Source organism: Balaenoptera acutorostrata, chromosome 19 (assembly GCF_949987535.1).
Source record: "Balaenoptera acutorostrata chromosome 19, mBalAcu1.1, whole genome shotgun sequence".
Lineage (NCBI taxonomy): Eukaryota > Metazoa > Chordata > Mammalia > Artiodactyla > Balaenopteridae > Balaenoptera > Balaenoptera acutorostrata.
In genome coordinates this window covers 30,310,512-30,454,690 of record NC_080082.1, presented here as the reverse complement: position 1 = coordinate 30,454,690, position 144,179 = coordinate 30,310,512, and the positions used below count along the sequence as shown (strand labels likewise).

At 42.6% G+C, this 144,179-nt stretch overlaps 1 protein-coding gene, 1 long non-coding RNA gene and 1 pseudogene across 9 annotated transcripts; 2 read left to right on the top strand and 1 right to left on the bottom strand.

Moving 5' to 3' along the window:
• Nucleotides 1-30,416: 30,416 nt before the first annotated feature.
• Nucleotides 30,417-31,969, top strand: LOC103017116 (mitochondrial import inner membrane translocase subunit Tim29-like; annotated as a pseudogene).
• A 30,594-nt stretch (nt 31,970-62,563) lies between these two features.
• On the bottom strand, nt 62,564-111,722 carry LOC103017304 (uncharacterized). 8 transcript variants are annotated; one of them, XR_009006081.1, is made up of 9 exons: nt 111,290-111,722; nt 108,916-108,964; nt 107,553-107,675; nt 106,091-106,156; nt 73,604-73,730; nt 71,266-73,390; nt 66,788-66,877; nt 66,408-66,542; nt 62,564-62,904 (listed from the first exon to the last, which is right to left on the bottom strand). It is a non-coding gene; the product is annotated as an uncharacterized LOC103017304 (long non-coding RNA). The 8 variants fall into 8 exon arrangements; XR_009006080.1 differs by lacking the exon at nt 108,916-108,964 and adding an exon at nt 79,705-79,841; XR_009006079.1 differs by lacking the exon at nt 108,916-108,964 and adding an exon at nt 75,065-75,207.
• Nucleotides 111,723-113,221: 1,499 nt separating this feature from the next.
• IRX5 (iroquois homeobox 5) lies at nt 113,222-116,932 on the top strand. Its single transcript, XM_057533443.1, has 3 exons — nt 113,222-113,976; nt 115,048-115,453; nt 115,614-116,932. Exons 1-3 carry the CDS (start codon nt 113,728-113,730, stop codon nt 116,408-116,410), a joined length of 1,452 nt encoding a protein of 483 aa, XP_057389426.1. The 5' UTR covers nt 113,222-113,727; the 3' UTR covers nt 116,411-116,932.
• The last annotated feature ends 27,247 nt before the right edge of the window (nt 116,933-144,179 follow it).

Genomic DNA, 144,179 nt, shown 5'->3' with positions numbered 1-144,179 from the left:
CCCCAGGAGAGGTGACTCTAAAGGTCAGAATGGATGACCCAAACTGATCACCTTTCTGTGCCATTAGCAGCCAGCTCTGCGGAGCAGAATTTGGTCTTATTTAGAGAGGTGGTGAATTTCTTCACATAAGCTCCCATCTGTAGGACACTGCTACTTTTTTTTTAATTTTTTTATTTTTTTTTAAACTTTGGGTTTATTTATTTATTTATTTATTTATTTATTTATTTATGGCTGTGTTGGGTCTTCGTTTCTGTGCAAGGGCTTTCTCCAGTTGCGGCAAGCGGGGGCCACTCTTCATCGCGGTGCGCGGGCCTCTTACTATCGCGGCCTCTCTTGTTGCGGAGCACAGGCTCCAGACGCGCAGGCTCAGTAGTTGTGGCCCACGGGCCTAGTTGCTCCGCGGCATGTGGGATCCTCCCAGACCAGGGCTCGAACCCGTGTCCTCTGCATTGGCAGGCAGATTCTCAACCACTGTGCCACCAGGGAAGCCCTGGTACTTTTAATATCTATATTTATAATGGTGTTGAGGATAGGCACCAGGCCTTACATATAGAACACCTACCATCGGCAAAACGCTATGCCAAGAAATCTCCACGCCTATTGAAGAAATGAAGCAAAGAATGAAACTCCAACACTCTTACAAATATTTGTCCATGAAACAATGATTAAGCACCCAACTGGTCACCAAGCAAAGAGGAGTAAAGTTTCAACATAGCAATAAGAACCAGCCAGGCATGTCACTGGCCTCGGTGGTTTTTCTGCACATGGGGTACAGAAAAGTGAAATTCAGATTTCACTATAACAGCCCGAGGACTATGTGTGGCCCCTGGCAGATTCCCAAGACCAAAGCAAGAAGACAAATAGTAGAATAAGAGATTCCCAGAGCTCGGTCTGCAAATTCCCAGAACGTTTTTATGAAACTATCAGAAGAATGCCATATTTTTGCAAGAGAGTATCTTGACAAATGAGAACATTCCATTTAGGATTCAACTATTTATCTCCAAAAAGAGAATTTACAGAAGAGTGAATATTTGCTCTTCATATTTATGTGTGTTATGTGTATTGAATTTTGTCATAATTTAGCAGCAAAGGCCCAATCTTGACAATGGTCCATATAATATCTAGAAAGGCAGCAACCATTTTGTAACCATGAGGACAAAAACTACATATTTAGAATGGGAGAGTGGAGAAGTAGAAAGAACTGGGTCCATGATGGTCACGTAAGCAACTTTATCAACCTTGGATTGCCTATCTTTGGATTTTGGTGTATAGGAAAATAAATTCCTATGTGTTGAAGTCAGTATTAGTTGGGTTACCTGCCATTTGCAACTCAGCATATCCCCAACTGATACACATCTTTATACTTATAAGGCTTCAGTAGCATTAGATAAATGAGAAGCATTTTGGAAACAGGAGCAGTCTACGTGAATATTAATTACAGTTATGGTAATGCTAGTGGTATGATATGGCTAAGGTGGGATATAGGGAGAAAAAAATGGAGAAACGAGGATTCAGATAATTTCAACTTGGGTTGACTATCTGTGACCACCAAGGTTCTCAATAGCCAATGAAGAAGTGTCTGGAATTAGATTTGCAGGGACTATTCAGTTTTCAAATTTACCACATTTGTAAATTAAGGAAGTCGATAGTCTTATTTTACCAGCTTTCCCAATTTTCTTAAAGTCTCTTAAAATCATTTAAGATGAACAACTTTCTAAAATGTATGCTTAGCCAACAAGGACCTACCATATAGCACAGGGAACTCTGCTCAATACTCTGTAATAACCTAAATGGGAAAAGAATTTGAAAAAGAATAGATACATGTATATGTATAACTGAATCACTCTTCTGTACACCTGAAACTAATACAACATTGTTAATCAACTGTACTTCAATATAAAATAAAAAAATTTTTAAGATATTCCCATATAAACAAACAAAAAGTATAGTTAGCAAAAATCTTTCTTGTGAGTCTATTTCCCTTTTGTTGACTTATTTCTTTCCGAAAATTTTTCCAAAAAATACCATATTCTGCAAGCTAAGAATATTAATTTATATATGAATATTTCTAAATAAAATACAACTAGAATGTCATCTGTTTCATATTCTGTATGTATTAATGTTTATTCCTTTGGTATCAAAAGATGAATAAGTGTAGCAGTGGGTCAGAAAAATGGAGAAATTCTGAAAAGGCGGGAGCAGCTGTGGCATAGTTCTTTAATCTCCCCAATTTCCAGTATAAAAATAGAGCAACTAGATGAAAAAAATCAAAGACCTATAAACAATATTGGTAATTACACTATGCATCAAGTATTCCCAAGAACCCCCCAAAGCTAACGCATGGGGATAAACCACTAAAATTCTGACACCAGTTCTAATGTGTGTGTTTTTTCCACACCACCAAGCAATTCTGGGACACCAGCTGGGTGTCCTACGATTCAACTCAGTTCTGGCACTGTCTACCTGGAGATACCTGTCAGATGCCACAGGTTAAGGGCTCAGTCCTACAAGACTGACACCGCCCGAACCTCAGAAGCCAATCATTAATCCAGACTGTCACCTGTGCTTTTGACCAACCTGCTATAGATTAGAGGTTCCAATGACCCCCCTTCTTGGGTTTGATTAATTTGCTAGAGTGGCTCACAGAACTCAGAGAAACATTTTACTTGCTGGATTGCCAGGTTTTTTGTAAAAGGATATAACACAGGAGCAACCAGATGGAAGAGACACATAGTGCAAGGTATGTGGGAAGGGAAGCAGAGCTTCCACGCTCCCTCTAAGCATGGCACTCTCCCCAAATCTCCATGCATTCACCAACCTGAAGCTCTCCGAACCCCATCTTTTTGGCTTTTTACGGAGGCTTTATTATACAGGCAAATTAATAAAATCACTGACCCGTCTCCCCTCCCTGGAGGTCGGGGAGAGTGAGATTGAAAGTTCCAACCCTCTAATCAAGTGGTTGGTCCCCCTGGCAACAAGCCCCCATCCCTTGGTGCTTTCTAAAAGTCACTTCATTAATGGAAACTCAGGTGTGGTTGAGAGGGATAATTTATGAATATCAAGACACGTTTATCACTTAAGAAATCCCAAGATAGGAGCTTTGTGCTGGAAACAGCGATGAAGACCAAATATACATTTCTCATTATCAATCACAATATCATAACCACCAACGGCACTAGGCCTGTGCAGGAAGAAACAGAGGGAAGCAACAGAGCATCCGATGAACCTGGAAACAGAAGAATCTCAAAATACCAACAGTGTTCACTAGCAAGCAAGGAAGACCAATATGAGAATAGTAGCTCAAACTGGAAGAGGTTTTGCCCAATCTAATTGTGGGTGAATAGGAGGAGTTCACAGTAAGCAGTGAAGAAACTGCAGAAATTTTGCTCCTTTCAACATCCAAGACTAGTAAGCCAGGACTCCCTTTCAGTAGAGGACCCTCATACTGAGGAATAACTGGCAGAAACAGATTCATAAATAAGTAGGAATCAACACACACAAAGGAGAAGGTCCAGACAAATGTGAAGGAGGGAAACAGGGTCAAGAAAAGTCATCATACTTAATACTATACAAAAACATCAGGAAAGGGAATTCTCTGAAGTTATAAAAGCTACCCTAAACTAAACTTCTTTCCAAAAGCTCAGAAAAACAATTCTGTATAAAAATGACTGACAGATATGTACCAAAGATAAATCCCATACAAAATTATCTTAAAAAGAGTAAAAGGGGCAGAATAACATTCCTGCAGACAATAAAAGCTTGCCAGAAATATATGCTCACAAAACCGATCAAAACTATAAACTTCTATTTTAAAATGAGCTAAAAGACAATAAGAAAATATGCACAAAAGAACAGTATTGATCAGAATTTGAAAAACTTGGAGATGAGACAACAGGAATAAGAAGAGCAATTTAAAATAATTTTCAGAAATGAAAATTAAACTAGAAGGGACACAAGTATGAATAAATATGACAGATTATGCCCTAAGGTAAACAGATCAAAACAAAAATATTAAAAATATAAATGAAAGTAAGGAAGAACAAAAAAGGGTTTGAAATAAAGTGACAAGTATTTAAGATAGGCAAAGACTATCCAACAAAGGAATAATAAGAATACTTTTGAACAAATACTAAATATTGTAATTCAGAAAAACTTTACTGAGGAAAAAAAAGATTTGAAACTATACATTGAAAGAATACACTACATAACTGAGACTATTGACCCAAAGCTACCAACATTAAGACATACTCTAGTAAATAACGGAACATAGAAAGAAAAAAGAAAAGATGGAATGAAGGAAGGAAGGAAGGGAGGGAGGAAGGAATGGGAAAATCCTTTAGACAATTAGGGAAAAGAACAAATGATTTATAAGGGAAAGAAAATGAGACAGTTCAATGACAACACTTTATGTCAGAAGAAAATGGAGTGAAATATTTAAGAAATTCAGGGAAAGAAAACGTGAGTCAAGAATTTTATATTTAATAATAGTACCTTTAAAGTGCAAAGGACACAGGCAAATGTTATCAATATACAAGATCTCAGAGAATATTGTTTCCATGCGCCCTTCCCATGGAAGTTTCTATAACACGAGCTTCAGACAACCAACTTGAGAGGCATAAACACAAGGACTGTTTGTAAGCTTTAACATATAGTTACTTGTGGAACTAAGACTAAATGAGGGTTCAAGGGAAAAAGAGTATAATTTGTAAGGGCTCTCATGCCCGGGCATTGTAGCTATCTATAGTACAACTATAAAATAGGAAGAATGAAAAGACCACATGGAAAAATATTTTAACTTTTCTCAATAGTTATATTGGTGGTACAGTGTTAGTATTGTCTTGAAACTGTTGTGTAATTTGGGGTAAAGTAAATGAGTAATACGGGGTGTTCTGATTTTTATCACTCCCTGTGTCCCTGAGAACCAAGATTCTCAGTGTGGGGAAAAGGGGGTGTACAGATGTATTACAGAAGAGGCTAAGTTAACTTTAAAAATAAATAACTGGGGTCTTGAATTTGAAGTGGAATCATTAGTATAAACTCATGAGCTCTGTTGATGAGTTTTAAAGATGACTGTCCCTAGCACGAAGATTATGACCTTGAAATACATTTCCAACTAACTGAAGAAACCAGGGCTTCTTGGAGAAACGGCTGATGTCTGGGGCGGGAGTGTAAAAGGTGAGCCAGGAACACCTTGTCATACCAGATACCCAGAAAACTTGCAAGGACTTGGGTCAGGTGAAAAGGACTCAAGAGCCTATTTTGAAGAGACCAACAACAGGACAATTTAAGCTTCAAAAACAAACAAACAAATGCAATTGATTGAATCCCATCAAATATGTTTAAATTCTTGAGATCATAATGACATTTTACAAATAAACATTTTAGAAGAGTTTTAGTTTACAGAAAAATTGTGGAGATAGTCCAGAGAGTTTCCATGTCCCACACCCACTTTCCCCTATTAACATCTTACATGAGTATATTTGTTACAATTAATGAACTGATATTGATACATTATTTTAAACTAAAGTCCACTAACATGAACTATCCCTCCATTTATTTGAATGGTCTCTGATTTTTTTTCATTAGTATTTTACAGTTTCCCACATATGGATCCTTCACATGTTTTGTTAGATTTATACCTAAGTATTTCTTTTTCCTTTCCTTTCATTTCCTTTCCCATTTTTTCTTTTCCTTTTCTTTCCCCGCCCTTCTCTTCCCCTCCACTTCCCTTTCCTTTCTTCCTTCCTTCCCTCCTTTATTTCTTTCTGGTGCTCAGTTTGTTTCCTCTTTTTTGATGACAATTCATAATGATATTTTTAAAGACACCGGTTGGTCACCTTTGGAATGTAGGGAGCCAATTCATTATCTTGGAAACTCATAAATATAGGGGGAAAACTAAGCCTTTATCCAACCTTTCATATATAAACTGTGCCACTGGGCAGTCAAATACAGATGAGAGCAAGCATCTCTTTACATTCATATTGCTATTAAATGGGAAAAATGATAGAGTTAAAATACTCTCATTTTATAAATTCAAATGAATGAAAGGATCCAAGCATTGCATGTCTAAGGCTGCTAATATCATGAAATAGACACACACCCCCATGTGCTTTCCACGGAAAGAACACACCACCAACTATATTCTTTCCAAACAGATCACACATGAGTCCAAGACAGCCTCTGGGTTCCCTTGCAGGAAGGATAGCAGAAGAGGAGCACGCTAAATGGTACCCTGAATTTGCAATCAGCAAAATCCAGACTGTGGGAAACTCTCAGGTCAAATGTCCCACGTTCTTTCAACAGAAATAGTTAAAGAATAGAAAAGGATGGACAGAAAACCTATAGATTGAGAGAAACTTTAAAAACATAAAATGTCTTTTAAAATGCGCAAGACTACAGTGCCTAGGGATATCCACTTAATAAAGCTATAAAGACATGCAAGGAAGTGACACAGAAGTCAGGGTTGTGGGGAGGAAAGATGCTGTGATTAGAATGGAACACATAAGAGGTCTTCCAGGGTGACTGGCAAAGTCCTATTTCTTGATCTGGGTAGCGATTGCAAGGATGTTTCTCTTATAATAGCTCTTTAAACTACACATTTTTTGGTGTTTTTGTTTTTTTCTCTGAGTGTCTTATTTTACTTTAAAACAGTTAACCAAAAATAAAGGAAGCAGAAAGAAAATGGAGTATTCTAGTCTTCAAGAAAGCTCAAGTAGTGATAAGCAAGCTACATCCATTTACGAGTCCTGAGTAATAAGTTAAACATTTTCACTTCACATAGGAGCCAACAATATCGGATTAGGCTCATATAGCCCTCTACAAAGTACACATATGCTGTTGCTATTCTGAAATCCTAAATGGATCCTTTGTGACGCTTCATTGTAATGATTATTCAAAGGAATTAGCAAGTGGAGGGAAAAAGAAAGAGAAAGAAATTAATGCATAGAAAGAGCCCAAATTTGGCGTTCTCTCCTTTTGTTTGTGCAAAGATGACTCTGAGAGATTTTTTTAAAATCCAGCGAAATTGCGAACATCTCCACTACGGATGATCAAAGCCCTTCCTATGGGATACTACTTCATAACTGAATCATGCAAACTGCCGGGAAGTTTATACCCAACCTACATTTTCTGTGATGTTAACCTATTATTCCTGGCCCCCTTGTGTACTTACATTATTCTCAAAGATATCTTTAAATAGTCCCTTACCTTCCATCTTACCAGTCAAACAAACATGTACAGGAGAAGTGGAATGCATAAATAGTCTCTGCTCATCTATTTGCAGTTCAAAAGATTGGCCCACAAAGGGGAAAAAGAGAGTCGAAATTTTCTCTTTAGAAGTGTTTAGACATTCACGGGAGCCGAGACAAAAACATTCATTGCAGAGGGAAGACACAGCAGCTTTTTATATGTTATGGGTAATGACTATACTGCCGGTTTTTTAAGACTGGTCATAATTTTGCGAACTCTTACAGATGCATAATAACTGGCATCTTTTCAGAGATGGGAAAATCCATATTCTAAATTCTGGTGTATGATAATCTCTTTTTTAAAAAATATTTATTTTATTTATTTATTTATTTTTAATATATCTTGGCTGCATCGGTCTTAGTTGCGGCCCACAGGATCTTCCTTGAGGCATGCAGGATCTTTCATTGCGGCACGCGGGCTTCTCTCTAGTTGTGGTGTGCAGGTTTTCTCTTCTCTAGTTGAGGCGCTCAAGCTCAGTAATTGTGGTGCGTGGGCTTAGCTGCCCCGCGGCATGTGGGAACCTAGTTCCCCAACCAGGGATCGAACCCGAGTCCCTTGCGCTGGAAGGCGGATTCTTTACCACTGGACCACCAGGGAAGTCTCCTCTGGTGTATGATAATCTCTTAAAATGGATTCATCTTTTGGGTTTGGATTTAACCTAGACCTTAGCTAATGCCTTCCATTCTATAGATGGGGAAAACTGAGGCCTTGAGAAATGAACGGACTCTCCCAAGGTCAAACAGCAAGGTAGTCAGAATTGGGATTTGAATTCAGAGTTCTTGACTTGACTTGTTTCTATAGCGTCTAAGCAAAGGTGAACTAAGAGATATTTATCAGGTAACCTGGGACTGGGGTAGGCGTTGGGGAGGAGTTTAGAATTTCACTAGTAAGGGCTGCTCTTGGGTCATGTGATCCCCTGGGTATCAGGGACTGAAAAGAGACAGCCCTTTTGGGCTCTCAGAAGGAGTGGGTAAGCCTAGGAAACACATGTTCAGAAAGGACTGAAGGATCTACCTTGTGGTAATTCAGTCCCCTGAAAGTCAGGGACCATAGTACCTGTGGAATACACATACTCAGTGTAACCACGGGACAAATGAAGACAAAGGATGGAGAATCTCTATCCCCAGGTAAAAGTATAGCCCTGGGACAGAAATAGTGTCACAGCCAATTCCATTTCCAGGACGAACCTGGGAAGAATTGTGAATCCCATAAGATCTTAGGTGGATGTTGACAGAGCTTGGGGTCAGCCGGCTGCCAGTTGGAATTATCTGGATGACTAGAAGAGAGTATTTCACCAGTCTCCTCTGGTGGCTGAAGGAGTTTGGGGGAACATGTACTACATAATTATGTTAGATTCCGAGACCACGAACTGAAAAAATTTCACCTCTGTCAATAGTGTATAATCTTCCTTCCACTCCAGGGTGTCCAGAAAGTTAAATGTTATCAGTAGGAAAATTGCACATATTAAAATCTTTCCAACTTTAATGTTGTTCCAAAGGAAACGACATCATTTATTTCCCTGTACTTTGGAAGCAGCCAAAATCCCTCCACGTTAGAACCAAACAGCTGCAATTAGCCAACTAATTTGGACAAATGAGAGAGGGTCTGTGTGCCCAAATTACCCAAATAATTGGAACTTTGTAGTCCTGGACCCCCATAACATCGGCCTACGTATGAATCTTTGTGGTCATCCTACTAAAGAAAACAATGTATTACACTCTATAATTTGGGGAGATGGTCTTTTTTTTCTTATTTTTTGACGTTAGATCGATTGGAAACCCATGGTGGGAGAATTCCACATGAGTAAGGGAGAAAGAGGTCCAGTTAAATAGGAAATGCTAACAAACTGCTTGAGTGAGCACTGAGGCATGCCGGGATATTACATGTCCACAAAGAAAATATTAATTTTAAGCTCAAAGAAAAAAATAAAAATGGGAATTTAATGGATGGTCGAGAATAAGAAAAAAGTGTCAGGATATTTATATAAACTGTCATGCCTGTGTTTTTGTGAAGGCTCATGCCCTCTAAGCAGTCAATCAACACTCTCTCTGATCACAGACTTCGCTCTGATTGAGTGGGGAGATGTCAGCCAGGGAGAAAAACATGTGGAAAATCTGCTAACCATGTGTGTCATTCCTGATGTCAACATGGAAGGAAATACGGGAGAGACCTAACATTTGTGCGTTTCCACTCCAGCTCCAAGGATGCTGGCTTTTAAAAGTAGGTATTTCTTATCACCATTGTTGTTGTTGTTGTTGTTATGATAATGGTAGTGATGATGAAAATACACACCATTCCACGTTAGCCCAACATAAATAAAACAAGACCACCTGGTGCCTGGGGACTAATGATCACCAGCAACGTGTGTGTAAGTAACTGTTTGGGGGTTTAACTTTGTGTTTCTTGGTGATGGAGAGCTGAAGACAGGCTCTCTTTTGGAAACACTGGGAATTTTTTTTTCGAGTCTTATCTTAAAACCTCTTTCCTGACAGGGTATAGGATTCAAGACAGCTTCAGACTAAGAGGTCAGGGAGAGCACCCGTCGCAGTTTTGTTTAGGGGATCATGTGTTGGCAGGTGTGTTGGGGTACCAGAGAGAAGAGCGAGCTGGTTGAAGCAGTATCAGCACTTAATCTGGGTGACATTGGAAAAGCCACCGAAACTTCTGAGCCCTGGTTTCCTGCAGGGTGAGAAGTTCGGCCTAGAGCAGCACTTCTCGTAACGTAATATGCATACAAATCACCCGGAGATCACATCAAAGTGCAGATCCTGGTTCGAGAAGTCTGGGAAGGGATCTGTGATTCTGCATTCCCAATAAGCTCCCTGATGATGCTGGCCCATGGACCTAGCTCTTGGCATGGGCCTGTGTCTTAGGCCTAACCAATCAGGGCACTTCATCTCTGTGACTGGTTCATACATGGGCATATGACCCATGGCAGGTTAACATAACCTGCGCGTATACCCATGGCAGAGCTTTTGCTGCTGCAGCTACCATGAAAGTGATGCTGTCTTACCTGGGGTCACTTAACTATGACTAGGGTATTAGTCAGAGACTCTGAGAAGCCATTTTATCACATCGTGGTAAACCCTGCCTGAAAATAGTTAATAGAGAAGAGAGCAAAGCTGAGAGACCCAATGGCATCATTTGAACTCCTAGATATAGCCATGACTGAAGACAAGATCCCCGGCTTCTTTAGTTATACAAGTTAGTCATAAACGTAATGGCTATAGACATGATAACACTTATAAATTGCAGCTTCATTATCAATATTTTCTCCATCACTTTCTTAATACAGACCAGAGCAACACTTCTGTAAAGAGCCAGATAGTAAATATTTTAGGCCTACAGAACACACAGTCTCTGCAGGAACTACCCAGTTCTGTGGTTGTAGCACAGAAGCAGCCATAGGTAATATATAAACAAATGAGCGTGGCTATCTTCCAATAAATTTATTTACTAAAATAGACATCCAGCCCACAAGCTCTAGTTTGCCAACCCTAGTCGAAGACAATTAACAAAGCCTTGATTTGTAGTATTTGCCAGTTTCCATGGCATAAAAACCTGCACCATGGCTGGTGGCAAGCCACCAATGTGACATCACTGAATGCAGAGCTGGGAAAGGATTAAGCACCAGGTCACCATTAGGTAGACTCTACCATAGAGATACGGTAGAGGTAACTTCAATAACAAAGGTAATAGTAAAATGTGGTAAAATAATTAGGAAGTGGTAAGTTTTAAGTCCAGTATTTCTCTCCTTTGTCTTGATACTATTTCTTTAGTTGTAAGTTTATAAAGTTTACTTTTTAATAATAGTGTGTCTAACCCAGTTTCCAAAATTTCTGAAAATGTAGCGGTCCGCTCTTATGAGGCAGCGCAAGCCGGGTCCAGTGTGTCATCGCACCCTCTATTACCTTTTTGAAAAGTTCAAAAGTGAAACAGAGAAATCAGGGTCCAAAGATATCACAACAGTAGATCAAAGTTTGGCAAGGGATTAACGGCATCTTCAGGAACTGCAGTTTAAAATTCCAATGTATTAAACAAGTCCTTTTTGAAATGGTAATGCCTTGTACCTGAGTAGAAAAGACAATTAAGATAATGTGTTAATTTTCCCCTTGAATCTGACAGTAATATTTTGATCCTGTTAATCATCCAGAGAACAGTAAATGTATATAACATGATAGCTCTGTGCAGAGCTGACATGCTTTCCCTGGTTAAGTAGGCACACTCATCCTATAATTAGCTGCTTGGAATGCAATTTCCATTCCTCCCTGAATACACCCACTAAAAAATAAACCAATGTGGCGTTTCAGGGCTCCTCCAGCCTGGTTTTCCCCCTGGGAAAGTGGCCAATGATTATTTACTAAAACTTATCCTCCTTTCAAAACTATCAGAAAAGAGCAATCTGGTTGCTAATGATTTCTGGCAGGTGAGGGTTAATCAATGCCTTCAGATCACCAAAAGACCATGTCATTACAGCCCCAGCATGCTTGCCTTCTCCAAGGAATAAACTTATTGATGTCACTAGCCAAGCATTTTAATGAGACTTCATTTCAAAAGGGCGACCTTTTAAGTGGGCAAGTCAGTCCACGAGGGGGAGAAATATGGACCCCAAATTATTTTCATAAACTGGCAAATAGGGGTTTTTTTAGCTAATAGTATGAGGTTCAGAACCATACTTTCTTTGGAAAGGAAATTGTGGCTGGTTTAACCGTGCATTTTACAAGATGTTTTATACATGTATTTATTCTTTTAAAACAACACACTCCAACACCTCTCCAGGAAGGCTGATAAAGGAGGTGAGTTCTTCCACTAGGATGGTAGCATGTAGGCTGTTACATAATGGTAATCTACAGCTACCCATTGTATTTAACATGTTCTGTAAAATCACAAACCATTTCTATCTTGTTTTATTCCTATCCCATGTCTGTGATAGGACATGATACTGATCTCCTCCAGTATTTTCAACAAGCATGTTAGGATGGAAATAACACTGGGTCTGGGGTCAGAACATCCAGGTTCAGGTTCTAGCTCGTTCTATTTCTAATCGCGGGACCTTGAAAAAAGACACGCAATTTCTCCAGGCGTCAGGTGTCCACTTCTGTGAAGAGGATCATCAGACCATCAAAGAAGTACTTTCTAAAACACTGTACAGGGGTAAGGAATTGCTATTCTTGTCTTTGGATCCCTACGGAGAGGGTCTAGTTTATAACAGATGCTTTCAGATCTGCAGAATAAATAAATGCATGAAGGGATGCATGCATCCCTTCGTTTAATAGTCTTCAGACTTCAGATGAGGCTGGGTAGTAGATAGTTTGAGATCATGCGCCCAGGGGAGCCTGGCTGCCTGGGTTTGAATCCCAGCTCTGCTGCTGACTCAATGGCTGTGTGACCTTGGGTGAAATTACTTAATCTCCCAGTGCCTTAGTTCCTCATCAGCAAAATGGGAGGGTGATAATAGCTCTTCACTGGATTGTTACAAAGGTAAAACGAGTTAATATAAGTTAGTTTCTTGGAGCAATGCCTATATAAGTATGCACTATTATTACTTTCATCATGATGTAGAAAATTTACCAAACAATATACTATGTTCCACACTCGGCACTTAATATTCCAGACCTATTTTTCCTGGGAATATGACACTAATAAGAAAATGTAGCTTCTCCTCTGAAGTTTTGCCTGGACAGGCAGGGCTTCGTGGGTGTATCACCAACCTCTTGGTGGTCATCTGCTCTCCTTTTTCCTCTCTCTGTGGCTTAGATCTGCTCATGGGATCCATTGCAAGGAGCACAGGCAAGCCTGGGGCTTAGCTAAGACCAAGGGATTAGGGTTGTGCTGTCTTGATGAATAATGACAACAGTTGAAGTTCAAGTTAAGCAAGCTTTGTCGAGGTTGGGAATAATAGGATCACTGTTTCACAGACCAAACAGTTTGGTTGTTTGTTTTATTTTAATGCCCAAACATGGGCTTGCCCCATGTTCCTGAAGAAGTCCAGCCACTCTCCTGGGGCCCTTTCTTCAATCAAAGCCAAAGCTCCACCTCTTGGGCCAGCGGTCGATGGCCCACCCTCTCCCCTGAGGAAGCCTTAAGGGTATCTTTAGCCCCTCCTCCAGGACCCTGTGCCCATAGGGAAGGAACCCACCATTGACACGCCTAGGAGAGCACGTGTCCATTCATGCAGCGTTCATTCATTCCCCCTTCATCTGCAACATGCCTGCATTCAAACATCCCTCCACTCCAGCTTTTGGTCCTTCCATCGCTCATTCATTCACACATTCATTGAATACCTTCTGTGTACCTGGCACCCCTCCAGGCCATGGGAATACAAGAGTGAACTAGAAAAAGTGCCTGTCCATGTCAAGTACACATTGTAACAAGCTCCCAGATGATGCCGATGTGGCTGGACCACAGACTACGCTTTGGGTAACAAGGCACCAGATAGCAGGGTGCTGAATGCCGCACCCTCAAAATGAAAATGCCGTTTCTGAGATGCATGCATCTCTCCAGGTGGTAATCGGTGCAGTAATCGGATCGAAAATTATCAGGCGCGGGGAACATTCCCGGTCGCCCGAGTTCACCCTGCCTATTCTTAAACTCTCCTCCCAGGGAAGGGCTATAGAAGGATGCTTTTTCTTGACCCATATTTCTTACTGTAAAACTAAAGACCTGGGCTTCCCTGGTGGCGCAGTGGTTAAGAATCTGCCTGCCAATGCAGGAGACATGGGTTCGAGCCCTAGTCTGGGAAGATCCCACATGCCGCAGAGCAACTAGGCCCGTGAGCCACAACTACTGAGCCTGCGCGTCTGGAGCCTGTGCTCCGCAGCAAGAGAGGCCGCGATAGTGAGAGGCCCGCGCACCGTGATGAAGAGTGGCCCCCGCTTGCCACAGCTAGAGAAAGCCCTCGCACAGAAACGAAGACCCAACACAGCTAAAAATAAATAAATAAATTAATTAATTAATTAAAAAAACAAAAACAAAAACAAAAAAACTAAAGACCTTAGCTTGTGATAGAGGACCCAGATGAGGGCATACTTTTAGGACAGAGGGATGTAGCAAGTACTCCTAAAATCACACCCTTCCAGCAGTTCTTTATTCTGCCTCTCAGTGAACATTTATTTTCTCCCGACCCTGTGCCAGGCATTGTACAATCTAGGAATTTAATGGTGAAGAAGGCAGTTCAAACCTCTGTTCCCACAGACCACGGGGAAGGCTGACCTAGCCTGGGGGCTCAGGAAAGCTTTCCTCATGAAAGCAACCCTTGTATTGAGACCTGAATGCTGGGAAGGGTTGAACCAGGCAAAGGGCAGCGTCTGCACAGAGGGCAGAGGATGTGCAAAGGCCCAGTGTGGGAGGAAAGGGAATGTGTTTGAGAAACTGAAAGGCAAGAATGAAGAAGACAGCAGGGATGTGAAGATGGGACTGCAGAGGGTCAAACCAGGCAGATCTTCTTAGGCCCCATTAACGCCTAGGGGCTTCATCCAAAGAGCAGTGAGAAGCCCTTAGAAGGTTTAGAATAGGCCAGATGAACATAATAAGTTACTCTGGCTGTTGCGATTTCAAAGGCCTGGAGGGGACCAGACTAGTTCTAGCGGGTCACTGGGGGCTCCTGCAGTGGTCTGGGCAAAGAATATGCAACTGGGGCTAGAGATGGTGCCTGGAATCAAGCAAAGACCTGAGGAAGGGCTGCTCTTGCCCTCAGGCCCATCCTGGGCTGCACCTCCCCCGGGACCCTTTGCCCAGATCAGCTATGCTCCATCCCATCTTCTCCCTTTCAAGGCAGAGACCGGGGCCTTTCACCCTAGCAATTCTCCCTGGAGTCTAGTCCAGCGTTTGCCTCAGCCCTAAGGAACAAGCGATCCAGATAATGAGATAAAACACAGAAATGAAACTGTTGGAGAAACTGCAAAGCAATGAATGAAATGATTGCTGGGTTAGTATAAATCGAATGTGCAAGAGCTGAAAATCCATGGAGTAAAGATGTGATTCAGAGGCTGAATTATTAACTGGAAACACATAGGGACTCTTATATAAGAGGCCCTATAATCCCCAGGAAGCAAACTGGTCTCCCCTAAGCCAAATATGGCCCAGAGGCCTCTTTTGTTAGGCCTGCACGGTGCTCACTAATATAATGATTTTTTTTTTTAAATTTTAGAGTTGAAATTAGATGCCAATGTTTAAGAAGAAAATAAAACATTGAGAGATTTTTATATTAAAAACCTGAATTTCCAAATCCTACTGGGGGTAGGGAGAGCCGAGCTATACCCATCTAGGGCTGCACAACAGGATCTTCCCTCAGCCTGGGCGTGTGTCCTGCTTCCCAGTTACCACAGTCTCCACTGCTCCCTACTGCCTCACAACACAGAGGCTGGTGTCATTTGCTATATGTCATCACACCTGTGCTGTTTTGTTCTTAGAGCAAACAGAACTGTGACCTACTTCTCAGCCCCTTGTCTCTGTCCTTGGTTGGAAGATGAAAGCTAGACAGAGACGGTAATGTGTTTCAGCAAAAAAATCGAAGCAAGTAGGTTTCGATGGGAAAGGGAAGAATTTTTTAAGTATCATTTCATATGCAAAGAAAGTATATCAGTCTTATTTTCTCATTTTGGAACCCTGCCTGCACTTGGGTTTGGGACTGCTGATCCAATCCAACTCTCTCATTGTATAGATGCACACATGGGGCCCAGAGAGGTGAAGCAACCTGCCAAGGATCACACAGCATTAGAGAGCAGGTTGGGACTAGAACCCATAGGTGGAGAGTACAAATCAGCAGATGGGAGGAGGGGGGGCGGAAAGGAAAAGGAAAGTGACTGAGAGGTGGGAATAACTGAAGGGCTACCTGGGCAGAGGGGGGGTTAAGTGCCTGAGTTAGTGGGTGGAGGGGCAGGAAAAGCTGGAAAAGAGGGAGGGGAGAGAGGAGGGTTCTCAAAAGTCCTGAATCCAAGGTTCTCTCTGGGGAATTAAGACAAAGGTGATGGAGAATGACCAATGTTACTTTGGCAGCAGCAGGAAATACAGTAAGTCCAGCAAGGGTGCCCCTGCAGTAACCATGGTAAAAACAAGGAGAACCTGCCCCAAACGGTATTTACCAGCACAGACCACCGTAACTGGATGGGGATGATGAGGAAACTTGATCTAGCTCAAGTCTAACGGGCATGGCCTGGGAAGCCCAGACTCTCTGCCTTTTGCCTCTTTGGGGGTCAGCACTGTCTGTTCACCCTGGGACTCGGGTTGGAACGGACAGAACTGTTGGGAACCTCAGTTAAGTTTCTTCTTTCTTGTTCTTGGTCAGGCAGCCTCCTAAAGGGACATTTAAGACATCTAAAGACCAATATTCCTTTTCAAGTAGCTAAATGGTTGGAACAGCCTCCAATGTCATGCAAAACGTGACTTTCTTCACTACCTGGTTAATTTTTAAGTCGAGACATGATCATAAATAATGGAGATAGAGGACCATTTCTGTCACTCATGAGTTTCTCAATTGAGTTATTATGTTTGAAATTTCAGTTTGACAGAGACTAAAACACACAAGCTAAGGGCAACAAACAAAACGACCTATAAGTTGAAATCAGGATCTTGAAGAGGTATATGCACCCAAATGTTTACTGCAGCATTATTCACAATAGGAGACATGGAAGCAACCTAAATGTCCATGGAAGGATGAATGGACAAAGAAAATGTGGTGTATACATGCAATGGAATATTATTCAGTCTTAAAAAGGATGGAAATCTTGCCATTTGCAGCAATGTGGATGAACCTGAAGGACATTATGCTAAGTGAGCCCAGACCACCCATAACAGTTAACTAACCCTCTCAACTTGTCTTCATAATCCTAACAGCCTATCAAAATGCAAGCATGGTATTTGTATTCAAACTACTGCATGATTCTCAAATTATATCATCCTGCTTATAGTTTAAGATCTAAAGGCGTCAAATAATTTAAGGGATGCTTTCATTACAAAGTGGCATTTGTTTGCAAGTCTCAAATCCCCAAAGATCATTTTTCCCAGAGCCTCCAACTAGGGTACATAGTATATTACTCATGATTACGACCATAGCTCTGGGTTATCAAGAAAGGTTAAAACCCAAGAAAAACAAACAGAAAGAAAACAAAAAGAAAAGAAAGGAATGTGTGACTATCAAAACCTATTGAGAAAAAAATTCCCAGCTCTTAAATCTAAGAGCTAAGGTCATCTCGTCCAAGGTCGAGGTATCTGGAAATTTTACTCATGTGAAACATCTTACTCCCACTGATGCCAGATTAAGGAGGTCTTCTTTACATTATTGCAGATGAATAAACCACTGTTTCATTGTTTCTCAAAGCATTTGTAAGAGTGTGGTGACAGAGGAAATGTCTGCATTTGAAAGGAAGTCTTAAGGGGTTGTGAAATCTCAGGAAGGTTCTTAAATGACCTAACCAGATGTTTTGAAGTCTGATACACCCTTAACCCAAACTGAAATTCATAACAAAGTCAAAAGCAATAGAGTCAAATTGATTCCAAAATGCCTTTTCTAACAAATTTAACTGTTTACACCAAATGACTTTACTAGGGCTTCATTCCAACTGGGAGAGAGTATACAGTCATGGAAACAATGGGATTCATCATAAAGTTTGAAGAGGAAATGAAACTAAAAATTCGGGTAAGTCCTTAGTGCTGGCTAAATTAAGAATCCACATTTCTGAGGCTGTATGGGATCATGGTTAAGAGCCAGAGCCTATAGCCAGACTGCATTTTGATAGGCTGTTAGGACTAGGACTAGCTCTACCACTAGACTCCTAGCTCTGCCACTTGCTAGCTGGGTGACTTTGGGAAAGTTACTTGACCCCTCTGAGCCTCAGTTTTCTCAACTGTAAAATGGGAATAAAAATGGTACCCACTTCACTGGGATGTTGTATGGATTAAATGAGATAGTAACGTGCCTAGGACATAGTAAATGATCAATAAATTTTACCTATTGGAATTACTATTTTTTTAATATTAGCAATATTATGTAGACAATGAAATGACAGGGAAACTGGGTTTTTTTATATTTAAATGTAAGATATTTAAATTTTAAAAAATATTATTTCAAGGAGGAGGAAGAGAAATAAGGTTGTCTACACCTCTCCACCCAAGAAATAAAACTCCTGAGGTAAAATGTGGTTCCTTTAGTTGGTTTGTTTATTTTGTGGATGGGGAGTTATTTAAATCTGAACGGGTTTGGTTTGGTACACACCATTTGAGACATGCACCAAAAATTTATAGACAGAGTCACACAAAATAGTACTGAGTTGCATCCACTCCAGATCTAGCCCGGGGTTAGAAGGACCGTACAAAGTCTAAAGAACACCAGGCTGGGGTCTGGAGATCTGACTTGCCTGGTTAGTGTGGTACTAACAAGACTGCTAACTTGAAGGGTGACCCTGAAGAATCAAGTCAATTCTGCTCTCTGGATTTCAACTTCCTAGTCCACAAAATGAGTGGGTTGAACTAAATGACCAATAAGGTTTCTTCAGGCTGTAACTGCTTACATGAAGCTGTGGTCTCTGTTCCAGGGAGAGACTTGGCTCTGGACTTGACCTCTGGCAGCACTACGGTTCTGGTCCAAAGCCAGCTACACACTCCATCTACACTGGATGCCTCCTCACTTCCCGCTGTTGGTCTTCAGGGACCCAGGCAAGAGGATGTGAATGGACAGTCCAAACCCATGGCCCCTCTGGGAGAAATCACTCAAGTACGTGCCCTGCTGCTTCCAGCTCAAGTCACAATCCCCGGCACACGCAAAGCCCTGCTTATCCCACTGGAGAGGAGGGTGGGAACCACTTTATTTAAAGCAGAGCTGAAGACATAAATATTCGAGAAGCAATAGCTCCTTATTTTGGAGGACTCTGGAATGAAAGTCCAAGGTAGAAAAACAACACAACAACTGCTAGCATTTCCATTCTGAATAGACAATATATGCCAGGAGCTCTGAAATAAAGATAGTGTGATTCGTTTATTATTCCTTCTCTTTAAAACCTGCATTAATTCTGATTTCTATTTAAATAAGAATGATTAAATTTTATCAGCTGAGATGGAAATATTGTGATAAACACTGGCTCGTGGCCAAACTAATCTCCCAAACCCACAGCTTACGGCCATTGTCTTGTATAGATATTTGAATGGCAATGGGCTTTTATCAGTATTTCTAAAGGCACTCATTTAATTATGTGGTTGTAAGGATTTTCAAAACCCAAAAGAATACCATCAATACATATTCATTTCTTGGATTAATTCAACATTAACATCAGAAAATATTGTTATTTAAAGGATGCTAGTACTTGTTTTTGCTTTTGCAAAAACTGAGGCATCCAGTTCTGGTTGCAATTGTGTCTTTTAAAATGTTCCGTCGAACTGAAACTAGGAAAAAGCAGTGCACAGTGAGGTAAGGATGGAATTTAGAATTATAGGGATTAGAAGGAGGACTCCACAAGTCTTTAACAAAGAACACTTCATAGAGGTTGGACTGTAGCAAGGAAAAAAAATCCCTGAACTAGGAAATTTGTACACATGTGCGGATCTTGTCAATCAAATGTAATATATTTGAAAGCCTCAGGAAAAAAAGATCCAAGGGCAGGGCCTGTCTAGGTGTTTCCTGCCCCACATTTCCATACCCAGAAACTCGAGCGATCTAGATCTCATCACCATAGGGGATACTGCATTTCTTCAAGAACTGATTAAAAGATACAAAAATACACCTGACATGTTTAGCATTAATGTTTCCTCCAAAGTAGGTCTTTATTTTTCAAAATTATGATGAATCTGTTTGGGAAGCAAAGACTCACACTGTACCTTAAGCTTGGGATTTCTTCTTGTATCAGGTTGGCTGAACGGAACAACTCCATTCATTAGAACTGAGACCCACATGGTTTGTGTCTGCAGACTCAACATCTACTACCCTTTTTCTCATGTGTCTTTCAATCTGACCAAACCACCAGGCAATTCCTCCTGTGCTGATCATTTGAGGGGAGCCAGGTAGAGATGGGGACTAGATAGGGAGGGGAGGAGAGAGAAGGGGAATGGAAAACGAGCCACTTGTCAATCTTGTTAAGACTGATCTGTTTTTTGGGTTACCAACTGCCCTGGTCTGAGGGGTTTCCTGGGATGAAGAACTTTGAGTGCTAAAACCAGGACAGTCTAGAGAAAGCAGTTGATCCCCCTATACTATTTATCTTTTGGCTTAAGCTTCCAGGTCAAGCATTCTAAAGGTTCAAACAAGCTGGGAAAGAGGAGACATTTAGATTTGGTTGAAGATTACTCAGAGGACCACCTGTCACAACACAAATGCTAACTAAAATTCGTAGAGGACATGTATTTTATAGAATCGGGGAGGTAAAGAGGACTTTAAAAACAATTTCCCTCAGAGCATGCTCGGTAGAACACTAATTGCATGGGATGGAATTTTAGTGAAAAATGGTTTAGAGATCAAATAATGCTACTTAAAAAGGTTCCTTTATTGCAGGACTTATCAGAGCCTTGAATAAACTAACATTCATTGTTCATTAACATGTTTGATCGCAGAATCCTCTTGCCCAAGGAGCATCTTAGGATAGCAGTATTCGGAAGATTCTACTTTAGGAAGCACCGCTCTAGCACAAACTCCTCATTTTAAAGATGGAGAATAATACTCCAGTTTGTCTAGTTACAGGCAAGGCTGGTGCTACAGCAGTTTTTCAGACTTTAATGTGCATAAGAATCACCTGGGTCTCTTGTTAACCTGCACATTCTGATTCCACGGGTCTAAGGTAGGGCCTGAGTTTCTGCATTTTACACAAGCTCTCAGGTGATGTTCACGCTGCTGGCCCATGGACCACACTTTCAATAGAGAAGCAAGGTCTCCTAAGTTTATGCTTGTCCCACTGCCTTGTAGCCTCTTTGCGAGTGGAACTAACTAATTCTCCTATCAAAGCAGCATCCTTGCCTTATTCTGGTTTCATTTGCTGAGCTGATATCTCCGCTTCTTCAAAGCCACTCCCTGTAGTGATAGGACGCATCGAGATTAAGGAAGTATTTCCTGGACCCTACAATAAATTTTCTTTTTGCTCTATCATAAACTAGAAACAGATAAAGCTTGTCACTAAGTGGTTTATTTGGAGGTCCTATACAGAAATTTAGATCAAAAGTTATTTGAAATCATTGTTTAACTGAGTCAAATCAACAAAGGACACTTTCCATGACCATTTCCAGGTATTTTTTGGAAAAAAAGGTATTGTTCTTGGAAAAACATGGTATGCATCTAACCAAAAGGTGCCCAGTAATTGTGCAAGTAACTGGCTATTGTCATAATATGAATAGACAGTGACCAGCAGATGCTCACTCAGCATGCAGATTTTATACCACAAGTACCCACCCTGATACTTCAAAAGCTTTTGTACCTGCATGTGTACAATCCTCACATTATTGCATCATATTGTTGACGTTGCCAGGAAAAATCAGCTTATTGAGATGGTATCTATATAACAGCCATATGCCTTGTCAATTTAGGGCAGGGGAGGGATGGGTAAGGAGGAATGATCCAAAAGGAAGAAAAATGACTTGCTTATTGATGAAATTTTTACTTTGCAACAAATAGTTGTGACATAGTTCAAAGGACAGATGATGTCTGTATCTTCATGACACTGAAGCCAACCACAGGTAAACAGAGCATGCTGGGTGGTAAGCGGTTAGAATACTATTCCTGTTTACAGGCCAGCCTCTCCCCACAAAAAGCTGATCTCAGACATTTCACCCAACCTGGCCAGTCACCCCAGAGATCTCAGCCAGAAGGGACTGAACTTCCCAGGATCCAGATGACTGAAGGGAGAAGGGAAGGCAGATTCTACTGCCTGGAGACTCAGCCCCTGGACACGAGAGAAGCAGATTCTAAGTCCAGACTGAAGGCTGGGGAGCCTTCACCTAACTTTTAGTTCCCATGCAGAGCGGGACCTCAAAGTCCCCACATTCAAGCTCTATCTTTGCTGCCCACTAGCTAATGCATCATTTTTGGTCTCCTCCCTGTGAAGTGGGAAATAGCAGTCACTGTCTCACAGAGTTAGGAAGGTTAACTGAGAAAATTGCATATATTACTTTGCATGTATTCCAGGGCAGATGTAGACAAAGCTGAGCTATAGTTTTTTGGTTTAGGTTTTTTTTTTTCTCTAATTACAGTAAGGAACTTGAGATCTACCTTCTTAAATCTTTTTTTTAGATTTATTTTATTTATTTATTTATTTTTGGTTGCGTTGGGTCTTCGTTGCTGCGCACGGGCTTTCTCTAGCTACGGCGAGTGGGGGCTACTCTTCGTTGTGGTGCGTGGGCTTCTCATCGCGGTGGCTTCTCTTGTTGCGGAGCACAGGCTCTAGACGCACGGGCTTCAGTGGTTGTGGCCCACGGGCTTAGTTGCTCCACGGCATGTGGGATCTTCCCAGACCAGGGCTCGAGCCCGTGTCCCCTGCATTGGCAGGCGGATTCTTAACCACTGCGCCACCAGGGAAGCCCCCCTCTTAAAGTTTTAATACAGAATTGTTCACTGAGTTATGTTTTAACAGTCAAACTTACATCCCATTTTGCTGGTTTCATACATTCTGATCATACATTTGTGCACACATTACATGGGTTCCTACTAAGCACCAGCCTTGTGAAACACTGGGAAGTCAAGGTGAAGAAGACACTAGCCCTGCCCTCAAGGATCTCTTGTGGGTTCTTAGGGAGGTTGACACTGAAATCAACAATTGTGATACAGCAGGATGACTTGCATTGGGAGGAAACGGGGTGGTGGGAGTGGGGGAGCATCTCACCAACCCCTGCAGGGGAGCAGTGGGGAGGAGTTACGGAAGAGTGAGGAAAGATGTCCCAGAGGAGGAAGCTCTCTGATCCCTCCTCTGTCTCCTTGGCTGGCTCTTCTTCCAATGCCTGAAGCTACGCACAGATCCCAACCCGATCCCTTCTCTTCTCAACCTCGCGCTCCCAAATGATAGCATCTCTTGTTCCACGTCTATGCTGCTGACCATCAGGTCTGCATTTCCCACCTTGACTTTCCTCCCAAAGCTCAGATTTGATGAACTATGTGCCAGCTGGGTTCTCCAGAAAGGAGTAATGTCTATGAAAGATAAAAGTGGATGCGTTATTTAGTCATTGCTGTGTAACAAATTACCCCATAGTTACTGTGGGTCAAGAATATGGCACAAGTTAACTAGGTACTTCTGACTCAAGGTCTCTCACAAGGCTGCAATCAGTGTCAGCTGAAACTCTGGTCTTATCCAAAGGCTCAAATGGAGAAGGACTTGCTTCCAAGATCACTTACATGGTTGTTGACAGAATTCAGTTCCTTGAACGCTATTGATCTGAGGCCCTCAGGTGACTATTGGCTGGAGTCTACCCTAAATTTCTTGCCTTTCCATAGGGCAGCTCACAATATGGCAGCCTGCTTCATCACAGTGAGCAAATGGGGGAGAGAGCAAGAGAGTCCTAGGGAGACCGAAGTCACAGAAATGACTTCCCATCGTTTTTTGGCTGATTTCCATTTATTAAAAGTGAGTCATTAGGTCTAGCCAATAGCCAAGGAGAGGAGATTACACAAGGGCGTGAATGCTGGGAGACTGGGAATCATTGGGAACCATCTTAGAAGGGAGACTGGTACAAAGGAGGAAGTAAGATCGGACCACAATGCAGAGCTGATACCAGTGAAATGAAAAGTGGGGAGGAAGCAGGATTAGGAAGAAAGAGCCTCAGAACATAATGTTCATCCGATAAAGTCTTAACCAATTCAACGGGAAGCTCCAGAACAATGGTTGCCGTTGGTGGAGCTCTGCATTGGGCAAAAATGGCCAAGACCTAGGGACTGCCTAGGAAGAGCATGGTCTTGGCTGAAAGCTGAGGTGGATTCTGAAGGCCAACAAATAGAGGCTGTGAAGTAACTGCCTTCCTTGTAGCTGAATGGCAAGTTCTTTCTGGAAGGGAGATGTGAGTGGCACACCTTCGAGGCCCCCATCTCCACAGCATGTAGATCAATGTTTTGTACAATCTAGGCACTCATCAAATGCTTCCACCAAATTATCAAGTTCATAAATTATTAATGATGCTTATTTAAAATATCAATTATTTATTATTTATGTGAGAGGAATATTCATAATCACATTGAGACAGCAGCCAATTGATGAACCAGTTATGCAGTCAGCTAACAGGGCTGTCTAATCCTTTGCTGCATCTTCAAAAGTTGAGTTCTTTCCTGCTTCCTCCAAACGACCTCGGCTTTGTGCATACAGCCTTAGAAGAGAGACCTATGTGGACCAAGGTAGTTCTAGATCAATGGGTCTCTCTGACTCTTGGTTTTACAAGCTTTCCACTGAGAACAGAAATGTCCCAAAGTGCTGATGGTTGGATTGTGATCATTCATCCCACCTGTGGGAAGGACTTCACACACCTTTAAACCCCAGGAGAACATATATTATTAAATCTGTCCTCCTCCATCAGGTCTTCTCCACTAAAGGTTTGCTAAATAAAGGTACCATTTAGCCAAACCAATCTTCACATGCCATATCCTGGGGCACCCTCTCTAGTGAAGTGTAACTATGTTGTAATATTTTGTGAATATCTGTTTAATGTTAGTTGCTCTTCTAGACTATAAGCTCCAGGAGGGTAAGCACAATGCTTTGGATCTCCAACATCTAGTACTGGTCTGGCAAAAATGTGGGGACTCAATGAATGAATGAATAGTGAGATGCATGCCTCTTTGATCTGTTTTGGGAATCTAGATTTTCATGCATCAAACTTGGTCTGGGAAGGAGGTGCCCTTGTATTCCCATGCTCCTTGTGAGGCCAGACAGAAAAAAGCTCATCTAACTCCAGGGCTCTGGAACAATGTGCCCAGTTTGGTCAAGTTAATGGTCAGGTTACATTTTGTTGCAGTTTTGCATGTTGAAAAGCTTTCTAAAATATATTAATCTAGCTATCCTGTCAACCGATATTCATTAAGCACCTACTGCATACCAATCTAAGCGATTTATGGCTGTAGACTGACCGTCTCTTTTTTACCTACTTCTCCATGTATTCTCCTTCTCACTTTTATGTACTTTATCCATCCATATATCCATTCATTTATTTATGCACACTTTACCTTATTCCAATATGTATTGGAGGTGGTTTATAGAGATTCATATAATATACCACTATAATATAAATTATGAGTAGGTGAAAAGGAAAAGGAAAAAGCATAAACTCATTATGTATGGACTGAACCACTAATCATTCAAACTCTTACTGGCAAAAAAAGTGATGGACTGGACTCTACTGATCACAGCAGGTGCTCAGGTGTAAGATACTGGGGCAGATCTACCATAAAGAGTTCTCTGTGGAGAGTTTTCTTCATTTAACCATTGGAATAAATCTTTCTCATGCTTGTGTGTGTTTTCAAGGGCTTTGAAGATTTCAGGTAGCTCATTCATTCATTCTTTTTTGTTGTTTTTGTTGTTCTTGTGTTTACTGAGTACTTACTAAGTGCTGGGCACCGTGCTAAGTATCATGGTCTAAGAAAAAGGGTGCTGAGTGCATGTGTTTTTACTGTTAGGCTCCAGGTCTGAGAGTTGTAAGTCCTGAGTTCTCTCATGGCCCTGGGGTTGCTTTATTGTGTGGCTTGGCTGAGTCTATCCCAGTCTCTGGACCTTGATGTCTTCATGTGAAATTGATGGACTAAGTGAATATTCTTAACTAGATCTAAAATTAAGTACTATAGCACAGGCTGGATTGAAGCAAATCAATTCAGCAATTCTTTTGGTCCCATCGCATTCCTCAGCATAGCCTGAGAAAACTGACTCCTGCAAGCCATATTTTTAGCATTTTATCCTCAGCTGGCATGCACATCACATGGAAGTGTTCCCAAACCCCAAAGTGATGTTACCTAATGAACCCTTTCAAAATATTGTGACCTAAAGAATAGGTGCTTCTATTATGGAAGTGAACCCTCAGAATACACAAGGATTTAAATGCCAACATCCTATATTAAAAAAAATAAAATAACCAGCGCTAACTGAGGTTTGCAGACCGGGCACTCTTCTAAACATGTGCTAATGCATCATCTCATTTAATTCTGGAAAAGCCCTATGAGACAAGTTTTCATTATTGCCCCCATTTTACTGAGAAGGAAACTATGGAGCAAGAAGGATAAGCATGATAACTTATGTCGCAGACCGGAGATGTGAGCCCAGGAAGTTGGACTCCAGATCCAGGCTCTTCCCTCTCACTTGACCACACCTCCTTCCAAAGACTCATATCTGTAGCCCTTAGGTGCTCTGTTAGCTTGTGGCCTAATTTTTAAAAATGCCTTATTACCTATAATCTGTTTCTGATGCTTCTAGCTAAGAAAATAATCTCAATGTAAACAAATATGAGAGATTCTTTTCAGAACGGATTTCCAACTCCAATAACGTAATTTTGATTCTCAACAATAAAGTGCATAAAGATACTTTTACTCTAAACCTAGAGCTGGCAAACTTTTTCTGTGAAAGGCAAGTGGTAAATCTTTTAGACCCTAGAGGCCATAAGCTCCTCAAATCTGCTATTAGAGAAAGCGGCCAATATTTAAACACGTGATCATGGCCATATTCCAATAAAACTTTATTTATGGATACTAAGTTTTGAATTTAACTTAATTTTTATGTGTCATGAAGTACTGTTTTTCTGATTTTTTTATAACCATTGAAAAATGTGAAAACCATTCTTACCTTGGAGGATGAACAAAAACAGGCAGAGAGTTGGATCCAGCCCATTGGCTACTGTTTGCCAATCCCCGCTCTAAACTGCTCACTGACATCTGATTCAACCTTTGGGAACAAACAAGGCTTTTCTTAAAAGAAAAATAAAACCACTATACGCTCGGTTTTCTAATTTGTTTGCAATATGAATCTATGTTTTCTTGGTCAAAGTTTGTCCTATTTTCCTAGAGATTTAAAATTCTACATCAATAAATATTTAACCATCAAGAAAGTTAAATTTCCCTTCTACTTTGGCTGTCAATAAGTGGAGGTCAGGACCGTTGTCTATACCTGTTACAAAATTCAAGCCCAAGACAAAGTAGAATATATTCCCAAATATCTACAAATGCACGCATGAAATATATGTGTATTTTAAAGAATAACCTAACAGAAAGTACTTTAAATTTCACAGCCGCTGCTAATGGAGGCAGCTAATCCTATTTACATTCATATTAGCCTTGGTATCTTTTTCCCTAAGATTTACCTATTTGTATGCTTGCATGAGTTAAACTGCCTTTTGCATGATATCAGTACTTTTGTAACTTAAATCTATAAAAGGCAATTTCTTTTAAATATACTTCCTAACAGTGGGTGAAAGAGGCACCAAAGTTATTTGAGGGCTGTACACCTCGGTGAACATGTGCGCTGAACTCCAGGCAATATGCAGAATGTGGGAATTAATCTTATACTGTAGGAATGGAATAGAAAATAAAATCAAAGCTGAGAAAGAAACAGCCTTTGAAAAGGACCACTTTGCCATTATCGAAGGAAATGGTGTGTTTTAGAATTGGTATTTAGACAGGTAAAACTTTCTCCCTTTCTGTAAGAGTGGTGAAGACTGTTTGCTTTTTTCTTTGTGATATTTTTACATCCCAAATAACTTTAGCCACCTGGTAAGCAAGTTTTACGATTTAATGTTGGTGTTGGCTGATAAACAGAACATGGTTGACAATTTGGTGGCCAGGGTCAATTTTAAGGTGTCCATTGTGACTCCCCATGGAACACGGGAAGCAGTATAAGTGGGTACGTATTGAGGGGCTAGGGGTGAGACTCCAAAGATACAGAACAAACTGTATCCAGCTGGAGCTACATTGTTTTCTTCATATAATTCCTATGAAATGTTCACTCTCACCATCTCCAGATGACATACATGAGATGCAAGTAGGTTAATGTATAATCTTGCCCCAAAGAAATAGTTTCTTCCAATATGTAGGGCACACACATCAACATGCTTCTTTTCTAAGCAGGGCTGGGATTTTTTTAGCAAAATTCACTGGGGGTGGGAGGGCGGAAGGTGAAATCCGAGGGGAGGGACTTCCAGATGCATGCCCTCACTTCTGGTTACATTGAGCATGTCCACCCAGGAGAACTGGCCCTCGGGTTCACTTCCTCTGACGCTGGTCAGAGCACATCTCCCACAGCTCACCAGGTCATGGGCTTGAAGGAACCGATACCAAATTTCAGTCTCATGTAGAAAGTGTTCCCACAATGAAGCCAGGAAAAGACAGAGTTCCAAACTGTGCATCCAAGGCAGTGGGGCTGGTCAGACTTGGGGCCTGAGACCTGCACAGAATTAGCCCCCAGCTTCAGATGCACCTCAGGAAGGGAATGTCCCTCCATTTAATCCTAAACTTCGTACTATTCGCCCTTCTCCAACTGTAATGTCTACAGAACACCATGTATCTGGATGGAAATGGGGCATTTTGTTCACTACCCAGATAATTACACAAAGCTTCAGCCACTGGTTCATGACTCCTGAAGAACTCTCATGCACACAAGTACACACACACACACACTCAACCAAAATCCACCACCCTGAAAAGGAGCCATTATGAATGTTTCATGTGAAACTTTCAAAACCCATCAGACTCACCAGAGTTTTCAAATTAACTCCCTTATTGCCCAAGGGATCGCTCTGAAAGAGATTTCTCCAGCCTCAAATCTCCTCAAGAAAATTCTGAATTTGAAACAGAATGCAAATAATGCGTTTTGACTCCCTAATCAACAAATGGGATCAACTTGAATTGATTAAGAACCTTTGAAATTAGCTGTCTTTAATTCTCTCCATGGCCTGCTGCTGGTACTCTGAAGATAGGAGGGCAGTGTGTGTGTGTGTGTGTGTGTGTGTGTGTGTGTGTGTGTGTGTGTGTGTGTGTGTGTGTGTGTGTGGTGTTTGGGCTGAAGTTGGAAAGTTTGGTCTCATTTTTTTTCAGAGCTCATATAATGGTCTTTTCTTAAAAAAACACTTTTTAAAAAAATTTAATGGTGACACAACTCTAAGAAAGAAAGCATTCACCTGGTGCAATTATATGGCTTTTCATGCAGTACATTTCCAAGAGTTGGCTGCATGAAACCTGCACGACTTTACTGAAACAAACAAAAATCATAAAATCTGAAATGAATGTATAAATAATATGCAACTGTCTAGACAGTATAGGTCACTTGCAAAGAGAGCAGGTCGGGAAAAAATTGCCCATCAGTCAGACAACCATAACTGATTCTGATGCGAAATAATGGTGGAGATATTCAGCATTCTCTCTATGCGAAAGGCCTCGCTGAGCATTCTGCTCTTCCCGAGCCAGTGGTCTTCTGCTTATCTAGTGCTTTATGCAGCCTTTGGAAAATGCACTTGCTATTTAAACATTAAAATTAATGCCCAAAGAATAGCAGTTGAGCAAGGCGGGGGGGGGGGGGGGTGGGGGTGGGGGTGGGGGGAGGGGTTGCCACTGACCTGTGTGATTGGCCTTTGGTAAAGCAAAAATAGCCCTTCTAGATCAACAATATGAGATTTCCATACCCACAGAATCTTAAACAGATGTAGTTATGGAAACTTTAGGCTAGCAAAAGACCCAAACACACACACTCAAATTTCATGGAACTTTTTTACTCTCCAGTAATAACGTGTAAGAATAGATTCAGGTACTTAAATCGTGTACTTCTTTTTTTTTTTTTTTTAATTTATTTATTTATTTATTTATTTTTGGCTGTGTTGGGTCTTCGTTTCTGTGTGAGGGCTTTCTCTAGTTGCGGCAAGCAGGGGCCACTCTTCATCGCGGTGCGTGGGCCTCTCACTATCGCGGCCTCTCTTGTTGTGGAGCACAGGCTCCAGACGCGCAGGCTCAGTAGTTGTGGCTCACGGGCCTAGTTGCTCCGCGGCATGTGGGATCTTCCCAGACCAGGGCTCGAACCTGTGTCCCCTGCACTGGCAGGCAGATTCTCAACCACTGCGCCACCAGGGAAGCCCTCATGTACTTTTTAAAATTTTATAATAATCTGTGTACATAGCAAAAAAAAAAAAAAAAAAAGGCTTGAAACGCAACCAAATGCGTTAAATAATGATTGTGGGTTTTTAGCACCCTAGAATGGGATAATCTCAGTAGTCACAGAGCAGGGCGATGGCTGCTACCATCACTGCCCCCCCAAACTATGAACACAGGTGAGGCTCATCAGCTTGTGCCTAGGGGTGGGCGTTACCAACGAGCTGGCTCTGCAGCCCGATGGGCCCACATGCCCTTTATGAGAGGAACCCAAAGTGAGGCTACCATGAATTAGGCCGAATGCCTGCAGGAGGAAAGATCCCTGCTCACCTTGCCAGGGAGGAAGTGGGTGGGCAGACAGGTGTCGGCCCTGCTCTGAGCTGAGCCACCATACTGGCCAAATGGGTCAAACCCTTAGGGAAGACGATGATAATAAAATAAGAAGACGAGTAACAGCCGCCATTTATGGAGCGCTTACTAAATGTCAGACACTGAGCAATCGTAAAGTCCTGAGTCTGGAGGACTGTCTCATTCAACCCTCACCACAATCCTAGGGAGCTGCTCTGATTTATTATCCTTATTTTACGTCGGAGAAACTTGAGGCTCAGAAAGAGCAAATAACTTGCCTGAAGCCGAACAGGAATAAGTAGCTGAGTGCAAGTTTGATTCCAGGTTCCTTTAAAGCGAAGCTCACCTCTTCCCCCGCGTGACCTTTTGCCTCTCCGGCTGCCCCCGCTCGGGGCCGACTTTGCCAGGAGATGCTGCGGGCACCGCGCCCCTGGGGCCCATAGCACGAGAACGTCTGCTTTTTGCAAGAAGCAAGATGCACACTTTCACTGTGTTGGCATAAAGGCAAATGAAATCCAGACCTATTTCTATTTCTCTTCTACGCAAGCAGTCGTAAAATCTCATTTTCTTTTCTTTTATTTTAATTAAAAAGGGGCCACGAACGGCAATGTTGGCGCTTGAGCAGAAGAGACTCCCCCGGCCCTCCGCTTCGCATACCTGGCCAAGCTGAAGAGAAGGGCGGTGGCCGCTCCGGAGGGATTCTGGTCCCGAAGCCGCGGAGGGGAGGGCGACGCTGCGTCTGCAAAGCCCGGCGAGGGGGCGCGGTCGGGCGCCGGGGCCCTCGCTCCGCTCCGGGATTCCTCCGAGGCCTGCGGGGACGCGGCGGCCTGCTGCGCCCTGGCCTGGAGCGATCTCTCTCTCGGAGCGTCGGGGACCCTCCTGCCGCTGGAGGCCGCCACGCGCAACGCGACTCGGAAGCGTCCGTGCAGCAGCCGCTCTGGCTGCCGGGTCGCGGCCACCGGCGCCCCGTGAGCCTGGGCCTCTGCTCGCTGGTGTATGAGACGCCCTTCGACGCCCAGCCCCTACCAGGCCCGCTGCCGCTACCTGCAGCCCCGCTGGGCCGACTTCCTGGACCGGATCCCGGATGTGGGCTTCGTGGGCCGCTGGTGGCTGCCGGGGTCCCGGATGCGCGACTGCGACCTCAAGGCCCAGGAGTTCCTGCACCTGCCGGCACATCTGCGCGCCGTCGGGCCCCACCAGCTGTACCCGGAGGCCAACGAGCGGCTCTTCGACGAGGAGAAGCCCAAGCCTGTGGTGCTCACCGCCGATCACGTGGACCAGGCGCTGTGGGAGGTGCAGGTCTTGCAGCAGGAGAAGGACCAGGTCGCCCTGAGCCAGGCCGACCCGCTGGTGCCATCGGAGGTCGCGAGATGAAACCCAGTCCGGCCTGGGTCCGGACCGGGCTCCGAACCCCGGCAGACGGCTGGCCTGGGATTGTGCAGTTGGTGTGTGCGAGCCTCAGATGCAGAGTAATGGAAATAAATTATGTGCAGCGTTCTCTCCCTGGGATTTCACAAAACTGGGGACCTCTGTCTCACCTGTTCCTTGTGAGCTGAAGCTAATTCACAGAGCCTCCTTGGTCTGGGAGTTGGGGACAGCAGAGCGACATGCCATGTCATGTTTATCACTGCCAGAGTTAGTAAGGAGCCTCCGACAGAAATAAGCCTTTTTCACTGGGCTTCAACTGTTATCATAGTTGTTAGGTGACTCCCAAACTCTCCTAAGAAACTTCAACTTTTCATTTTAGATTTTGAACTGAAATGTTTAGCCCCTATTTCCATGAATAACATGTTTTGTTTTATTTTAAAATAATTTTAAACAATTGTAGTCTCAGAGGAAACTGGAAAAATAATAGAGACATCCTGGGTACCCTTCACCCAGCTTCCCCCAAATGGTAACATCTTGTATGAGCAGTACCAAACCAGGAGACTGACATTGGGATGACTCTTTGGATGTTTCAGGGAAACTTTTCTTTGCAAAAACAACCTGCTTTTACCATATGTGTATTGATAGTGTTGTTAAAGTGACTTGGAGGGATAATGCATTTTCTGATCTGGAAATCAATATGGAATCATAGCTTCTGGTTACGTTATACTTCAGTGACCCTGAAAACACAGAATCCTATGGAAAGGAATATGTTGGTGTACATAGCTGGGTGATAATCATAGTTTTAAAATGTTAGATGAATGAGACTACCTCTGTCACCGACGTGGCCTGTGGCTGGTTAATAAACCAAGAGATGAAACAACAACAACAAAAGGGGACCATGAAGACAAAAGTGCTTAGAACCCATGAAAGTCACAAAGCCGCCCAACACCCACTAGGTCCTAGAGCTCTTTTGCAGCCCATCTTCACACTTTACCTAGAGGGGAACTGAGGTAGGGAGAAGTCCTAGGTCATCCAGCCAGTGAATATTAAACCTGGACCCTGGATCATCCCATATCAGTTCTGAGCCATTTCTATATCAGAAATGAGCCAGAAACCAAGATGCTTCTTTTTGGTCCTTCTCCTGTTTTTCTACAGAGAGTAGGTAAGTGTGTCCATCTAAGATGGTATTTGATTGCCTTTTGTGTTTTCCTATTCAACATCTCACAGTTAATGTCTTTTGTGCCTTTTTACATAATGTACAAGTGAGAAATGCAATAACTCTGGGTGGTTCTTTCCTCAAGGAAAGGTTCTTTTCTTTTATAGTAAATACAACCCTGTACGTGAAAGGGTCCTGAGAAGGTTAAAAAGTGCTTACAGAACTGAAAGAGATTACTATGGAGAAAGCGTTTATCTGGCTGGATGTTTAGAACTGAAAAGTGAAAACAATCTCCTTTAAAAACTGCCAGCGGGGGCTTCCCTGGTGGCGCAGTGGTTAAGAATCCGCCTGCTAATGCATGGGGCACGGGTTTGATCCCTGGTCTGGGAAGATCCCACATGCCGCGGAGCAACTAAGCCCGTGCGTCACAACTACTGAGCCTGCGCTCTAGAGCCCGCGAGCCACAACTACTGAGCGCGCACGCCTAGAGCCCGTGCTCCGCAACAAGAGAAGCCACTGCGATGAGAAGCCCGCGCACCGCAACGAAGAATAGCCCCCGCTCGCCGCAACTAGAGAAAGCCCACGTGCAGCAACGAAGACCCAACACAGCCAAAAATAAAAACAAATAAATACATTAAAAAACAATAACAACACCACCAAAAAAACTGCCAGCAGACATTCTGGAACACCGATCTCAGTCATCTACCTTTTGGTTTTAAATTTGTCAGATGCCCTTGCTCAGCCCTTCTCCCTAGGAGCAGTGGCGGCTGGCCCTGGTCACCTGAGGCCTCCCTCTGCCATCTCTCTCTTCCAACAGGTCTCTACCAGGTCGCTCCTGAGACCAGGGCCATTTCATCCTCCCACCCCTTCCTTCTGGGCTGCCAGTGTTATTTATTTATTTATTTATTTATTTATTTTTTTAAAGGATTTTCTTATTTATTTATTTATTTATTTATTTATTTATGGCTGTGTTGGGTCTTCGGTTCGTGCGAGGGCTTTCTCCAGTTGCGGCAAGCGGGGGCCACTCTTCATCGCGGTGCGGGGACCGCTCTTCATCGCGGTGCGCGGGCCTTTCTCTATCGCGGTGCGCGGGCCTTTCTCTATCGCGGCCCCTCCCGTCGCGGGGCACAGGCTCCAGACGCGCAGGCTCAGCAATTGTGGCTCACGGGCCCAGCTGCTCCGTGGCATGTGGGATCTTCCCAGACCAGGGCTCGAACCCGTGTCCCCTGCATTAGCAGGCAGATTCTCAACCACTGCGCCACCAGGGAAGCCCGTGTTATTTATTTTTAATGCCTTTGATTCATTTCCCTCTTGTTTTGACCAGGCAAACAGCACACATCTGCTGCCACCAGGAGGTGTCAATAGTTCGTACTGCTCAATTTGTATGCCCCAAATCCACTGTAGGGAAGATTTTTGCCATGCCTGTGTCTCAAGTTTCAATTTCAAAGTATTATGCTGCGTTCTTGGCATTAAAAATTCATAGGTTGAATTAAAGATTTATTTTTAAGGGGGGTACCTTATTAGAAGGCAAATCACGTTCTTTTCATTTTAGACATATTGGCTATTACGATTTCATCTTTTTTGCTAAAAGCTCAATTACATCAATATCGCTCGAGACCCTCCAAACACTGAGCTGAAAGCCGGGCTTCTCAGCAGCCAAGTGCCTATTGCCCTGGAAGGATTAACTTTTCTAAGAATGAATCCCATCCGCCTGACGCAGAGTTATCTCCCTAATAAAAAGCTGATCGAGTTACACCTCTGCTTAAAATCTCTGCCAGCTTCCTGTTGCTTACAGAATGACGTTTAAACTCCTTCTTCTGTCTTACAAAGCCTTCCACAGATTGGGCCCAGCCTGCCTTTCACTGTTCCTGCTGCACATCTTGCTCTTCTTCACACGGAAGGAGACCAGGACATGCCAAAATGTCCTGGTCCCCCTCACCCTTCAACCTTCAACCAAGACCTCGGTTCAATGTGCCTCTATAATTCAGTTTACCTGGCCATATTGTAAAATATCTATTACGTCTGTCCCTCCCCCCAGACTGATTTCCCAAAGATAGGAATTGAGCATTATTCCTATCTGTAACCCCAGGTTCAGCACAGGGCCAAGCACACTTCATAAAGATTAGTAGGTGAATGAATAAATGAATGAGTTGAATGAATGAATTCAACGGCCCAAGAACTCACACGCAACAGAACGTGACAACAAAATCAACAACGTCAACATTTCCAGTCTTACATTTAGTAAGTATAGAAAAAACGAGTATACACAAGGAATAAATTCCCTACCTTTACTAAGTCTTCTAAGACAGGCTGTGACTACAGTAAGTGCTCAGGAGATAATCCAAATGGTCCAAGGCTTTGGTGGAGATCAGAGCTTCTGAGTTGTGTGTGCTGGGTAGAGGGCAGGTGTTTGGGAGAAGGAGAAAAATGTCTCGAAATGGGTGACAGCCACCTGGGCTGGTGTGAGACGACGCCAAGAGGCCCTTCTTAGCAAGAAAGGGCCGCAGACTTTCAGTTGTTAAGGATGAAGAAAGTGACAAGGACAGGGACCTCTGGGGAAGGGGGAGGCATGATGGAAAGGGGGATTTCTAGAAAAAGTCAGCCATGGCTCTCCTGACTTAAAAGCAATGGCAGTGGCTCCTTTGAAGGATGAAGATGCTTTTACTCAGGTACTCAATTCTGAAGAAAGTTTTCCAAGTGCTGTTTTGAACTGTGAGACGAAAGGACAAGGATAAAATACCTGGAAAGTGGACAGCTATTCCCTAAGCTGCTGGTACCTTTCTCCCCATCACTCGCTCCCCAAAGAAGGAGCCACCTGCCTGCTTGGCCTGAGCTTGGCTTGGCTGGTCCTGGCTCTGTCTCAGGTCTGTCTGCCTGGAGGGGGCATCTCCTCTTGCTCCTGCATCCACAGGATGAGTTACCTTGGGCCTGGCATCTCCTTTCTGGAGGCAGATAGGAAGGCCGTTTCTACTGGTCTGAACTCATGAGATTTCTCAGATGGGAGACAGTGACCCTATCTGCCGTTGACCAAGGAAGTGTCTGCTTCACAAAGGGGCCGTCCTAATACCTTGTCTTGGAGGAGGGAGTGAGAAGCAAGATGTGGAAACCCAATTACTGGGCCACAGATTCCAGCCACATGTTCTAATTGAGCGAGGCCAGCAATAAAGACGACATTTTGATCTTCATCTATCTGATGCGTGTAGATATTTCCTGATTAATTCTGAAATTTGAGGGGAAAGGATTTCAGTTCGCCACTTCTGAAAACCCAGCACATTGCTTATGTTCTTTTAGCTCTGAATTAAGTGATGGGCCCCTGGACCGCTCACTGCAGGAACCCAGGGAAAGAGCTCTTTCTTCAGCTGACACTTCTGATTTAAGGCGTCTGCCTCATTTGGGGTCTCCATTTACAGTTCCAGGGGAGACCCCTGAGTTTCACAATAGCTGGAGGTGTGAGCCAGACCAAGGGCTGACAACAACCACCCCACCAGAATGAAACACACAACCTTTGTGAGCTATAAGCTGAACCGAATCCAGCTTCTCATCATACTCAACCTGAAATACCTCAGAGACATTGTAGGTTTGGTTCCAGGCCACAGCGATAAATCAAATATCGCAATAAAGTGAGTCACATGAATGTTTTGGTTTCCCAGTGCCTGTAAAAGTTACGTTTACACTATACTGCAGTCTATTAAGTGCTCAATAGTGTTCTGTACAAAAACAATGTAGATACCTTAATTAAAAAACACTATCGATAAAAAAACCCGCTAACCATCATCTGAGCCTTTAGAGAGTTGTAATCTTTTTGCAATAGTAACATTAAACATCACAGATCGCTGATCACCATAACAAATATGATAATAATGAAAAAGTGAAATATTGTGAGAATTACCAAAATGTGACACAGAGACCCAAAGTGAGCAAATGCTATTGGAAAAATGATACCAATAGACTTGCTTGATAGGGGTTGCCACGAACCATCAATTTGTAAAAAACAAAATATCTGCAAAGGTCAATAAAGCGAAGTGCAATAAAACAAGTTATGTCTGCAGAGAGATACTAAAGGATCATTCAAACAGAACTGAGCTAGATACTTTCTTAAAAAAATAAAAGACCTCACCTACTGCATCAAAAGAAAATAAAAGCTTCAAAATATTTTCTGAATCCAACTATTTCATTCTGTTCAAGTATCAAATACCTATCAGGTAATACCTTTTTCCCAGCATAGAAAAATATTCAGCAAATTCAACCATGTTTATTGCTTCCCTCTCATCCTTTTAATTTCTCTGAATTAAGTTACCTTCCCTTTTGGTTACCACCTTTCAATTCTGTTTCAGCTTTAATAGTATATATGCATGAATGACCAATAAAAGTAGTCAAAAGATTTTATCTGTGTTGGTATAATATTTCATGTTTTCTCAAAGAAGAAATGTTGAAATTCATGGCTGAAGCACATGTGATGATGGAATTTCCTCTTCTTAAGACGCTTTAAAGAATTTTTGAAGGATGATCTTTTAATAGATTGCAAGTAGATAAAACCTGTCCCATTGCTCTCCAGGTAGTTGGCCTCTGGGACTTCTAGTTCTGACTTGTACACTGCTCACTAGAGTACTATTTATGTAAGAGGGTTGGAGAGTTGTATGCCTGTTTGGTTATTTGTTCATTAGCTGATTCATTCATTCATTCATTCAACAAATATTCAGTGAACCCCTCTGTGATAGGCCCATAGTGGGTCGAGGAAATTAATAGTGAATAAATCATAGCCCTCCTTTGAATTCACGGATTAGTAGAGAAAACAGAAACCTCAGTGGATAAATCATCATAGAATAAGGGCTACAGAGAGGTAACAAGGAACTCTGAGAACTCTTTATGTTTCTGATTAATGGTAGTGATCATTTCTTTTATCCATAGTTGAAACATCTATTTCCAGAGAATTCTAGTTCAAGGAAGTAAGCTTCTCAACTCTATTCCACTGCATTCCGTCATGCAGGAGGTACTTCTTAACCTCCCAAGGACTTCTGAACAGTGTCAGCTACATAACTGTCGGTAGGCTGGGCTATGGTTAGAAATGACGTGAATCATAGGCGTAGCCAACTGACTCTGCACTTACTTCGGGCCAGGCACTTTTCAAAGCACTTTACTTCATTGCACCCTTAAAACCACCCTGTGAGGTAGGTCCTATTGTAATCCCTGTTCAAAAATGATGAATCTGAGACACAGAGAAGGTGAATAACGCTTCCGAGCACACATAAAGGGTGGAGCATATACTTTTATTTACTCAGGGAAATATAAACTTGAGAGGCTCTCTTGAATTAACTCCCTGCCATTGGTTCCTTCTCTTTCATAAAAATAATGTGCAAAATTTAAAAGCAAACAAACAAAAAATCAAAAAAATCATGCTTCTTAAGTTTCAGGGTTCTAAGTTAACAGAAATGTTCTGTTTTCTCAAAAATTGAACTTTTTATCTTCTATGAATACTCCCATTTAGGTCTAAAATATACAGCCTATATTTTTTTTAAAAAGCAGCAACTTGAAATCTAATAGATAAAAATTTATATTTATAAAAAACATATAAATTATATAAAAGTAATAATCTAATCTTTCTTGCAATGAGACAAACTAAATTTGAAACAAAATCAGTAAAGTTCAGGCCCCTAAATTCATTTAAGAAATATGCACATAAAATAACTGCAAAATCATAGGTTATTCAAGAAAAACCAAAAGAACAAGACCTTCCCTTGCTTGTCAAAGATATAAGAAGAAAGATTTATTGAACTCTAGTGAAATAAAGATTTGAGCATTCATTCTGCCTGAGGGACTGTATCTTAGTTTTCATGCCTAAAATTCTCACAACCGAGACAATCCTTTGATTAAAACATTGTCTGCAGAAAGCCGCTGTACTCTATGGGTTACGTAAGAGGAGAGGAAGCTCCTTATAACATATTAGCATCTTGTGATCAATTATAACAGCTTAATTTGTGAAAGTAGCCAACTACAACCTTGGAAAGCATTCAGCAGAGATATAAAAGAATAGGACTAAGGAAAAGTGAAATTTAATTAATGATGAATCATTATGGCTTTTCATGGATTTTTGAACATATTATTTCTTATTGATTTGTGAGAGCTCTTTATATATGTTAGTGAAAATCTGCTGTTTTTTCCCCTTAGCATTCCTTCTCCCTTATTCTGATAACAGAATAACTCCGTATTATGAAAAATTCATCCCAAGTAGTTTGTGTAGCACTGACCTACCCCTTTCCCTGCCACAAGGGTAGCACATGATCCATGCCTGGGCAGAATCATCAGTGGGTAACACACTAGAATCTCAGAACAAAAGAGAAACAGGAGCAAAAGAGAAAGAAACCTTCCTTCAGCCACAGGGTTTATTCGGTGACTGACCTGTGACCCAAACTGGGTCAAAATCCTTCCAAAAGCTTCTGTGCTGGAGCGATCAGAGAAGCAGCACTCTTTCCTGGAGGACTGTTAGGCTGGTAGGATAGGGGGAACTGGGCTACAGGCAACCAACATGGCTTCCGCATGATGGAAGCTTCAGGCCTCTCCATCCCTGGGCTCTCCAGTTACAGAAGCTAGCAAATCCCCGTGCATGTTTCAGCAAGTTTGAGCAGGACTCTTCAGTTGAAAGCAACCATAAAAAAGCACATATTGAAGGTATTAACGTTTGGTCTGTCACATAAGCAGTAAGTGTTTTCCCCAATTGTTTGTTTTTTAATTTTGTTTAAGGAGGTTTCTGTCATATGGAAGTTTTTTGTTTTTAAGGAGTCAATCCTTTCCCTCTTTAGTCTAGCTTTGATGATATACTTCAAACATCCTCCTGAAACTCCTTCTCTAACCAAAATTCACAAATGCAGTAGTTAATCTATTGTTTTCCTTGTACTTTTCTGGTTTTGTCTTTATATTTAACCTTTAATCCATCGTGAATTTGTTGTATGGTAAGATGTGTAAGAGGTAGTCATTTTTACTTGCACATAAACAGTCAGTTGTCCTAATGTTATTTGGTAAACAGTCCAATCTTTTTCTAGTTATTTCAATGCTGCCTTTACTTCGTCCCAATCCATACTCATGCTTTGGTTTTTGTCTTGGCTCTCTATTACCTTCCATCAAGGTACCCCTCTTCCTGTACTAGTTCTGCACCAACGTTAATTAATAGATTCCTGGGGAACTTCCTGGTGGTTCAGTGGTAAGGGCTCTGCGCTTCCACTGCAGGGGACACGGGTTTGATCCCTGGTCAGGGAACTAAGATCCTGCATGCCACACAGCGCGGCCAAAAAAACAGGATTCTTATACCTGGTAGAAGAAAGTTCAGTCTTCTTCTGGCTATTCTTACATGTTTAATTCCATATTAGTTTTGAATCTTTTTTTTTTAAATATCATAAAAACCTTGCTGGGGTTTGCTTGGGACTGTATATGTGTATGAATTGAGAAAAGCAATATCTTTATTATTTTGAGTCCATTCATGCAAAGACGAGAGGCACTCTTGAATTATTAAAGTGATTTTTATGTCCATCAGTAGAGTTTAATAACTTTGCTTATATTGGTCTTGGGCATTTCGTATTTTTGTTAATTTTTTAAATGGTATTGTTTTAACCATTATATTTTTAAAATAATGTTTAATATTATATAGGAAAGCTATTGGCTTTACAATTAGGATGGTAAACCCTCTTGGTTCCAATGATTCTCATTATTTCTTGGGTTTTTCAGATGGACAATTTCAATAACTGTAAATAACAATATTTGGGGCCACCTCCTTTCTAATACAGAAACCTTATTTTTTTATTTTCACTAATTATTTTGGTGAGCACTTGCAGAATCTTGTTAAAACATTTCACCCATAACAAGACATGTTGGTCTTGTTTCTAACTGTAATGGTAGATTCTAGAGGGTTTCAATACTAAGATATTGACTTACTGGTTTGAGATTTATATATACGGTAAAATTGTCATACCTAGGTTAAAGAAGTATTCTATTCCAATTTTACTCTGTCTTTTTTCTTTTTTGCCTTCAATTTGTTTTTCATTGAGGCAAAAATCTACATGTAAATGCACAGATCTTACTTTTTATAGTTTGATAAGTTTTGAAAAATTTGCATACAGCCATTTCTATTAGCCATTTCTAACTCACACTTCTAAAGAAATATAGAACATTTCCATCCTCCCAGAAAGTTCCTTCCTATTTTCCTTTTGATCTCCATCCACACCCTGCCCTGATTTCAAGGCAACCATTGCTCAAATTTCTGTCACTATGGTTTTTTTCATTGAGATATAATTCATATACTATAAAATTAATCCTTTTAAAGTGTACAGTTCAATGATATATTCACAAAGTTGTACTATCATTACCACTATCTAATTTTAGAATATTTTCATCACCCCCCAAAGACACTACATACCTATCAGCAGTCACTCCCCACTGACCCTTCCTGCCAGCCCCTGGCAACTACTAAACTACTTTCTGTCTGTATGGATTTGCCAGTTCTAGTGCTTTCATATAAATGGAGTCATACAACATGCGGCGTTTTGTGTCTGGCTTTCAGTTACCATAATGTTTTTAAGGTTTGCCTGCCTTGTTGCATGTATCAGTACTTTCTTTCTTTTTATTGCTAAGCAATATTTTATTGTATGGATATACCACATTTTGTTTACCCATTCATCAATTGGTGGATATTTGGGGTGTTCCCACTTTTTTTCTGTTATGAATAATTCTTCTGTGATCACTCGTGTACAAGTTTTTTTTTGTAAACCTCTGTTTTCAATTCTCCTGAGTATGTATCTTGGAATATAGGTTAGTTTTGCCTGTTATAAAACTTGATATAAATGGAATCGTAGTTCTCGTGTCTGACTTCTTTTTGCCCAGCATAATGTTTTTGAGATTCATTCATGTAGGTTGTTTCTTTTTTTGCTGTGTAGTATTTTATTCTATGAACATGCCACAGTTTGTTGATCCAGTCTCCCAAGGATGGACTTTTGATCTGTTTTCAGTTTGGGGCTATTATGAATAAAGCTGTTATGAACACTCATACATATCCTTTTATGAACTTATATTTCAGTTTCTTTCAGTATGTAGCTAGGCGTTGAATTACTAGATCATAGAGTAAATGTATGTTTAGCTTATAAAAGATTTCAGTGTCTTCCAAGTGGTTATACCATTTTAAATTCCTACCAGAGATAGATTCAAATTCTGATCACTCCACGTTCTCATTAACATTTGGTATGGTCAGCATTTAAAAATTGTATCTATTTTATGGGTGTGAAGTAGTATACCATTATGGTTTTAATTAATATTTTTCTGATGACTAATGAATTTTTTGTGTGCTTTTTAATTACTTGTATCTGTTCTATTGTAATAGCCTGTTCAAGTCTTTTGCAAATTTAAGAAATTGTGTTGTCCTTTTAGTAATGAGTTATAAAAGATTCAAGTCCTCGATACTAGATACAAGTTCTTTGCCACATATATTTTTTGTGAATGTTTTCTCCCAGTCTGTAGCTTGTCTATTCCTGTACTTAATGATACGATTTGATAAGCAGAAATTTTTAATTTTGATGAAATCTGATTTTTGTAAATATTATGGTTATTTCTACCAGTATTCTTTCTAGGAAGTCTTTATTTACCTCATGGTCATAAAAATTTTCTCCTATGTTTTCTTCTAGGAACTTTATAGTTTTGGCTCTTACAATTAGGTCTATTACCCATCCCAAATGAACTTTTTTATACAGACTGAAGTAAGGGTCAAGGTTCATTTTTTTTCCATCTGGATATTCAGTTCCTCCAGCATCACTTGTTGAAGGTTTTTCTTTATTGAATTCTTTCAGTGCCATTGTCAAAAATCAATTTATTGTGTTAATACAGGTTTATTTCTGGAATCTCTATTGTGTCTCATTGACCAGACTATTCTTACACTATATTCTTACACTATTCTTACACTAATAACATACTATCTTGATTTTTCTAAATTAAATATAGTTGATGTACAATGTTTTGTTAGTTTCTGGTATACTACGCAATGATTTGATATTTGCCTACATTGTGAAATGATCATGATCAGTCCCATAGAAAGTTACCACAATATTATTGACAATATTTCTAATACTGTATACTACATCCCTGTGACTTGTTTATTACATAAATGGAATTTTACACCTCTAAATCCTCTTTACCTATTTCATTCACCCCTCCTACCCTCCCTCCCTTATGGCAACCACCCATTTGTTCTCTGTATCTATGAGTCTGTTTTCATTTTGTTTTGTTTCTTGATTTTGTTTTTTAGAATGCCACATGTAAGTGAGATCATGCGGTATTTGTCTCTCTCTGTCTGACTTACTTCACTTAGCATAATACCCTCTAGATCCATCCATGTTGTTGCAAATGACAAGATTTCATTTTTTATGAACGAAAAACATATATACCACATCTTCTTTATTCATTCATCTACTGACAGACAATTAAGTTGCTTTTATATCTCGGCTATTGTAAATAATGCTGCAATGAACACTGGAGTGCTTATATCTTTTTGAATTAGTGTTTTTGTTTTCTTCGGGTAAACACCCAGAAGTGAAATTGCTGGATCATATGGCAGTTCTATTTTTAACTTTTTGAGGCACCTCCATACTGTTTTCCAAAGCGGCTGCACCAATGAACAGTCCAAACAACAGTGTACAAGGATTCCCTTTTTCCCACATTCTCTCCAACACGTGTTATTTGTTGTCTTTTTGATAATAGTCATTCTGAAAGGTTTGAGGTGGTAGCTCATGGTTTTGATTTGCCTTTCCCTGATGATTAGTGATGCTGAACACCATTTCATGTACCTGTTGGCCACCTGCATGCCTTCTTTGGAAAAAATGTCTATTCAGGTGCTCTCCTACTTTTTAATCCAGTTGGATTTTTTTATGTTCAGTTGTATGAATGCTTTGTGTATTTTGGATATTAACCCCTTATTAGATATATCGTTTGCAAATAGCTACTCTCATTTGGTAGGCTGCCTTTTTGTTTTGTTGATAGTTTCCTTCACTGTGCAATGCTTTTTAGTTTGATATAGCCCCATTTGCTTATTTTTGCTTTTGCTTCCCTTGCCTGAGAAGACATAGGCAAAAAATATATATGTATTGCTAAGACTGATTCTAAGAGTGTACTGTCTATGTTTTCTTCTAGAAGTTTTATGGTTTCAGGTCTTATATTAAAGTCTTTAAGCATTTTGAGTTTTTTTTGTTTTTGTTTTTTTGTTTTTTTAGTATATGGTGTGGTAAAGTAGACTAGTTTGATTTTTTTTTGCATGTAGCTGGCCAGGTTTCCCAATTGAAGAGGCTGTCTTTTCCCCATTGTATATTCTTGCCTCCTTTGTTGTAAATTAATTGGCCATATAAGTGTGGGTTCATTTCTGGGTTCTCTATTCTGTTTCATTGATCTATATTTCTGATTTTGTGCCAGTACCATACTGTTTTGATTACCGTACCTTTGTAGTATAAGGAATAAGGAAGTGTGATGCCTCCAGCTTTGCTCTTTGTTCTTCTTTCTCAAGATTGCTTTGGCTATTCAGGGTCTTCTCTGTTTCCATACAAATTTTAGAATTATTTGTTCTAGTTCTGTGAAAAATGCCATTGGTATTTTGATAGGGATTGCATTGAATCTGTACATTGCCTTGGGTAGTGTGGTCATTTTAACAACATTAATTCTTTCAGTCCATAAGCACATAATACCTTTCCAATTGCTTATATTGTCTTCAATTTCCTTCATCAATGTCATAACTTCCGAGTTACCTCCTTGGTTAGATTTATTCCTAAGTATTTTATGCTCTTTGATGCAACTGTGAATGAGATTGTTGTCTTAATTTCTCTTTCTGATAGTTTGTTCTTAGTATATGGAAATGCAACAGATATCTGTATATTAATTTTGTATCCTGAACATTTACTGAGTTTATTTATTAGTTCTAATAGTTTTTTGGTGGTGTCTTTAGGATTTTCCATATAGGTGACCTTTGAACAATATGAGTTTGAGCTGCACAAATCCACTTATATGTAGATTTTTTTCAATAAATGTACAAAAATATACGTGCAAGAGTTGTATTGAAGTGGATAGCCTATTCTTACACAGGCATAGGTGAGTGACATTTCATATAGAATTAATAATGTGCTAGTTTTCTTACTGTTTTATATCTTCGTTTTCAAAGGATTACCTTATTGTACAGTGTGCTTCTCTCTCTCTCATAATTGGAGAAACTGCATATCAGCCTCTCATCACAGGTAAGTGGTTTTTTAAATAATGTAACAATGTTTCCAATACTGTATTATGAAAATGATTGTAATATTGTATGCCATAAAGAAATTTTATAACAATCCATTCATTAGCCTATGGGCTAGGCTACCATGAAGCAATTGTATCAGTTACACTAGGCTAACATAAAGCAATCATATTGCTGCTTCTTTGTTATCAATGCATGAATCGTTATACTTGTAAAGAAATATGAATTTCTTTTTCACATTATCTTTTCATTTTTGCTGTCTGGTGTTAGTAATATGTATAATATCTCCTGTGCTTTGTATCATATAAGCCAATATTGATGTAGGTGCTGACAGATAGACAATTCATCTTGTAAATGGATGACATAAACTTAACAGTATTGAAAAATATAGTACAATACTGTAAATGTATTTTCTCCTCGTTAATTTTCTTAATAACATTTTCTTTTCTCTAGCTTACTTAATTGTAAGAATACAGTATATAGTACATATAACATACAAAATATGTGTTAATTGAATGTTTGTGTTATTGGTAAGGCTTCCAGTCATCAGTAGGCTATTGATAGTTAAGTTTTTGGAGAGTCAAAAGTCATACACAGATTTTCAACCATGCAGGGGGTCAGCTCCCCTAGCCCTTGTGTTGTTCAAAGGTCAACTATGTATAGTGTCATGTCATCTGCCAACAGTGGTAATTTTACATCTTTCTTTCCAATTTGGATTCCTTTTATTTCTTGTCTGATTGCTGTGGCAATCCACATTTGCTCTGATACCTCACTTTTGCAGCGTATGAAGTTCTGACTTTTCACCAAGGCAAAACCTATCTGTACCATTTTTCTTTTTGACCCTATTCTTCCCTAACCCCTGGATTCATGTGTTCCTAAGTCTATCCAGGCCTCAGCACAACAAACTTCTTAGGTCTACTTGGAATTTTAGTTAAACACCTATTTTATCCTGTATTTCTTGAGATTATCTACAGAGAAAAAAAAAGGAAAGTGATATTTAGTGGGTAGAGTGACAGCAAAATTATTAAAACAGATGATTTGATTTTTAATTTCAAGTTTAACATACACACATATAATCATTGGTCAATAAACTGAAACAGGTGATGTAATAATGACAGGGTATAGAAGAAAGTACAATGATGATTTTTTTAATGTAAGTATGGTAAAGTTAACGCTACAGACTCTGGTGAAAGCCCTCCTACAGTCTTACCAACTCAATGTAAAGTCTTCTGAAATCAGCTTTCTTAACTTTATTTTGTCTCATTTCCCTTATTTTTTCTTCCCTTCTCAGAAATATTAAATTTCTGGTCAGTTTGCCCAAGATGGCCTCTTAGCTTTGTGATAAACATTGTCAACTCATGTGACACTTAATTGCATTGTTACAAATTCTGTAATCTCTACGTACTCTCTGATCCTACCTGTAATGGGGTTCTTCGTAGACCTAAGTTTTAAATTTTCAAAATTGGGAACCCATCATTGAGAGTCACAAATGTTGCTGAATTCTAGGGTAGGATTTGGAATTGGTGTTGGAAAAGAACTTTCCTTTTTTTCAGGGAAGTCCAATTTAAAGGTGTTTTAGTCAACAGCGTATATAGGACATATACCTACCCATTGTTCTTGTCTAAAGTCCTGAATCCACAGAGTAACCAAAATTCAGACACTTCACCCCAAGGGGCTGAGTGCTCTTCTTGGTAACATCTGTGGTGTGTTTGAACAGAACTGTGCTGCTTAGGGGTTATCAACCTCTTTTCTCATGAAATCTGGATTTAGACTGATACTTGCCTGAAAATCACTCTCCCCACCTCCCCTGCCCCAGAGATGTGTCTGTGTTCTAAACTAAACATTGCTCACAAGAGATTCCAAATTATGGGGATGACCCAACCTCTCATTCATCTATCAGGCCAAGAGATTGTGACAAGAAACTTCATGGGTTTGATACAGAACAACCCATATTAGACTCTTGGGGTCCCATACATGATGTCATTTAAGACCAAATGACTTTGAGTCTGGGAACAGTCTTGTGGACTTCTGGGTTTGTCTTGTCCAGGCCATGAGGATTTAATGACATGCTAATGGAGGAGCACAGGTCTTTCTCAGCAAGGTAAGAGGTCTTCCTGTTAGTAATGAGGCTGGGCAGGGAAGGAGGCTGGTCTTAAACTAGAGGAAAGAGGTCTTCCTCTCTCTGAGGCCAAGAAAAGTTGGGTCTGGAATCTAAGGAAAGAGCATTCTTGGAGGTGACAGGGATGGGAAGAACCAACTTAGCCAAGTGGAGATAGACCAATAGCCAAGATGAAGCCCTAAGTGAGGTAAGTCAGGGCTGTGGGTTCAAGATGAGACATCTGTAGGGTGAACAACTTGTCCAGGTTTGCCCAGGACTGACACAGTTTTCAAACTAAAATTTCCCAAGAACTCCTTTAGTTCTGGGCAAATTAGGATGCTTGGTCGACCTAGGTATTAGTCGAGTGTTCCCCTTCATGTTGCACTACTGATGCCCCCAAGACTTCAGTAAAAACTGGTTGGAAGTCCCAGCTCTGTCTTAGCTGTGTTCTGGGGAATAAAGAGAGGGGCACGCACTGATGTGTGAAGAGATAGCTGTGACCATTTGCCCCAAAAGTGACGCCCCAAATGCTGTGAGAAGCAGTCTGCTGAGACGTTGAGTATTAACCAGGACTGGTTAGAGGAACACATAAGTGGTCTTCACAGGTCCCAAGAGAAAGATGGGAAGGCGATAGTGATAGGACCAAGGCCGGACTTCCTGTGGGTGTGTAAACTATTATTTGAGCATTGAAAAGAAGTATTGACCTTGAAGCTGGTAAACTTGGGGACATCTGGGTTACATATATTTCTAGACATCTTCCTATATTGTATGGAAAAATACATGCCAACCTCAGAACTGATTTTCCATTCATTTCTTTGGTACCAAATATATAAGTGACATTTTTCGTTCCTAATGCCAGGTGTTCCAATGTGGAATTACCTATACATTAAGCTCTTCTTCAGTGGAAAGAATTAGACAATAGTCTTAAGACCTGCCTCTACCACTTGCTAGTTTTAGGACCTTAGGAAAACTTCTTAAGTCTCTGAAATGTCACTTTCTCCATGTCTTCCAGTCTTTCAGATTTACTCAGGAGAATTAAACGTGATAATTTCTATCAAGCAGGGCCACCACATTATGGAATCCATGGGCCCTTGCCACATTGCCTTTGGGGGCCCCTTCTTCCATAAAGAAAGGATTAAAAGACAAATATAATCCAGATGCGATTCATTGTTATATTCATTATTTTTATAATAAATTTTAATTTTATTATATGAATTGATAATATATTATTATTATATCATTGTTTTCTTCTGACTTTAAAAGAAACCAAAACATTCCTGTGGGCCCTAGGCACTGTGTCCTACTGTGGCTTGTGAGTCAGCCCTGATATCAAGTGCCTGGTATGGGATAAGCACGTAGTAGTTTCTCCACAATTTTTATTCCCTTTCTCTTCCATTGCACGTCAAAAGAAAAAAAATTTTGTAAACTTCAAGTGGCGAATTAAAATTCAAGAAATAAAGTCAAAAGAAAATGTTCCCCAAGCCAGTGGATATCTGTAACAGCAGGTTTCACTTATAGTGAATATCACTTTACTGCTTTTAACAAACTTCAAAGAAAATGTTGTAAGGCCATTCATTCTACATGTCTGTTTCACATCAGTCACAATTATATCCCAGCTTCACTTCTCTCCCCTTGTTATACCTCATAAATTGTATAACTAGAATGTATGTGTAGTGTATGGATTACATTAGGAATTGTCAGAAGTAGCCTGATAGTAAGCATTTGCAATCACCCCCCTTCTGGCATCTCTGAACCCCTCTGAAGGTATGTGAAAATGCTGCACCCCCAGTAACGGGGGACAAAAACACAGATCAGGGAAGGGACCCTACGTTCTTAATAGCTCCTCCAGAGAACTGAAATTGCCACTGTGATGTTTAAACAATAGTGCTACGGTTCTACGACAAATATGTTGCTTACCTGTTGAACGGTCATACAAAAATAAAAACAAAAATCAAATTTCCACTGAGAGTGAAACCTTGTTTGTGGTAGGTAGGGACAATGTAGGTTTCCAGAGCAGGGTAGTTGAGCCCCAGAGATGTCGTTCTGGCAGTGAGGAGTGAGATTCTGTTATCCTATAAGAAATGCTGTCTGCCAAATGCCTCTCAATGCAGGAAACTTCTCTGGGCTTCTAGTTTGGTTGTCCTCTGCTCTTTTCATTTATGGCGAAGACCCCTGGGTGTCAACTGCCATCCTTCGCATAAGGAAACAACTACAGAGATGAAATGGCAAACTGGGGCCTCTCTGGCAACCATTTGGACAGCAGCAGAGAAATTCACCTTCTCCCCAACTTCCCCACCCCCAACCATGGGTCCTTTCTCTTCACATTGTAAAGAACCAAGGAAGTGACTCATCCGTGGCCAGCAACTTTTTCTGTTTGAAAGTTGCAGTAAAAAAAAAAAGTGCTATGGTCAAAGAATACAGATTCCTTGTTCTAAATGAAAGAGCTTTAATAGACATATTTATCATTCCTGTTGCATTTATAAGATCATTGAAATTCAAGACTGTCTCATTTATCTCACACTGTTAGAGAGAGAGCTGCTTCCCACATGTGGCTTTTCCTGATAACCCAAGCTTTCTAGCCTTTGAAGCACCAGCACTTGTTAAAATTGAATCTTTTTTTTTTTTTATAGAAAAATGTCCAAAATGTTACACATGTCTCCCAGCCTTTTAAAACAGACTTTCCTGAAATATAATTTAGCCTTTGTTGAGGGTCATCCTACGGTGTTATGCTAATGCATGAGAGGCATGATGGTGAAAGGACTCTTGAGATCAGACAGGCTGGGTTCTCGTGAAACTGATGCTGCCATAGTGACCAAGAAACCTCTGGCAGTTACAAATCTCTGAGTGCTGCCACAGAGATGGGATAAAACCTGCCGCTTCTGAGAGAGGCTGAGAGCGTTAAGTGACCTGCTACACATTCAAAGTGTTCAGCATGATGCTTGGGAGATAGTAAGCATTAAAAAAAAAAAAAAGTGTAGTAAAAACTAAATGTACAATAAAGTAAAGAAAATGAATAAGCAAAATAAAAATGTAATGAACCTGTAATAAACTGAAAAAGCAGTGCTGCGATACAGAGATGGCTTCAAAGCCTTTTTAGTAAGCATCATTAATTCCACCTGTCCAAAGTGGCCCCAGATCATAATGCTTTTTGAGTTCCTTATCTTCTTATCACAGTTTTCCCTTCTCGTTGGGGTGAGTGCCTACCTCTGGTGACATCGCCTCTAATATTTTGCTCTAAACATCCTGTGAGATGGGAAACCACATAAACAAGTTGGAAAGAAGTGTTTTAAATAAGAGCAAATGAGTTCTAAAGTATGGCTTTAGGTAGGTTTTTTGGGGAGAGGGGGATGGGGGGAAACTACAACTTTTAATGCATTATATTAGTCAGGATGGGCTAGGTTTTGCTGCAGGAACAAAAAACTCCAAAATCTCAGGGGGTTTAACACAACAAAAGCTTGTTTCTCATTCATTTTATGTGTCCACTTGGGTGGCAGGAGAGCTCTCCTCCACATGGTCATTCAGGGACCCAGGCTGGCAAAGCCTCCATCTCAACATGTGCTTCCCCATATAGGGGAAGGTGAAGTGATGAATTGTTCAGTAGGTCTTACAAATTCTGTAGGAAACGAAATATGTCTTTACGCTTACATTTTATTGGCAAACATAAATAGCATGGCCACACTTAACTTCTAGAGGGCAGATAAATGCAATTCTATCATGGGCTGGCAGCCGGATGGGAGAGAACTGAGTTATCTCATGCATGGCTTCGGGTTTACATATTTTAGGTAATAATAATCCCAGGTCACGTTTACTGAGTTCTTTTACTACGTTCCACGTGCTGAGCTAGGTGATTTCCATGCAAGAACTATTTTTCCTTTCTACCCATGAAGAAATTAAGACTCAAACTAGTTAGGTTGCCTATTCATAAAGATAGTAATCACATGGTTAAACTGATCTGTCTGACACCAAAGCACATGTTTTTAACCAACTTTTTCTGAATCTCAAATACATTCCAGATCACTGAGATTAATCAATAACTTTGAAATAAGTGACTTTTATTATTGTTTAGTCGGTGCAATTTATCCACCAAAGAATGATCAAAACTTGCTTGTTCATTTTCTTTTCTTATTGCCTTTCCATCAGAGGGACTGCTTTCAATTTACCAAATACATTCTTTACAATGTGTTTAGCTGTGGAACATGCCATGAGGGATTTCAGGGCAGGGTATCATAAACACCACAGTTCTTGACCTCTGAGATTCTATAATCTTTTACATTAAATACTGAATAAAAGAAGGCAATTAAAAGGAAATAGAAGACATAAACATAAGATAGTTACATACAAATAAGAGAGAGCTAAACAGAATGTAATTATGTATTATGTGCTACAGACAGTCCTATTTGCTGTTGTCAATACTGGGTGATAGGAAGAAGGGTGTTTAAGGACCGGCAGGATTTGGACAACAGAGATAGGAATCCTAAAATAAGCCAAGGATTATGAAAAAATGGGGAGACTGGCCTGATGGAAATAGAAAATATGTGTTGAGAGGTGGAGAGGGAGCTAAGCTGGCTGAAAAACAGAGGCAGGTTACGAGGGACCTTGAATATCAGGGAAAATCCTGAACATATCCCAGAGGCAAAGGGGACAAAAAGGCTTGTTTCTAAATGTTTTAAAAATGTAGATCATTTCAGATAAAGTTGACGTTTCCTTTACCCCCTGTCCCAGCCCCTCCTGGTGGCCATCGCCTCTTCTCTCTCCCAAGAGGAAGCTACTATCATGATTTGGTGGATAGTAGTCCAGTTCATATTTTTATATTTTTCTTCTACTTGTATGCAAATTATGCATTCCATTTCTATTCTGTTATGGCTACCGTTATATTCATATTCACACCTAAACTGAAGTCTAGAATTAATCAATATCACTTACCTCCTTCTAAATAACATATGCTTTAACTCTGATCTGCTCTCCCATGTTCCATGGTTTTATACTTACAAATTTATTTTCCCCTTATTTTTAAACACATAGGCATTTTAATTTGTATTATCAAGTGTTTGTTTATATTTACCAACATATTTATCCATTTTAAAAATACTTCTTGCATCCCACTTCTTCTTTTCAAGGTAATATTCTTTCTTGCCAAAGTAAATCTTCATATACAACATGCCAAAGTACTACTGGCCAAAATAGTCATTTGTGTCTGAAATTGACTTTATTTTACTTTCATTCTGGAAAGACAGTTTTTTTCTCAGCAATTTAAATGCATTATTCCTGTGCATTTGTAACTACATTTATAACACAACAGCTGTGTTCTGCCAGCTATTTTTGCTTTGAGACGTATGCCCTCAGTCTAAATGTCATTCATTTGAGGTAAATTTGTGTTTCTCTCTGGTAGTTTTTAAGGTTGATACTTTGCAGTTGAACTAGTGTTTAAAAGTAGGTTTGTTTTTAATTATACTGCATGAGGCCTGGTGTGCTTCTTTAAAGACTCATGTCTTAGATAAGGGAAATCATTGACTACTATCTATTTGCTTCTAACTCCCTTTTTTTTTTCCATTTGGAACTCTTAATAGACATACGTAGGACCTGCTCATTTGATCAACTTTCATATTTTTCATCTCTTTATCTTGTGTGTTATATTCTGGGTGATTTCCTGCAATGTGTCTTCCAATTCACTTAACCCTTCATCAGCCACCTCTACCTTACAGTCCAACTGGTCTATTAAGTTTTTATTTCAATTACTATATTTTTCATTTTTAGAATTTTTTCCCCAAATCTGCCCTTTTTCAAATAGTTTTATTCTTGGTTTGTGACTACTATTCTTTTCTCCATGTCTTGAAATGTTTTTTGTTTTTACTTATTTTAAAGTCTTTTTTAGATGGTTGTTCTATTATTTCCAGTTCTTGAAGTACAAGTTCTCCCATTTGTTCATCTGCTGGCTCCATTGCATTGTGGTTGGCTTTCTTCTGTGATTTCTTTTTTTTCATTTCTCTTTTTCTCTTTCCGTAAACTCTTCCTTAAAGAGATGAGATTGAAAGGAGAGGCCACAGAATTTTCATATGCCCTAAAACATCCTTTTGGAGCATTTTTACACTTACCAATTCTGGACAAGATTTTAGGATAATTTCTTAGTTTGGGGTTCCCATAGTACATGAGTAATCAGAATTCAGGCCTCATACAACCTGTGGAACAAATTTCCCCTTTTTTTTTTTTGGTGATTCCTATTACTTTCACAGCCCCAAGAAAATTAGACGCTTTCCTGCAATTCCCCTAGGCTAGCACAAGTTTCCTCTAGTTCCCGATTCAGAGGATACTAGATAATCTCTTCAGGACCCCTGGCTTTATGCAGGTAGCCTGGTTCCTGATTATGGTCTCACAGAGCTCAGACCTACATAATCCTGCTCACAGAGCTTCAAAGCTTCAGCTGCTAAGGTCTCTCTCTCCTCCTGTTTCACATGTGAGCATTTTCATTTCACTTCCCTCTTATCACTGTAACTCTGAGTATTCTCTTTGTTCTTGGCACTTGACGATTTTTCTTTCCTAGTTTTGAGTTTTAAATTGTATTAAAGGACTTCCCTGGTGGCACAGTGGTTAAGAATCCGCCTGCCAATGCAGGGGACATGGGTTCGAGCCCTGGTCTGGGAAGATCCCACATGCCGCGGAGCAACTAAGCCTGTGCACCACAGCTACTGAGCCTGCACTCTAGAGCCCGCAAGCCACAACTACTGAGCCTGTGGGCCACAACTACTGAAGCCTGTGTGCCTAGAGCCCATGCTCCGCAACAAGAGAAGCCACCGCAATGAGAAGCCCGCGCACTGCAACGAAGAGTAGCCCCTGCTCACCACAGCTAGAGAAAGCCTGCGCACAGCAACAAAGACCCAATGCAGCCAAAAATAAATAAATAAATTTAAATAAATAAATAAATAAATTGTATTAAAAATTGAGGAGGGGTATATTTTCACCAACATTCATATATATGTGAAGTGGGAGGGTTCCTTTCTGCTTTTTTTTTTTTTTTTTTTTTAAACTTTTTTTTTTGGGGGGGTTTGTTTATTTATTTGTTTGTTTATTTATTTATGGCTGTGTTGGGTCTTCGTTTCTGTGCGAGGGCTTTCTCTAGTTGTGGCAAGTGGGGGCCACTCTTCATCGCGCTGCGCGGGCCTCTCATTATCGCGGCCTCTCTTATTGAGGAGCACAGGCTCCAGACGCGCAGGCTCAGTAATTGTGGCTCACGGGTCTAGTTGCTCCGCGGCATGTGGGGTCTTCCCAGACCAGGGCTCGAACCCGTGTCCCCTGCATTGGCAGGCAGATTCTCAACCACTGCGCCACCAGGGAAGCCCCTCCTTTCTGCTTTTTTTGTTTGTTTGTTTGCATTGGGCCAGGTTGATGCTATTGAACTGCAACCATGGAAATATAATTTCAAATTAAAAATACACAGGATTTGGCAACTGGTTATGTGGAATTGACCTAGTTTGCATCCTCCCTACCCCCAAAAAGGAGGTATTGAGACAAGGCTTTAACAACAAGTAATTAATATGGTAGGTGAAGGAAACACCAGTAGGGACATGAAGAAGTTAGGGGAGGGAAAGTAGTCAATAAAGGGTGTTACCAATCCAGTTACTATCCCAGGCAAATGGAGTTTCCCCTGGGGAAACTCTGGGAGTTCAGTGATCTACAAGGCATGAGGAAGCTGTGGTATTTATACAAACTACTGCATGTCATTGGTTGAGGGATGCTTCCAAAATGTAATCTACCAACCTTTCCAGCTTGCCACATGGATGAGTTTATATATTTATATACTGATGTGCAATGAATTATCTCAACACTTAGTGGCTTAATACAACCATAAATATTTATTATCTCATATTATTTGTGAGGGTCAGGGATTTTGGAATAGCTTAGCTGGTTGGTTCTGGCTTGTGTTTCCTCATGAGGCTGCAGTTAAGAAATAGGCAAGACTTTCATTATCTGAAGGCTGGACTGTGGCTGGAGGATCTGTTTCTAACATGATCCACTCACATGGCTGGCCAGTCAGGGCTGGCTTTTAGCCGGAGGTCTCAATTCCTTTGACCCCTTGAATGTCCTCAGGACAAGGTATAGATAGGGTTTACCGCAAAGTGAGTGATCCGAGAGTGAAGCCACAGTGCTTTTATAACCTCCTCTTGAAAGTCACACTATCTCTCCAACCTTCCATTTGAGAGAAGTGAGACGAGCCATGAAACCTGGCCCACATTCAAGGGGAGAGGAGGGAGGCATGTCAAAGACTCTGAACATATTTTAAGCCATCACAGTAGGCAAAGACAGCCTCAAGCAAAGAATGCAGGTGCTCGTGGAAGTCAGGCAGGCGGAGGCAGGAAGGGCCAAGGGGAATGGGTGGGCACCAACAGTGCCCTCTACAGGAACAAATAAAGATAAGGTCCACCCATTTTCCAGGCTTAGGGAAATAGATTTGACTGATGGGAGAGTTGCAAAGTGACATCTTTACGAAGGACGTGGAGACAGAGAGGGGTGAAGATTTAGGGTACTTTAAGTGTCAATCTGCTGCAACCACTAAGAAAGGAAAAACAGTACCAATTAGATTATGATACTCCATTGATTATCAGCTGTATCCCAGTTTGGGGGACACAAGGATGAGAGAAAAGTACATCGTAGAGCCAGCAAATACAGAAGTTGCACAGAGAATTTCAGATTTTCACATAATACAATTGTTGCAAAAGCAAACACCTCTAACTTTTATCTTCCATCTTATATAGAGATCATTAAAAATTAAGCATAGGCAACCGTGTGATATGGAGTTTTCCATTTTAGTTGGCCATGTCCCCAAACCTGAACAAATCACTAACCCTCTCTGAGCCTCAGTTTTCACATCTGAAATGTAGATAAGGTATTGCTTTGATTCTCCTACAGATCAATTCAAAAATGAATTCAAAATAGCTTCAAAATTAAAATGTTATCAAGATACAAGGTGCTATGAATGGGCAGAAGAAGCTATAAAACTCACAGGCAGCATGAAAGAAAACGATCATTTTCTCCTTGAAAGCTCAAGAAAAACTGACTAATTCCTCATGCTGCTAGTCAAACTGGAATTATTCCTGCATTATAAAGAAATTTCACTGCTTAAAGGCATCAGGGGAAAAAATGGGAGGTGGTGGGTGGGAAGCTGAGGATGGTCCTATACAAACAGATCCTGCACATAAATAAATTAAAGCCCCAATTGGTCATTTTCTACCTGGTGTAATAATCCTCGGCCCAGGAGAGCCACATCCCTCATTGGCTGGAGCGAGCAAGCCCGGTTATTGTTCACACATGGCCGTTTCCTAATGCTGTCTGCGCAGCCATAACAGAGAACTTGGGGCTGTCAGCCAGAAAAACCCAGGCTGCCACTTGGGGAGCTTGAAAGCTCCCAATATAAAGAAGTGACACACACCTGAGCAGGTCTGATATATATTCCTTTCTGCAGAGGGCAGTGGAATACATTCCCGGGCCATTCATCTTGTTGCTAAAATTAGATCCTGCTTAGAAGGAATGATATATTACTGATTACATAATAAAGATAGCTATATTTCTCATGAGAAACAGAAGGGAGAGATATAGTTAGGCACAGGGCAAATATATCCTTGATATGAAAAATGGATTCATTAAGTATTTAATCTTTATACCATTCCTGTGAAATAAATGCACACATACATCACACGTGTGTTAAAGTGACTTGATAATTAATATTGTTACACTTGAGAAAAATCCTGGCCCTCCATCCTGAAGTCATGTCGTGAGTTGGAGAATACAGGCCAAGGCATGCCCTCTGCCGAACTCTGAATGGGGCGGCTTGGCTGCGCTCTGAAAGCCAAGGGAATCAGAGGGTGAGTCGTGGGTTTGCATCGAGATTTCATCTTATTTTGGTGAGGCCCAGCGGGAGTCACAAGGGATCTCCTGGAGTAGATGGATCATATATTTCTAAGCGTCACGGAGAGATAGCTGAAAAGATCCCACGTACTAAAGGGCCTCTGGTAACTGAGTACAGCCTTCATGCTCTCCTCTTTACAAATAAACCTTCTCCCTCCACATCTCATCTCATTCTATTTCCCTCCTCCAAGATCCTTGCCAGAAAGGGCAAACCTCACATTTTTAAAAAACCTGTAGCCACGGTGGAAGAATTTCCAGACATCCTGGTGATGATATTCCAACTTAAACATGAGTGCGTTTGGTTGGAGTTTAAACAAACGTGCAGATTTGTAGCACCTCAGGTGTCAAAGATCAGTAAAAACAAATCTGAGTGAAATAAAAGAAGAAAATAATTCTAAGAATAATAGCTTGATCTAACTAAAGATTATTCCAAAGAGATTATGGTCTGGAGAAAAACACTAACAGACTATCAGGGGTTAAAAGCTCATTACCTGTGTATTTATTTTACAAGAAAAGAACATAGGTTTTGTAGTCAGATGGACTTCAGTTCTTCTCCTGGCTCTGTCATCTCCTAGCTAGATTTACAGACAAGCAATTTAACCTCTTTTGAGCTCTTCTTCCTTATCAATAATATAAAAATCAAAATCCTCTAACCATACTGTTCTAAAGACTGGCTGCATGCAGAGCACCAGCATGGTACCTGGTGCAGAGTAGGAAACCAACAAACATTAGTTCTCTTCCATTCTCCATCCCCTTGAGTCCATCCACCTCAGAGGAGCACAGAAGGGTCATGCCAGAAACTTTTTCCCCCTCTCAGTGATAAAAACCGGTTCCTTCTACTCTACCAGGCTGGAGGTAAGCAAAAGTTCTAGAGAGTTAACAGGGGCAGGTTCATGGGGAAAGTCCTTGCAGTCGTCAGGACAGGCTAGGCTCTGCTGCAGTAATAACAACCCCTGATGCTCCGTGGCTTAACACAATAAAGGTTTATGTCTCTTTCACGCTATTTGTCCATTTGTGAGTCAGCAGGTGGCTGTGTTTCATTTAGTCACCCAGGGACCCAAGACTACCATTTTTTGATGTCACCATCTCAATGCAAGGTTGACAATTCATTGTCACAGGAAAAGAGGACACCAAAAAAAAATACAGTGGTGGCTTCCACAAGGAAGTGACATATGACACTTCCTCTCGTATTTCAAAGGGGCAGGGAGGTATAATCCACCCAGGTGCCTGGAGGAGAGGAACTTCAGAGAGTTGAGGCTGCTGTGCCAGAAGCAAAGGGATGAACTGAGTGTACGTCGTACAACCGAGTCCACAGAGGCTCCCAGGAACCACACTACGGTCGCTCTAGCCCTGACTCCCCCGTTGCTTTCCTGGGAGGAAGCAGCTTTGCACGGCGGACCCCCCAGTCTTTGCCAGGATCTCATCCAAGCCCGTTCTCTCCCCTGGTTCACGCTTGTGAGCAGCACTCAAGTTGTCATTATTAACTTGTCTAAATAATTCATATACCTTTCTCGACTCGCATCCAAGTTGCTGAACTTTTGGATGCTTCATGGCAACACGATCACAATTGTCATTTTGTCACCTGTTTTCACCTCAGATCAAATTAAACTCCCTGTAGAGCTGATGTTCACACAATTTTTGCTTCTTTCCCAGAAATGCTCAGTCAATATCTCCCTTATTTGCTTCCCATCTGCGGTTGGCTGACTGCATTCACTGGCCCCCATTTTTCACCCCTCCCTGTGTTCAGGCCCCCTTGCACATAGCTTTGCACAGCCTCCTGCTAAGGGCGTGGAGTTTATTTCTCTAGGAATTCAGAGGCCTTGTTGAGGGGCCATGTTCAAGGAGATTGTCCCACTGGGGCTTTGGCAGCTGCTGAGTTTGCCAGGCTGGGATGAGTCAGGAGGGAGCCTCCACTGTGATTCTGGGTGGTTCAATCTGTTGGAAGCCAGACCCCAGCTGGTGGCTTGGACATAGGGAATAAGGCCCTGAGTCCATGAATAGGAAGTCAGCAGGAGCTAAGCAAAGAGTAGCCGGGCACAGAGGAGCCGGAAAAGGTTTGGGCTGAGGGTTCAGGAGGGCAGCTGGAAACCAATCAGGAGATCGAAACAGGGGAAGTCCCTGGCGGTCCAATGGTTAGGACTGCGAGCTTTCACTGCCGAGGGCTGGGGTGCAATCCCTGGCTGGGGGACTAAGGCCTAAGACCCCGCAAGCCACGCAGTGCGGCAGAAAAAAAAAAAAGGGAAATCGAAACAGGAGACCAGAACGGAGGAGAGGGTGCGGTGGTGGCACTGCTAGGCTCATTGAACACTGCTGAAGATAGCAAGACCACTTCCGGAAACCGCCAGCAGAGAGGGGGATCCGAGGTCCTTTCCAGGTTCGGTCAGAGCGGGATGAGAATCAGGGGCCTCTACCTGGCAGGCGTGGGGAAGGCAGGGCTGACAGCGACTGCCCTGGTGACTCCCTTTTCTCAAGACTGGACTACAGCAGCCTGCTGGACCGGTGGTTCTCACCCCTGGCTGCACATCAGCTCACCTGGCACAGTATAAAAAACACTAGTGCCTGGGCGCACCCTCCAAGACCCTGATTTGATTGGTCCTGGTTGGTAGGATAGATCATTATTAGTAACGTACAGCCGGGGTGGAGAACTGCTTACCCAATCTGCCTGTCCCCCAACCCTCCCTCCCAGGGCAGACCTCTACACTTGCCTTTCTAAACCACAGTTTAGTGAGGCACTCTACCTTCAATTCTTTAAAGAAAAAAGTAAATTTTCACACACACATATACAAGGATGAGAAAAACATTTTTTCTGAGAGTAGATGTTTAACCTACTGATTATACACACAAGTTATTTAGATTTAGAAGCTGTAAGGTAACCAAACATGGGCATTTGCCCCTAGCCATATATTGGCATGCCCTCCAGAATAACGAAGTGAGTCTAAAAAGACAAGGAGCGTATTCTAAACCTTCAGAGTACTTCGCATTAAAGAGATTCCTTAAAAGATTAATTTTAAAGCAGATCATAGCAACTTAAAGTGACAAAATATTAGCTTATCAATATATATATTTTTATCTGTTCTTACCAAACGCTGGAATTCTAGGGCTCTTAATAGTCTTATGTGCTAAAGAGAAAATAAAAGAGCATGCCAGGATACACTGATGAGGGGTGTGATTCTTTGGGATCTGGGATCAACGCAGGCCTCTTGGGGAAGGTGCCGTTTGATTTCAGGCCCGAGTGAAGGAAGGTAGCAGTTATGGGACCATCAGGGGAAGAAAGATTTCCAGGCAGATGGAATCATCAGCAAGAAAACTCTGCAGAGGCTTCTGGCTTGGTGATCAATGAAGAAAGGCCAGAGTGCGGCCTCTTCAGATGCTGCCCACAGCAGTTTATTATCCAAAATGTGGAGTACCCCCACCAGCTGAATGGCAGACATGAATACCACAAAATAAATGAGGAATAAGAGCCAAATAGAGTTTCAAAGTGCCATGAGCAAGCACAGCTGGTGCTACAGACAGTATGCTGGGGACGATATTATGCGCTTTTGCATAACATTTATCAAGAACAGAGAATGGCATGGCCCTGCTCTGTTTTCCCTAGGAGTGATACAAAATAATCTTTTATTAATCTTATTTTAAATTTCTTACCATTGTACATGATCTCAAAAGACCAAGTGGAGAACATTTGATATCAATCAAAGGAATAAATGAATATGAAAGAAAAGACAAATTATATGCCCCAATAAATATTTCTGCCCATTCTGTTCTACTATAAAGCATTTTGTAAATGTAAATATTGTACATAAATGTTAAATAAATATATTAATATAATCTTCCTCTGGGTTTTTAAAAATAAGAATCTCAGTAGGCAAAGAGTTATTTCATATTTAAAAGTTCTCTCAGGGGCTTCCCTGGTGGCGCAGTGGTTGAGAATCTGCCTGCCAATGCAGGGGACACGGGTTCGAGCCCCGGTCTGGGAAGATCCCACATGCTGCGGAGCAACTAGGCCCGTGAGCCACAACTACTGAGCCTGCGCGTCTGGAGCCTGTGCTCGGCAACAAGAGAGGCCGCGATAGTAAGAGGCCCGCGCACCGCGATGAAGAGTGGCCCCCGCTTGCCACAACTGGAGAAAGCCCTCGCACAGAAACGAAGACCCAACACAGCCATAAATAAATAAATAAACAAATAAATAAAATGTATCTCTAGCCATATGTGCATGATATATTAAAAAAAAAAAAAAAGTTCTCTCAGGCCCACATTTTCCAGCCTCTAACAGTTACCACAGGGAGGCCATTATCACGGTAGAGATAATGAGGCTGATGCCTGAAAGCCTGGGGTTGGGGGCAGACAGACCCAGGCTCAAATTCCTACTTTGCCATTTAATAACTGTGTGACCTTGAACGAGGGATGTAATCTCTCCGAGCCCTTGTAAGGGAATGTGCAGAATGTGATGATTCTTTTCACTGAAACCTGTCGTTGGAACAAAACTGGCTTCTTCCGAGACTATGGCACAGCGGTGTGGCATCCTCAGGTCCGCTGTCACCGTCGTCATCTCGTCAGAGGGCATGGGTGTGCGCAGGCAGCTCACACTCACGAACTTGGAGCAACACAAGACAGGCTCAGGATAGAAGGAAACTGTGGCGTGGCGGCTCCCCTCCCGTTGGAAGATTTGTAATGGACGACAAGCCCTCTGTAGCTTTAGCCATCAATTCTCTCTGACAACTAAGCATCCAGGAAGGGTGAGCTCAGCCTGTTGTCAGCTGGTTGTCTGTGTATTTAGCCTAACCAGTTTGGCTTCTCATTCTTTTTTTTTTTTGGCCACGCTGCACAGCTTGTGGGATCTTAGTTCCCCGACCAGGGACTGAACCCGGGCGGGCCCTTGGCAGTGAGAGTGCGGAGTCCTAACCACAGGACTGCCACAGAATTCCCTGGATTCTCATTCTTGATTAAGGAATTTGACAGTAATCTTAAGAATGGTTCTGGAGAGAATTCTTCCTGCAACAAATTGTCACCTGGAAACTCACCCATCCGTACAAACAGAAATTCAACTATACAGCAATTAGTTACCTCGGAGAACTGCAAAGATTAATGTTATTCATGATGGAGAAAGATATTCCACTTCAGGCATACTTTGTATGCTGCTAGCCAGGGGTATAAACACATTTTTTCCCTTTTCCATTCAAAACAAAGACAATGAGTGTATTAATTAGAAACAGTAGGATTTATTCTAGGTAACAACTCAGAATATAAATTGAGAGATGAAAAGGACTCCACAGTCAGGAGTCATCCATCACTACCTCATCTGCTGGTGAGGTTACACTCCCAGAGTTCCAGTGTTGTCTGTCCTGAGTTTATTCTGCTTAAGCTTTGGACCCTCCATTGAGTGACTAATCAAAACGACCGTGGCCTCGTGCTTCACCAGAATAACCATGGCTTCCTCTGGACAACCAGTGGTCCTTGAAGGCTCAGAGTCTTTTAACCAAAGGGTGGGCTGTTTCTTTATTGACATCATTAAAGACCTGGTGCATCAGGATGGCAAACTTTGTTCCCTGTTGGACGAAAAAGACACACAAGGTTAGCTGCTGCTACTGATTACTAAATGATCTTATAAACACAAATTCTTAAGGGTCTAGCATGGGTGCAAGCACACTTAATATTCAAAATACGAGATGGATTATGTAGAAAAAACAAGCTGTTTGTTTCATGGAAAAAAAATAATGATCCCAGAGTGAGAACTCAGGTTCAAGTCTGAGGTTGATTACTGAGCAGCTATGTGACCTTGGGCATGATCATTTTGTTTCTCAGAATGTATTTACTCATCTATAAAATGGGAATGATAATATTTATTTCAGGTTCCTCATAGCATTGTGGTGGTAATTAAATCAGATGGTGTATGTGGAAGTGCTTTGAAAACTGCCAGAGGAGCTGCTGTGTAAATGGTATCATTATTAGCAATTTCTAGGAATTACTGAACACCATATCCTTAGACCATATCGGCAAGCTGACACCTGACAAATGAGAACGCATTACTGTGTCATATTCCATTGTCTCTGGCTGTTTTCATCCTCAGCTGACAGGGTGGGCCTATGGGGTCCTGTTAGCATAAATCCTTGGTAGAGGGCATTTCTCTAAAAGTAGAAAGAATTTCTAGCTCCTGTCCTATTGCACCTCTTTCCACATACTCATATAGTCAAACAAACGCCACTCAAAATTCCTGAAGCAAGAAAAGACAAACACAGGAAGCATATAGGTATCTCTGTTTTAGATTTCCCCACTTTTGTCAGGATTCTTTACAGATCAAAATGGCCATAGCCTCAACTCCCGAAATCTCTGTAGAGTAATAACTATTTATTTACCATTTGTTGAGCACTTCCTGTAGTTGGTCACAGTGTGGAGTATCTTATTCAATCCTCACAACAAACATACGAAATACTGTTACTGCTCCAAACTGAAAGATTGGGAAATTGAGACTTGGAGAGGTTAAACAACTTCCTGAGGTCACACGGCTAGCTCCTAAGTGGTAGAGATGGGACTAGACTAGGTCTGCTTGGTTTCAAAGTACATGGTCTGACTATAAAACTCGTAGAGGAAAATGTAGGCAGAACATTCTATGACATAAATCACAGCAAGGTCCTTTTTGACCCACCTCCTAGAGTAATGGAAATAAAAACAAAAATAAACAAGTGGGACCTAAGGAAACTTAAAAGCTTTTGCACAGCAAAGGAAACCATAAACAAGACGAAAAGACAACCCTCAGAATGGGAGAAAATATTTGCAAATGAAGCAATGGACAAAGGATTAATCTCCAAAATATACAAGCAGCTCATGCAGCTCAATATCACAACAACAAACAACCCGATCCAAAAATGGCCAGAAGGCCTAAATAGACATTTCTCCAAAGAAGACATACAGATGGCCAAGAAACACATGAAAAGATGCTCAACATCATTAACCATTAGAGAAATGAAAATCAAAACCACAATGAGGTTATCACCTCACACCAGTCAGAATGGCCATCACCAAAAAATCTAGAAACAATAAATGCTGGAAAGGGTGTGGAGAAAAGGGAACCCTCCTGCACTGTTGGTGGGAATGTAAATTGATACAGCCACTATGGAGAACAGTATGGAGGTTCCTTAAAAAACTAAAAATAGAACTACCATATGATCCAGCAATCCCACTACTGGGCATTTAGCCTGAGAAAACCATAATTCAAAAAGATACATGTACCACAATGTTCACTGCAGCACTATTTACAATAGCCAGGACATGGAAGCAACCAGAATGCCCATTGACAGATGAATGGATGAAGAAGATGTGGCACATATATACAATGGAATATTACTCAGCCATAAAAAGGAACGAAATTGAGTTATTTGTAATGAGGTGGATGGACCTGTCATACAGAGTGAAGTAAGTCAGAAAGAGAAAAACAAATACCGTACGCTAACCCATATATATGGAATCTAAAAAAAATGGTACTGATGAACCTAGTGGCAGGGCAGGAATAAAGACGCAGACATAGAGAAGGGACTTGAGGACACAGGGGTAAGGGGAAGCTGGGACGAAGTGAGAGAGTAGCATTGACATATATACACTACCAAATGTAAAATGGATGGCTAGTGGGAAGCTGCTGCATAGCGCAGGGAAATCAGCTCGACGCTCTGTGACTTAGAAGGGTGGGGTAGGGAGGGTGGGAGGGAGGTTCAAGAGGGAGGGGATAAGGGGATATATGTATACATATAGTTGATTCAATTTGTTGTACAGCAGAAACTAACACAACACTGTAAAGCAATTATACTCCAATAAAGATGTAAAATATATATATATATATATATATATCTCCAATAATTGAAAAAAATAAAAATAAATAAAAACACCAAAGAAAAATGTACATGGTCTGACTACTACATTACCAAGTTTTTCCTGAAAATTTGTTCTATTGTTACTGTTAGTTTTGTGTAGAACCTACTGTTGGGATACGTGGTTATAGAGCACTTAGACTTCCTTCAGCCTCAAACCAGATACTGTCAAATGATTCAACTTTCCATCCAACAAATATTTCCATCCAACAAATATTTCCATCCAACAAATTCTAGGTACTGCCCCAGGGAGGGAGTGGTCATAAGCTATGAGTGAATCCCATCCCTTAATCCTGAAGAGCTTCCAGGTAAGGATAATGGATCAACGACGACAACTTTCTCCCTAAGACATGTTGATGTGCACTGCATTAGGAAAATTCCTTCAAATTAAAATACAAACTCATGAGGATTTTCTTCATTGTCTAAAAAAGATTCACCTTAGGATTTAATTTCATTCATTCAATCCATGAAACAATAAATATTTGTTAGGTATCTATTAGGAGTCAGTCCCTGTGCTAGCCAATCTAAAGATAATATTGCATTTATCAACCCTTTGTTTACTCACAGCCATTCCAGAAATACTAGAGAACACCTAATGTTAATACATGTTCATTCTCAGTTATCCATCTTGACAGGGAAAGAAGGTAGTTGGAATAAAAGGTATATCTATATATCACTGTGACCAAGAATTTGAGACTCTTCCCACTTTACACTTTTACAAAGATCTTTTGAGCTTATAAACAATCCTCTTAATCTGCTCTGCGGAAGAAATATTTATAAACAGTACAGTAGCTAAAATTAGGCTGCAAAAAAAGAGGTAAAGGGAGAAGTGAAGGGCAGCATGGGTAAGCCAGAAGCTAAGTACACTCTTGAATAACCATCAGTGTGTTTAATGAGTTTTTCATGGTTTCTGAGCGCCCAGATCAAATCAAGCTTTCATTTTCCTGAATGACGGTGCCACTTTGTACCATTAAGCCTATTTTCAGACTAGTGGGGGCCTTCTCTTAGAGGGAGGTAAACTCCCTGAAGGAAGCAGCCCTGCTATATTGCTTTATACCTCCACAGTGAACACAACAATTCTGGTCGCGTAACAGGCACTGAATATGTACTTACTGATTCATAGATTAAGACTCTTGGAGAGGTGACAGTAGTACACGAAGGATTGCAGAGACCAAAAACAAAGGTATTACCTAAAAGCCACCACCTTCCAATTTGTTGGAGGTGGTCAGAATACATATGGTGGTTAAGGAGCCAAGTTCTGTCGTTTTCTATTTCTGAATCTTTGGAAAAATTACTTAATCTTCTGTGCCTCAGTTTATCTTCATCTGTAAAAATGAAAAAAATAAGGATGTCTATAGTATAAAGCTGTTGTGAGAATGAAATTAGTTAATACAGTAGCAGCATTTACAACACTTAACACATGATAAGTGTATAATAAATGTTAGCTATTATTATTTGTGATTCTTTTCTTTTGGAGAATGCAAAAGTCCTTTAAAATTAGAAAATATGATATAATAGATTTGATTTATTTCAAAGATAATAGGATATTTAGTTCCTTACCACCACTAACCTTAATTTAAATAATGAAATTCACGTTTGACTTCCAGGTAAAGATGGTAGATTGACTATGTGCGTCTACTTTCACTCCATCCCAAGACCGCTAAAATGGCAGAAAACAATCTTTTAAAGGGATAAACCCACAAGGATTTGGAGAATAAGAGGAGAACAGCAATGAAGTTTCTTCAGTCAGACCCTCACATCTGTGGAAACTGGATTTATAACAATTCTGGCATGGATTGCAGAACAGTGGGGAAGGATAGAGAGTGGGTGGAAAAACACAACAGAACATCCAAGAGATATGATATAATAACAAAAGGTCTAACCTGTGTGTAATTGGCATCCCAGGAAGAAAAAATAAGGAGAAATAATACATGAGAATATTCCAAAATGAATGACGGATACCAAACAACAGTTCCAAGACATTCAAAGAACATCAAGCAGGATAAGTGCTCCCCTACCAAAACTACTCCCACACCATAGGCATATTATATACAAGCTGCTGAAAACCAGAGACAAAGGAAATTATGAAGGCAGCCAGTGAATAAAGACACATACCATACAGAGGAATAAAAATTAAAGATAAGGGCTTCCCTGGTGGTGCAGTGGTTGAGAATCCACCTGCCAATGCAGGGGACACGGGTTCGAGCCCTGGTCTGGGAAGATCCCACATGCCGCAGAGCAACTGGGTCTGTAAGCCACAACTACTGAGCCTGCGCGTCTGGAGCCTGTGCTCCGCAACAAGAGAGGCTGCGATAGTGAGAGGCCCGCGCACCGCGATGAAGAGTGGCCCCCACGTGCCGCAACTAGAGAAAGCCCTCGCACAGAAACGAAGACCCAACACAGCCAAAAATAAATAAATAAATTAATTAATTAAAAAAAATATTAAAGATAAGAGTTACAGTAGACTTCTCCAGAAACTACACAAGACAGAAGATAAGGAATGAGGTCTCTGTAGCTGAACAACAACAAAAATCTGTCAAGTCAGAATCCTATACCCAGCAAAAATGTCTTTCAAAAAGGAACAAGAAATAAAGACTTCCCTGAACCAAAACCAAAAAACAAACCTGAGCGAATTCATTGCCAGTAGACCCATGCTATAAGTAATATTGAAGAAAGTTCTTCAGACAGAAGGAATATAATAGCAGACAGAAGCCAAAAAAATTAAGAGCACTGGAAATGGAATAACTAAAGGTAAGCAAAGTTCAAAATTTATTTTTTATTATTTTTAATTGCTCTGAAAGATAACTACCTAAAGCAAAAATAGTAGTATTGTGTATTTACAGCATATGTAAGAGTCAGTATGTGGCAAGAATAGAAGAAGAATGAGAGGGAGAAATTGGGGATATATTGTTGTCTTTATACTAAACATGACAGGATATTATGTGAAAGTGGACTTTAATTAAATAACAGGTACATGGTAAACCCTAAAAGTACTCAATTTTTTTCAAAAGAGGTGTGCATGATAATTCAATAGTGGAAATAACACTGAATCATGAAAATGCTCAATTAATCAAAAAGGAAGCAAAAAGAAAGGAAAAAAGAAACGAAGGACAAATGGAAGAAATAGAAACGAGCTGGTTAGATGGTAGATTTTAATTCAACCATATCAATAATCACATTAAATGTAAGCCACACTAACTCAAAGATAGATTGTTAGATTAGATAAAAAGCAAGACCCAACTATATGCTGCCTACAAGAATACCACTTTAAATATAAAGACATAAATAGATTAAAAGTAAAAGAATGAAAAAAGATATTCCATGCAGACACTACTCAAAAGAAAGCTGAAGTTGCTTTATTAATATCAAAGTAGGCTCCAGACAAAAAATATTACCAGTGATAGGCTTATTACAAAATGAAAAGGGATTCAATTCTCCAAGAAGACAAAAACATTAATGACTTTATGCCTATAATTTCAACAACTTAGAGCAAGTGGACAAATTCCCTGAAAAGCACATCTTACCAAAATTAGCACAGGAAGAAATAGAAAAATTCAAAGTGCTTTATATCCATTTTCAAAATTAAATTCATAATTAAAAACCTTTCAACAAAGAAAACCCCAGCCCAGACGGCTTTACTCACAAATTCTATGAGAGGTTTAAGGACAAAACTAATACCAGTGTTATACAAACTCTTTGAGAAAATAGGAGGAAATGCTTTTCAAGTAGTTTAATGAGGCCAGCATAACCCTGTTATTACAACCTGACAAAGACATTACAAGCAAAGAAAATTATAGACTAATATCCTACATGAATAAATATACAAAGTCCTCAAGAAAACATTAACAAATCAAATTCAGCATTATATGAAAAGGATAAATGTTATTAATAAATGGAGCTTATGCCAGGATTAAAGGTTGGTTTTACATTATGAAATCAATAGTTCTAATTCATTACATTAACAGAATCAAAGAGAAAAAAAAATCTCAATTGATGCTAAAACATTTTTGAAAATGTCAAAAAATGTCACACCGTTCATGAAAAAAAAACTCTCAAAACACTAGGAAAAGAAAGGAATTTCATCAACCTGATAATGGGAATATATGAAGAAACAAGAGTTAATGTCATACTTATTGGTGAAATATTGAACGCTTCTTAGTTCAGGAACAAGATACCCACTGTCTCCATGTCTATTCAGCAAAATACTGGAAGCCCTATCTAGCACAACAATGTAAGAAAGAAATAAAGGTATAAAAATTTAAAAGAAAGAAGCGAAACAGTCTTTTTTGCTGTTGACATGATTGTATATATAAAACATTCTAAGAAATCTACCCCCCAAAACTACTAGAACTGAAAAGTGAATTTAGCAAAGTCACAGGAATTAAGGTCAATACACAAAGTTTAATTATATTTCAAAATTTTACCAACAAATTATTAAAAAATGAAATTTAAAAGCAATTCATTTAGTATTACAGGAATAACATAAAATACTCAAAAATAAATTTAAGAAAAGATAGGTAGGACTTGTATTCTGAAAACTATTACATACTGCAGAAAGGTATTAAATAAAAAACTTAAACCATATAACACATTTAGGAATGGGAAAAATTAATATTGCTAAAGTGTCAGTTCTTCCCTAATTGATCTATAAATTCAGTGCAATCCCAATCAAAATTCCATGAGGCTTGCAGTAGAAATTAACAAGCTGATTGTACACGTATATGAAAACACAAAAGATTAAGAATAGTAAAAATAACCTTAAAAAGAAGAAAAAATTTGGAAGACTTACACTACCTGCTTTTAAATTGTGCTTAAAAACCACAATAATTAAGACACTGTTACTTGTATAAAGATAGATATGCAAGTCAGTGAAGCAGAATAAAGTTCTGAAGTATACACACACATACACATACACACATCCAATGGGGAAAGGAAAGTTTTTACAACAAATGATGCTAGAACAATTGTATATCCATATTTTAAAAAAGAAAGAAAGAACCTTGACCTCTACCTCACACCATAACACAAAAATTATATTTAGATAGGAATCTTTCATGTAAAATCTGAAACTAGAAAGCGTCAATATTTTCTAAAAGAAAATATAGAAGAATATTTGCACGATCTTGTGGTTGGCAAAGAGTTCTTTGACAGGATACAAAAAGCACAAGCCATAAAAAAAAATCATAAGATGGACATAACCAAAATTTAAAATTTCTGCTCATCAAATGATACCATTAAGAAGATGAAAAGATGAAACACAGACTGGGAGAGATATTTGCAAAGCTGATTTCTGCCAAAGAACTTGTTATCTAGAATATATAAAACTCCCATGAATCAATAATAAAAAGACAACCCAATAGCCCCAAAATGGAAACAACTGAGCATCAACAAGTAAACTGATAAACAAACAGTAGTATTTTCATACAGTGAAACACTACTTGGTAGTTAAAAGGAATAAATTTCTGCATGAATCTCAAAGATGTCACTTTGAGCAAAAGAGGTCAGGCACAAAAGAGTGCCTAATGTATAATGCCATACAGAAAGCTCTAGAGCAGGGAGATCTAATCTATGATGAAAGAAATAAGAAAAGTGATTGCTTCATGGATGGGGACTATTGCAAAGGTGTATAAGGGAACTTTCTGGGGTGTCGCAAATGTTCCGTAGTTTGGTGTACAGTTACGTGGGTACATTCATTTGTTAAAACGTATTGAACTATACATTGAAAATCTGTGCATTCATTGTATATAAATTATACCTTGGTTTTAAAAAAGAGTAATTAAAAGAAAACCCACCGGGACTTCCCTGGTGGTGCAGCGGTTAAGAATCCTCCTGCCAATGCAGGGGATGCGGGTTTGAGCCCTGGTCCGGGAAGATCCCACATGACGTGGAGCAACTAAGCCCACGAGCCACAACTACTGAAGCCCGTGCGCCTAGAGCCCCTGCTCCGCAACAAGAGAAGCCACCACAATGAGAAGCCCGCGCGCAGCAACGAAGACCCAACGCGGCCAAAAATAAATAAATAAATTTGTAAAAAAAAAGAAAACCCACCTTCATGGTAAGTGGAAGAAGTGAATCACAGCAATGATTCCATCTATGTAACATCCAAAAACAGGTACAGTGAAACAACCTATTTCTCACTGTGAAGTTATTTTTCTAAATAATCTGCTGCAAGAAATGAAAGTGGTTGCCTGTGGCGGTAGGGGTGGGAGGCTGGGGAGATGGCTCTTTTTTTGTCACAAAACCTGGAACTACCTGACACTTCAAAATCTGTGCATATATAACTTCAATAAAAATAGAGAACAAAAAAATCATACCCATTTGCAAGTTCATGATATTAGCTTCAATAGAGAATTGTTGACATTTGCTTTAAATAAGAAATTATTTCTGATGGGTGAATCTGGCAGAAACTTCAGGCTGTTAAGTCCAGGAGACAGAGTCCATTTGCTGGTGGTTGTATAATGTGGGCCACCTTGTTACTAGTCAAGCATAAAAGACAGCGGGGGAACTCAGCACACCAAGTGTGACAATACACTGGAAAAGGGGGCATTAAATCAGGGTAAGTGAGTAGAATGGTGACAGAAACCCGGTCTGTACTCCCTAATTACAAAGTCTCACTTTCACCAAACTGACACAAATGTTAAGTCAAATTCAATATTGTCTAATTAACAAGCATACACGAGAACGCGTATGCGATGTGTATGCAAGCCCAGTGACTAGGCAGTATTCAGCCGAATAAAGGAAACACCAGGACTTGCAAATTCTCAGTCACCCCCCATCTGCCATCTCAGCCAACTGCTACAAGGTTTGTCCATTTTGTTTTCACACATCTCCACTTTCAGGGCTCTGCTTGTAATATTTACAGAAAAAGGCAATGCTGGTAAACAGTTTCACACAATGAGGTGTGAGAGTTGATAGGGTCCTATTCAAGCTCTGAACTCTCCTGAGGAGCTGCCACAAGTTGTTATGAATGGCCCGGCTGACAGGGTGATGACTGATAAAGGAAAAAACAAACAGCTCTGGTAATTCATGAAAACACACAGCTCCAAGACAACTCAAAGTGGCGAGTGACAGTTAAGATAATGGAATTTTGGAAGCTTTTCTTAAGGGATCCTCTCTATACAATTACTCTGTTAATAGATTCTCCCTTAATGTAGCTGGATCTTCAACTTTTTTTTCCCCAAAAAAATACTTATTATGATCGCTGGCAGAGAGGTGCCGGCCTGTGCTTTTATACTATGATCAGTTTTTCATATAATTTCCTTTTCCTAGAGCAGGGTGAATTTTAGTTGAGGCCTGTGTCTGCCATTTAAAGAAATAAAATATCCTATTTCCATTTCTGTTACTAGAAGCATTTCAAAGCATTCTTCCCTCATTTCTTTCATTTATCAACCATTTGCCACAAACCTTTGATTAGAAAATAAATATTGGTTTACACACTCAACTGCTAATATTTTAAAAGAGAATAATTTAAATGTGGTTGAAGTCAATTTCCAATTCACATAGCCTATTTTGGCTTCATCTCCTTAAATCAGGCATGACCAAGCAAGAAAGTATCAATTTGTCAATGTTTTGCCTTGGTACCCAATGTTTTTTCCATGAAGCACATTGCGGTTTCTGTAATGATGGCCTATTTCCCAATTAATGTTTTAGAAAGCAGGAATATAAAGATATATAGAAAGCATGTGTATATGCGCATATAGTACCACGAGTAGGGGAATGCGTTCAGGAGAGTTGTATTTTAGAGCCTGGCTACTGCGAGGTCTGGGGACGAGCAGCTTGCTAGAAATGCAGAATCTCAGTCCTACCCGGAGCCCCCCAGCCAATCACAGAATTTGCATTCAGACAAGATCCCCAAGTGATTCATATGCACATCAAGGTTTTGAGAAGCTCTCTACTTTAGATGATTGAGTTTACCTTAATAGTTTAAGGAGGATCCATATTTTCCAAAAAGTTTAAAACTATATCATACATTACTGAAAGCGATCTCCAAGTCATTTAGTGTCTGCATGCAAAGTTCTTACTTTCTTTTCCTCCCCTTGAAGAAGTGTCAGGGCATCCTTGAGCTCACCGAGCCTTCTAGGGAGGTTCATCCTTCCATGAGTCACATTGCCTTACCACAAACATTGGTAGATTCATCCAGCACATTCCTGAGGGGTAGGCATGGTGCCAGAGCCTGGATTTTAAAAATTCAATCACTGTAGTGAACCATATGACTTTTATAACACTAATAAAACATTTTATTTAAAACATTTAAAAACATTTAAAAAATCATATCTTGATTGTAATGTCAACTGTTCAGCTGCTACAATGCAGAGTAGAGTATTTTACAGGAGAGATGACAGAATCCTTGGAAAAGGCCTAGACAACAGAAGTGGCTTTCACCCACCTGCTAAAGTCTGCAAAAAATCCACCACTGGACTTGCGTTCCTTTCATTTCGTGGTTGTTAGTATTTGTAGAATCTTCTTTAGACTTGAAGGGATCTTGAGATTTAGTCCAACCCTCCACAAATTTCCTGCGTGTTGAGAAATTTAAAAACGTAAATTTAAAAACTTAGGATGGGCCGAAATACTGTAAACAAAGACAAAAGACAAAGGGTAAAGTAGGGAAAATATTTCCCTTAAGGGCTCGTTTCCTTAATTGACAAAGGGTCTATATAATTCACTTGGAAAAAGACACACCCAGTGGAAAAGTGGGCAAAGGATATGAATAGGCAATTCACACGCAGAAGTAAAAAATACAAACAGGGAACAAATGGATGAAATGGTGCTCAATCATATTCATAATTAAAGACATACAAATCAAAGCAATTGTGGAAGAATGGATCTCACCTATCATGTTGGCCAAAATGAAAATATTTGACAATATCAAATAGGCACACTCACCCACTGTGGGTAAGAATGTACTGGTTCAACTGTTTCGAAGGTCAGTCTGGAAATAGCCATCAAAATTGTGAATAGACATAACTTCCAGCCCAGCAACTCCACTGCTAGGAATTTAATCTAGAAAAATACTTGCAAAAGTACCTTAGACTAGATGGATGAGGCCCTGCAGTGCAGCATGACCTGCAACATTGGAGTCTGGAAGCAACTTCAAGGAGCACTGCTCCAGGGGGCTGGCACCCATGACAGTGCAACCCCGCAAGGGAAGACCATGGCAGCCGGGCAGCGTCCGGCGGGCCAGCAGCGCTCTCATGGAACTCTGTCTGCAACATTCCATGTGCCCAGTTTAGGCCTCTGCATGACAGAGTAATTGCAGAGCCATTTTGCAATGGGGCCACCTGAAAATTGGTTTTTAGGGAATAATCTCTTATAGTCTTTCAGGGCTCCCCAGAAAACTGGTGCTGCAACAGCTCAGAGTGACTCCTAACTCCAAGGAAACCCTGCTGGTGTGTCCAACATGTGTTAAAAACAGGTACTGTCGGTCTGATTCTCAGTGCAGTGTCACATTTATGACACACAGCCAATGAATTAAATCCCTTTTGACATGTTACACCAGCCTCTGACATACTGCCAATGTAAAATGACACAATGTATTGAAAATGATAATATTTAAAACTATGGTAATATGTAGATCCAAACAACCAGCATGTAATAACACTTTCAAATGTTAAAATGGAATGATAGTAATCACTTTGTCCCATTCTGAAAATGTATCGTTCTCAGAATAACAATAATCATATATAATAATAGCTATTAACATCTACTTAATACCTCTACGTACAGACATTGTTATAAAGACTTCATATGGATTATCTCACATCCTCCTCACAACAGCCCTCTCAGGTAGGTACGATTAACAGCCCCATTTTATAGATGAGAAAACCAAAGGCCAGAGAGGTAAAGTAACCTGCCAGAGGTCACACAGCTGCTAAGTGGCAGAAGCTCCTTTAGCAACATGGCTACATCCACCTCCTTTTAAAGGAATCCAGAAATTTCAATGGGCCTCTTCAAACTCCCTTCATAAGCTAGATGATATCTCTGACACACACGCTGAAAAAGAAATACAGAGCATGTAAATGGTATGCTTGGCTTGCTACATGGAAGTCATCAGGCCAGTGACTCAGCTTTCTATGAACCTCTGTTTCTTTATCTTTAAAATGGAGATAATGATAGTACCCTTATTACAAAAATGGTGGTGAGGATTCAACACTGTTATGAGCTGAATGTGTCTCCTTCTCTCCCATCCTAAATTTATATGTTGAAGCCCTAATCTCCAGTAGCTCAAAACGTGAGGAGATAGGGCCTTTAAAGAGGTGACTAAATTAAAATGAGGCCATTAGGGTGGGCCCTAATGCAATCTAACTAGTGTCCTTATAAGGAGACAAAGGCACCACGGATGCTCCCACACAGAGGACAGGCCACGTGAGGACACAGCAGGTAGGCAGCCATCTGCAAGCCAAGGAGAGAGGCCTCAGATGAAACCAAACCTGCCAACACCTTGATCTTGGACTCCCAGCCTCCAGAAGTATGAAAAAATAAATTACTCTTGTTGAAGCTACTCAGTTTTTGTATCCTGCAAAATAATACAAACACATTTAAAATGACTATCATAGTATCTGGCAAATAGTAAGTGCTCAATAAATGGTTTTACTATTAGTTCAGTTATGAATACACACACACACACACACACACACACACACACACTCACAGCCTTTGTTTTGGCTTAAGGGACATGTATCCTAAGGTACCTTATCTGAAAAAAATGCTTCTTTTCCAAACAATAGACATTTCATGAAACCTTAATTAAAAGACTGAATACAGTTCACTCTTCAAACTAATACAGTCTACTTAACACTGGTTAAAAGTCACTTACTATTATATGGCATCATATTATGATGTAAAACTGCATGTGACTTTGGAAAGTTCCTTTCCTTCCTGGTACCCATGTAACTACAAGGCAGCACATGTAGTCAAGTCCAGGCTGGAAACTGATGCCATTTGGACAGAAATACACAAAAGTCATGACAAAAGGAGAGTGAGAATATCCAAACATAAACCAGTGTAGAGCAAAAAAAGTAGAACTCTGAAATTTCCTTGAATGAAGCTACCTAGATCAGAGCTGGTCTATAAATGTCATCTCAAGGGCCAATTCCAATCCCTTGACTTAAACTTGTGTTGAGGAAAGGTTCCAATGACACGTCTGGGCTTGCAAAAGAGTGCCAGGGTAGATGAGGAATGGCTGTTTGAACATGGGGAGAAAGATAGGTACATCCTGGATCTGGACATTGACTGATGGGTCCTTCTGACATCCATCTTTTAAATTTAAGGCCTATCAGAGATTCAGGCTATCGTGCATATTGGATGTATTTCAATACCGTAAGTCAGCAATTTTGAATTCACTAAAAAGTAAATGTTTTTCTTTATACATCTATTTCTTGGGATGTTTAAGCTTTATTATTTAAGAACATAAGGAGAACACTGCCTTGAGCCAACAAAGGCCATTAGCCTAATCACTGTTCGGGTTGCTCTAAAACTCAAGCCAACAAATCCATCGACTCAGAGAAGAGGAAGACAGTTTTTCCTCAAAAAGTCACCAGGGTAGCCTTTAGGTTACCACCAAAAAATAGGTGTGTGGCTCACACACCTGCATCAATCTCTAGGTACTGTTTAACTTAACTCCTGATGAATGCATGTTCTCGTGGAGGAGGCCAGGTCATGGAATGTGTCGTCCCCTGGAATGTTAGAGGGACATACTGGCCCTGCAATTCCTGAACTTCATTTGTTTCTACACAGAGGACCAAAGCTCTCACTGTGTGAGTCAGGGCTGATGCAGTGGCCAGCCAGCCCCCCTGTCTCCTCTGGGACCCCAATGGAGAAAGTCATTCCTAATGATCAACAATTAGCATTTGCATCCAAAGTTCCAAGCCCAGTTGTCTACAGTAAGGTACTAAGAGGTCTAAGAATCTGGGTTTAAGCCCCAAATGGGCCAATTAGCTTCACACAGAGAAACCTCCAGCTCCACTCCAAACACAGTCCACCCTGTGGGTTAGACAGAGGAGAGAGAGACAGACAGAAACCCAGAGGGACAGACAGACAGAAACCCAGAGGGACAGAGAGACCGACTCAAGTCAGGTTCAGCACCAAAGGGCAGGTGCCACTGAGAGGGCCCTGCCCCCTTCATCCCCAAGATCATCACAACCAATTCATAGTCCACACTCAATATGAGGTTCCTTAAAAGACTAAAAACAGAGGTACCATAGGATAAAGCAATCCCACTCCTAGGCATCTATCCAAAGAAAACCATAATTCGAAAAGATACATGCACCCCAATGTTCACTGCAGCACTATTTACAATAGCCAGGACATGGAAGCAACCTAAATGTCCATCAACAGAGGAATGGATAAAGAAGATGTAGTACATATATACAATGGAATATTACTCGGCCATAAAAAAGAACAAAATAATGCCATTTGCAGCAACACGGATGGACCTAGAGATTGTCATACTGAGTGAAGTCAGACAGAGAAAGACAAATATATGACATCTTGCTTATATGTGGAATCTAAAAAAAAAATGGTACAAATGAATTTATTTACAAAACAGAAACAGAGTCACAGATGTAGAAAACAAACTTATGGTTACCAGGGGGGAAAGCCAGGGAGAGATAAATTGGGAGATTAGGATTGACATATACACACTACTATATATAAAACAGATAACTAATAAGGACCTACTATATAGCACAGGGAACTCTACTCAATACTCTGTAATGGCCTATATGGGAAAAGAATTTTAAAAAAGAGTGGATGTATGTATATGTATAACTGACTCACTTTGCTGTACAGCAGAAAGTAACACAACATTGTAAATCAACCATACTCCAATAAAAATAATAAAAAATAAATACGTATCACTGCAGAAGGAAAACAGAAGATGTCTAATGTTCTAAGTTAGTCATTGTGTCCTAAACATGTGATGCCTATAGGGTCTCACATAGTTCATTACATGCAGGTATGTCCAGTAAGTATCTGTTGACTGACTACATTTGAAAATAAAAATCAGCCTATTACTGTTCATTTGATCTCACAAATTTTGCTCACATCTCATTAAATTGGTTGGAGGAGGTTGGCTCATGCAGCAATTTATTGTACTGTGTTATGAGTTCTGCCAAAAGTTTGCAAATTAAAAAAAATCAATTATTATTTTAAAATTTCATTCAAACTATAAAGTAGAACAAAATAAGAATTATGTTGGTTTATTTTCAATGTCGAAATGATCTAGAAGACTTTAAAGTCCTCTTCAAGCTTTAAGAAATTCTAACAGGCAAAACAAATTTGTTTTCAAAAATTCAACAGGGTAGCTGCTGTTAAGATGTCCCCCATCAGGGAGTGTCCAGCTTATATTTATTCCAGCCTCATTCCTGCTTTCCAGCTATGCACAGCGAGGGTTTGTAAATGACATGCTTCTTATGCCATTCTGTAAGCAGTGCCTTCTTGGGCTGGCTTTGCTTGCCACCAGCAGAATTGCTATATTGTGGAAAACATTCCAAATGACTGGTTTTTTTTCCCTGAAAGATGCAAAGAGATGAGCTTTCATATATAGCAAGGGATCCCTTAACTGATTCAGCATACTTTGCACATCTGTTACAGGAACCTTTCCCAATGGAAATTACATTTAGTTATGCTTTTTTAAAAAGTTGCTTCTAGGAGAATGCAATCTCTCATTCAAATATCGGGGTTTCTAGCACCTTATCTGAAGAAGCCCTCAAATTCCTCTGCCCTTCTGTTGTCTCCTGCATGGCTTTAATAACCAGAAAGCACAAAGAAGGAAAATGAATTCAGGCAGTGTAAGTGGTAACCCTCTCCCACATTTCCTCTTCTCTGCAACCCTGTGGAATGCTTTTTGAAGTCAGAAAGAGCTCCATAGGAGGTGAGGGCTGACTTTGGCTGCCAGCAAGCAGAAATGTTCAGCTACTTAACACCGGGCCACATGTGGCAGCTAGAAAAACATCACCAGGACTTGAAATCTACTTACTTCAGTGGTAACCCCCTTGCCTTCAAATCTTTGCAAACCTAAGGAACTATGGGAGTAGGTGAACTTGGAGGGAAGGGTGGGGAGAAATATCCTGTGATTTTAGCCCAAAATTTGTATCGTATAGTGAATCTTGGAATCATGTCCTGCCGTTTTTATTCCACATTGTCCTCTGAGTCTGCAGTCTCGGGCCGCGTGTGTTGTATTTAACACAAAGCCCAGTGGCACAGGGGATTTGGAAAGCTGACCAATGGAATATTAGGTGTTTTATATGAACTATAAGTCAGAAGGAAATCTATGTCAGAGTAGATTCCCAAGGTGCCTTTCTCACGATAAGCACTGTACTTACTTAAGTCACTCTGGTGTATAGCTTCATTCACCCTGTGGACAGAGGGCTGTGTGCACTTGCCAAAAATGATCTGGGGCCAGCTTTTGTGCCCTTCTTTGCCCTGGTTAGCTACAGATTCTGATCCTACTGTTTCCTGTGAGGCATCAATGCTAAATGCAGTGCTCACCGTGCAAATGATGCGTGGCTGGAAATGTCAGGCTTACATTTTCTCCTCAGTGCCAACAGGAGTTGGACCAAATAGATGACCTCTATGATCTTTTCTTCCTCTGAGATGTCATGACTCCAGCCAGTGATTCTGTGATGCTTAAATGTAGAGGGAGGAAAATATCATAGAAACCAGTAGAACATGACTATACCAGCAGAAGCTTTCGCATCAGACAGACCTGGGTCCAAGTTTTAGTTCTCTCATTCATGAATCCCATGGACTTGAGTGAGTTACTCATCTTCTCTAAGTCTCAGTCTCCTCACTTATAAAAACAGAAATAATAGGGATAATCTACCCCAGATGGGAATTAAATGAGATTATGCATGTTGCATACGCAGTATGGTGCCCGGCACATAGGAGATGCTCAATATATGTGCGTTGTCATTACTAACATTATGAATCAAGTCCCAACCCCAGAGCACTGATCTACACACTTTTCTCCAAGAGGGACAGGGCTTAAGTCATCACAGCTGGAACACAGATGTGGGGGAGTGAGGAGCAGACATAATCTTCCTCTCTGCATGGATCCCAACTTCACTCCCTCGTAAAGCAGTATGTGGTCCCAGATCTGGCACTTTAAAGGCAACGTTGGGTGCTTCTGATGGCAGCTTCCTCCAGGCCACGCAGAAGGAAAACGTCACACTTCTTCCAGTCTAGAACAACCTAGCTCTGCTTTGTTTATTCACTCAACAAGTAAGTATCAAGCAGGTGCCAGGATTTGAGTAAAGAGTGATAAAAGATAGAGCTTGCAGCCTAGAGAGGCCAAGAGACAATACAAGAGGGAGAAAATGGAGACACAGGAGCGGCTTTCTGAGGAGGTAACAGTAAAGCGAAGGAAGAGACAAGGGTTCCAGGCAAAGAGGACACCAGTACGTAAGGAAAAAGAGAGAATGAAGACATCACTGCATGAACGATATCAAAGTCATCTTCAAAGACATCAAAACAATTTTCAAAAGTGGAGAGTGGGTAGAGAATGATAAGTTGGCTTTAAAGAGCAAAGGAAGCTAGAAGCTAAATTCTGCAAAGGGGAGCAAAAATGAGAATGAAGCCCATGACACCTAAAGGCTCAGGAATGGGAGGAAACAAGTATGGTGGAGCATGGGGGCTGAGGGTTAAGGTGGAGACAGGCTCCAAGCCTGTGTACACAGCAGTCAGACTCCCAGATCTCCTCCCCTCTCATATGCATTCAGGCAACTGTTGGGGGCAGGAGACATTAAATGAGAGACTCCAGACTCAAAGATACCAGGCAGAGAGAAGGGCTGCAATAAGGCACAGGGTTTAAAAAAGTTGTACTGAACGGGGAGCTCCCTGGGCCCTTCCTCCTCCCTGCTTCCAGAAAGTCAGCCACTAAATCATACCTCCCAAAGAGGAGATTGGAAGGTTCATCTCTTGAGACCCAAGCCTAAGGAAAGGGAGACTTTCAGATCCAGAAGTTCAAGGGTCCCCCAGAGCCAAGGATGCCTTGCCACTTGATCATCCAACAGTGAAATTCATCCACCAACAAGCTCCACAGATGAGCACAGAGCTTCCATCAGCTTCTGAGCACCTTTTTCTTAAATATTATAGCTAATGACTACAAGACATTTGAGGAGATTCTCCAACATGAAAGAGAAAGACCTAAATTTACAGAAAAATGGGATCTGGAGGAAACTTGAGACCATGCAGAGCAAAAAAGGAAACAGTGTTTAAAATCAAGTTATTAACAACCTCAGAGAAATAAGAGAAGATACTATATTGATGAAACAAGAACAGGCAGTTAAAGAACAGGAGCAATCAGAGTATAAGACAGAGCTGTTAGAAAAGTGTGACACCTCCAATAAAGACATTTTCACATGGAAATATTTTACTTCCATCCATATTTCTGTAGAAAGCTGTGGAAGGATGTGCTCCATGAAAATGAGAAGCAAGAAAGAAGAAGACATAAAACAAGAGAAAACACAGACTCCAACACAGGAAAACATAAAGACAAGTTTCAGGATGACAACCAGGTGGCAAAGCAAGAAAGCAATTGATCCAAACTGGAGAAGGAGAAAGAAACGTTTCCAGAGAGAGTTCCCTAGAAAAGAAAAACTAAATAACTAAAAGAGAATTGATAAATTATTATCTGATAGATATAAATGCTTAGAAACTGTTGATAGTGAATAATGGGTTTGACGCAACACATGGAAACTAATCAAATATAGAAACAAGTCCATTATTAGCTTCAAGAAAAAAAAGTTTAAATGATTAGGGAAGTATAAGTACACTACTTTTCCCAGCAGTAAAAACCAAATTTAGCCAAAAATTATATTGCGAGAATGAAGTTTTGGAGCAGTGGGGATGGTAAAGTAACAAAGCCATATACTCATATGTCACGAGTGGAAGTCAATAAAGCATTCCTATAAGTGGTAAGCAAAGCAGAAATCATATTATTTAGAAATGTGAAGGCAAATAATAGAAGAAACAGCTAGAAATTTTTCAAGGGTTATCTCTGACGAGTAGAATGGGAGTGAAGAAGGGCAAGGTAAAGACCTTCCGTTTTTCTTTTAGGGTTATTTCATTGTTAACTAATTCATCATTGTTACCCTGATGAAAATAAAAATTAAAAAGACAGGAATAGATTAACAGAAATACCAGAGTAAACCACAATCCAAACAGGTATAGGAATAGCTACTATGGAAATGGAGGTCGTCCTTCTGAGTGGAGTGATGAAAGAGCAAACTCAGAGATGACAGATATGAAAGACCCAGAGTGAGTGATGGGCAATCTCTCAAGATCACTGAAAGGCCCACCTGGAGAACAATGGATTCTGTTAGCAGGACTGGGACTCCGGGGAGGCAGGTGAGGCCCCTAGAGTGCCAAATTCAGGAAGGCACTCACTCTCAGCAGCATGCAAGGTCCACCTGACTTTGCAGACACTGACAGTGACCAATTTTGCACCCTCTGGGCCTCTCTTGGCCCACCCTAGTGCCAGCCTTTCTCCACATTCACCTACCCTCACCCATAGGTACAGTGGGTTGTAGCAGCAGTGTTTGCTGCTGAGAATTGCTCACCAAATGGAAGGAGAAATGTGCCTGGGGAAGGCTCACTGCTTGAGGGCTGGAGCAGAGGGAGAAGCAAGAAAAATGTGAAATAACCCCAGACTCTTCAAAAAAAAAAAAATCACAAGGAGCGCCACACTAGGGAAAAGGCTTCCTTTAGTAATCAAAGGCAACAAAGAGAGAAATTTTGTATCAATTAAATGTATAATCTACCGAGAAGATACAGTGGAAGCAAACCTCTACCCCATGAAACAACAAAGCCTCAAAATATATAAACACATTATTGGAAATACAGGAGAATGTCTGAAAACCACAAGCTCCTAGAGACTGACAGGTCAAGATATATGGAAAATAAGAATGCAGAGTATTTGAAAAACACAATTAACAAGGTTGATTTAATAAGCAGACTTAAGATACTTTTCCTAAAGAGAGCATGCACATTTCTTTAAACCTGTAGAATGTTTACAAAAATTAACTGTTTGACTACAAAGGAAATCTCAATATATTATCCAAAGGGGAAATCATATAGGCTCTATTCTCTACCTATAATGAAAAAAAAAAAACCTAGAAATAAACAATATATGGATAGCTCTCTGCTCCTTACCTGTAGCCAGGCCCCCCCAAAAAATATTGCTCTAACCACTTATTTTTTAATGCTATTTTCAAAATAACTCTTTGGTTAAAAAAGAATAAAAGTGTAAAATTATGGACTACTCACTTATGAAAGACAATGAAAGGAATATATATAAAAACTACTGGACATGGCCAAAACAGAAATTAGAGGATGATTTATAGCCTAAAAATATGTATTAAAAACTAAGAGAGAGAAAATATAAATACACTACACATTCAGCTAAAAGACCCAGGAAAAAGTCAATCATATAAACTAAAACAAGTAAAAGGAAGAATTAAGATGAAAGGGAAATCAAACAAGTAAAAAAGAAAGCATATCAATAAAAGCAATTTTTTTAATATACTTAAAGACCAATAAAGTAAAACTCTGTCAAGTCTGACAAAGACAAAAAGTGGAGAAACCAAAGTAAACTACATTTGGATTAAGAAAGCAGACATACTTAGAAATATGGGGAAGATTTTTAAGTGAAAATATTATGTAGAACTTTACAATGATAAATTGAAAATCTAAGTGAAATGATCATTTTTAAGAATGTTTAAAACATCTAGAAAATGATCAAATATTTACTCCCTCTCCTCATCTCCAAAAACAAAACAAAGCATATATTCATTCATTCAACAAATATATATTAGCTGTTATTCTGAGATATCATAGGGAGTAAGGATTAGAAAGAGTCATCCCTTCCCCTAAATTAATCTATAAATTCAATCTATTCCCAATAGAAATCCCAAAGGAATTTTAAAATGAAATTTGCAAGCTGATACAAATGTTTATCTGAAAAAGCAAATGTATGAGACATTAAAATATCTTTTGAAATTTTATATTATATATAATTTCATTATATAATATTTATAACATCTATAACTTTTAAAATTTAAGGTTGAGTATTTGACAGAGACTATCTTTTTAATTATAAGATTTTAAACTTACTTTTATGTTACAATGGTAAAATGTGTGATGCTGCAGGATTAGACCAGTGGAATATTCCAGAGAATTGGCAATCCAGGGACATATAAAGGTGGAATATAGCATTAGACAGAGATTATCTTTCAAACCATAGAGAAAAAAATGGACAAATTACAAAAGTAACCTGTGGGTGTTACTAGAAATAAAAGGTTTGATCTTTATCTCACACTGCACACCCAAATAAATCCCACTTGAGTGAAAGATCAAAACTTAAAAAAAATTAAAAGTAGTAGAAGAAAATGTAGGAAAACATACTTGTAATCTTGCAGCTGATAAGAGGCTTCATTATACCTCAATCCATAAAGCAAAACTTGGTAATATTAAAATAAAACAAAGTAAAAATATAAGCAACAGGCTTAGAAAAAAATTTGATGAACTATAACAAAGAGTCAATAGCCATTATCAATAGAGACCTGTTGTAATTTGCTAAGAAGACAACACTACCCAAAAATGAGCAAAAGAGAGAAACTGACCAATTCTCAGAACAAGAAATGCAATGGCAATAAACATATGAAACCACATGTGAACTCACTACTTAGGAAAGATAAATAAGAAGAAAAAACAAAGTATTTCTGCAGGCACACTGGTTTGGTTAAGCACTCAGACTGGTGTGCCAGACCTCCTGCGTTTGAGCCCAGGCTCTGCTATTACCTGCCTGTGGCCTTTGGCAAGCAACTCAACCTCTCTGTGCCTCAGCTTCCCTATATGTAAAATATAGATTATAATACATTTTAGCTCTTTATTGTAATGATGCAATGAGTTAATACCGTATAGGTAAAGTGCTTTGAATAGCACCTGGCACAGAGTAATCACTCAATAAATGTTAGCTCAATATCTTTTTATGACACGCGCACAGAGATGCACACACACCTGCTGCAAACACACACACACTCAAGCACAATCAGAAGTTCACTGCAATGCTATCTGCCATAGCGGAAAAACCGGAGGTGACTTCAAATGACATCAATAGGCAATAGATAAATTTTATACCTCTAAAATACGAAATGACAACTGGCTATGAAAAAGAATGAGGAAGATTTGGACACCAGTATAGGAAAATATCTATGATAAATTAAGTGTGGGGAAAAAGCAAATCACTGACTTCTATGGGGTGATCCAAATTATGTTCTTTAAATACGCTATGTGTACTATGTATAAATAAATAACATCTATATGTGCACGTGTATAATATGCACAGAAAATGTTATGAATGCTTGATATGTTATCAAACTGTTAGCAAAGGTGATCGCCAGAGAGGGAGGATTGGGGGAGAGGGTGAAAGGGAGACTTTATCAAATAAATTTCTACATTCTTCTTCTCTCTCTTTTTTTAAAAATAAGCATGTATGTTCTAAACATTACAAAAAATAAAATAGAAATCATGATCAGTTAGAATAAATTCTCAAAGAAACTGACTCAGACAATGGTAAGCAAAAGAAAATTATGAAATCAAAAAGTCCTGCAACTTTTTCTTTTTTCAAGAAGACAGAATGATTGGCAAAGGAATTAGTTGAGTTATGCTTCAAAGAATGTCAGTTTAGCTACGGTTTTTCAAGTACTTTGAACATGGACTAAACATGTCAAAGTCATACATCTCTCACAGACAAACAGTCTGTAATAAATAGTCTCCATTAATTGTTTCCATTGTCCATAATATTTTGTAAGTTTTACATCCCCGGGAAAATAATGTTTGCCAAATTCAAACCAGGGACCTTCAATACTACTTAGAGGACATAAATTAAAATGAGACCGACCTAAGCCAGTTGTGTTTATCAACCTGATCTCCTCGGAAAAGGAGAAATGAAGTCAAATACCCTTTAATACTATTTATTAGTGGAGTAATATAATACATTTTGACAAGTTGAACAGTTGTAACAGGCGGCCATTAAAGTCTCTACAGGGCCTGTTTGGAATGAAAACAGGAGTGAGAGACAGCTCTATAACTGGGTTTTAAGAATAGCTCAGCCATCAACTATATCCTAACCAAGTACTTTTATCCAGTTAATTTACGGAGGGAATCCCTTAGGGTCTCCAGCCGTCTACCACTGTAGCTCATTAGAGTCTAATATCCAACTTTTCTCATTGTAACACTGAGAGCATTTACGCTTAAAATGTAATTAAACTTAAAACAAACAAGATCTTTATTCCCTGACAGTCCTGCTATTTTTAAATTGACAAAGGCATGAACTTACATAGGATTATTTAGAAAGCACTATACATTTCAGCCACTTATGGCAAGACATTTGCCCAACTGTTCATCCTCCGTGCAATTAGAAATCTAAATACTTGGGTAACGGGTTTCTTTTGGGAATTAAACTTGCAGATCTCTTACAAACGAGTAATGTGGTAAGACTTGCTGTCCAATGAAGTGTCTTATTGAAATATCCCAGGCCGTTTCACTTGTCACAGCTGTCGTTTCAGCCGCTTGCACTCACAGTGTATAGCTTTCATTACGAAAATAGAAATTTGTGTCCTAAGTGCTGTTACATTACTAATGCTAAATATTTAATTCCCTGGGGTTCCAATTATGGTTGAGCACTGGCAACACTGATTCTACTTTTTAATAACAACTGTAAAAGCAATTTGAGCATTTTTCAATTAATTAAATACATAGTAAACGAGTAACCTCTTGTCATTTTGCCCTCCAGGACCCGAGCTAATTGGTGTAGAATAAAATGTTTTGAAAATTAACCAATACCCCGGTCTGCACACTGTTATACCATTAAATTACAGTTTGCAAAATGAAGTTTGTCTTCTAATAGTTATGCTCAGTATAGTCTGCAGATATGAGAAGGTACCTGTGTTTTCTGCACTTAACCGTGCCTCTAATTAGAGCAGAGTTGAAAGCTGAGTGTCGTTCCTCTAAACACCAGTCCGTATCAATAATACTTTGCATTGTTCACATATAAATGCAACATAGGAGAGCTTCCTAGCTTTCAGGATGCATACTCACAATTTAGCTTAAACAGTTTTAAAAGTTTATCCATAAGAATTCCTATTGTCAATTATACTCACAGGAAAAAAGTTCAAAAATAAATTTTTAGCTTTCTTTCACGAAAGAAAGTTACAAATCAAACATCTGGGAAAGTCCTTCTTTGCTAAACACTTTGTTGAAGTTTCTCCTTCTGCCATAGAACAATGTCGTAAATAAACTCTAAATTGGTTTCTCAGCTTTAAAAGGATGGTGAGGATGAATCATAAAAGCAGATGCTGTTTTACCCACATTCTAAAATGAATCTTTTTCTGAAGTGCAATGAAACCTGATTAAAGACACCATCTCCTTGCAGAAAAACGTCTCTGACAGGTGTTCCTCCAGCTCCAAGTCTTGATTGGCCATAATCTAAAGTCCATACTCGGAGAGTGAATGCCTTTTTGGCAGCTGTCTTTCTAACAGCGATGATCCCCTAAACAGGTTTCACTGAATTAGGGATCTCCGCAAAAGCATTATGGTTCATGGAAGAAGACACAGAAAGTGAAATGAATCACTCTGGGAGAGAAGGAAAAAAATAGGGAAAATTTAATAATTTCCATACCAATTTTTAGGGTTTAAATTTTTAATATTTCTAAGATGTTAGTAACATCTTTGAGAAATGAATTTTAATTACAGGATTAACTTGATAGCACCAGTTTGTTAATATAAATAGATCGGCCTAAATTTCCGATTTTTAAAAAGCTAAAATGGATAATGAATTAGGACATTTTAGAATTTGGGGATTGGGTTGATTTCTCAGGAAGCAATCTCTGCTCCATCAACAAATACACACCCACACACCCACACATATATAAATGAAAAGAAAAATATAAATTTGTTAAATGTTTAAATATTATTCTATTTGGAATGTAACATCTTAATAGACCTTCAAAAACATTGGTTTAATATAACCTATCATTTACAATTCTTAAAACAAAAAGCAATAGAGTTTGCAAATGACAAATTAAATCCAATTATGCAAATTGTTTTTGCCGAAGACTAATTGTTTCCAGCTCAAAAACAGCTATATTTTGAAATCCGAAAGGAAACTTGTGATTTGGATACAAGTGGTACAGATATATTGTTTGTATTAAGAAATGGATCAGAATACACTCCCAAACTCTTTAGCACCTAGTTTTGAAAAATAATAATTTCATTAACTGACTACTCATATGTGGCCAAAACCACTAAACAAAACAATATTTGGTTCTCTAAAAACACTGGACAATTATCTACAGTAATAACTAATGCCACTATATTTAGTACCAGAGTCCCCAGGTTATTGGACATAACTGACCATCAGTCCTTGGATCCCAAACGGGCAGTCTCCAGCCCTCCAGCAGCAGCCGGATGACGGCTGGTTGAAGATGACAGACTTCTCCCTTAGGATCACATGCCAATCAAGTTCTCCTCCTCTCGCTTTGGAAGATCTGACACTTCACATACTCGGAGGGGTTGGCAGCCCCAACTACACACTGAGAACTAATGTGTCTGCACACTGTAAACTAATAAGTCTCACCTCTTACTCACCAGTATGATAACTTAGGAGCTAATGGGGGAAAACCCACAGGTCTGGGAAGCAGAGCTGCTGAGCTCAATCCTGAGAGTGCTAACAGCAGTGTGACCTTGGACGCGTCACTGGACACCTCTGCACCTCTGGTCTCCTGGCTCTGACATGGGGGACAATATAACCACCGCATTGTTCTGAGGATCCCATAAGAAAACACGATGAAACCCTGCGAAGCACCGTGGAAATGTCAGACAACCACGTTTCTAGTCTAATGGTCACCTGCCAGCATCTTTAATTATTTTTCATTGTTTTTGTGCAAAGAAACTAAAGTAAAACATATATGTAACGCATCCATAATAACGTGCATTAAAAAAACTAGAATCATTAAGGGCTAGGCAGTTTTGACTAGAGATGCTTTTTTATTTTTATTTTTATTTTTTTTTTTAAGGATTTTCTTATTTATTTATTTATTTATTTATTTATTTATTTTTGGCTGTGTTGGGTCTTCGGTTCGTGCGAGGGCCTTCTCCAGTTGCGGCAAGCGGGGGCCACTCTTCATCGCGGTGCGGGGACCGCTCTTCATCGCGGTGCGCGGGCCTTTCTCCATCGCGGCCCCTCCCGTCGCGGGGCACAGGCTCCAGACGCGCAGGCTCAGCAATTGTGGCTCACGGGCCCAGCTGCTCCGTGGCATGTGGGATCTTCCCAGACCAGGGCTCGAACCCGTGTCCCCTGCATTAGCAGGCAGATTCTCAACCACTGCGCCACCAGGGAAGCCCTAGAGATGCTTTTTTAGAATTAAGGCTCTAGCTTTAGTCCCAATAAATTACAAGCCCAAAGAGCGTATGTTTAGCATTTTATTTTTTTAAAAAAAGGAAAAAGATGCAATAGGATAAAGAAGAGAAGGAGAATTTGCAGGATATTATCATGATATAGGCATCATTTAATAAACTATGAACTTAAAATGAGGCCTGTTTTAAACCTGATTTTCTTTTCTAAGGTGTATTCAACTAGCTGCCTTAGTTCCCAGACACAAGGCTCAGAGCTCCCCCATCCTGGCTAGAATCAGCTTCTGCAGAGCTTTGCTGAGTAGAGAAGCATGTTGAGGGGAGGAATTACAGCAGATCTGCCCCATTTTACCACCCGCTGGCTATAATGCAGAGAACCGACAGGCTAAGGAGTAAGAGTTTTCAGGGAGGCAAGGGTTGCTTGCAAGTTATTAATACACAACTGAGGCATCTGACCCATTAGTGGGTCCCCGGAAGTCCTTTCTCATGCCTGCCTATATTCTCATGAGTTCCATCACCTGCTTTCCAAGTCCACAGAAGTATAAAAGCAGTAAATTGAAGGGCAGAGGGAAGGCTACCAGGAGGGCACGTGAGAAACACAGCTGGCAGCCATTGAAGAAAGACTGGTTTAAGAAATGCCCATGAGAATTAAAAACCACCACCAACAACAAGAAACTAAAAACAAAAAAGAACACCCAAGTCCTTTAATGAGAGCTGAGTCACGCAGTGCAATTCTTACTGAAGACCATGAGTTATTATCAAAGTTCAGTGAGACTCTACCTTTTTTTCAAGATAAGAGGGACAGGTATGGTCCATTTTAAAAAGGTTTCCATCACAAATAGTTAATGTTCATTCTTAAAACTTGGCTATCTTGAATAACCTATTCCCTGAGGGTTCCAGATTATCGTGGTTTTTACTGTAGTTAGATAGTTTTATGGTTAATGTACTGTGGTAAAAATAAATATAGCTTAGCCTAAGCGTCTCCACTGAAAATATGTATGTCATAAAATGACAAATAAAATAGGTCAATAACCAAACCCACAGTAAATAATTCAAGCACTAAAGTACATAACATTAGAAGAAACTAAAACTAGCCCTCTTCAACACTGACGATAAATATATTCAAAATGAAAAGTGAAAATCTCCAAAGGTAAATGGGAAGAAAAGAGACATAAAATTACTAATTTATACCCTTTTGATAAAATCTAAATAATCACACACTACACTCATGAGAAGAGGCTGTAGGAGAACAAACCTAGCCTATGCATCTGGGTGAGGATCTAGTAATATTTCACACCATTCTAATTTGATTTCACATCATAATGGCCTAGTAGGTGCTCAATATATTGTTTATCTGAAATACAATTTGCAACTGGTCTGGTTGTCATATAAATAAAAGAAGCAAGATACTGGGAATATCACCAACTTTTCTTGGGGGGTGTTTAGTTAGACCTCTAAGACATAAGGAAAGGGAAAGAGTTCAAGATTGTAAAGGAAACCACTCCACTGCTGGCTGTAAAGCACACATTGATTTTTGACTGCATCTGGGGGCAAAAACTGCAGGGTGAAGAATGTCCCATCCTGGTTATTTTTCAGAGTAGGAGACTGTGGCTGATCTAAAGATACTCCAAATAGCACCAGAAGATGATGAGGACCAAGTCAGAGTTCCCCTGTGACAGCTGCCATGAGCCTTGCTACTAGGTCGTCCTGTTCGGTCAGGCCACAAAAGATGTCCTGATTTGTGGCTTTGGGGAAATAGGGTAGCAGGGTGACCTCTATGGGGCCCCTTGGGGGCAGAGGGAGGTGACAAAGGCTATCATGGCATTAGCAAGCCTCCTCTACCTGCTTCCCTGGTGCTGATGATGTCAGGGTTTTAGTAACCCCGCTGTTTTCGACTTTAATTTACATGGCTATTTGGTTTGAGCATTTTATAGAGTATATGACCATCTGAGCCATTTGAAGCAGGTATACTTGCCTTTAATGTCTACTGGCCTAGTTTACGCATTGCTATGCTGTCTACCACTCTGTTATCTCAAAGATAAGGTATCAGTAAGCTGTGCAGTTTTTCCCATCGGGTGTGAATTCTAGACAGTATGCTGGGCCATGGACGTGGGCATCCTCTAGGTCCCTGTATTTACCCCAGTTTGTGAAAAGCTTAACTCTACTTTCCAGGTCCAAAATTCACATAGCCGACCAAAAGGTAGTCAGAGCACCAAGGATATTACCAAATCACTTTATGGCAAGGTTTTAGCTCTCATATAGTTCATAGTCAGAATCTCATGTGTCTATCTCATAAAGACCTGGGTTAAGGATGAATTTTACAAACACTTATACATGTTCAGTGTATGCCACTGCATCTTAACACTCCACCAGTAAAGGACATTTCAGGCTGCAACTGACTGGCAAGTAGGGGCAGATTACTCATTGTTTATGCCATTTTGAAGGAAAAAAATCCAGGAATTTAGAAACTATAAAGGTAAACTTAGCGAGGCCTCCAAAGGCTATTTAGAGACAGGGCAGAAGAAAGGGGACGTTTTCTTTCCTTTGAGCAGGGGTTGGCAACTACAGCCCATGGGCTAAATTCAGCCTGCAGTCTGTTTTCATAAATGTTATTGGAACACTTTTGTAAAAGTGTCACTGGAACTCAGCCACACCCACTCGTCTATGGCTGCTTTTGCGTTGCAATGACAAAATAGTTGCAACAGACATTGTCTGGCCCACAAAGCCAAAAATATTCATTATCTGGCTCCTTCGGGAAAAAGTTTGCCAAGCCCTGCTTTAGAGGCTCTCTCTCTCTGAGAAGGATGGGAACCCCAGGAAAGCTGCCCCAGGAGAGCCCGACCTTCAATCGCCTCTTCTCTGGTCTCCCCCAGCCCTGAGGCATCCAGATACTAGTTTCAGTGTTATTTGGTAATTGCTCCTACCTAATGGCCTGAAACACATCCCCCTTTCCAGTTGTGAGATGCCCAAAGAAGACACACAAGCACATGAAATCATCAGAAATGTAGCAGAATCTGTAAGTTTCCCTTCCAGCTCCACACTCACCCCACATTGATTGAGCACCTGGGCCCGCCTCACCTGTGCATTTGACATCAAATGCAGGAGAACCCCCAAGAGGATGATGTTAAAGGATATGTGGGATTTCACCAGAGAACAGTGAGAGGAGGGAAGGCCTTCCCAACAGAAGAGGCCGCAGATGCGTAGTTGCTGCACATGTATGACTGAGGTGACAGTGCACGCCGCGATCTACTCCAGGAAAACCAGCTGCTGGAGAGAAGGGTCACAGGCTGGAGTGGTAGAAAGCGATGTGAGAGGGGTCCTCTGGTCAGGTGGGGAGCAGCCTCGGGAATGGTGCTGAGAAGTTGAGGAGCGTTAGGCAGGTGTCTCTAAAGAATTTAAGCAAGGGGGGTGACATGATCTGATCTCCATGTTAGGAAGATCACTCTGACAGCAGGGGCGAGGTAGGTGGGGGGTGGCGGATGTTTATGCTCTCCCATACGCCACTGTATCCTGCCCAACACAGCCACTCTGAAAGGCCCTAATCACCCTTTTCTTTGCACTCCAAGCAGTTTGACTTTCTTCCCCTGGAATCTCAGAGCACCTTCTGGACAACTGATAAAGTGGTATAATTCCCATCCCCAATCATCATTTTCTTGACTGCCTCCTAGTTCCATGCTTCTCCACCTATCTGTAGTGAAGGGCCAATCGTTTGTTGTCTTTTTGTTTTGCTTCTAATTTCCAGTCTTCTGCAGACCAATATTTTTGTAAAATATAAAATCGTGCACTTGGATATCATGGCAAAGTCAAATCGCCATGTAAGTTTCTAATTGCTTTCTCTTAGTATTTGGTATTTATCTTGTCACAGGCTGATAAATGTTTGTGGATTTCTGGTTTCTGGTCCAACACGTAAGGAGCTTAGATGTCACCAACTCCAATCTAAAACAAGTAAAAAACTGAACAAACTGAAAAATCAGCCAATCTCGTGAGATCCATAAGGGAAGTGCGGTTATAGGGCAAACTTCTGCCCCTAAAGCTGGAGTGAGAGACAGATGAGTACAGCAAATCACAACTCACTAGAGCAGAAACCCGTAAGCAGAAACCTCCATGGGAGCCAATGGCAGGGTGGGAGAACCTGAACTGTAATTGCCCAGTTGCTGGAGGCTCAGTGTGGACAACCCTGAAGGCAAAAGTTCCAGGGGGCCCAGTCACAGGGAGTTCCCGCCCTTTTGTGAGTTTTACCTCCAGGAGCTCAGCCAGGTCCTCACACAGTGAACACCCAGGAAAAATCCCCTCATGCTTCTGGCAGGGGGAGGGGAAAAGGAAGCATTTTTGAAACGTGCCAGAGCTTTCTTCTTAACAAGGTCTGCTCTCAGGAGAAACTATTTTCATAGAGCCTAACCTGCGGGGGTTTTACCAGAGCCTAACTGACCTGAAGGAAAAGGAATACCCACTTCCAGCTGGCCACAGCCTTCCGCAGGGAGGAAGGGAAAGATGTAACTACAGCCGGCTCTAGCCACCTTGTCCTACCTAAGGGGGCGGGAGACTGAGTGTGAACCTCAGACAAGAGGTGCAGCAGGCTCATTAAAAGACAGAGACCTCATCACGGGTCTATCTCATTCCTTGCTGGTGGGAATGCAGAACAGTACAGCCACTTTTGTAAGACAGTTTGGCAGCTTCTTATAAAACTTAATACTCTTACATATGATCCAACAATAGCACTCCATGGTATTTACCCAAAGGAGCTGAAAATTTATATCCACACAAAAACCTGCATACAGATGTTTACAGCCACTTTATTCATAACTGCCAAAACTTGGAAGCAACCAAGATACACTTCATTAGGTAAATGGAAAAACTCTGGTACATGCAATGAAATATTATTCAGCACTAAAAAGAAATGAGTTATCAAGCCATGAAAAGACAGAGAGAAACCTTAAAGGCATATTACTAACTAAAAGAAGCCAATCCGAAAAGGCTAAATAACTTGATGATTCTAACAGTATGACATGATGGAAGAGGCAAAACTATGGAGACGGTAAAAAGATCAATGGCTGTCAGGGGTTAGTGGAGAGGAAAGGATGAATAAGCAAAGCACAGAGGATTTTTAGGGCAGTGAAACTACTCTGTACGATATTCTAATGGTGGATACATGTCATTACACATTTGTCCAAATCCACAGAATATAAAACACCAACAGTAAACTTTAATGTAAACTATGGACTTTGGGTGATGGTGTCAATACAGGTTCATCAACTGTAACAAATGTACCACTCTGGTGGGGAATGTTGACCCTTTTGAGCAAGCGAGTCACAACTCCATTTCTTAGCTACTCAGGAATAGCCAGCAACTACTGTCCACACGTGCTCCAGTCCCCTGATTTGAGGAACAATTCCAACTAGCCCCACCTCAACAGATGGAAAGTCAAGGCAGCCTGAATCCTTTCTTTTTCTTCCTCCTGTGAACATGGCAGTGCCCTCTGGAGGCATAAATGTTCATTTTTATAGGATTTGAGAGTCATAAGTTGTCCTCGCAATGTATGTCAACTATATTAAACAAACATGGACAGAAATATCATAAAAAGCTACCTTCAGGATTTATAACCCTCCAGCTAGACTATGAACTCTGTGAGGGAAGGACCATGCCCACTATGGTCTCTACTCGATGGCCAACACTGTCCAGTACCCAGTACATGCTGAGTAAGGACTTGTGGGTGAATGTGGGAAGTAACATGATCCAGATAATGTTACTTACTAATCACTTAAGCATATGTTGTAATCCAAACTCACCAAGCGTCTAAAAACGAAAATATTCTCCAGTGCTTTTTTCCTGGAAATGTTTTGCCCCTCCCTCTCTATCTTTAAATCCCTCTGCACAAATGAAATTGAGTATACTTAATCCACTGAACGGTTTAGGGGACAGCTATAGCCAGGGATATTCTTTCACTTTCCTTCCTTCATATCCTTCTGAACCCCATCTTTTTTAAAAAACAAACGCTGCCCAATAATATTGAACGGTTCATCTCAGACTTGCTTTTCACAGGACCATTACAGCTGTGTCACACAAGAAAAAAAGGAAAACAACATTTAATAATGAAAGAAAACACATTTTTGGAGAAATGTGCCTTTCAGAGAAATGAAAACGAACGGATATGAAAGAAGAGATTGTGCTCCCTGCCTGCTACTAGATCGTGAGTTCCAAATCCCCTGGATATTCTACTAGCATCTCACCATCTGCTCGGCCCACACTGTCTTTTCTCCCATTAGACTTCCTTCTCCTAGGTTCCCTGTCTCAAAACACCACTACCACGACCTAACTGCTGCAGCCTTCTGGACGCCCTCGTTGACAGGCTTTTCCTTTACTCTCATACGTAACCAGTCAGCCACAGGTCCTTTAATTTCTGGCATCTTAGTATCTCCCATCAATCCACCGACAGCTCTCCTTCCCCTGGCTCCCGCAACTATTCTCATCCCTGGACAATTACTTGCAAAAACCACCGAACTAGTCTCTCACCACCAGTCTTGCTGGTCTCCAGTGTACTCCCCATGCTGCCACCAAACATGGTACCTCCACAACGCAGAGCTGGTCAGGTGAAAGTAAGATGAGGTCCAAGCTGCTCTCACGGGCGTATAAACCACCCTTTGCAGCCTGGCCCCTGATTACTCTCATCTCTCCTTCTAAACTCCGCATGCACCTCTCCTGCTTCTTTCAAACTCCTTGCTGACTCCTGAAGGCACATGCTCTCCCTTGTCTTTCTTTGCTCCCTCTTCCTTCAAGGCTCAACCCCAATGCCCCCCTCCTCTGGGAAGCCTTCCTTGACTTTGCCACCCTCCGTCAGGCTTGGCTGGGGACTCTGCCCCTGGGGTCCCATGGCACCTGGCCTTTCCCTCTCACCGTGCTGTGCTGAAATGGTCTGTTTATGTCTCTGTAGCCAAGATAGATGCTAAGCTCCAAGCTCCACAAAGGTAAACACTGCATGCTGTTCACCATTTCATCTCCACGCCTGAGCCCAATACCCACATTGATGAATTCAGGGAACATATTGTATTCATGTTTGATTCCCTGGATTTATCACAATGTTAAAACCCAGCAGGTATGTATAAATAGTAATGAATACATGGAACATTCTATTGGTTAAAATTCAGTTCTGAGATTAACATACTTTAACTTGTTACTTGTACCCATACTGGATGACAAAATGTTTGTATGTCGTGTACAGATGGCAAGTAGACATTTATTTCTGATGTGTATAGAATAAAATATTATGAAGAATAGGGATGTGATACAACCATCTGCAGATTGAATTTCCAGAACTGGGGACAAGCATCTTCAAGATGGCAGCATTTGCTGTGGAGTCAAAAGATTCTTATTACCACTTAGTAGCAAGGCATTTCATCTTCCTGGGACTCAAGTTTCTTCAAGTGAAAAACACATCTTCTCCAGCTTCAAAAGCCTGCAAGTGGAAGCTGCCTGCTATTTTTATGCATGGAGTTTGCAAGGTGTTTTGAATAAAAAGACTCCTGGAAAAAACAATTAAATAGTCTGCTAATGTGTCTTGCAACTGACACTTCAGTATATTCATACATAAAGTTTAAAGATGGCAGGTAGGTTAAGGTAATTTAGCAATAAGTTGTTCTAAAAACATTTTGTGGAGAAAATATATATAAGCAATTATAGACAAAATTATAAAGTGCCTCGTATTTTAAAAGAATATACAGAGAATACAGCAATCACAGCAGAGTCAGGAAGTCTAGTGGTAACCAACCTATGATTTGCAATATTTGTAAAAAAAATTTTTTTTACCTGTCTAAAATAGCACCATTTTCTTTTCTTTTCTTTTTTTCTTTTTTTTTAAACTGCTAGATAAACAGTATTACAAGATGATTCCACAGTGCTGGCTCATTATACATACTCAGAAGTTTTAAGTCGCCCCCCTAATGTACCACTTTCCTAAAACACAATTCATTTTGGCCTCCTCATTGGCAATGGCATATAGTTGGGGGCACTGGAATCTGTATTATTACACATAAAATCCTGAGTATCTTAATTTTGATGTCTTTTATAACCACGTTGATCAAATCTATGATTTATATAAATTTAAAGAAACTCTGATAGTCCCTTAGGTGGCTTCCTTTTTCCAAGTTCCTGACTTAAGGGCCTCAGGCATATTAGCGCTTCTTAGTTTAGCCTTCTAAAATTGGATGCAAATTTAGAAAAGGCTCTCAGCTCTCTTACTACCTTGAACACTTGAAAAGAATGCACAGAAATGCCTGTATTTTCTTAGGGTGCCCAAAATAGTTCTTTAGTAAAGCCATCAGCTCTAGGTACCATCTTACAAATGTATTCTTCATGTAACTTTTATCTATATGTGATCTTGCAGTTTTAATTTTGGAGCTCTTCTAAAAGAACTTTAAGTTCTTTTATTTTAAGCCTAAAATAAAACATTTTAAAGTATTATAGTCTTACAGATTATGCATTTAAGACATCATAAAGGTACAAAATATCTTATTCCTTATCAAACACAAATGGAGGAAAGTAAGATTGTTTTTCACATTCACACACACATACTGAGCCTCATAGCCTAAAAGCTACTTCCAAATCCTAGTTTTAAGAAGAAGAGTATCCATTTGTTTTTTCACTCACATATACATATTAAAACTCAAATATTACTCTTCAAGAAAGCATGCCACATTTCTGGTGAGTTCCTAAAACATAGGAAGCTGTTAAGTACACTTTGGGGCAGTCACATACTATTTTGATGACCAGACCAGATTGCACCTCACTTCCAACAAACCACACTGCAGCTCATTTCCCTCTGCTCCTGATGTCCTCCTTCTCTGTGTCACATACATGCTCCTTCCCAATTCAAGCCCACCATTTTCTGTGAGGCCTGCTCCAGCAGTTTCAGCTTTCCTAGTCTCTCTCCTAAATTCCGAAGGTTCTGGATTTCTAGTAACACATAATCATGTTGGACTCTATCCCAGTTTCTTTTTACTTCTTCCCTGTCTCCACCCCCCAATCTAAGAGCCGTGAGAACCCCGCAAAGGGATCAGGGTCTGTATTGCTCTTCTTTACTGTTAGGGTCCCAGTTCCTATTAGTGCTAGACAGGAGATGCTTCCCTAGCTGCTTCTTGATGAGTGACTACTGGTATTCAAAGATTCTATATGTCCATAGTATCTTTTGCCCAGGTCACTTTTAAGGGCAAGGACTATTTTATTATCTTATGTCATTTATATCACTGTGGTCATGACCATAATGGGCTAAAAATTAACTATATTTAGAAGAATTGCAAGATTGGGGTTCTCCTGGGCCTAGGGCCTCACTCAAAAAGGTTAAAGATTTAAAATATTGACTTTTGTTAGAAGGATTATTGTAACCAGTTAAAGGCATCCAATGTTTCTAAAAAAGAAATGGAGCTACATCTTCAGTAAGAGTTCTAAAGTCAATATATACGGTGGAAAATCAGAATAAAAATTATCCTTGAAAATCCTTTCAGCAAGTCTCTCCCAAAATATAGCATAGACGGTTTCATACATGCCTCTCAGGAAGTATAACAGTATAATTTCCACCAGGGTTGGGAACAGAGCTGTTTCTTCCATTAAGCATCATGTAAATTATCAATAGTTGCCTTTTAGGGGCCATGTACTAGAAAAGATACTTATTGTTTTTTATTTCCTTCTTTTCTTCCTAAGTGCATATAGTTGAATTAGATGGACATTAAACGCAATACCGCTGAACACAAATTGTAAAGATAATGAGTTCATTCTACAAATAAAAACTACAGGCAACATGGTAGTGACAAAAGCTAGAGTCTACCAATTGAAAAACTATTATAATATATCCTTGAATGTCAAGTCTCTCTATTAACACTTGGAAAATTTCCCCAAGTAACCTGTCAGCTTTGCAGCGTCTTTTCTATAGTGTATGTCTACCTTTATTCCTTTACACAGAAATTGTTTACCCCCCCAAAAAGTAATTTTTTCTCAAAAATATTTCTCTAAAAATAAGAACAAAATCTAGGTTGTGGAAAAACTGTTTTTTGATATCTAGCTACAAGTTATTTAAGATAGTCTGCATGTTTTGAAATCATAAACAAATCCAGTTAAAGCAAAAATACCACAAAAATGTAGATGTCCTCTTTGTCTCCCCTTCCATACACACAAAATCAATTCTAGTCTTAAAAAGAAATGCTCTCTGTAATTATCATATGACCCACAATCGCACTCCTGGGCATTTATCCCAGGAAAATGAAAACTTATGTTCACTCAAAAATCTATACACAAATGTTTACAGCAGTTTTATTCGTAATAGTGAAAAACCAGAAACAACCCTGAAGTCTCAACTGGTAAATGGTTAAACAAACTGTGGGACAACCATACCATGGGATATTACCCAAACATAAAAAGAACAGACTTGAAATATTCAAGTTGAATCTCCAGAAAATTGTGCTGAGTGAGAAAAGTCAATTCCAAAAGGTTATATACCATATGATTCCATTTATATAACATCCTTGAAAAGAAAAAATTATAGAAATGGAGAACAGCCTAGTGGTTGCTATGGTTAAGGAAGGGAAGCAGGAGAGAAGCAACTATGGATATACAAGGGCAACACAAGGAATCCTTGTGGTGAAGGAAATGTTCTGTATTTTGGCTGTACTGATGCCAATGTCCAGGTTGTGATATTGTACTATACACCATACTATTTGGGGAAACTAGGTAAAGGGTACAAAGGACCTCTCCATTATTTAGTACAACTGCATGTGAAATCTATAATGATCTCAAAATACTAAGTTTAATTAAAAATAAAAAAGAAACACTCTAGCCTAATAAATTTACTTTGCCATATGGAGACCTGAGCTTAAGAATTTATCATAGCACTTTCTTTGTAAAAACTATAGAAGTGGATGAAGTACGAACTGGGTCATCTACAAAACATTCACTCACAACTGCTCCTTGGAGTGTCATCAGCATCTGTGAATCGCCCCAGTTCCCTCGCTAAGGGCTACCTCTAGTGAGACATACCCCTTGACAGTGTTCACACCACAGAAGCCAGAGGCCTGCCTGCCACAGAGGAATCCTTCCATTTTCCTACAGCCACCACAAAGGCCACAACAAGGAATTTCCCAATGGCAAGGCAAACCGTCATTATTCAGTCTCCCCAAATGTAAGAACTCTGTGAAAGACTGGATGTCAACCTTCTTTACATAACAAATGCTCAAACACGTAACAAATGCTCAAACACGTAACAAATGCTCTGCCAGTTATGATTTTTTTCTTGTATCTGAGTTGAGCTAATAGATTTTTTGAGAAGAAAATATTCTATTCCAGAGGGACTAATATAGAGAATTAAAATACATATAAGGATACCTTTCAAGTCTTTTTTCTCCCATAAATATAATACAGTCACATTAGAAAGTGATTTTAAACCTATCCTAATGACATCAGATTGCCAGAATTGCTATGTTGGAGAATGTGATTTTTTTTTTTGGAACGCTCTTTTTCAGGTATAAACATTCATTCAATCCAATAAAGTCGTTTTAGAAAAAAAGTCAACATATAAAATTGATTTTATTTTTTCTATACTTTGATTAAAACAGATAGCATTTGGTAATACATTACAATGCTAAGCACGTCAAATAAAATTGGTGATCTAGAAGGGCATAACCTTCTTCTGCATGACAAGTGTGGATTTTAAGTGGAAAAATACTGTAATCTATAAATAAGAACATCCAAAACATATTTAAACCACTTGAGCACTTGATTTTTCCATGGCCTTTGCATCTAGACTGAACAGACCACAGGAAATTTCAGACTGATAGCTGAATCTAAAAGAAAAAAAAATCCATTTAGTTGCCATGATCATTGTCACCATCAGTCCCTAATATCTTCTTATACTTCACCAACCTCACTTAACTTTGCCCTGTTGCTTTATGCTCGGGAGAAAGACAAATCACTAATCAATTATGCACACTAATTTAAAATGCTACCTTTAGGAGGCATTTTCATACCTTAGGAATAGGGGTGAGTACTTCCTCTAACTGCTTACTTTTAAACATTTTCGATAACACCTTAGGCAGGATGCACTGAACATTTGCAAACACTTAAAAATGCTACAGTCTACATAAACTGTCAAACTGCGCCCCAAAAGTGGCGGTACAATTCTGCAACTGGTTGAGGTCACATGGAAAATAGAATTATATGCTAATTTGTTCCTATATTAAGTTATCATAGAAGGTCAGACCAAGCACAGTAAAATGAATTCTGGAAAAAAAATTAACTAAGTAGATTGGTATGTACCGTATCAAAGTAAACTGTTTATCTTAATAGATACAAATACAAGAAAGATTTTTAAAACAGGGGCATTTTCTCCTTTTCAAAAAAGTAAATGTTTTAACCGACCCCAGGCAATGACTTGCATGATTTAAAAACACTTTATCTAAATAGTTTTTCCCTAAAGGAGAACAAGGGCAAGATACTTTTTTTCCAAGGGGAGAAAAGAAATGGAAAAGGGCAGAGTATCCAAAAGAGAATAATTTCCCCAGAAAAGCTTTACTTTGTCTACGTATTTATTGAATTTTATTCACGTAAATAGTTCTGCACATGTACTATAAAATGAACAGTAGGTTTAAAATAAATGATGGGGTCAGGAGGTACTTATCATATACATTTATTATTTTACTCCAAAATAAACTAAACAACAATATAGATGTTTGCCTTAACGTAGATTTGTATGAAGAAAATACGCTTCATTTAAAAAAACTATTGAGGAAAAAAATCTATATTCATTTTTTTCTGGAGGGCGTATCTATAGATAGGCCTTAACCATAGATAAGTTCTAAGGATACAATATCAACTTAGAAAACTATAAACCAAATTAACGGTTGAAGAATTTGGGCTACCAGTTTCATACGTAATGATAGTGCAACCTTTATATTTCTATTTTCAAAGGTCCTTTATAGAAAAAAGGAAAAAATTGGGGGGAGGGGGTGATGGAGAACTAAAATCTTACAGCATTTGAAACCAAGGGACCAGTATTTTATAAAGCATCCGGCTTACTGCAGGACACAACTAAGACGAGTAACAGAGATCATCTGTGTCACACCCTTAGGCAAATTCCTGGGAAAAAATAAAACGATAATTTTTTGTTCTAGAGTCTATCCTATTTTCCATTCAAAGATATGTTTATATTTTTCATTTTATTGCAACATTTCCAATGCAATGCTACAAAACAACTAGCACTCACAAAAAGCCGTCTGAATTTTCTTTAAATCATAACTCATTTTTAATTTCTAAAGGGACTTTACCTATTGCTTTCAATAAAATTTTATTACTATTAGTTATAAAATACGTTAGGTTCCCATGGAATACAAGTTAGACATCTTCAAATACTGACTTTTCTACTATATATTATAGGCATTGTTTACCCTATTTTCTCCTTACCAAGTTAGATATGGAGATACTTAGTCAGGCATAAGATCTTTGGCTTCTTGATGAACTATAAAATAAAGTAATATACTACTTTATTATCATTCTTGTTTGAAGGACCTTATGTATTGGGATCTTAATCCATTAAAAAGTTATATTTGAAAAGGGTGGGGGGAAGTCTGACAAAAATGAAAACATGCAATGATGCCTAAAATATCAGGGCTTAAGTAAATTAATCTTCATTCCCACTGAAAGCAGTCTGATGTCCAGGGACTAGGAATTATTCTACCATAACATACAGCACATTAAATACTACAATAGACCCATTTGAAATGTCTTAAGATAATTATTATGTCATCTACAAATGATTGTATATAGACTTAATATTTTAATATTCAATACCAGAGGTTCTAATGCAAAATATGCTGAAATGGTAAATACATTAATTTGGTTAAAGATAAGAGCCAGCAAATCAGTAGCTATCCTATGACTGAAAGTAAGACCCCAAATAAGATCTGAAAAAGAATCGATAAAAGCAAGGGCAAAATATTTGGACCCTGGTTATCACAAACAACGCTATCATTCCTGATGGTTTGCATATAAAACTCCTTATCTCCACTAGCTAGTTGAAAAGAATGAAAAGCTTCTTACAACCAGCTAAAAAGAAAGTCTTTACCATGCTCCTTGAAAAAGCTCATTTTCACATTACTCAGGCTTCATTATGCTAAATCAATATTCGTTTAGTCACTGGGGTTATTGACATATTTTAAAATAAAAGTATACCCTTCAGCTACTGCACTCATTACAGGTAATTTGTCTTGTCAGAGAGCAGGGAATATTATCCTAGTCTTTCAGGGGCTGACAGCCCATGGAAATACCTCCCCATGGTTACAACTGTAAATAATTTTAAGGTAAAATATTGAAAAATCAATGACTGTTTCCTGCAATCTGTCACAAACAAATCAATCATAATCTGTACTGCCAGAGAGTATGATTTGAAGGAGATGGGAGCAGATGTAATTCTTGGCTGGAATCTCTCATTTCAAAATCACTTCACATAATGGTGTCATCATTTAAACACTTAACAGTCAGCGCAACTGCCACTGTAACATCTAGTTGGACAAAACCACAAGGAGGAGGAGGAGAAAATGCCATCACTATTACGTTAACAAACATTTAATTTAAATGGTTACTGCATTAGTAAATTTCAGCCAAAAACAGTTTTACCTGCCCCCTTTCACAGTTTTAAATTAATCAAGGCTGCTTTTCTGTGTACTAATGCTTAATAAATTAGTCCATGACTAAAGCACGTATTCTTTTTATTTTAAAAGTCCATTATAGAGAACAAAATTTGGAATTAATAAATAAATCATTTGGATTGTAGAATATCCATAATTCTATCTATATAACAAAGACAAAAAATAGTGTCACAGATGTCAAGATTATACTTTTAAAGTAGGTTTAAAGGTCACAGTTGCCCAGATATTAAATTTTATATTTTCCTTCTATTAATAAATATTACATTTCAACTTTGTAATACTGTAGCACATTTTAGAATGACCAGCAAGACCTAGTCAATTCAAAAACACCCTTGCATTCCATACACAAGCTACACCATAGATTGATATTTTAAAAGCTAGAGTAATAACCCAAGTATATGAAGTGTAAAAGTTGGTCAAGGACATAATATTGAATTGTTCTGCAAATGTAAACTGCCTTCCAAGTAATCGCTTTTATATCATTTTTTTTCTAGGCTACATGTTAATAGCTCCTCAGCTGCTTCCAACCTCTACCTAGGCTAGAATGAAAGAATCTGAGATTAGTATATTTCCTCTTCCTGTTGCATTAACCAAAAACATCATATGATTTAAAGATTCAAGAGTCTCCTTCTTGAAGGTTTTTGTTTTTAAATGTATACTAGCTCTTTAATAGAAGAAACTGATTTTCGCTACTACTGTTGCTTACCAATTTCCCAATTACATAATTAGACATCATAAAGCCCTTTATTATTACATTAATATCCCTCCATAGATATAGTTCAGGGAGTATTTTTGATGACTAGAAAAGTATATCATTTTTCTTAAAAAGGAAAAAAAATGATATAAATACCATTACACAATTTAAGCCTTTATAAACACTCTTAGACATAGCGATTGATAATTTATAAAAGGGTTTGACTCTGTTTTTAATTTAACTTGCATGGGCAATGTAGCAACATAGCATGAAAAGATGGAAGCTTTTCTTATTGACACAGATTTTTCATTTTTCATTTTTGTTGTTCAAGAATCTTAGATTCATTCTTTAACACCAGCATTAGGTTTCTGAAACTGGAAAAGCATGTGGGGAAATGATCAAAGATCTCATCCAGAATAAAACAGTCCTCCATTCCATGTGAATCCCTGCAACAGCTGCAAAGAAAGCAACAAGCCAACCTAGTGAGAGGAAACGGAAAGTATTACCCATAGCCTAGGATTACACAAAAAATGGAAAGGGACCTAAAGCTGACAACTAGGGAAGGAACCCGTGTGTGGGAGCTCCTGGCCTCCAGTGCGCTAGAGCAGCCCAGGCTGGGCCTGGTGAGCTCTTTGGCAGAGCCCTGGCACCAGTTGTCAACCAGCAAGTCTCCCACTCAGAGCTGGCTGGTGGCTGGCAGTAAACCACCCTGCCGAGGGCACGTTCCCCCAGAGGAGGCAACAAAGCCGGAGAGGTAAATGAGGACAGCTCAGCAACGTGCTCAGTGCCTGCGCATTGACCACAAGCTAAAATGACATCTACTAGAACGGGGTAGGCCACCATCACAGATCTAATTCTCAGAAAGAAGCTATTTTAAGGGTGCTGAGTATGCCTAGATGAGATTTCTCAGCTCTCCCAACATAGCCTATTACCCCAGGAGGAGGAGCTCAAAAACTCAACACAGGAAAATCAGATTGTTTCCATACCCCAAATTTAAAGAAATTGCTCTCTACTAGATAAAGTTCTTATATGTAATAAAGGCATAGGATTACAGAGGAAAGTATTCTTTTAAAAGAGATAATATTACCTCCCTATCTTCAGAATCTCCTTCTTCCAATAGCCAGTACAGTAGCTCCATTATGGACTGTAGATTCTTCAAGAGAAAAACAGCAAGAGTTAGCTTCATCTTTCCTACCAGTTCGTTCCTTCATTGAATTACAATTTAATTACCAATACTTCAATTGGTTTTATTCCTGAATGATATAGTTCTCAAAAAGCATACTCTAGCCATTTCCACTAGAGAACATTTAGTATAACTTTCTCAATTAATCAACCATAACCTATTACTGTTGAAAGGACATGCTTTCCTTCATATTTTCAAGAGTGGGGAACCCCCCTCACACACCTATTTTATATAAAAGAGCTATCAGTTTTAATACATTTGAATACCATTAATATATAAGAAATAAATATGAATCTTCATAATAAATTTTGGCTAATAACAGATATAAAACTCAACCAATTTGCATATATGTTTAGATTTTTCCTGTATTCATCCTTAGGAGGGAAAAAAAATCTAATCCTCCTGTTTTTAAAATTCAACAAGTTTACATGTGGTTAAAAAACCAAAAAAAAACCCAAAACCTAAGCTTAAAGGCAAACAAAGAGGAATCAGATTGCTCACTGTTTAACATTTTCTTCGTATTTGTGTGTTTCCTAAGTCACTGTAATGCTTCAGCTCTTGGTCATACATGAAGCCCCGTAACACCCAATCAGTGATAGGAGAACACAAGTGTGTTATGTAAAAACAATTATATAACATTAAAAATCACTTTAATGCCTTTGAAAGTATCCACAGAGAAGCACTTATTCTACTGCAGGCTGTACTAGGGTTGCCTTCTGTAGAATTAGCTTTTTTTTTTTGGTCATCCAACCATCTTTTTTACTTAAGAAAATATTCTCTATCACTAAATCCAGTACTTGCTCTCCCCACTAGGCAACACAAATATTCTGCACAGTATTTTTTTTTTCTCATAGCTTTTCTCATCTGCTTGTATTCAGCAGCCCCTATTTTGATGAGAAGTGACAAGTTGTGTGCACACCTGTATATCCTTTGTCCTTTTAAAAGAGTTTAGTACCCATGACTAGAGCTGATACTCCCTCTAAGTTTATTCTTAACAGAACTGGGGTAATGAAAATAAGCAAAAACTGTAATTTGATATAAACATTATTTCCTTTAAATAATACTCCTATTTCTATAACATATCATAACTTTAGTCTTGATTTTTACAAAAAGCACTGAGTTCATAAATTTCACTATCCGATGATAACATTTAAAAATAAATGCATTTTAAGCGCATTTCCATGAATCAGAAATTTTCCTACTTACCAATGCATTGGTAAAATTTTAATAATCAAAGGCCTCAAGTGACATTCTCTACATTCTGTACTTAGACCACCCTATTTCCAATACAAATACTTTGGTAAAACAAACGCTGATGCTATTTTGGGTTTACTCCACACACAAGCACAACTGTGCAGACACTCACTTGCAGATGAGCCTGGGGGTGCACACGGACAAATTTCAGTCAACATTTGGAGGAACCCCATAGTTCAGAAGTGAGCTTAGCTGAAAACATCCAAATGTATTACGGAAACATCATACTTAAAACCTGCACAGAAAATGGAAACGATTCTGTTTAAGGAAACACAGAAGTCTGGTTAAATACTTTTGGGATATTAGATATGAATATCTAATCTAATTTTCTCCAAGGTATCACTCTATATTATCGCAAATAAACAACTAAAGACTGTATCAAGGTGTGGAATATCATTAGCCTGAGAAAAGGCTAGAAAAATGGATTACATAAATGACAACTGCAGGAGAAAATTATATTCTATTCTCCTGAACAAATGTTAAGTGCATCTTTACTAATAAAGATTTAAACTTTAACTACGTTTGAATATACTGGTTTTCAATTTTGAAGCATCTAAGTTAATTTGCCAAGCTAAATTGGTGCTCAGGTATACTCTAGCTATAAAATACTGCAGATTTATGCAGAAATAAGTCATGAGTATCACACTCCAGAGTAGTGCTACGAAAGCAAACCAGAGTCATTACTGAACAAGAAAAAAATAATTTCAAGATTTTACATCTTCTTAGAGTTGTATCAGCTGCTATTCTATTAAGGACAATTATTCTCTATAAAACAGCTAATATTTATACCAAAAAGATGTTAAACTACAGGAGCCAACACAATGTAGACACTGAAGGGAAATACACAAAGATATTGAGATATTACCACACAAAATAGGCTGTGCTATCTCAGAGTTAAAACACTGTTCCAAAATATGATCCTGTTTTCATAATCTGTTTTAAAGAACATGTTTAATTCACTCAGGATTACATGATCTCATTTACTTGCACATTATCAACTGAAGAACACTGACATTTTCCACAAGATTTCTATACTGTAAAAACATATTATATTATTATATATTAATGTATTGATAATTACTTGGTGTTACTTATTAAAACAGATGACAGGTAATTAGCTCATATTCCTATTTCATTTCTTTTAACACAGCATATCAAATTTGAAAATAATATATGGATAATAGCATTGGGATGTTGATCTTAGCTGCCAGAAAAAAAATTTTTGAAGGGTAGTTGGGGGATAAGTAAAGCAATTATCTCAAAATTAATGCTCTTGTTTTAGTTTCAGCAAACAAATCTAAATCAGTCATTCTTTGATTTTAGTTTACCATGTAATGCTCTGCAGCTCATTATCCTTGGAGTCACGAATGAGCTGTGACTCTACACCTGGCCTCTCCGATCATAACGCCTATGGCCTCCTCCACTTTCATTTCCTCTTTCTACAATGAGTTTTAATATTAAAGAAAAACACTCACACATCTTACATACACACTGATGGACAGCCAGCTTCCAGGAAATCATGAGCTACAAAGAGAGGGGGGAAATCTTAATGCAATACTTATGTTGAAGGGTATTAGGTGCTGGGAAAGCCAAGGGGTAATATAACCAACAGCATCTGTCCTGCCATTGTTTTGGCATTTGGTATGCAGAGATTTGAAGTAAAGGACAGTAATACTATTCCAGTGGTAATCCAGGTTATGATTCAGATCCTTAAACTAATAAGAGTCTAAATGCACCATCTTCACTTGCTCATCAATTCAAGTTTACAGAACCACATTTTGGAAGAAATAAAACAGTTTTTTTCTACGTCTGGAAATAAAAGCAAGGCTTTCCATAAACAATGTAGTTAAGTACTTGACAATAAGAAAAAAGAAATTGTTTTAGATCATTAAAACATTCTAGGAGACTGTCTTCTAAAAAAGTGAAGGGACATAAATTTCTTATATATTTACCTTTTTATTACAATCTTGTTTCTGCACATTAAGCACGCCTTCCGCTACATATTTTTTACTGAACACTAATAAACGTCTGCTTAATAATATACTATGCTATTTATGCTTTTCTTTCTAAATCAGGAACCATTATTCCACAAAGATGGAAGCACAAAGAAAATCGACAAAGGCATTGCCAAAAAGCCACAAGTAGTATTAATACATGCCAGAACACTTAACATTGAACTATCATTTCTCTCTAAAACTTCTGCTGCCAAAGTGCTCACAAAATCTGGAAGCTCAAAGACAGGTTTCTATGCAATTAAATTCTCCAAAAGCAAAACTGTACAGAAATATGCCGCCCTTCTTATGTCACCATTTTATAGACAACATTTTCTCAGGATCTTAATTAAGATAACGATGCACACCTGTGTCAACATTCTCTGGCAAGACAGCCTTATCAATCATAATCCTTTAAGTACACTCCAAAACAGCAAAGCGATATGACAGAAGCAATCTGTTGCCTTTCCTAGCGTCAGTGTTGTGTCTCTCCCACAAGAATGATGAGATCTTTAAAATACAGCAGATCAACTTTTATGAGTCTTTAAAGTTTTAACTGTAAACAGTTATTACACTAAATAAACAGGAATAACCTCTTTTGCACTTGATTTAAACAATGACAACTGTACAGCCAAAACTCGAAGAGCAAGCTCCACAACCACGTCTTAACAATACAATTGTGGATCTTATTTTAAAGCTCTAAATTTTAAGAGTTATGCATAACAGGATCCGTGCAGACATGACAAACCAATAAACTCTTAGGAAGTTTTAAAATTAGATTTTTTTAAAAAGTCCTTCGTTAAGAACAATCAGGGAATACCTAACCCTAGTGTAAGTTAAAATGTTCGGAAAGATACAAATGCAATAGTAAGCCAAAAAAGAAAAGGAGTCGTCTTGGTAACCTGGAACCAGAGGGAGTTAGCTCCCACCTCTGCTGGGGGAGAAAGCTTCAGGGACAAGAGACGAGTTAAACTACTTCTAAAAGCATGCAGGCTCCCAAACGGCAAAGCTGATGAATAAAGGACGAAAAGGGGCGGGGGGGGGGGCGGGTGGACAGTAAGGGAACGTATCCTTATCGTCACTGCTACCAAGACTAAAAGTTAAAACCTCCGGTTTACCAGCAAAAACGTGAAAGCTTTCACATGAAAACGGAGAAAACCCTCCAGATGTTATCTGAATCCCGTCTGCCCGCTAATGATCAGCTCTTCCCTTTCACATATTAACACGAGTCTATCTCAGACGCCGGGCGGCCGTAGCCAGCCGAGCATCACAGCCATCAATGTGCAAATAAACCAGAAAATAGAGACATCCTTAAGAAATGAGTCTCAAATTTGACGCAGAGCGGAGGTGACAACCACAGCAACAGAACCATAAATTCTAAATGCCTCAATATCTTGCAGGATTCTCTACAGTCCATGCACCAAAAAGAAGACAGTAGAAAGAAACGAAGTGGGGGGGGGAGGGGGGTTTGTAAGTATAGTGTGTGTGTGCTGGGGGTTGCTTAGCTGCCCAGAGTGGCATGATGATGTAATGAGAATGTCTCTGTTGACAGACTCAGATTTTCGGTGGCACAAACCTCCACGGCTCCATTTCAGAAATCAGCACTTCAGAAATCTCGGACGAGAGCCGAGAGGGTGAAGCCGCCGCGCGTGGATGGAGGGGACACGCCCACGCCCGCCCGCCCGGGGACCGTCACACCAGAAGCCCGCCCAACGTTCACGCGGCCCATGCCCACGGAGGCGCGCGGGACACCGCCGCGTCCGTCCGGTCCACGAGGGGACGCGGACGCGGCTCGAGAGGCAGGAAGCCCGGCCGCAACGGGGCGGGTACGCGGTGGCATGGAGGACCTGGGGCTCACCTCTCCTCCACGGCGCGGGCGCGCGAGCCGCGGACGCTCCCTCGTGGCTGGCGCGAGCCCCCGGCGGGCGGCGCGCGCGGGCCGCTACCGACCTTTAGCGCGAAGGGCTGCGGCGGCGGCGGCGGCGGCGGCGGCGGCGGGCGGAGCCGGCGGCGGGCGGAGCCGGGGGGAGGGCGCTGGGGAGCTGAGGGGCCGCGAGAGGCGGGAGCGATGCGAGCAGAGCGGGGACGCTTCGGGGCACTCCCCGCGACCACCCGGGCGTTGCCCGAGCCCCGGAAGACACTGCCCCTTGGCTGCCTGAGAGGCCGCCACTGGCCGGCTCCGCGCGCTCCAGGCCGCTCGGCCTCGCCTCAGTCTCGGCCGGCTCGCTGCCACCTCAGCCTGGCTGTTCCCGCCACCGCCGCCGTCGGCTTCCCGTCTCCATGACAATAGCGCGCCGTCGCCCCGCCCAGCCCCGCCCCCTCGGCGCCGTTACTTGGAGGAAAGCGGGATCACGTCGCCGAAGGGCGGAGCCAATAGAGGCCAGCGTCCAATTAGAGGTGAAAGCCGGGAGGGATGGGGCCGGGAGGATTGAGCGGTTGTAGGAGGACGTCCGCCTGAGGGGCGGAGCCTGGAGGGAACTGACGGAGGGGAGGAGTCAGCGCGCGTGCGTGAAGTCGCGCTGCGGAGAGTGTGCGGTTGTGGAGAGTGGGTTTGTGTGCTAGGGGTTGGAGCTCAGGAAATAAAAGTGTATCTCTCCCGTCAGAGTCATTGAGGGAAACTTTGTGTATAGGCATACTTCGGCTTCCGTGTGACCTCATTATAAAAGGCCACAGAATCCCCGATCTACTGGGCCCTAGCGGAGTGCCCAAGACTGTGCCAGCCCCTGTCCTGGTTCACCAGCGCCCCTGTCTGTCCCAGAGTTCGAGTGCTTCTGTGGCTTGTGGCGGCGCGGTGTGGAGAGACAGGCAAAGGGTCTGTTTTGTATTCTAAATGTGTGGCCTTCGTGGGCAAGGGCCACTCGGTTGTGTGTGTTTGCCTTGCCAGCGCCTCGCTGAACAAACGGTGGTGGGGTTGGCTACTGCTCCGCAATGTTAGCAGTGGAGCGTGGGCGGATGCGAGAGGGGGTGCGAAGGGGAAGAGGACCCGCACTCTCCACCACCACCGGCCTGGCGGGGCGAGCTGCGGATAATGCAAAGCCCCGAGAAAGAGGCAGCCAGGCATTGCGGGAGGGGGTGTAGTGGAGTCCGAAGACCTACTCCGATGTAGCTGCTTTTCCGTCTGGCAGCTCTTGCCCACTACCTCTCTAGAGAAAGGCTACCCCCGTAGTACTGGGTCCCCAGTGCCTCCTCCCTCGCCGTCTGGCGGGGAGTTGGTGGAAGGGAGGCCGGGCCGGAGACGTGCAGATGTCCAAGGCCTGTCTCTCGCCCACCTGCTGCTGCTGGCGGAGAGGGACAGTCACCCCGGACTTCCTGCGCCCTGGACGCTGGCATCCATCCGGCTCTCTCAGGGGCCTTCATTCCGGGTATCCAACTCGCTCTCGGGTCCCCTAGCTTGGGGGAGAAGCCAGGGGCGGGTGGGCGGCGATCTGCCTTGGAGCCCAGCCTTCTGGCGAACAAGAAATCCGCTAACTCCGCGATTTACTGCGGCGTACAGAAAGCAGAGCTTTCGCTGGCGCGCGGTCCGCGGCCTCGTTCCCTTTGTGCTTCGACGCGGCGGGACCGGCCATCAGGGCCCGCCTTGTGTCGGAACCGCCGCTCCACCCCGACTTAGCAGGGGAGGAAAGTTGGAAGAGATCGGCGCGCCTGGGATGTGTTTGTCATCCTGGGGCCGGCGCTCAAGAGTCTGAGAGAGAGAGAGAGAGGGAGAGACCTAGGAGGGGAGGGGGTGGGAGGGAAATAAGAGGAGGGGGGAGAGGAGGGCCGCGGAGGAGAGGCGGGCACTAGGGAGGGGCGAGGGGAGCGCCAGCGAGCGGGAGAGGGAGCCGGGGAGGAAGAGGGAGAGGGCGAGGCGCGCCTGGCGGCCGGGTTGGCTGCGGCCGCCCAGAGGCTCCTGCCAGTCCTCCCACCGACTACACCCCGCGAAGGAGGAGCTTCAGGCGCGCACAAGGCGTCAGAATCCTCAATTTCCAACTTAGCATCTTGGCAGGACCTTTGCGAAGCCAAAAGCAGAGCCCCCCAGTGCAAAGAGCGAGGGGGAAAAAGAGAAAGCAGCAAGGGAGGGGGCGGAAAACCCTGCCGGGGCGAGCGAGGCGCGCAGAGGAGCGGGCTCGGCGGCCGCAGCCGGAGGCGCGCGGGAAGCCAGCGAGGAGGCGCCGCGGGCCGGAGCCCGGGAGCCGGGGCCCGAGGAGCGGCGGCCCGGGGCAGCCGGAGACCAGGTGCCCGCCCGCACGCCCTCGCAGGGCGCCGCCCGGCTCGTTCGCGGCCGCGGCGCGGAGCGCCCCATGCCCGTGCGTGGCCATGTCCTACCCGCAGGGCTACTTGTACCAGCCGTCCGCCTCGCTGGCGCTCTACTCGTGCCCGGCGTACAGCACCAGCGTCATCTCGGGGCCCCGCACGGATGAGCTCGGGCGCTCGTCGTCGGGCTCCGCGTTCTCGCCCTACGCCGGCTCCACCGCCTTCACGGCGCCCTCGCCGGGCTACAACTCGCACCTCCAGTACGGCGCCGACCCCGCGGCGGCGGCAGCCGCCGCCTTCTCTTCGTACGTGGTGAGTGAGCGGGAGCCGGGGCGGGCGAGGGCAGCTGGGGCAGCTTGGGGCGGTCGGGGGCTGCGGGGGACACGGGCCTCGGCTCCACCGCGGACCGCCCCTGCCAAGCCTCGCGGACCCTGCAAACTTGGGCGATTGTCTCCCTCGGCTTCGCCCGGGCCTCGGGCTTAGGAGTTGCTCGGAGAGAAGAGCCGCGTCTTGCTCGGATCGCTGAGTTGGCGGAAAGGGTTTTTTGGGGAGAGGTCGCTGCGATTAAAGAGCAGCATTTGGTTCAAACGTGAGCTCCAGGCCGCCCTGCACATTTTACTTTCTTTCTTTCTTTTTTTTTTTTTGGTTTTGCCATTTGGAGAAAGTAGTTCAAAAGAAATAGACCCGAAATCTGAACAGAAGCGTGCTAAGTCTGTGTAAATGTGTTTGGCCTCACCTTTAATTAGTCCTCCAAAATGTTGCAAATCCGTAATCCTATCTTCGCAATCCGATTTGGAGGTATTAAATTTCTGAAAAGTCGGGCGAGCTGCGGTGCATCCGGGATTTTTCGGCCGGGTGCACTTTCTGGAAAAGCGCCTTGGCTTCGGTTTGGGGTAACACTTTTGGAGGGGTGGGAGTGCCGAGGCAAGGCTTAGCTTTTCGTTTGCCTTTCTCTGTGGGGAAAAAAAGTCCTTGACTTCCTTTGCTCACCACCCTTGCTCCCAACGCGCAACCACTCGGGCGCGGAGCGCAGAGTCGCCGCCGCTGCCCAGGCCTCTCTCTGGGTAGAGGGCCCGGCCGCGGTGGCCGGATCTGCGCACGGGGGGAGGACGTTCCCGGGCAGAGGGGGGCCTACCAGGGGCCAGGGAAGCCAGGACGGCTCCAAGCGCCCCCAAGGACTCAGGAGTTGGCGCCCCCGCTTCCTTATGAGGAGGAGGAGGGGTTGCCCCAGGGTCTGAGCTCTCCAGCCCTACCCCAGGGGAAGCCTGAGTGCGGGCCTCGCAGCCCGAAGACCCCTGGGCGCAGGGAAAGTGTCTTTCGGTCGCCCAGGTGGCACTGGGGACCGCGGCCCACTCTCACTTTCTCTCTGCCTGTTCCCTGCAGGGCTCTCCCTACGACCATACACCCGGCATGGCAGGCTCCTTGGGGTACCACCCGTACGCAGCACCCCTGGGCTCGTACCCTTACGGGGACCCCGCGTACCGGAAGAACGCCACGCGAGACGCCACCGCTACGCTGAAGGCCTGGCTCAACGAGCACCGCAAGAACCCCTACCCCACCAAGGGCGAGAAGATCATGCTGGCCATCATTACCAAGATGACCCTCACCCAGGTGTCCACCTGGTTCGCCAACGCGCGCCGGCGCCTCAAGAAGGAGAACAAGATGACGTGGACGCCGCGGAACCGCAGCGAGGACGAGGAGGAGGAAGAGAACATTGATCTGGAGAAGAACGACGAGGATGAGCCCCAGAAGCCCGAGGAAAAGGGCGACCCCGAGGGCCCCGATGCAGGTTGGTGGACGCGGGAAAGGGTGCGTTGAGCAAAAGGGGGACTGGAGAGGGGGCGCACAGGGCCTGGAGGTTGAGGGCAGGGGTCTTTGCCTTTGCGGGCGGGGACCTGGGCCCCGCCGCGCGGCCTCCGCGCCTCTGACCGCCTGGGTTTCGCCCGCAGGAGGAGCAGAGCAGAAGACGGCTTCAGGCTGTGAACGGCTGCAGGGGCCGCCCACCCCCGCCGGCAGAGAGACCGAGGGTAGCCTCAGCGACTCGGATTTTAAAGAGCCGCCGTCCGAGGGCCGCCTCGACGCGCTGCCCGGGCCCCCCCGCGCCGGCGGGCCCTCCCCGGCCGGGCCTACGGCAGCTCGGCTGGCCGAGGACCCGGCCCCTCACTACTCCTCGGGCGCGCCGGCTCCGGGCCCACACCCAGCCGCGGGAGAGCTGCCCCCCGGTCCCGGAGGGCCCTCGGTCATACACTCGCCGCCACCGCCACCGCCTCAGGCGGTGCTCGCCAAGCCCAAACTGTGGTCTCTGGCGGAGATCGCCACATCCTCGGACAAGGTCAAGGACGGGGGCGGCGGGAGCGAGGGCTCTCCGTGCCCACCGTGCCCCGGGCCCGTAACCGGGCAAGCCCTAGGAGGCAGCCGCGCGTCACCAGCACCGGCGCCATCGCGCTCGCCCTCGGCTCAGTGTCCCTTTCCAGGCGGGACAGTGCTGTCCCGGCCTCTGTACTACACGGCGCCCTTCTATCCTGGCTACACGAACTATGGCTCCTTCGGACACCTTCACGGCCACCCGGGGCCCGGGCCAGGCCCTACAACGGGTCCGAGCTCGCATTTCAATGGATTAAACCAGACCGTGTTGAACCGAGCGGACGCTTTGGCTAAAGACCCGAAAATGTTGCGGAGCCAGTCCCAGCTAGACCTGTGCAAAGACTCTCCCTATGAATTGAAGAAAGGTATGTCCGACATTTAACGCGGGCTGCGTCGGTCCTGGACTTTCCTAATTTATTAAAAAAAAAACATGGCCTTGGCAGTTATTTTTCCATCAACATGAGAGAAAAACAAAACTACCCCTCCTACTAAAAAGTTTATAGTTCCTGGAGATGGATGACATAAAAATGTAAACATCTCCACACACAAACAAAAATGTCTTAACCAACTGAAAAGAAAAATTTAAAAAAGGATTTGTATTAAATCTTATTCTGTATATTTAATGTAGCATTTTTGTATTTAAATTGATAACTCAATATCTTTGAAGTAAATTATGAAATTAAGACACCTGTACAGGCATTTAATGTTTTTTTTGTAATATAAATATATACATTTGTGTTTCCCCCAAAACTGTTTAATAGTTTAAAAATACAAGTTTAATTTAATTTTTTACACCTATTGATTTTTCTGGGTATGAGCTAAAGTATTATCACAGAAAGGAAACAGGTTATACTCTTAGATTTAAAAGGTAAAAGAAACTGCAGCCGCCTTTGTAAAATGCAAAATATTTAATTAAAAGAGATTTTAACATAATCAGAGCCACTCATTACTTTTTAGAAGCCACAGTAAACTGTCCATCGCCCTGGACAAAAGGTGCAAACTGCAGCTTTTTTTCGAAGTGGGGAATGAAAGGTTCCACTGAACCTAGTGTGCCAGCGGGAAACAGTAATTAGGCTTCGAGCCCCGGGGAACCTGGCCCTGCCCGGAATGCAGATTTGGATCACTGATGCGGGCTGCTGTGGGGAGATTGGACCCTGGAGGAGGGAGGAGAGAGACCCAAGTGTGTGCCCAGAAGGGAGAAGAGATGGCAAAGGCAGCTACAGACACGCACCACCCGAGCTCCATTGCTTAACCTAATTACTTCCAATCAGTGTCGTGTTTTATGCAAAGCAATCAGCTGGTGAACTTTGCTAATGAGTTCGATTTTATGCCGGATTTAGCCCTTATTACTCTTTCAAAGGTGCTCTGGGCTAATGCGGGCGGGAAGCGTTAGGGGGTGACAAGGAGAAGGCTTTCCCAAGTCACTGTCTTCTCTACCCCTTCAAAATTGGGCATTGATCTCTTCGCTGGATTTGATTAGATTAGTAAATGTTCCATCCGCGACCGTGCGGGTGGTAGGGTGGTAGGCGGCCGGGTAGATTCCCCGCGCAGCCGCGGGGCTGGGGCCGCGGGACCAACGAGGGGACGGTTCCCCCCTTTCACAGGTAGGTGTCACACTTGTCCTGAATTACAAGCCTGCACTTTGCAGAGTCGGAGATTGGAGAGAGAGTGGGCGGAAGTGGGGGAGGGAGTGCCATAGGCGCTTGGGGGAAGCAAGGGGCGCCCCGAACGGACCAGAAGAGCCCCCCCGCCCCACCCCCAAGAGCCCCTTTTTGGACAAACGGCATTCAAAAGTTCGAGGACGTTTGCCTAGATAATGAGGCCGTTGTGGACTTGATCAGGCTTGTCACTTTAGCACTCTTCCCATCTCGGATTCAAGAGTCCGAGTAGCTACAAAAGTATTTTTGAGGTTTTATTTTCTCCGTCTAATCCCGCATCTTTCATCGCAAAACGAAAAAGCAGGTTGCGTCTCAATCCCACATGAGGAAGAGATACCGCCCTGCGCCCGAGGCCCGCCAGCACAGTCGGTGCTCGCGTCTCCATTTTGCGCGGGAGATGGGGAACCGCGGACTTGTGGAATTTCGTGGGAAATTTTCACTGGTCGGGGGAGGGGAGGCTTTACAGCAAAAACATACCCCAGCGAGGGGAATTAATTTGCTCTATTAAACCCAAGCCTGAGCGTAGAGAGAATGTGTTTGCACATAACACCGGTTTAATTAGGCTAAATCAAAACTCACATATTTGCACTTCTACTCAAGACCACTTTAACCCTGTTTTTTAAAACACAGCCCAAATTTTCACCGGAGTTTTCACTTTTGCTACTTTTTTTTTTTTTTAACCTGCAACGGGGCTCCTTTAGCTTATTCGAATTTAAACAAGTTTGAAAGCAGCATTGTCCAGATGTTTTCTTGAACAGCAGTCGACTTCAGTGTTTAAATTAGTGAGAAAATTCACGCAGGGAAAATGGTTTCAAAGCTGGAAGTGTGAATGATTAAATATGCATGAGACGATCGTATTTTATTTTGTTCCTTTAATTATAAATGATTTTTTTAAACAATTGAATTCCAGAGATGACTTGCCCTACCCCCCGCGCCCCAGCCCCCTCCATCCACCCCCCGACAGCCCGGTTCACAATCAGCTTTTTCCCCCCTGTTGAATATGCAGCCCCAGGAGTCACCTTCTCTTCTAAAAAAGTCAGAAGAATAGGCCAGTCGCCTTCTCTTAAGAGAGAGTTTAAGGACGACATCAACTCTGCGGGATTTGGAAGCACTGGCCCTAAACCCTGCCCAACGATTTTAAAAAGAAAATTGTAGGCCTCCTTGTGTTCTCGGGAATATGCAAATGGCGCGGCGCGGGCCTCCCGGGTCTGATTGCCGAGGCTCCGGGCTGGGAGCCGAATGCCCGCAGGAGCTGCCTGGGAACGGGAACTGCGTACCGGGGAGCCCGCGGCGTTTCTCCCCAACGAGGGGCTGCGCGAGACGCCTCCCGGCTGCGCAGCGAAACCGCCAGAGGCTGGAAGGCTGGTGCCCACATCGCTGCCCCCTGTCCGCATCCCTCCTGCCCTTGGCCTCTGCAGGGTCGAGGGTTTTCTTTGCGTACTTCGTCCTAAATACAAGCCCCAGATTAAGTTTAGGGTTTTCTCCGTTGCAGAGCTGGGTTTCGGTGGCCAGTGGTTTTTCTGTTGTCTAGACACTTCTCAGTTTGGGGGCGGCCTGCTGGGCGGATCGAGGTATGTGCAGCTAGGAAATGTCTCCCGCGTTTAATCCCAGAAGTAGATGCGTGTCTGTACGGTCCCAAGTCCCTCCTCGAGCCTACGAGCCTCAGGCTGGCCGCATCTTGGGCCGTGTCGAAGGCGATGCTCCTTGCAAGGGGCGCTGGGGGAAACCTTCCGGCGTGTGTCAGGGGTTTGTTCGCAGACTTGGACTGGGGCGCGGAAGTTATGCGAAGCAGCGCCTAATACACCTCGGTGCTGGGGTAGGGCGGGCATTTGTCACCTGCGCTTGGCTGCACTGGTTGCAGCCCCCAAGCAGAGCCTAGCTTGGCACTAAGGGGACTAGGAGTCGCTGAACCCCTGGCAACAGAGGCCACAGGACCACTGAGTGGGGTCCCTGCAGTCAGCCCCACGAGGCAGCGCCAAACTGGGGACCGGCTGGGTTTCTTCCCTTACCCCCCTGTGCAGGGCCGAATCAGCTTCTGGGATTTGGGGTGAGGAGCCAACAGCCCAGTCAATCCCCGAGGGCGCATACTCGGGCATTGAGGTGAGGCTGCAGAAGGGGCCCTTTCTCCTTCCCGCTCTTCGGAACGGGGTGCCAGGGCCCGAACTGCTGTTCCCCGGCCTGGGTGAGGGGCCTTCATCGAGGCCTCCTGGTTTGCAAACCCCTGAGGGCCTCTCATTCCCTGAGATGTGCACAGCTCTTGGAGCCTGGAAGTTTGGGGGCTGGGCTGGGGTGGTCGTGCGAGCGGTTTCAGAACTGGCCGTTCCTACCAGCCCACCTGTCCCGCCTAACAAGCTGCCAGCTGGGGCGGAGGCACAGAACAGCGCCCTGCAAAGCGCCCAAAGTGAAAGGAATGTGATTGCGCTCCCAAGAGGGAGCCGGAGGCGGATGCAGTTTAGGAAGGGCGCCGCCTACTGGTCCCCGGGCACCACGCGGCTCGCAGAGAGGAGGAGTTAGGCGACACCCAGCTATGCCCTCCACCCACAGCGGGGCCTTAGCTCTGGACCCCAAGAGGGTCAAACGTAAATTGCTCCGCCATCCCACTCGCTTCGGCCTGGGACCCAGGACCCAGTTAAAATTGGGGATTCGGAAAGCACAGCCTTCAACTGGAAGAGTATTAACCCTACAGATTCCTGCCACGGCTTGGGCACAGCCTTTAAAACCTGGCGGCAGGCAGTTGAGAAATACGCGGGCTGCTGGAGCAGCCTGCGGGGAGGGGGTGGCCGCAGCGGTGCGCAGCCCAGGCAATGCCGGTACTCCCGCCCCGCTTCAGGTGCAGGTATTCCGTTTCTGCTGGCCTTTCCACTCCCGACCTCTGGGCCCCGCACAGTTTTAATTTGCGGTTTGGCATGTCGGGGGTCTACGACGCAGCCGCGCCCCCAGAGATCGTTTCTATCTTTTGGCCTGTAGGTTGGACATCTTTAGGAAAAGGAAAAACAAAACAAAACTACCCTCGAATTCTTCAAACCCTATTTCGAAAGCACCTTTAATGAGCTCGGCGTGGCAAAGGAGGAGGCTCTCACCTGGACGTCCCCCTCTACCCATCCAGAAGCGCTAACGGGAAGTCTCAGCTGGTTTCCCCCGGTGCAAGGATGTTGGGGACAGCGGGGGGCGCGCCCTCTACCTGACTTTCGCCTTCTTTGCCACTCGGCCCCCGAATAGGAGGAAAATCGGCCCGACCGGAATCTTGCCTCCTGCTCTCCCCCACAAAGTGGCCAAAGCTGTGGGACTGTTCCTACACCCACCCCACGGGTCTCCCTTTTGGACCAGGCCAGAGCTAATCTCCTTTTCGTTTTCGCGCTAAATGCGACTTGGGTCCCAGGCACGAGGTGGGACCCAGGTTGTGGCCTAACACGATCGCCTCGGGGACCGGGCTGCAGCTCTGGCTGCACACCCAGCGCTGGCCGGCCCCTCCGGGCCGTTGGGGATCTCCGGCCTCCCATCGGCCGCAGGCCCCAACCCTGGGTCCCCAAGGCCGCCCTCCCGGCCGCGCTCGTTTCCGGCGCCCGGACGAGCCTGGCGCTCCCAGACGCCACTTTTCTCAGTGAAATCTGCTTTTATTTGCTCCGAGCAAACCCCGGGCTCTCAGAGCTCTCGCCTGATGGATGCAAATGTAAATGTGCACTTATTTAATTGGATCAGGCCCCAAGATAAAAGAGATAAACGGCTCCCCGTTTGCTAACTTATTTTCCGAGGCATGCAGCGCCGCGTGGAGGGGAAGCTAATGAAGGAGAGGCGCGTCGCTGGGCGCTCGAGCGCTGGTCGGTCGGCTCGGTTTGGGCGGCGGCTCCTCGTCCATCTCCTCTGCATGCGCCCTGCCCGCCGGGTAGGATGCCCTTGGGGCTTTCTGTGCAAAGGGACGGGAAAGTTAGAAGGCGCGGCTTCGGCTTCGCGCTTGCAAATACCCAACCTCTCGCCACAGTGTTCTGCGGTTTTTACCCAACTCTCCATACTGGAGTCCTACTGGCCGGGCCCATTCGATAGAAAATCCTTTCTTGCTCCCCTCCCCAGGCGTCGTCTTTCACCCCAGGCGGGGGTTTCAGAAAGAAAGACGGGAGGGACGTGGAAAAGGCCAGGGGCGTCCCCCACCTCCACCCCAACCCCCGGCTACCAGGGTCCGGTGGAGTCGCCCTTTAGATGGAAGGACCACCCTTCTCTGTTCCCAGATGGCCCTCTTTTGGATCCTGGGATTTCTTTCAGGATTGGCGTGGATAACCCCCCCTCCCCCCATGTATGCCCGCAATGCGCACAACCCTTCAATAGTTTCAAAGGGTCGCAGAACCCGGACATCCAGACTGTAGGAGAAAGGGCTGCTTGGCTCCCAGCTCCAATGGGCGGGAGTTCAGAACTTCAGCACCAGTGCGTCGGTCTCCGCCATCCTCGACAAATTCGTTCCCCAAGTTTGGGCCTCGGTTTTTCCGGCAAAGTTTTTCTTCCGTTTAGAAGGGTGGAGGAGGAGGTCTGGGTGGGTGAAGGCAAGAGGCCGGCCGAGACAGACTGCGGAGGATGGGTGCAAAGGAGCCTGGGAAAGGGGGCACCCTTGGCGGAGACACTTGCCGGGTAGCCCCCAGAGGCTAGGCTGGGCAGGGCTGGGACTGGTGAGGCCCGGCTGGTCAGGGCGGCCCGGCCGCGTCCCATCCCCAACGCGCTGATGGATTGGCTTGTCAGGAGAGCTCTGTGCGCGGAGCCCATCAGAAAGCACTTACCTCGCTAAACTGAAATTACTGTCTTTTCAGGGGCTAATTTGTGTAACTCCCATGGAGGGGCTTGGAGGGGGTTTGATGAGGCATAAAATGATGATTAATGAATTTATTGGCCGCTGCTCATCAAACAACGGCTGGAGAGCTCCGGTCCACACGGGGCGGCCTGGCAGCGGCGCTCAGCACAGCTGGGGTTCGGCCTCCGGGGGTTCAGCGCCTGCAACGGTTTTCTCTTGCACCCAGCCCTGGCCCTGGGGGCTTTCCTTGACCTTAGCTGCTTTCTGCTGACCAGCCTCGGATTTGGGGCGGGGGCTCCAGCCATGCCTCCATCGCCCCCTGCGGGCCAGCGGCTCAGGCGGGGGTGGAGGTGGGAGGAAGCCAGGACTCCAGTGGCTGCAGGCCCAGAGGCGGACAGCACCTCTCCAGCGTCCTAGAAGCCAGGACTTGAGTGTGACCAGGGCACCCCAGGCAGTGTGAAGATGGAGATGTAGGCTGTTGTCCAGAGGCGTTACAGTGTACTGGTTGGGTCCTTGGGCCTTGGTGGCTCAATCCTACCTCCCTCTGCAATTTACTAAGCTGTGGGTCCTTGGGCAGATCAGATAACCTCTCTGAACTTCAATGGCTTCCTCTGTAGAATGGGCCTGTACCACCCCTGTTTTGTGAGGTTTCTAGTGGGTGGCAGATAGTCATCCTTCAATACAGTTATTAGGGTCATGCTCTCTTAGCACTTCACTTCACTGGAGATGCTAGCCAAGGCCTGGGGGGCAGGGGAGAGGGTGAGAGACTGAGGCTTTGGGTTCTGACTTGGGGAGAATCCTGCCAGAACGGCTGTTGCTCTTTAGCACTCTTCCCCTTCCCTACCTCCTCTGGCTATACATCACTCTCTGGGGCTTGATTGGAGGGGGACACTGGGGAGCCTGGGAAGGCAGCTCCGATCACAGCCGAGCTTTGGGGAGCTGACCGGACCTGCCTTGGGATCCCCTATGGGGGCAGAATTGAAGTTCAAGTTAGTTCACAGGACAGTTCAGACCTCCTCTCATTTATATATAACCCACCCTTTTTCTGCAGGCTCCTGTCCTTTGGAATGTGTCCCCAAGTCCTTTTAGCCACTTCCTCTAGTCTCAATCAAAAACCTGCAGCCCACAAACTTATAAACTCAGCTTGGAGTCTTTACTTCCCCTGCCTACCTTGTACCCCGCACACTGCCCCACACAGATCTCCCAACAACTGGCTCTACCTTTGCCTCCCTGGGACATCCTGCCCTGCTGAAGCAGAGCACAGGGAAGCCCTTGGCATTGACCTCTCCAGTAAGAGGCTTGGTTGGCCTCCATATTAGTGCAGCTCCACTTAAACTATTTTTTTCCCTTCCTGCAACATACATAATTGAGCATCTATAATATGCCAGGTTCATTGTTCTAGGTGCTGATGATGCAGCAATGAACAGAGCAAAGTCCCTGCCCTCCTGGAGCTTACATTTTAGAGGGGTGGGCAGAAAGTAAACAAATAAGTGTGATAATGGCTTATCACAATCTCCAGGTGATGAGTGTTAGGAAAAAAATTAAGTAGGGTTAGGACATGGACGGGAGTGTGATCTTGGAGTGAGGGCAGTCTGGGAAGCATCCCCTAGGAGGGGGCATTTGAGCAGAGACCTGGAAGAAGTTAGGGAATAGGCCAGGCAGGTATCCCAGGGGAGAGAGTTCTGGGCAGAAGGCATAGCAGGTGCAAAGATCCTGAGGTGGGAGCAGGTTTGAGCAACACCAAGAAGACTTCTATGGGAGGGGATTAGACCAAGGCAAAGCCAGGTTCAGGTTATATGGGGCCTCGTAGGTCCTGGTGAGATCTTTGGATTTTATGATGTGACAGAGAGAGAGGGAGAGAGAGAGGGAGAGGAAGGGAGGGAGGGTTTTGAAGGGAGAGACAGGATCAAATTTATGTTTTAAAGGCATCCTCCTATATGAGGAGCTGAGACTCTGGGAGGACAAGAGTAGAGGCAGGGACCAGTTAAGAGGCTGATGGAGAATTTAGGGGGAGGTAATGGAATGCGGTCTTGGTCCAGCATGGTAGCCGGGGAAGTGGGGAGAAGCAATCAGGTCTGGGCCATATTCTGAAGGTAGTGTCAACAGGCTTTGTTGATGGATTAGATGTTGGGAATAAGAGGAGTGGAGTTCTAGATGCCTCCAAGAATTTGAGCCTGAAAACCCAGAGGCATGGGGTTGCCATTTGCTGAGATGTCCAGCGGTAAGGGAGGAGCAGGGAGTTTTTTTAATTTTTCTGGAGAAGGGGGAAGTAAGATACTCATTGACCTGATCCCCAAGCCCTTTGGCCCAAAGGAGTTGCTCTCGTAGACACGCTGGTCATCCAGTGTCCAGGCCAAACCCTGAAGTGAACAGATCCTGCCGCCTGAGACCAGAGATCTCAGACCTTTCTAACCCCATCTCCCCTTTTATTTCTGCCTTTTTTTCCTTTCCCTTTTTCTTTTTTTTTTTATCAGTGGAGAAACTGAGGTTCAGGAAGTGAAAATGACTTGCCCAAGCTCACACAGTGAGTTTATAGGCAGCACCGAATCGGAAACCCGGGTCTCCTAACTCCTAGGCTGTGTTCTCCCTCTGTCTCAGCCAAGCTAAGATCTCCCGGATATCTGTATTTTAACGGAGAACTCCTGGAAACAAAATGCCTTAACAGAGAGGAATGAATTTAGAATGGTGGCGTCTCAGACACTGTGACAGGCTGTCAAGGGAGATATTTTTAGGCAGGGCCGGGAAATATCTTAGCCCTCCTCCAAAGCTGCTGGAGGACAGACTGCCTCCTCAGCACTCTGTGTGTGAAGTACAGATGAGGGAAAAGCTAGGAGTATGTCATCTCTCCCAGATACTCAACAGCAAGGAAGTGCTAGGACTTCTGCCCCTGCCAAGGAGTGTTTACTTCCCTAAATAATTGCCATCTGAGAAGATTTGCTCCTTTCTCCTGTTGGAAGTGACTGCCTGCCTGCCCACAATGATCTCACATAATGCAGCAAAAATGAATGTTCCTTTGCCCATCATTTTACAGAGCAGCTCCTAGCAAACAGATTTGAATTGGGGACAAGGACTCCAATCATAGGTCTTTCATGCATTTATTTTGTATTTCTTTCTTTCTTTTTTTTTTTCAATGCCTCACCTTGACTGTTTTTTGCTTTTTTTTCCCCCACCTCAATCCTTTTCTTGACTCCTTGTGTCATATATATGGTCGTCAGCTTGGGGATTTTTTTCTGTAAAAACTATCAGTGGCTTTGTCCCCAAGGGAACCCACAGGCCCTTAGGAATAGCATCTCAATGTCTTTCAAGCAGAGTGAGACATCTGTTAGCCCTAGATTCCAAATACCCTCACAGTTCCAGAACATCCCAGACACCTTCCCAGCTAACACAGTTTGACATCAGACTTACCACACAGTTGTCATTGCTGAGACTTTTTTTTTTTAAGGTCCAGACCACAAGGTTTTTTGTTTGTTTGTTGGTTGGTTGGTTGGTTGATTTCATTTGCTTTCTATTTCTATTCAGCATCTAAATCCAAACCCTGTGGTAATAGGTGGCTCTTTTTCTAAATACTCATACATGCAAAGATGTTCATGGGTAGTTGAGGACTGATTTTCCTGGATCACATAAAAGAGTGGATGAGTGGCGACTTGGAGAAAAGGGCTCTTTGGGAATAAACACCACCTCTTTGCGCTTATGAACAATGTGGTAGAAAAATCGTTGGCCTGGTTTATTTTGGTTGGTGGAGGTTTTTTTTCCCCCTCTCTTCAGACATTTTTTTCTTTCTTACTTTCTTTTTTCTTTTTAATTTTTTTCTTTTAATCTGGTAAGTGCCAAACAGGTCCTAGAAAATGTCGGAGGAATGTCTGAGAAGGCTCCAAAGGACTCGAAATTGCAAGGAAAGAGTCCTTACCTTGCTCGGTGTTCCCCGAAACTTACTCATTTGAGCCCCGCCCTCCCAATCCTTGTCATAGCCTATGATTATTGAAACTACTATTTCCAGAATAATTTCCTTTGAATTTTGTCACCATTTACTTATATTGGAAGGAATGTTTATACCACTACAGTCACTGAAAAACTAGTATCACTCGCCATCAATGGAAGACAATTATTAAGAAGCCAGTTAATTAAGTGAAGTTCTTGGCTTTGAAGGCAACTGGCGTCTCTCAGGGCCTCTGGTTGTTCTAGAGGTGACTGCAACCCCATTCCTTCTGCTTCGCCCATGATGATGTGGGTCACATGAGCATCTTTTCACCCACACCTAAAGTCATCCTGTGTCCCCCCCAGAGATGTGCTTCCCACACTTTAAAAAATAGTAACTGCCCATTTTACAGATATGGAAATTGAGGCCCTGAGAGGTAAAGCAGTTTGCTCCAGATCACACAGCTTGTTGGTGACAGAGCAGCCAGGGATGGCTGCCCCCTGTCCCCCCCCCTGCTCCCCCTACGCCCTTTTCTTAATGAATTCCTTGCACTGTAATCCTCATCTCTGGGTGAGCTTCTGGGGAGGCAGGACCGAGATGGGAGAATCCTTACAAACCTCGTAAACTTCTGTTCCTTCCATTCCACTGGTTCTGCAAGGCCTGAATCTCTTTTTTCCTATCTGTGGGTCATTCTTTGGGGATAAGAGGCTAAGACCCACAACCCAATATGCTCTTTGACGCCACAAAGGACTCTGGTCCTTCTCCATTTCTTCTGCAGGGGAAGAAGAGAGGGTTGGAACCTCCAGCTCGGAGCAAAATTTGGAGAAGGGGTGGGTGGGCTTGAGGAGGTGGATGCGTCTCCCTTTGAGAGGTTCCTGCCCCATCAGTGCCCCTTTTTCCAGATACTTACAAGTGGGAGGTACCCATCCCTCTCCCCTCCTTTCTGAAGCTGGCCACAGAGACACGTGGGAACTTTGTTTAGTGCTAACAAGTAGGGTGTTGTTAGGTTCCCGGCTGTAATATCACTCAAAGATAACACCCCTGTACACACACACACACACACACACACACCTTGCTCCTTTCTCCTCTCTTTTCTTTTCTCCCTGGGTGGGGACCTTCAGCATAGCTTGTTTATTGGGTAGGCCCTCCCTCACCTGCCCTGGAAGGCCTGCCATGCCCCTCAGTGGTGCTGCAGCACACCTGGCCTACATCCAGCCCGCACTCTCACCTCTTCTCCAGGCCACCTATCCACTACCTGAAGTCTATCTCCAGCCAGAAGGACCACAAGCAACTCAAATTCAAAATGTCCCAAACTAGGTTTATCCCTAGGTATTTTATTCTTTTCGACATGATGGTAAATGGGACTGTTTCCTTCATTTCTATGTGGTATATATATATACAGTGGAATACTACTCAGCCATAAAAAAATGAAATTTTGCCATTTGTGACAACATGAATGGGCTTGGGGGGTATTATGCTAAGTGAAATAAGTCAAACAGAGAAAGACAAATACTGTATGATACCACTTATATGTGGAATCTAAAAAATACAACAAAGTAGTGAATATAACAAAAAAGAAGCAGACTCACAGATATAGAGAACAAACTGGTGGTTACCAGTGGGGAGCAGATAGGGGGAAGGGCAAAATAGGGGTAGGGGATTAAGAGGTACAAACTATTAGGTATGAAATAAGCTACAAGGATATATTGTACAACACAGGGAATATAGCCAATATTTTATAATAACTATAAATGGAGAATAACCTTTAAAAATTGTGAGTCACTATATTGTACACCTGTAACTTATATAATATTGTATATCAACTATACTTCAATAGAAACTAAAAATAATAAAAAGAAATATATATAAAAAAGAATAAAGCCAGATAAAATGACAGATGAAAAAAACATGTCCCAAACTAAAGTCATCTCCTTCCCATTCCTAGCCTCACCCCAACCCCAGATTGGCTTCTCTTGCCTTCCTTCATCCAGTGACCCAGTGGAAGGACTTCAGAAACATGCCAACAGTTTCCTTTCCCCAATGCTTCATATGCATCCACTCCCCAAGTCCCATAGATCCTTCTGAGGGATCTTGTTCAACCGTCTCCCCTGCCTACTGCACTAGTCTGAACTTCATCATCTGTCATACTGACCATCACATACCTCCTGAAGGTCTCCCTGCCCCAGCCAACTTTGTAGCACCAAAGTAGAGCCCAAAGCCTGGAGCGTCCTGGGTATTCAATACGTGTTGATGGAAATGAAAACAAAGAAATGGATTCCAAGCCAGTGTACTTGGATTTTTCCCATAGAAATTAATTTTGAAACAGCTCTGGGGTCAGACAGATGTGAATTCAAATCCTGACTGCCCTCTACTATCTTGGGTATATTAATGAACCAGATTAGATGACTAAGAAATCTAAACAGAGAGGCCCAGGACCTGTGGTGATGGAGAAGGTGGACTCTATTGGGTGCCAGACTTCTTGGATTCCGTTCCTATCTGTGCCCTCTGCCAGCTGTGCAACCCTGGGAAAGTTCCTTAACCTCTCTGAAATTCAGCATCCATAGAACAGGGATAATACAGTACCTACCACACAGGGTGAGGATTAAATGAGATAATGGATGCAAAGCACACCGAAGCACATGGTGGACTCTCAAGAAATGTGAGTGCTTACCATTATTACTCAATAAATACGGTTTCATATGATTGCAAATGATTTCATCTGAGAATTTCTAAAATTGTGTAGCATATTTTCTCCATTTCTTAACTACTTCACATCTTTTTGCTGATCAGCAATGGTTAAGATATCTAGCGTGAAAAAAAAATCTTATTTTAAGAATCACTCCTGCTTCCCTGGTGGCGCAGTGGTTGAGAATCTGCCTGCCAATGCAGGGGACACGGGTTCGAACCCTGGTCTGGGAGGATCCCACATGCCACGGAGCAACTAAGCCCGTGAGCCACAATTACTGAGCCTGTGCGTCTGGAGCCTGTGCTCCGCAACAAGAGAGGCCGCGATAATGAGAGGCCCGCACACCGCGATGAAGAGTGGCCCCCGCTTGCCACAACTAGAGAAAGCCCTAGCACAGAAACGAAGACCCAACACAGCCATAAATAAAAATAAATAAATAAATAAAAATTAAAAAAAAAAAAAAAAAAAAAAAAAAAAAAAAAAAGAATCACTCCTTGGAACATTATTTCATTACTTAAACTTTCTGCTGACTCATCTGTTCCGTGGTAACTGAGTCTTTCTTTACCAATAACTTTAATTACATCAATCACTCATTCCCAAAACTGCTGAATAATGAAAATTCTTAGAGGTGACACCATGGACTTCTGTCACAGAAGCAGGGGCTTTTGGAGGGAGATATAATAGGCTTTTCTTTCCTTTTCTTTAATTTTTTTTAATAGCAATCAGTACTTCAAATAGGGAAATATGTTTAGCTTTCATGATTTACTATCTGTCCATCTATCTCTCTAACAATTTATAATTAGGAATGACAGTTCACAACTTCCTGAATTGAATGGAATGGAATTTGCTTCATCTTCTGACATTTCTTAGTCATAAGGCCCATGTCGCCACCTTGGTGATAAAATAAGTGATGTTTGAGAATTCCAACACCAATTCCTTTGCTAAAAGCTGCATAACAATCGCATAGTACAGTTAACATATTACCTGAACAATTATTTTGTTATTGATAATAATAGCTACCTTATTGAGCTCTTAGTGTATATCAGTTATTCTACTGAAGATTTTATGTACATGAGCTCAGTAAAGCCTCATCAAACCTATGGAGTACGTATTATCACTATCTCCGTTTTACAGGTGAAGAAACTGAGGTGCTGAAAGGTTTCCTTGCCTGAGTAAGTGTCAAAGTGACATATGAACCTAGGAATGTCTGACTCTTATTTTCTGTGCCTAGATGGAGCCAGGAGGGAGTTGCTGGCTGTTCTTTGCAGTTTTAGGCAGCAGTTGTTTTTCTGGCTATTCACAGCTCAGTTCTACTGTGAGTAGAATAAGGTACCTGCTATTTGCTGAGCTTGAAATGTTATCTGATGCTACAGAGAAGAAGTGATCCTCAATGTGATAAGGGCCAGGGGCGGGGTGGGGTGGGGAGGGGTTGGCGTGCATCTCACAAAACCCTGTCCCAAAGTGCATGCTCTTCCTCCCTCCCGTCCCCTCCAGGCCCTTGTCCCCTCCCTCTTGGACTGTGACATCAGCCTCCTAATTGGTTTCTCTGTCTCCAGGTTCTCTCCCATCTTTCCATCTACATACTCTTACCTTACTAGCCAGGAGAGAGTAGCCAAAGGAGCTACAGAAGGTTGTAGAGCGGGAGAGTGACAAAATCAAAACTATACTCCAACAGATTCAAGTTACAATTCCTCTCTAAGTCATTTGAAGCTCTTCATCAGTCTGACCCCATTCTCCCAGGTGATCCCATCTCCCTAGACCCTCCTGGGTATCTTGTGCTCTGGTCACACTGGCTAAACAGTCACTTTCGAAGCCCTTTTCCCCAGGCTGGGTCCTCTGCCTGAGAGCCATCACCCCAGTCACCTGTCGAAATCCACTTGCCCTTCAGAGATTGAGTTCAAGTGCTTCTAGCAGCTTCTAGGGCTTTCACAATGGCTCCAGCTCACACTGCTTCCTCTCCACATGGGGCTGCTGCTGAGGAAGAGGCAGCAGAGCACATGCGCTCTAGGGTCAGGGAAAGCTGGGTTTGCATCCCATCTCTGCTACATGCCAGCTGTGTGACCTTGGGCAAGTGGCTTAACCTCTCAGAGCCTCAGTTCCACCAGAGTGAAGTAATGATGATACTATCCATGTCCCGGTTTTGGGTTAGAGGGTGAGCCTGTCTGTGGAGCGCTTTAGAAGTCATTCATTCCAGGACCACATGCAAAGCCAGTGTGTTCTTTGTTCACGTATTAGCATCCACGTGCAGGACTGGAAACAAGATGATTCCCAAAAGCACATGCTTCTGTGAGCTTTGACCTGGCTTTTCATCTTTGCATGTACATTTCCAGAAACACACAGATCTGGTTCTTAACTCTCCTAGGCTATTTGTCTGGAGCCCCATGCTGTTTATCTGACTGACTTTGCAATATATCTTACAATATGACAAGGCAGTCCTTACTTTTTGCTTTTCTTGTTCAAAACTCTTTGACTTGGCTATTTGGGGGCATTTATTCTTCCACACAAGTTTTAGGATGAATTTAACAAGTGTCGAAATCATTAATTTTGGTACTCTTTCCCTCAGTACTGTACCAGGCACGGAGTCTGAGCTTCAGGGTAACAGGTGTGAGAGCACACAGCTGATTCTCTGAGGATACAGGTGGAGAAAGGAATCGAGTGCCTACCAGATTCTATAGAATCTATCTTGGGCACCCTAAGGTGTAGTCTGGGGTGCCCAAGATAGACTTACAGTCAGTCTAAGATGAACCTGAGGGCCCAGATATCTTACCTTGGGTGCAGGGGAGGGGCAAAGATGGTGGCTCTGAGGCAGGATGAGGGAGGGGATCACTACCTGCTCCTGGCAGGGGGCACTCACTTGTGCCCGGTGTTCTTTGCGGGGTGAGGAACTGGCTGTGTGAGGACTTGTACCCACACCCAGTGAGGGAGGTTTCCTCACTTCCATCAGGGTTCCCTTAATATCCCGGGCCCAGTCCTGAGTCCTGACCTTTTCCTAATGCGTGTTAAGTGTCGGGGATTGAGATTGAATTGTGACGAGGAGTGCAGCCTCGGGAGCCAGGCTGCCTGGGTTCCTGCCCTCCACACTCACCTCCCACCTACCCCAGCTTAGCCAATGGCACCACCATCTAGAAACCTGGGACTCAGTCTCGGCTTTTTCCATTTTCTCCAGATCGTCACCTCTGGTTAGGAAATCTGGATTCAGACTTGGTGGATTCAATGTCCTTGATTTTTTTCCTTGAATCTACACTTCGTTACCATCGCCAACATTGTAATGCAGGCCACTGTCATCTCTCACCTCCTCAATGGACTCCCAGCTCTAGTCCTGTCCCCTGAAGTTGATTTTCCCCACTGAAGATAGACTACATATGTGATGATATAATTCTTCTGCCTGAAATATCTATCGGCTCTCTATTGCCCTCATACAAGTCTTGAACTCCAAAGTATAATGTTCCTTTAAACATTAGGTTCTAAACCTGCAAATGGCAAACCTGTTTGCCATTTATATACACTATTTTGCCTCTGGACCTTTGCACGTGCTGTTGTTGCCTCTGTCATGCCCCAGTTCTCACTGTCTGCCCCCCACCTTTCTACAGTCAACCCCTACATGGTTAAAGATCTGTGCTTAAAGTTCCCTCCTCCTTCAGTGCTAAAGGTGTCAAGTTAGGAACAAGCAAAATTTACTAGTTGTGAGACCTTGGGTAATTAATTCATCTCTGAAGTTCAGTTTCTCTTTCTGTAAAATGGGGCACAATCATAATGATAAAAGTCCATTCTAGCTGGACAGTTTAACAGTCATTGTGTGATTCACTGCCTCATAGGATTGTTGTGAGGATTAAAGGAGATCATTGCAGGCACATTTCATAGACCAGTGGAGGACTAAACAGAGGCACAAGGCCCAGTCCTAGCCTTAAGGAACTTTCAATGAGATCAGACTCATACCACCACAGCTGACAGCTCCTTGAGAGCCATTTCCTTCCTTCTCTTTTCCTAAAGGAACTCACTTTTGTGTGGGATGGCAATGTGCCCAGCCCTAGGGGATGGACCGTTTATCTCTAGGCCAGCTGTGATCATTCCATTCTCCTTGCCAGATGCTCACTTTCCCAGCCTCCCTTACAGGTAGGAGGCCATGTGACCAATTCTGGCCAATGAGACGTGAAGAGAATTCTACTAATCTTTCTGAATCTCAATCTCTACTTTTGTAAAATGAGCAGGTGGGATCAAACAGCAGGGTTGCTTAATCCCCCTGTTTTTTTTTAAAGCAGAGGATCCCCCTTTTTTGATTCCAAAAAAATCTTACGTGGAATGTTAATGTATAACAAAGCACAATCGCTCCAATTGAAAGGGAGATTGGAGAGTGCAGTAACTCCATCCTACTCTTCACATCCACAAAACAATACTTGGAAAGCCACTGGGTCAGAGCATCTCTACATCCTATAGTGGATATGTGTTATTTTATTTGTGTATATTTTTGGATACTTATTCTAGTCCAGCATTCTGAATTTCCCTTGGGAACCATCTCTCCCCCTCCCCTGGGTCTAAAAGCTTTTTTAAAATTTTATTTTATTTATTTATTTTTGGCTGCGTTGGGTCTTCGTTGTTGTGCACGGGCTTTCTCTAGTCGTGTCGAGCGGGGGCTACTCTTCATTGTGGTGGCTTCTCTTGTTGTGGAGCATGGGCTCTAGGTGCACGGGCTCAGTAGTTGTGGCTCGCGGGCTCTAGAGCGCAGGCTCAGTCGTTGTGGCGCACAGGCTTAGTTGCTCCACGGCATGTGGGATCTTCCCGGACCAGGGCTAGAACCCGTGTCCCCTGCATTGGCAGGTGGACTCCCAACTACTGGGCCACCAGGGAAGCCCGGTCTAAATGCTTTTGATGAAGTTAACTCAATTTTGATTCTAGGGCTAGACATATGATTTAGGGCTGCCCGACATTCCGTCCTTTTGGATTCAGTGACCGGTTCAGAAATATGCACATGACTCAATGTGGTCCAGAGAGATTGAGGCCTCAGATTTTTATTAAAATTGAAGAGAGGTACAGGCTCTCTTTTCCCATTGAACTTGAACTCTGGGACTATGAAGACCTGAGAACAAAGCCTACATGGAAGGGAACAGAGCTGAGAGATGGAAAGAGACCAGATCTTAGAGAATTTGATCCCTTGGATTAAGTTTTGCCTGAAGACAGACAGACCTACCACTGAATTTTGAGTTTTGTGAGTCAATAAATGTCCTTCGTTTAAAGTAGTTTGAGTTTCACTTTCTACATTTGCAACCCAAATAGTTCCAACTAGTACAGATTCTTTCCAGATCTAGAATCTCGGATCCTCTGAGAGGTAGATATTAAGGCTATTCACAAACTTTCCAGTTTGTCTCATTCTGGGCATGTGGGAGAATTGTACTTCTCCACTGATTCTGAGCGAGGCAGGGCATATGCCTTCCTTTGCCAATGAAATGTGAATAGAAGTGATAGGTGTCACTTCCGGGTGGGCTCTTTACAAGTCGTGCACGATTCACCACTCTCTCTCTTTCCTTCCCATAATGGTGTTCCAGATGGTGGTGGCTCTATCAGCCTGGGTCCCAGACTGAGGACAATATGGAGCAGAGACCCCTGCTGACCCTCGATGGATACGCAGTGTGAGCAAGAAATAAACCTTTGTTGTTTTAAGCCGTTGAGATTTGGGGTCATTTGTTATAACAGCATAACTTAGTTTATCCTAAATAATATACTCAGAATCCTCCCCCTCCTCCTCCTCCCCCTCCTCCTCCTCCTTGTTCTCTTTCTTCCCCTCCTTTTCCCTCCCTCTCCCGTTGCTGCCCTGCTCTGCCCAGCAGTCTTATATAACTCTATTTCTTAACTTATCTTCTGTCAACAGACTATTAAAAGACAACGATGATTGGTCATCTCCTGCCTTCCCAGTGATATTCAAGTGGACGTTGGCAGGAGATCACCAGCCTGCCCCACAAAGCTGTGCCCCTGGCATCATCACCAGTGTCCATCAATTACAGCTGTCAGTCAGTCGACCTCCCCAGCACTGGCCTCAGCAGGAGGTAACTTCCTAAGCAAATTACTGGACTCACAGGGCTCTGAGTTCTGGAATGGAACCTTCTCCAAGAATGCCCATCCATTATCTCAGGAAAATTAACAAGATCCTGAAGTTTCTGCTATGGTAGTCATAACAATACTCTGCCAAGATAAAAAAAAATTGACAATTAAAAATTACATACATTGGCCTTCATTTTTTTTTTAATTAATTAATTTATTTATTTATTTTTGGCTGTGTTGGGTCTTCGTTTCTGTGCGAGGGCTTTGTCCAGTTGCGGCAAGCCGGGGCCACTCTTCATCGCGGTGCGCGGGTCTCTCACTATCTCGGCCTCTCCCGTTGCCGAGCACAGGCTCCAGACGCGCAGGCTCAGTAGTTGTGGCTCACGGGCTGAGTTGCTCCGTGGCACGTGGGATCTTCCCAGACCAGGGCTCGAACCCGTGTCCCCTGCATTGGCAGGCGGATTCTTAACCACTGCGCCACCAGGGAAGCCCCCACCGTTATTGTTAATATGCAATTTCTAGAGTTTATCAGTCATTAAAGCTAATGTACAAGATTCCGCAGCTGGGGTGGAAGTTTGGCAATGACTAAGTTCTTTGAAATCAGAGAAGAAGTAAAATATTCCTGAAGCTTGAGTGTAATCATTGTTATGAGCAGGTATGACACTTGTATAGCTCAGGATCCTCAAATTTCCCTGCTGACATGGCCAGAAAGACCATATAAACGGGTAAAAAGGCCATATGGGAGTGGTTTCGACTGTAGGGGACTTCACAATGCTACCTTTCCTACGTTCAGCACTGGCTGATTGTCACCATCCAGGAATGCAGACCCAGTGTTGTTAGTCCTTTGCTTTTTTTTTCTTTTTCAGGGAAAGTTGAAATCCATATAAATCGTCAACTGCATCACATTTTCCCTAAAATACTCTAACATCCAAGCTTAGCGGGCAGCCACGGGTAGGATGTTTGATAGAATATAACTCGGTCATCCTTATTATCTCTTCCCATTCTGCACTATCTCCATTTTCCAGATTAGGAAACTGAGACTCAGAAAGGGAAAGTGACCTACCCAAAAGGACATGGCCAGACTTTGAAACTCAAACCATAGCTTCTAACTGCTTCTCTTCCTCTGGTGTCCCAGCTGTCTCCTCGCAGCTCAAGTATATGGCAGAGAAACTAATTGTCCACAAAAGAGTCACGCTCCCACTTCTGTAATACAGGGTGTTAGTGGGAAGCAGCCACCGGCCAGAACTACATTTCCCAGCTTCCCTTCTAGGTGAGGTCATGTGACTCATTCTGATATGTACCATTTTCAGACACCAGCAGTTAAGAAATGGGTGTGCCTTCCCCACCCTCTCTTCCTCCTTCCACAGCTCCTTGTAGCTGAACACAGCAAACTTGGAAACCATTGTTGAAGATGAAAGGACCACAAGACAATGAATCTGGGTCCCTGAATCATCATTTGGAGGAAAGCCACCTCCAATTAGGAGCGTCCATTTTGGACTTGACATTAGGGATAAATAAACTTCCATTGTATTTGAGCCATCATACGTTTTTGGTTTTTTTTTGTTACAGCAATCAGCGTTACCTTAACCATACGTATATATTAAATAGATTTTTAAAAATCTTTCCTTTTTTCCCCTTTCTATAGTAGCGGGGGGGCGGGGGGTTTGTAACAGACGGAGCCATCCACTTGAATTCAACCCACTTGAATCCAAAGGGCCGTGGGTGAGAAAATGACTCCAGTTAAGTTTGGTTTCTGGGTATAGAGGTGGAGGGGCCCTGAGTGTCACTGCATCTTGCCTCCCTCCCACCCCCCACCCCCCCGCCATACCACCTTGGCTTTGAAGAGGGACTTGTTCATATTTCAACTGGAGGTGAGCATATTATCAATTGAGCCCTCCTGGAGGAAGACGGAAGACAAAACAAGCATTTGGCCTGTCTGAGCCACACACCCTTAACCAAGATAGGAGTGAACATGTTTGGGAACATCAAAGGCAGCGTGATATCTTAAGCATAAGGAGATTAACATTTACAAAAGTTTGCCCCTCGGCCGGTTCCCAAGAATCCAGCAGACAGAGCCAGAAGGGACAATTAACATCACCCATCTGCACTGGGGTCTTCTGACGTCTCATATTAATTTCTTTTGAGCTTTCTGCTAGATTCAGGATGGAGGAGGCAAAGCATGTTCTCCTATTTCAACAAGAAACCTCCATACACAAGGGAGATGTTAAAAAGCACTGGGAAATGACAGTAAAGGTGCCAAGTCCTGGGGGAGAATTCTGCCCTCACAAGTACCAGGCCACTTACACTCAGAGACAGACAGAAAGTCTTTACTGATCTTCTTACAGTCAGAAACAGCCAGTGCCCTCCTAAGCCAGCCAGTCAGTGAAAAGCAGGGCTCAGACTGTTCGCATGAATGGAGGAGGGGTGAGGCACTGGTTTTGTCCCTTTGAAGCAAGAGGCCAAGAATATCTCAACACACTCCAAGTACCAGCAACAGTAGGCAATGGATGGAGACCAAAATCCCTTACAGCTGTTGGAAACCATACCCTATTCAGAGATAATTGGCAATTAGTTAAACAACTCCTGTTTAAAATACTCCTCCTCCCCACCCTCAAAGACAGCTGTGTTTAAAAAGGGGTGGAGAGAGACTTCTCAAGAAATGTGGAAACCTAATCTTCAAGTCAATAAAACAAAACAGGGCTCTGGGAGGAAATGAGTTAGAGAAGTTAAAAATATGTCTAGGTAATGGAACATCTTTTGAAAATCCATTGCTCCGTTTTTCTCTTACAGTAGGAACTGGTGGTCAAGAACACAAACTTTGGGGTCTGAAAGGCCTAGGTCTGAGGACCTGCTCTGCCATTTACCAGCCGTGTGAACTTGGCAAGTTTCTTCAACTCACTAAGCCTCAGTTTTCTCATCTGTAAAATGGGAATGATAGTAATTGTACTGTGAAGGTTAAATGAGATGGTGCATGGGCCTGGCACATAGTAAGTGATTAGAAGTGTTAGCCCTTAGGCATACATGCTTCTTCAAACCCAAATTCCCCAGCCTGGCATTCAAGCTCCTCTGTAATTTGTCTCCAACCTACTCTTCCAAACTCTTGCCCGTTTCCCATCCTCTCTTAACTGGCAACCAAAAGGAACCAGACCCCTAGGCCTTAATTTCCTATTCTATGAAGTGAGGTAGAGAAACTAGATTCTCTCTAAGGTCACTGCCAATCTTTTCTTCCCATCCTGCATGTCAGTCTTACAAGGTCAGGCTCAAATGCCACCATGAAGCCTTCTCTGGGAAGGAATTAATTTCTTCTTGCAAAGCTCAAGCCAGAGTTGCAAACTAGCGGCTCTTTTGTTTGACCTGCACTATATTTTAAAAAATCAGAAAATGTCACCAAAAATTTTGGATTTCCACCTTCTCTAAAAGGAGTCAGAAGACCTGGAAATCCTGACTCCACATTCCTGGACAAAAAAAACCAATCCGTCTGGAGATGGGTCACTGCTGCCCCCTGCAGGCGGGGCAGTCATCTCACGATTTCTCCACTTACTCCAGGGTGGACTTGGCCTGCCTGAGACCTGAAGGCAACTGAGATCCTCCCTCTGGTCCCCCTCCTCCCCATCCTTCCCCTCTTCCCCCTCCTCTTCCACTCTCTGTGTTTTTCTTCTAGGGACTATTTCTTGCTTTCTACCTTCTGTGGGAATTACAGATGTTTATAGGCATCTTTGTCTCCTCTGCTACAGACTGTGAGATCCTTGGGGTGGGGGTGGGGTGGGACTCTCTTTTATTCACCTGTGAAGCCCAGAGGCCCTGGCCCAGTGTCTAGCTTCAGAGATGGAATGAACAGCTCCCCTCCCATCCATATGAATGTCACCCCCTGGAATTGTGCAAACCAGCCCTGTGACTGAGTGAGCTAGTGAGTGAGGGAAAGGACAAGTGAATGATGAAGGCATGCACTTATATAGCACCTACTATATACCAGGCACTGTACCAAGTACTTTACAGATAGATGAATACACATATGGATGAATACCGAATGAATGGGTCTCTCTGCTTGGTTCCCAGCTCAGAGCTGCAGACCCCTTCTCTCTGCGAGATATGAACAGATATTCCAGCTCTGAGCCTGGTAGATTTGGGGGCTCCATCCAACTGCTAGGTCTTGGTCTTAACAAGATCCACTCACATCAGTGGAATAGGGACACAGATATTGTGATTGTTACCAACCGGAAAACATCTTTCATTGTCCAAAGAGCCGTGCTGGGCCTCAGTGAAACCCCGACACCAGTAGACAGAGGTCACTATAGCTGCAGAGTTAGACTATCTTCTTAGTTTCCCTTCCAGTGTCACCCAGAGCATCTGTTAGAGTTTTATTCCCTGAGTTAAGAATAAAACACTCTTTGCACCAAAATTTGCACCAATCTGTTTCATGTGTATGATGTTTTAGGACTTCAAAATGTTTCCTCATTCATTATCTACTCGGTTTTTGAAAAATGACCTCATTTCTTTCCCTCCTTCCCATCTCCATTAGGAGGTACAGAAAACATGCATTACCTTATAGTACCCATTTTACAGATGAGGAAACTGAGGTGAAAATGGAGGAAAGGATTTGCTCTAGGTCATACCAGAAGGCAGAAGTTATTACTTGGACTTCTGGCTCTAATCTTTTTCTAGGTTTCATCGCAAACATTTACACAGGTGGAGAAAACATACCAATCCACCAGCCACCGTTGTCATATCAACAGAGAGGAAGGCATGGTGGTCGTGTAGATTGAGAGTGGGAGAGAGAGGGTGCGGGGAAGAGAGGCCTGGCTAGAGCGTGGCTGGGCTACAGGCTCAATTCTCTCTCTCCCAGTTATAGCCCCTCTTCCCAAGCCTGTCTCTACCCTGAGATAAGAGTGCAAAGATCACAGGGACAGATTCTAAGAGAATCAAAGAGGAACAAAGCAGGGTAGAGTGACTAGGAGCATAGCCTCTGATGTGGAGAGGCCTGGGTTCAAATCTCCCTCACTTCTAACTGTGTGATCTTGAGTAACAGACTTAACCTCTCTGGCCTCAGTTAGCTCATCTGTAAATAGGGATTGTGATTGTGCTGAGGCTGTTGGGAAGATGAACTGTAGTAAATGCTCAATAATTGGTAGCTGTTACATGGATTAGCTCCTTTGATCTCCAGGCTGTACCTCCGAGGGAAGGGAACAGTCTCGTCTCTAGTCACACAGTAAATGAGGGACCTTCCAGCCCACTGTTCTTCTAACACATCACTCAGCATTCTGGGTGGGTAGCCTGGAGGCTCCTGAGTGAGCAAAGCCCACTCTCCAGCTAGCGGATGCTGTACCCTGTTTTCACTACCCTCTGCTTGCCCCAGTCTTAGCAAAATTCCCTGTTGGCCTAAAAGCCAGGGTAAAAGACCCAGCAGGAGATGACATTTTATGCCGACTTCAATCTCTCCCTTCTCCCCCAGAAAGATGTTCCTTTTTCCTAGGCTGGGAGGCTGGGTTCTGATCCACCGCCACCCCCCTGAGAAGGTCCCAGGACCACCGGAAGCAGCTCAGCCGTCCCGAGCCCCAGCACCCCTCCCCCTACCCTCCATCCATCAGCAGCAGCTGCAGACTCCCTCTCCCCCCATTCCAGCCCCTCTTCCTAAGCCTGCAGCCCCGCCCCCGTGTCCTCGCTAAAGTTGAACTGCACCCCTGCCTCAGAGGGCTGAAAAGAGACAACCATCGCCGAGTCATCGAAGAATGCAAGAGGAATTAGAGCCGGGAGAGAGAGAGAGGCAGATACATAATTTATGGTATGGCGGAGTATGAGTGACAGGCAGCAGCGGGAGGCCTCAGCACCTTATCGATCCTTTCAAAAAACCTGAGAAAGGGCCCCGTGCTGAGGGCCAGGGGAGGCATGGAAGGTGCAGGCGGGGGCAAGGCCATTAAGGACGCACCGCGACCAGGCCGGCCGCCCGGGGGTGGGCTGGGGGGCTCCGGCAGGTGGGGCGCGCGCAGGCGCGCACACACACACACACACACGCACGCGCGCGCGCACGCACTCACACACACACACACACACACACACGCACGTGCGCGCGCGCGCACATGCCTCCGATCGATGACACCATGTCAAAACATAAAATGCATGCTTTGGCTCTTAAGCCAAATGTGCGTGAGATTTTTTAAAAGCATCGATTCACGATGGATCAATGGAAATCGAGGCCTATCTTTTTTTTTCCTTGTGCAAAAAGGGGTAATAACACTTTGCAGAGAGGCCCCCCCGTCAGGGGTGGCAAGAGTAATTGTTCTGTGAGGAGTGCCTTCTCCTCCTCTGCTGGTCACCAGAGAGCTCCGGGAGGAAGGTCAAGGCGTTTGCCTCAGCTTGCCCTCCCACAGTTGAGGTACCCACCTTAGCGAGGGGTGAGGGCTTTCTCGTCTGCACTGCCAGGCAGGGAGCTGCGTTCCGATCGCCCAGCACTCACCCTCTCATCATCCCAGGATGGTCCTGCTCTTCCTCCAATTCCTAAGCAAAGCCGGTCAGCCCTGCCTGCAAACTACATCTCCGTTCCTTCCACCATGTCCATCTCTCACCTGGACTATTGCCTCTCTGTCCATTTCCCACCCAGCAGACAGACAGCTCCCATCTCACCCACAGTAACATCGGGTCCTGCACCGTCTGACCACACATCTCCTCCAAGCTCACCGCCTACCACCCTCCCTTCTGCTCCAGACCCCACTCCGAGATGCCTTCCAAACACACAGTGCCCCCTGCCCGCTCCATCCCCCCCTGCCACCCCATGACACTTGTCCATTTTTTTTTTTCTCATAGTGCTTAACATGATTTATAGTATTAGCACTTGTGGGTTTGTTTTTTTTGCTCTTGTTTATTGTCTATAATTTCTATACAGAATGCGAGTTACATGAGAGCAGGGATGTTGTCTGTCTTGTTCACTGCTGGATTCTCAGAGCTTAGAACAGGATTTGGCACAGAGTAGGTGCTCAGTCGATATTTGTTGAAGTAACAGAGAGAGGGAGTGAGAGAGGAAGGGAGGGAGGGAGGGAGGGAGGGGGGAGAGGGAGGGGAGGGGAGGGAGGAAGGAAGGAGCTACACCCAAGGAGGAGACAGCAACGCATCATGAAGCTACCGTCAGCACCGTTGCTATAAAACACAAAGACAAAAAGAAATCCCACCACCAGTTATGACCTGCACAGACTTTCACAGGGGCTGGTCATCCATCGCTCAGAGTTCTAACCGGAAGCTCTGAATTGGGGAGTAAGAGTCATCGAGGAAAGCGTGTTATCAAAAGCTGCTCTTTTGCGGGGGACAAACTCATCTTTCTGCCTGAGTCAAATGAAACTCAAGCAGCATCATAAATAAGCTTGGTCCACCTACCCAGCTCCTTTGGGGCGGGGCATCATCATCTCTTTCCCTGGAGTCCAAGAGGGGAGCAGAGGCTTCTGCCCTAAAACTGTGGAGCCAGGGACTGTGGATTTTCCTGGCATCTCAGGGGAGTCCTGGGCTCTCTGTCATCCTGGGCGCTGGCCTCTGGGCTCCTACTTGGGGATGGAGGCTGGAGAGCTACCTTTATTTCTCTGATGTCATTCCTGGAGCCATATGCCATTTTTCACTGTCGTGAGCACTTCCTCGGCCAGGACAGTCAAACATGAAGATGAAATGAATCTTTACCACTCCTCAGAGAGAGAGAAAGACTGAGAAGTTAATTCCACCGGCAGGCTGGTAACCTGGTCCCCCTTCCCTTCCTCCACCGCCCCGGCCCCATCTTGGACTGAAAAGGGGCCAGAATCATTTTATTTGGCCGGTGCTCACGAAGACAATAATTTAATTATTTCCCCAAATCACTTTCCAAGAGGCCAGTCTCATTCTATTTGTTATGTATAGGATGACTTAATCACAACTTTGAGCGGAGAGGGAAACTGGGATGGAATGAGGGATATGGGGGGAGGGGAGATTAAAAAGAGCTTGCTCGAAATGATTCTCTCTCCTTTTTTTTCCAATTGCTTCAATATGTCTCTCGTCTCTCTTCCCCTTCTCTCTCCATCTCACTCCCTCCCCCTCCCCTCTCCTGGCCTCTCTAAGTCTGCTTCTCTTTCTGTGTGTTTTTTTTTTTTTTTTTTTGGCTGTGTTGGGTCTTCGTTGCTGCGCATCGGCTTTCTCTAGTGTGGCAGTGCGTGGGCTTCTCACTGAGGTGGCCTCTCTTGTTGCGAAGCACGGGCTCTAGGCATGTGGGCTTCAGCAGTTGTGGCACACAGGCTCAGTAGCTGTGGCTCATGGGCTCTAGAGCACAGGCTCAGTAGTTGTGGCGCACAGGCTTAGTTGCTCCGCGGCATGTGGGATCTTCCCGGACCAGGGATCGAACCCATGTCCCCTGCATTGACAGGCGGATTCTTAACCACTGCGCCACCAGGGAAGCCCCTCTTTCTGTTTTAATAGGCCCCTCTCATCTTCCCACTCACCCCCTACCGCCTTGGCCCCCAAGCTGGCTCACAGACAAACTTGACCCCTAATCATTTCTGACAGTAAGATCACTCCTGGGCAGAGCAAAGCGAGGTGCCCACCTTCCCCATCACATCTTTTATGGGCACATCCTGTGGGTTTCCATTAGTGAACCCAGCCCCTGGGGGAACCTCAAACTTGAACATCTTATTCTTGGGTCTTCACTGTCCCAGCTGAGGGTGCCTCCCAACCCCTGATCCGGGCTACATCAGCTATCATCTGGCGCTGTTCAGAGTCAGCAAGGCCAGTGTTTCCCCAGATACCTTTCCCCATACCTAGATGCGAATTTTGAGTGCTGTTCACTGCTCCTCAGGCCTAAAGAGGGCATTTGTCTAGGAGATAAGGCAGAAAAGCAGAAGGACTCTGGAGCCAGATTGCATTACTTACCAGCTGTGTGATCATGGGCAAACTGCCTAATCTCTCTGGGCCTCAGTTTCCTGATCCGTACAATGGGGGTAAGCTATACCTCTTTCATAGGGTTCACGTAAGGATTACCTGTGTTAATTCCTGTAAAGCACTTAGAACAGTGGCTGACACATTTTAAGTACACATTCAGTGTTAGTTACCATCAGTATCTATCATCTCCTGCCTCCATCCTGG

What these genes read in the sequence shown, in the direction of transcription:
- IRX5 (XM_057533443.1), top strand. Translation starts at nt 113,728, where the DNA reads ATGTCCTACCCGCAGGGCTACTTGTACCAGCCGTCCGCCTCGCTGGCG. An exon ending in CCGCCTTCTCTTCGTACGTG is followed by an intron (nt 113,977 to 115,047) that starts GTGAGTGAGCGG and finishes TGTTCCCTGCAG; the next exon opens with GGCTCTCCCTACGACCATAC. An exon ending in CCCCGAGGGCCCCGATGCAG is followed by an intron (nt 115,454 to 115,613) that starts GTTGGTGGACGC and finishes TTTCGCCCGCAG; the next exon opens with GAGGAGCAGAGCAGAAGACG.